The following is a 128,342-nucleotide window of genomic DNA, read 5'->3' on the forward strand; positions in this document are numbered from 1 at the left end:
AAGCCCCAATTCACGTACAGAAGAGCAGGCAACCTGAGTGACCAGTTAACTCAAAGCCATTTTGATAGAAATGCCAAAAAGCCCCCTCTTTACAAAGGTTCCATAGCATGTGGAAATTGTAAAATATGTACACACATGGTAAAAAAGAAAGTAATGATGGATAGATTCAATAAACGGTAGATCATCCAGAGTCATATAACCTGTAAAACTCCCAATGTCATATACTGTTTAAACTGCAGCTGTAATTTATTATATGTAGGTATGACCACAAGACCTATGGGAAAGAGGATGACTGAACATCTTAGCAACATTCGAAATGCTGAGAAAGATACTAAAAATGGAAAACAGATAACAAGTGTTGCGAGACATTTTCTATACCATCATAAGGGCAAAACTAATACGTTCAGATGTTGGGGTTTAGAAAGCCTACGTTCAGGAATTCGTGGAGGAGACATAGAAACAACTTTGCTCCAAAAGGAAGCGAAATGGATATTCAATTTGAATTCTGTGATGCCACAGGGCATGAATGAGAATAATAACTTTTGGGTCTTCCTGTGAAACTCGATACAACTGTAAATAATTCTGTAAATATTAGTGTACATATGTAAGAGTTTCAATATAATATCTCTATCTAGACGTGCACCCAGAATTCCGAAGTAAATAAAATTTTGGGATTATAATGATATATGTTAAAAATCAGTGAGATAAGAATCATACATGAACTGGTATGAGACGCATTATGTTATGTTCTGATTTCAAACTCAAAATTAACCATAAAATATGAATAGATGGACTTCCGGTGGGCGGCTCAGCAAGATGGCAGCAAGATACTGAAGCTCCCTGAAAACGATCTCTTTGCATCCTTAATCTTAAGCCATCCACGTCTCTCTTGACAATTTTTTGTGTCTGAGAACCTTTGTGGATAGAGGAATAAACACCTACTCTCCCCCGGAAAGCATTCTGAAAGATAATTAAGGGACACAGTTACGGTGTCTCCTATCACCCAAGATGGACTCTCTCATTAAGGAACTTAAAGCTACATTTCTACCGCGCTTGGATAAACTGATGAAGTCCTGCCTGGCGCTTCATGAAGAGATTCAAACCCTTCAAGGACTGCATTTACCACTGATCATGCAGATTGAGGAAGATCCTCCAGCCCCAAACCCACCTTGGCGCCACTTCTCCTGGGACATAGACGCAGCATGGATGGACAGCAGGGAGTCTTACCTAGGGGATAACACAGAGTGGCTTTTTAATTCTGGTATGCTCATCTTGCTGGAAAACAACTCTTACCGCAGATTTGGCCCGGCGTTGAATGAGATCCCCGGTCTAGCTCATGAACAACATAGCCAAATAGGACATCAGTGGGAAACAGGAGATTCGTTTGAATTAAATTCTGCTTGGCACCATACTTTGAAATTACAAGATCGCCATGATTTGGCACTACTCAGAAACTTGATGGCGCAGGTTCCCAATGCTGGATATGAAACACATTGGGAAAATTCTCTCATACTTAGCTCTGGATGCCTGAGAGAGTCATCTTATCAGCCTCAACGTAAGCAAGTAGGGGTGGGATGAGTCTGGGTCACCGCTCTGATAATCTGCAGTAAGACGCTAAAAGGATGGCTCATAGCTTTTGATAGCTGCAGTAAAGTTGTGATTTTGGATGATCCTGCATACATGACACTTCGGGAGAACTCTTATTCTGGCATACTCTCACCCCATTTCCTTGCAGTAGATGGACGCCTATGCTGTGTTTGCATTTTTATTTTTTCATTTTTATTTATTTGTGTTTAATCTAAGAATGGTACTGTAATCCAGACTGTCTTATTTGAACCTTGCACGCTGGGACTCATACTAAAGTAACTGGAAACCAGCCTGAAAGCCTGCCGCAGTACACTGTTCAAGTTTCATAGAGGTTCTAAACTTTGGCCCTGTTGGCCACTTGTGTTGTTTTACTATGTTTGTTTGGTTTTTTTATTTTATTTTCTAATAGTATGTCTAAAAAGAAAGCATGCTTTATACCACACTTGGATTCCAATAGTTCTCGCAATAAGTTTACATTGTACAGGAGCCTCTAACCCCCCAACTCAATTTTTAACAACCAGGGCATAAGCAGATAGCGAATGTTCAATAATGCACAACTATATTTGATATCTAATATGCTATCTCTGATTGGTCACCTCTCTTATCGCAATTATATTAATTATGTACCCTGGCTTCATATAGTAATACTGTCGAGAGGGAAGGTTGTCCCCATCCCCCCTGGGGGATATCAATCCATTAGGCTAGATAATTTGTTAACACACAAGTACATTTCATTATTTGAATATTGGTAAAGTTTTTTTTTTTTTTAATGTGAAGAAGCTGCAGAAGGTCTTTGTTAAAGATCGTTAATCTATGAGGACCTCTGGTGGTTACTGTGGTATTACACTCCAATATAAAGTGAAAGTTCAGTTCTTGAGCAAAGTGAAACGATCTAGCAGCAGCTTATTACAAGAATGTACTCTTCCTAATATATACATGAAAACAAATGGGCTGCTGTGTTGGGGATATCCCTGTAGATAAGGTCAGTTGTACATTGGAACTTTATGGTTTTGCATGTATCTGTATCCTTACCCTGCTGTTAATGTATGTGTTTTCTCTTTCCTCTACAGAAACAAATACAATCATTTAATTGCCACACATAAACATTGCACTTACCTTTTTCAGGTTTATAAATGGTTTAATTTAATTTTCTTGTGTTAGTATTTGTACTTTCTCTCTACCGTTCCCTTCCTTAGGTGGATATGCTTTATATGTATTTTATTTTTATTTCGTGTCCCTTGTTGTTGCGCTTTACATCCGTCTGCACACTAACCCGGGAGCACTAAGATACTAAAGCTTGTCACATATGTTGCTCTCCTGGGCACATCAACTCATTCTAATCTATGCTCACTATACCTATTGGAAAGCATAACTAACCATAGTACACGGAGGTTGAAAGCATCTAGGGGCAGCTGCTGAACTAATTCATTGTTATGTATATCACCCTCTCTAGTGGTATATGCCGTATCTCTCTGCCTCTGTGTTGTTTATTTGAGTCGTCAGGTAATGAGATGCTGCCTATTGGTAGCACTTTGATTAGCACTAGATTCTGGCACCTAAAAATATGGTCATTGTTAACATTACTTTTATTAGTTGTATCCTTGAGAACTAAAAAGGTTATGCAACCTGAGGTCTCAACACACATACAAGCTCCTGCTTCGAATTACAATGAGACATATCTAATCATTTTAAGTAGCTCGTGCATATGCATATTCCACTTATATTTATCAAGAAACTATTAAGTAACCACATACATGCAATATTAAAGCAGCCACACTTTCCATATTGGGTCATTTGCGCAGTCAGTCTCCAGGTTGATGTTTACTAGAAGATATTTGCCTGCCAGTATAATTTAATTAAGGTTGAATAGTCAGTGTACTGATATTTCCTGTACATATCTAACTGGGGATTCTCTCCTATTACAGCAGCCGTCCGCATATTTCCTGAATCTAATAGGGTTCTGTCCTGTTTTTGTTTAGTTTATTTGTGTAGATTAGATGTTATATGTTATTGTTTTGTTATGTGTTGTGTTATTAGTCTTGGTTTGTGTTAATATTATAAAACTAAGAGGTACGGGTGCAATGTGAGATAATGATCAACTAATTTTGCTATGACTTTTATGGCAGGGATTATTCTATATTATATCATGGCTTTAATCTTCAACGTGTAGAATACATGTGTACTATGCTCTATGAAAAGAAATTGCAGTCTCTTATTGCACTTGGTGATAACAATGGTACCACTGTTGATTTTGTATCTATATGTAAAATGTTATGCTTATCCCATAATATCGATTGTAATGTCGCTGTAACTCTACATGTCAGTGTATGCACCTGATCAATTGTACCTGTGCTTCTTCAATAAAAAGAATTAAAAAAAAAAAAAAAATATGAATAGATGAGAGTTACAATTAAGTCTTTAAAGAATTTAGCAAAGCACATAGAAGATGTCTTAGCTTTATAATACAACAAAATACTCTTCATTTATACCATAGTAAACGCTAATAATGTGCATTAAATTGGTGTTTTCTAATCACAAGATAATACAAACATTGTATGATTAACATCTAAACACTATTAGGCAAATTGGTTTCTCTGTTTGAAATATGGAAATCCATAATTATAATTATGTCCTACATGAGCAGTATATTACAAACCTTGTGACTTGGCTTTATATGTGAAAGTCACAGCATATATAGAGTCCAAGTTAATATCGCTCTGAATAACAGTTCATAATATCATGTTTTACTCACAATAATGATTTTTTGATATAATATCGCCATAATGCTTTTTACTAACAGGGATAATAATATGATATTGAGCAGAAGTAATAGAGAGTAAAACGGGGTAACACAATCCATCTCTCATAATCACTGTCACTCTGTACTCGATATCGGTACAAAAAGAATATTTCTTTAAATGGTGCACGCTAATATAGTAGATATAGATGAGTGATGTGAGCAAATCGCTACATTACCAGTTTATTCTGTAGGACAGTGCAACGCAGAACAACATATATAATATAGGTGAATCCTGATTGGGCACCGACATTGTATCCACAGCCATTCCGGAATAACCTATTATCGAAATGTGCCTGAGCCGTACAGCACTGGTGATTGGCCATAAGATGGGCATGTGCAATAACCGCGCTCCCATTGGCCACAGAGAAACAGAACTGGATTATTTAAAGCGTGTACAGCTTCACACTCGGCTTGTCATTTTCAAGAAAACACATTGAGAAAGGCCGCTACTCGGCTGAAACGCGTTTGTGTACTACTTTTAGCTGAAACTGCTATAAGTTTGGCTTTTTTGTTTTTAACAATAATTATCATATCGCTCCCACGCTTTGATATAGACTGCACGAGATTTTACAGGAACACTCAGCCATCCCTGGCACCTGAAGCCGGCGTATCCTGTTACCGGCCAGGAATACAGGGGGGTGTTTTGAGCTGTATCTTATCTCTGGGTGTTGCAGCCTGTTTTGTTAAAGCTATTTTTCTAGGGGCTTTATGTGTAATAATTATTTAGGTCTTAAATAGTGATTAATAAAGTAAAGTTTTTTTAACTGATTGATACTTACAGTAGTTGAATGATTTCAATACTATTACTATATATATAGGGAATGAGTGCTACTTAACCCCTTCTTGTCCCAAATTCCCCTCCCATAATTTTCATGTTACTATTTAAGGGTTAGCACCAGGGATTATTAGATTCCCTTTTTTCCCTATTATTACAGTCACAGTGCCAATTTTATATTTTCTTTTTTCACATTGTACGCCTGGTGGGTAAACTACCTTTTCCTATTATTGTGCACGTGACCATTTATTGTAATCACTATACATTCCATACAATGGCAACCTTTAATTTAGGGGCAGAAATGCTCCAATGGTCTGAAGATATCACAAAATTGACAGTTGATTTACAATGTAAAAGCACTATAGATAATGCTAATGTGGGGGAATGGTTATTATCTCTAAAGAACTTGAAACGTATTCGCAAACGTCAGATTAAAAGACAATGGAACATAGGAATGAACATGGAACATTTACAATGATAACCAAGTAATACCTAGGGGTCTGAGACTCAAATTATTTCCAGCATTTCAAGATTTAAAACCCACGTTAAAATCTAAGTGGGAAGAGGCACTGACTGAATGCTCACTGAAACTTATAGGCTATCTTGTAGAGCATGAGAAAGATAAACTAAATGAACTAAATGAGGAAATAACTAAAATCGGGGAAGAATTAAAACAGTATGAATTAAAGGAAGAGTTCCAAAAGTCTTATACAAAAACAAAGGAAGAAGTTGACAGATTTGCAAAATACATTGCTAATAAAAAAGAAAAGAAAATAGAGAGGGACTTGACAGACTATGCTAATAAATCTGTGTATATGTGGAACATGAACAAATCCACTATCACAGATTCTGATTACTCTGATAAGGATTGTGATATTACAGATGGTGATAACTCAGAGGATGAGTTAAGACCTAAACCAATCCTTAAAAGAAGAATCACCCCTCATAACACTAATGGAGATATCCCTTTAGGCGGAGAACCCACAGAGGTAGGGGTAAACAAACCCAGAACAAGAAAGCAAGTCAAGTTCCACCAAAAACCACTCACCAAAAAGAAACAAACCAAAAAGAACTGAATATTATCAATCTTTCAGACAAAATTCTAACCGAAATACCAATTTCAGTTTTGAAAAAAGAATTGTCATTTGTTCCAACAGCCACACTAGACAAGTTTGAAACCATAAAAGACGTACACCTCTTTACACGTAAATTACTGCTCAAGAAATACTTTGCACCTAATAGAGAAATAGAAGGTTTAAATGCTGATGAAGCAACTACTATCAAAAACCTAATCTCTTTATTAGAGGATTCAGAAACTAATCCAAATGAGATAATAGAAAAGGATAATAAATGGCGTGAAATTTTAAAGACTAAATCTAGCTTTATACCACCAACAAGTACCTCTCACAATACCATTACATTCTTAGATTTAGTATGCAAGGATATACTAGCTATCTCTTCAGATATTGATAAATCACTGAATAATCTATCTGAACAAGAAAAACTTGCACTAAAATCAATAAACCAATGGACTGATGTCCAAATAAAACAGAGTGACAAAGGTGGGAATATTGTTATATGGCCTACTGAAATGTATATAGCTGAGGTCAAAAAACAACTCCATAATCCTAAAAACTATAAAAATCTCTTTGGGAATCCAACAGAAGACTTTCTTAAACAGTATAACAGATTAATTAAACAGGCGGCAGCAGATGGCACCATTGATAAAAAGGAATTTCAATACTTAGATGTCAAAATCCCCAAGATAGCAACATTCTATCTATTACCTAAAATCCACAAAAATCAAACATGCCCCCCAGGGAGACCCATTGTCTCTGGCATTGGGTCTTTAACGGAGAAGGCCTCTAAATATGTGGACGCGAGACTTAGGTACATTGTAGATTCATTGCCCTCCTACACAAAGGACACGATGCACATTCTCAATAAAATGAACACACTTACTATAACCCCTCAATCGATTCTCGTCACATGTGACGTGGAGTCACTTTACACAAGTATTGATAAACAATGGGGATGTAGAGCTGTTTCCCACTTTTTAACAAAGAATCAGACTTTATCCAACGAATCCAAACAATTCATTATGGATTTACTGGAATTCACTTTGGATCACAATTACTTTGTTTTTGATGGGAGATTTTATTTGCAGTTGTGTGGAACAGCAATGGGGACCTCCTGTGCCCCCACTTATGCAAATATATACCTGGGCTGGTGGGAAGAAACTGTAGTGTTCAATAGCAATCTCTTACAGTATACTAAACACATTACCCACTGGTCCAGGTATATAGACGACATTTTCTTTGTGTGGGAGGGATCAATAGAAATATATAATATATGTGAATCCTGATTGGGCACCGACATTGTATCCACAGCCATTCCGGAATAATCTATTATCGAAATGTGCCTGAGCAGTACAGCACTGGTGATTGGCCATAAGATGGGCGTGTGCAATAACCGCGCTCCCATTGGCCACAGAGAAACAGAACTGGATTATTTAAAGTGTGTACAGCTTCACACTCGGCTTGTCATTTTCAAGAAAACACATTGAGAAAGGCCTCTACTCGGCCGAAACGCGTTTGTGTACTACTTTTAGCTGAAACTGCTATAAGTTTGGCTTTTTTGTTTTTAACAATAATTATCATATCGCTCCCACGCTTTGATATAGACTGCACGAGATTTTACAGGAACACTCAGCCATCCCTGGCACCTGAAGCCGGCGTATCCTGTTACCGGCCAGGAATACAGGGGGGTGGTTTGAGCTGTATCTTATCTCTGGGTGTTGCAGCCTATTTTGTTAAAGCTATTTTTCTAGGGGCTTTATGTGTAATAATTATTTAGGTCTTAAATAGTGATTAATAAAGTAAAGTTTTTTAACTGATTGATACTTACAGTAGTTGAATGATTTCAATACTATTACTATATATATAGGGAATGAGTGCTACTTAACCCCTTCTTGTCCCAAATTCCCCTCCCATAATTTTCACATTTAGGTGGCAAGCCATAGAACAGGTACGAATCCCCCGAAGAGGTGGAGACAGAAATAAAGCACTGGGAAAACGAGAAATGTTCTGGGCGTTTAAGTTATAGACCAGAGTTCCCAGGGGACTCAATTCTGAATATGACCTTATTAATTATTGGAAATAGGCATTATGGGAAACATATACATATCACTCAGAGTTGTACAAATACTTATGATAGATATCATCTTCTAATTAATCTTGTAACTTTCTGTATACATCTATTGCATCTATATGTCTATATTTATACTGTGTATGTATACTATATATGTCATTTGCAAGATTTATCTGTCTTGCTCTTTACATACATTTCACAGAAATGGATATGGTATATATACATGCGTTTGAAGTGAATGTTTCCATAGTTAAATAATATACTTTAACAATGAGACGCGGGATAACTTACTAGTCCTCTAGTTCATTTCATTTCTCCTAGTATACTATAATAGATAGGTGCATGTCTAGGCAAATTATGTGTACATTTATCGGATTTTGCTCCATACAAATGATAGATATCAAACCTAAAAATACCCATGTAATTTTTTGTATATATCATTGTATTTATATGCCGTTATTTAAGCTGTGCATGATTATTATATATGTTATGTGCAAGATTTATCTGTCTTGATATTTTATATACATTTTACAGGATTGCATGTGGTATACTTACATGAGTTTGAAGTCACTATTTTTATATTTAAGTGTTATATGTTTAACGCTGTGACGTGGGATAACTTACACGTCCTCTTGTTTATTTCAGCTATCATATTTAAATAGATAGGTGCATGGTTAGGCATACTATGTGCATGTATATCTGATTTAGCTCTATGCTGATATTGACATATTGTATTATTGTTATACTATGTTCCACATCATTTTTATGAGTATATTGTTATATATTTTTACATATGCATATAAGGGACTATATCTACAATATAATATAATACAAGATATATCAGATCACAGGTTTAGACACAGGTAGCATAGGATCACTAAGGGTTAAAGGGACACTGAACACAGATGTTTACTTTTGTTATTCAGATAGAGCATGCAATTTTAAGTAACTTTCTAATTTTCTCCTATTATCAATTTTTCTTCATTCTCTTGCTATCTTTATTTGAAAAGAAGGCATCTAAACTTTTTTTTTGGCTCAGTACGCTGGGCATCACATTTTTATTGGGGGATGGATTTATACACCAAACAGCAAGAACAAACCAGGTTGTTCACCGAAAATGGGCAGGCATCTAAGCTTACATTCTTGCATTTCAAATAAAGATACCAAGAGAATGAAGAAAATTTGATAATAGGAGTAAATTAGAAAGTTGCTTAAAATGTCATGCTCTATCTGAATCATGGAAGAAAAAATTTGGGTTCAGTGACCCTTTAACTTTTAAGCACTCCGTTTAGACACACTCAAATTGGTTCATAAATGGCCAGTCAGTTTCTAGTATTGCTTTTAATTAGGTAACACAAGTGTTCTGTTTTAGTTATGATTACGGCACTTTAGCTGAAACATGTTAACACACAGTACTCTTGTGTTGTTTTACTGAGACTCACTGAGACCCTCCTGGAATCTTTCATCTTAAAGATATACATTGCCCAGGCACCCTGAGGTAAAGGGAGCTCGCAGACATTTCCCCAGCATTCGGAGTTTGCTACAGCAGAAGATTACGTTTTTCCAGATCTGTGATTGGTTACACAACAACCACGTGAGGGACACACCCCTTGGAGCACGCAACACCGCAGAGTGCAGCAGAGATAGCCCTCTGGAAGCCGGGGATCCGGCGAACTGAGCAGTCTGACTGAAGATCTTGAAGTTTATATATATATATATGTATAGATATATATATAGGAATATCTATTTCAAAGTACTTAGAACATATTCTGTTATGTGCAGAACATTGGAATACTGTGTATTTACAGTAAATACACAGTATAACACTTTATTAAATATGATTGTCGCATAAATATGCTTTAACATGTTTTCATCTACTTAACGGCAAAAGGCTCAAATGCCCATATATACAGTATATATATATATATATATATATATATATATATATATATATATATATATATATATATCATATCTAAACATGTATATGTAATTATGTCTAGGTTAAAACCCTTTTTTCTAACACCTGAGATCTCATAAATTTGAGTCTTTATAACTAATGTGTGCACTTTTTTAGATAGTGTTATTATAGGTGAGCTGCCACACTGTAACTTAGGTTACCTTCTCTGCTAGAACCAATTTGGGACAGTAATAAAGTGTGCAGGCAATGGCTGTGTTGAACATACGTGTTCTGCTCTTCCATTTCAATCAAGATCTAAAAAGCTTAAAATATAAGAAATAACATTTTTGGGTACAGTGTCCCTTTAAACTTTCAGAAAGGTTTACAGGAAAAGGGGAAAAATACATAATGAAAGTATATTGCAGAGGTTTTTCTTCTATATATATGATTTATCATTAAATATTACAATCTCAAAGTGTTTAATGTCCCTTTTAAAATGTTGATTGTTGTCATAGAAATGTTAAGATCAATATTCAAATGCAGATATTTATACTTTAGAAGCATTCAAATGGTAAAAACATAATTCAATAAGGACAATAGTTCTACCATTCAAAGTTAAACCCCAGGAGGAACAGTGCCAGTCTCATTGAAATCATATACACTTGGAAATGAAGCTTCTAGAGCAGGTTTGCTGGTGGTTTGTGTAGGCAGGGAAGTCAAGTCACATTCTCTTGGAAAATGTTATGGATGTCTTTTAGCCGAATATTTTTAAATTATGTATTTCAATCCCCCAAAGTGCCTGTTTCATATGTGAGCTATAGCAGACTCATACAAAACGACAAAGGGGTCTATACATTTTAAACAGTGCACCGAGGTTGCTATTAGTTTTTGTGAATGCTTCTCAGTAAACAGTTTTTATTTATTTGAGATATATAGTGTATATATATATATATATATATATATATATATATATATATATATATATATATATATATATATATATATATATATATATACAGGAAGCCCTCAGTTTACGTCGGGGTTAGGTTCCAGAAGGAATGGTTGTAAATCGAAACCGTTGTAAATTGAAACCCAGTTTATAATGTAAGTCAATTGGAAGTGAGGGAGATAGGTTCCAGGCCCCTCTCAAAATTGTCATAAGTAACACCTAATACATTATTTTTAAAAGTTTTGAAATGAAGACTTTAAATGCTAACAGCATTATAAACCTAATAAAATAATCACACAACACAGAATATATAATTAAACTAAGTTAAATTAACAAAAACACTTGCTAAACAGCATTATAAACCTAATAAAATAATCACACAACACAGACTTCACTTGCATTTTTCTGCAAACAGTTATTTCTATGCATTCCAATCTGGACTGATTTATAGACAGGAAGATCTTGTTTCTTTGAAATCTGCTCGATAGCTCAAGTCTGGTTAAACTGATTATTTCAGCTTGCTTGGCTTTGCTGCAACACAAGCGGACAGCTCTACCTACTGGCTATTTTAATAAATGCACTGCTTTTCAATGCTTTTCAATAGCAGTCACATGACTGGAAAAAAAGGTTGTTATTCTGAAACGGTGTAAATTGAACCATTGTAAAATGAGGGTCACCTGTATATATATATTTATGTCACAGGGTAAAATCAGATATCGGGTAATTTTAGGATTACCCGGGTAAAACTGACATTACCCCATCGGCTGTGGGTAAAGCCCAATGTAAGATCATACATTTGGCTTTACCCGGGTAATCCTAGGATTACCCAAACGCTTCTGGATAAGGCCCATCTACACTATTTTTTTGCCTCTGCCTGGTGGGTTAAAGGAGGGTATCCACCGCAAGTGAATGTCGAACCCCCCAGGCGAAGTCAAAAAAGATAGTGAATATGGGGAATTACAGTGCACAGTATATATGTGTGATTTGCAAGAACTATTGTCTTCAAAGGACGAAAATAGTGCTGTGATTAGCTTTATCCAGAAGTGTTTGAGTAATCCTAGGATTACCCGGGTAAAGCCTAATGTATGATCTTACATCGCACTTTACCCACTGGGTAATGTCAGTTTTACCCGGGCAATCCTAGAAATACCCGATATCTGACTTTACCCGCAACATATATATATATCCTTAGAGGGCCCGGAGATCATAAGTTTTTATAGTGGCATTTTGTCAACCCCCCACTGATTTGTAATATATTGTAACATTATAGCACAGAAGACATCTGGTCACTTTCTGTCTCCCTGATATTAGTGATCAAGCAAGTAAATCAGTAATTTTATGTTTCTGATGTCACTTTTCACTCCCAATAACAAAGGTAGAGACAAAATAAAGTTCCACCTCACTATACTTCAGTAATTTATAGCGCTTCCAGGGCGGCAGTATTCTTGAGGATTGCCATCGATATAACTGCTATTCTAACCAATTGTTCTCTAATAATTTGCCATTCTCAGTCATTAGTGATGTTGCGAATAGTTCCCGGCGAACATAGCATGTTCGCGTTCGCCGCGGACGGTGAGCATATGTAATGTTCGGTCCGCCCCCTATTCCTCATCATTGAGTAAACTTTGACCCTGTACCTCACAGTCAGAAGACACATTACAGCCAATCAGCAGCAGAACCTCCCTCCCAGACCCTCCCACCTCCTGGACAGCATCAATTTTAGATTCATTCGGAAGCTGCATTCTTAGTGAGAGGAGGGACAGTGTAGCTGCTGCTGATTTAATAGGGAAATCGATAGCTAGGCTAGTGTATTCAGTGTCCACTATAGTACTGAAGGACTCATCTGATCTCTGCTGTAAGGACAGCACCCCAAAAAGCCCTTTTTAGGGCTAGAACATCAGTCTGCTTTTTTTTTCTTTTTTTTCTGTGTAATCTAATTGCAGTTGCCTGCCTGCCAGCGTGTGTGTCAGGCTCACAGCGTATACTGTGCCCACTTGCCCAGTGCCAGCACTCATATCTGGTGTAACAGTAGTGTACATTTAAAAAAACAACACTTTTTTGACTGTGAAATAATAGCAGACAGCTGCCAGTACCCAAGATGGCCGCCAATAAGGCAGATGGGGAGGGTTAGAGAGCTGTTTTGGGGGGATCAGGGAGGTTGGGGGCTAAGGGGGGATGCTACACCACAGCATATGTAAATATGCTTAAAAAAATAAAAATTTAAAAACCTTTCATTTTAGTACTGCCAGACTTTCTGCCAGTATTTAAGATGGCAGGGACAATTGTGGGGTGGGGGAGGGAAGGGAGCTGTTTGGGAGGGATCAGGGGGTCTGATGTGTCAGATGAGAGGCTGATCTCTACACTAAAGCTAAAATTAACCCTGCAAGCTCCCTACAAACTACCTAATTAACCCCTTCACTGATAGCCATAATACACATGTGATGCGCAGCAGCATTTAGCGGCCTTGTAATTACCAGAAAGCGACGCCAAAGTCATATATGTCTGCTATTTCTGAACAAAGGGGATCCCAGACAAGCATTTACAACCATTTGTACCATAATTGCACAAGCTGTTTGCAAATAATTTCAGTGAGAAACCTAAAATTGCAAAAAAAAATAAGTTTTTTTTAAATTTGATCGCATTTGGCGGTGAAATGGTGGCATGAAATATACCGAAATGGGCCTAGATCAATACTTTGGGTTGTCTACTACACTACACTTAAGCTAAAATTATCTCTACAAGCTCCCTACATGCTCCCTAATTAACCCCTTCACTGCTGGGCATAAAACACGTTTGGTGCGCAGTGGCATTTAGCAGCCTTCTAATTACCAAAAAAGCAACGCCAAAGCCATATAAGTCTGCTATTTCTGAACAAAGGGGATCCCAGAGAAGCATTTACAACCATTTATGCCATAATTGCATAAGTTGTTTGTAAATAATTTCTGTGAGAAACCTAAAGTTTGTGAAAAAGTGAACAATTGTTTTTTATTTGATCGCATTTGGCGGTGAAATGGTGGCATGAAATATACCAAAATGGGCCTAGCTCAATACTTTGGGTGTCTACTACACTTAACTCTACAAGCTCCCTACATGCTCCCTAATTAACCCCTTCACTGCTGGGCATAAAACACGTGTGGTGCGCAGTGGCATTTAGCAACCTTCTAATTACCAAAAAGCAACGCCAAAGCCATATAAGTCTGCTATAATGGCATGTCTGGCACACAGTGTTGGGGCAAGGGTCCATCTGACCACTGATACCTGGTCTGCAAAGCATGGTCAGGGCAGGTATATCACCTACACTGCGCACTGTGAAGCGGGCGTAACCCTTACACTACCTGATCGATACAACATCATACCTGATGTTTTAAAGCACGTTATTCCAAACAATTTAGGAATGTTAGGTGATTTATGCCCTTTATGGATTAAAACCAGACTCTGCATCAACTATGTAATTTTCCATGGGAGTTTTGCCATGGATCCCCCTCCGGCATGCCACAGTCCAGGTGTTAGTCCCCTTGAAACAACTTTTCCATCACTATTGTGGCCAGAAAGAGTCCCTGTGGGTTTTAAAATTCGCCTGCCTATTGAAGTCTATGGTGGTTCGCCCGGTTCGCAAACTTTTGCGGAAGTTCGCGTTCGCCGTTCGCGAACCCAAATTTTTATGTTCGCGACATCACTATCAGTTATCATATTATCTATTTTAGACTGATTTAGAATAAACGCAAGTGTCTATTTATACAATTATTCTTTTTCAACCCTGCAAAATAAAATTGAAACGGACCATGACGTTTTAAAATCTCTTTATTATGTATGAATTCATTAATCCTTGCATGCAAAAGATTTATAGACCAACATAAAAAGTTCTGTTTTTAAAAATGAATTTTGTTAGTTACAATCTAATTATCTTTTGGTTTTAAACCAATTTACTTGCACATTACTTGCAACATAAAAGAAAAGAAAATGTGCGCAACATGCATATGTGACAATATATTTGTGAAATGCAATAGCAATGATATGTGGTACATTGACAAAAATCACATCAAGCTGAATATGCCTGTGCACTACACATGATTCCTCTTTTTATATATATTTCAAACATGAAAAGTTCCCCAAACTCAAGGAAGGTCACTCCTGGACCTATAAAACCAATTTATTTTTTTATACCTTGCAAACACCTAGGGGCATATTTATTAAGCTCTGTATGGAGCTTGATGCCCCGTGTTTCCGGCGAGCCTTCAGAAATTATGAAGCAGCGGTCTAAAGACCGCTGCTCCATAACTTGTCCATCTGCTCTGAGGCGGCGGACAGAAATCAACCCGATCGAATACGATCAGATTGATTGACACCCCCTGCTAGTGGCCGTAAATCTGCAGGGGGCGGCATTGCACCAGCAGTTCACAAGAACTGCTGGTGCACTGATAAATGCCAACAGCGTATGCTGTCGGCATTTATCAATGGGCAGCGAACATGATACGCTACTTCATATCATGTCCGCTCGCACATTGTTAAATATGCCCTCTAGCGTCAAAATCAAATGTTCATCATTTAGAGTATTTTTTTCTTTCCACATTACTTCTGTTATCTAGTTTGCTTTGTTTTCTTGGTATACTTTGTTAAAAAGCAAACATCGCTCAACTCAAGAGGATCAATGTTTTACCGGGAGCAAGTTGCTGATTGGTGGCTATACATATATGCCTTTTTTCATTGGCTCTGTGTTCTGCTGTCTTCCAGCAGTGCATTGCTGCTTCTTCAAGAAATAATGCCAAAAGAGAAAGTTTTTAAACTGATATGCTCTCTCAGAACTATGAAAGAAAAATTTGTGTTTTCAACTTTTCATGTCCCTTGAATTTTGAGTCTATTTGTGAATATAGCTTAGAGCTTAGCCCGCAAGTTTTATTTTAGACACCTTCCAGATACAAAACGCATATTGTAAACTACTCATGTAACATTATTAAAGTTGTTCCAAATTGAAATACTGTAAACAAAGAAAATATTATTTATATATATATATATATATATATATATATATATATATATATATATATATATATATATATATATATATATGTACATATATATACTGTGTATACTGAATGTGTAAAGTGTTTTACATTGTAGCAAAGAAAGAAATTTGAGTCACATTGTTTATTCTCATGATGGCTCTGCATATGTGATCTCATTTAAAGTTTGCAATAAGATAAGGAATTGGTTATATACTTACCAGTTATAAAATTCATGCCCCTTGCTGTAGTTTAGGTAGATTTAGCATATTCTTTAGCAATTACAGTGAGGCCTCGGTTTACGAATTTAATTCGTTCTCCGGGTCGTTTCGTATTGCGAAAAATTCGTAAACCGAAACACGGTTTCCCATAGGAATGCATTGAAAATCAATTAATGCGTTCCGGAGGTCCGAAAAAATTCAAGTAAAGTGTCCAAAAAAGGCTCCAAAAGGCTCCAAAAGGCTTAACAACTTGCTGCAAATGGCTCCAATGTCTCCAAAAGGCTCCACAACTTGCTGCAAATGGCTCCAAAAGGCTTAACAACTTGCTGCAAATGGCTCCAAAAGGCTCAACAACTTGCTGCAAAATGGCTCCAAAACCTCTCCAACACCTCTACACTGGTACCCAAACTTCATTAATTCAATCATACTTGAGTATGCAGGGGGCACAGGGGCCACTGGTTTCGTATTGCGAAAAATATTCGTAAACCGAGGGGGGCAAACCGGCATTTTGTTTCGTATTGCGAAAAAAATTCGTAAACCGAGTCAAATTTTCTTCAAATTTCGATTTCGTAAACCGAAATTTCGTATACCGAGTCGTGCGTAAACCGGGGCCTCACTGTACTATTGTTTTATGACAACACAAGTTTACGTTCCACTATCACTTATATGTTATCTTATTAATATAGGTCCAGATTACAAGTGTAGCGGTATTTAAAGCATTGGAAATAGGTCAAGGTTTTACTCCCACCTACCTCCCATTCCTAGGCCTAGTATTTTTTTAAAGTATTTTTTTTAGTATTTGTGTAGAAGGCAGCTGGCAACGGTAATTGTTATAGCAAGTTACATTTTCAAATGTAGAATCATGTATTCATATCATGGTAGAAAAATATTTCATTGGGGGTCATTAGGCAGGATCGGTCTACCAGGCCACCAGCTGATTTCCTAGGGGGCCGGAGCAGCTGGGGCTGGCCAGCTTTCATGAAAGGGGGTGGTGAGGCTGGTGAAGTCATACAAATGTATCACCTCTCTTCTTTCCTCTTCTGAGCGATAAGTATTAAGGGTTTCTATTATCTAGTCAAAAGTGGCATACTGTTTTAAGTGTCTGTCTACTCCAGTTGACACTATAGATAATCATTTTCCCACTGTGAAAGGGAGCCATGGATTATATGCAGTTGTAGTGGGCCTATACAACAACATTCTGGCAATTACTTTTTTTTATTACAAACGGAGATAATTTAATTCTGAAAATTATTGGGGAAAGGAGTATCAAAGTTATCCCCTTGGGAAAAAAGGGGCTTGTGCATTCTACAAACTTAAAGGGACAGTCAACACCAAAATTGTTATTGTTTAAAAAGATAGATAACACCTTTACTACCCATTCCCCAGCTTTGCACAAACAAAATTGTTATATTAACCCCTTGAGTGCTAATGACGGTTTTGAGTTGTCGCAGAGTTTCCTACTCAGGTGCTAACGACGGCTCAGAGCCGTTGCTAGCACTCTCCCACCTTCAGGGAGATCTGGGGGCTCCTACCCACTCCTACCCCGGCGATCGGGCCTGTATAGTGACAGGCATCACCAGGACTTCACGTTTTGCCTGTTGATGTCACGCTCAATGATGTGATGACGTCACCGCACAACTTTATTAAAAAAAGACAATGACAAGTATAGGGATGTAGCCTGTATCTGAGGCATCTAAGCAGCTACAGACCCCCAAGACCCACCGTTGGAAAGGTAATCGCCTAAACCTTTCCAACGGTATAGGTCTTGGGGATCTGAAAAAAAAAAAAGTAAAAAAAAAATAATAATTTAAAAAAATTCAAAACCCCTCATATCAGCTTAGCACCCAAGTGGGAAAGTGCACAGCACTCAAAGGGTTAATATACTTTATGACAGTTTAGCCTCTAAATTTCTGCCTGTTTATTAGTCACTACTTATCACATGCTTTTTTATTAGCTTTTCCCAACAAGAGACTATTAATCCATGCGGGCCTTATAGATAACATTGTGCTCACACCTGTGGGTTGTGGCTGACAAAGCACTAATTGGCTAAAAGGCTAGTCAATAGATAAAAAAATAAAAAGCCATGTGATCAGGGGGCTGAGGTTAAAAGAATATGAATATAACCATGTTGGCTGTGCAAAACTGGGGAATGGGTCATAAAGGGATTATCTCTCTTTTTAAACAATACCAATATTTGAGTTGACTGTCCCTTTATTGAAAAATGGGACTGGTCTTCAACTTTTTTCCAGGGCTGCTTTTATTCCCAGTCCGGCCATGTATAGGATTGTATATTTCTCAGACTTCGTCTCTGAATGGATGTTGTGGATGATCTAAAAATCTGTAAAGAAACAGAAGAAAACTTCGATTATTTGAGATATGAGAATGTGAGTTCACAAAAATGTTTTTTAAGAAGCTATTAAAGATTATTATAGCAATAGGCCATAAACATTATTGAAATTAGCAAAGAAAAATCTCATTAATTAACTGAGTTTACCCGCACATACAGCATTCCTACAAAATCAAAAGCACTTAATAATATTAATCCTGTGCTATTGAAAACATTAGCAAATACAACAGCAAATTATTACAAACAAGTTAAAGGGACAATGAACTGTAGAATTGGTTCCCCCTTAATGTGATTCCAAAGATTTGTAATACCAGCTGCAAAGTATAACATTTATGTGTAATTGTTTCTTTAAAGGGACACTCAATCAAAATTAAACTTTCATTATTCAGATAGAGCATGCTATTTTAAACAACTTTCTAATTTACTTCAATTAACAAAATGTGCACAGTCTTTTTATATTTAAACTTTTTGAGTCACTAGCTCCTACTGAGCATGTGCAAGAATAAGTGTGTATGCATTTGTGAATGACTGATTTCTGTCACATGGTACGTGTATGCATTTGTTATTGGCTGATGGCTGTCACATGGTACAGGGGGAGTGGAAAAAGACATAACTTTTAAAATTGTCAGAATAAAAATCTACTATTCATTTGAAGTTCAGACTGTGCTATTGCATTGTCTTGTTATCTTGCATTTGTTGATTATGCAAATCTACAGTGTTGACTAATAGCCATCTGTACTCTTTTGTAACTATAAACCATTAAAATTGACTGAGCTTGTAGGCAGAACAGAACATGTTATCTTATAACTCTGTATAAACTCTAAGTAAACACAGAGGCTTCCTTATCATATCTCTGTCTGAGATAACAATTGAAAATTAACATTTGGTACCTATTTCTCCCACCCCCTACTGGGAATGTGATTTCTCCTGAATTGAAAGTAAACTGTTTTCGCTTGCGTGCTAAGCCGATGAGCGCAAAAAGCCAAATTTAGAATCTGGCAATAGCATATTCTCATGTGCGCTAACCTAACATAAAAATATTAATATTAAACATTCTAATGTTCTTCATATAGCATAATATGCTTTATTTCTTCATAAATATATTTCTATATATATATGATGTTTTTTTGTATTATATATATATATATATATATATACCTATAAATTTAAATTCTAATTATCCTTTTCTATTGGATTATTAGAATTTAAATTTAAAAACATTCTTGCTATTGGCTGATTAAAATCAGCCAATAGGGATTGCTTGATTTAAAATCAGCCAATCAGGATTAAGTTGTACCCATAGGGGTTCCACGCTTCCAGAATTTCAGTGTGCGGCGGGAACCACATGAAGAAAAGGCCTTGTAGAAGATAGATGAAGAAAAGAAGATGCGGCCCGGGGCCAGCAACCAGAAAGTTAGGGCTTTTTTGGGGTGGGTTTTTTATTTTTAAGAATAGTTTTTTTTTATTTTCATTTTTATTTTCTAGTATTGGTTTTTATAGGTTTTGTTATTTACTTGTATTGTAGAGATGGGTTTTGTAATTGTTTTTAAATATAAAAGAGCTGAAATCCCTTTACCGCAATGTCCCACAAAAGGCCCTGTTAGCGTTTGGGTGGGTTTTTTATTTTATGGGGCATATAGATTAGTATTAGATATAATTGTGTTTTTTATTTATTTTGGATACTATAGTTTATTTTTTTTTTGTAACAGATTTTTTTATTTTATTGTAACTTAGATTTTTTTTGTAACGTGTTTATGGCTGGTAATTCATTACTAGGTGCCCTCACTGTTTTATTTGTTTCACTGAGACATGTGTGTGTGTGCCCACCTTGCGTCTGTGACAGGAGCGAGCTGCACTTAGTGCTATGGCACGGTCGGGCCGGGCTGTGACTATACAGCTGGCCCGATGCGCTGACTAAATATAACAGACCCGCTCAGCAGAGAGCGGGTCTGTGAAACAGCGTTTGTTTTTTTAAATTAATAATGTACAATTATGTTTTATAATGTTTGGCTAATATAATGTTATATAATTCTGCACTATGTGCAGAATTATATAACATTATTTTTAAGGTTTACTGTCCCTTTAAATGTCTTTTCTGTAGCTTAAAGGGATATTCCAGCCAAAATTGGAAACCACATGGCTGCATTTCGGCATTGAACAGAAGCAATTTTGTAATATACATGCATTAGCAAAAATGCTTCTAATAAAAGCTATAGCTGTTTCAAAAGTGTATTTAGGTATGCACCGTGCACCAGCATTTTAAACACAGCACTTGCTCAGAGAGTTAAAGGTGCTTGTACCATCTGTTAATGACTCAATTTGTTCATTCTGGACATCATACAAGCCCCAGTGAGGATCTGAGCAGCTGCAATATTTAAAATGTGGGTGCAGTAACAATATCTAGCTATGCTTCACATGAACTTGCAGATAAAAATGTTAACACTAAATCAGTGATAACTTTTACTAGAAGCAATTTTTGCTAATATATGTATATTGCAAATATGTTTCTATTCAAAGATGTAATTAATCTATGTGCATTTATAGTTTGACTGGAATGTCCCTTTAATACTAATCAAGCCATCATGAACTTCTAAATTAAAATGCTAGAATTAAATCTGGAGTCCTATCGTAGGAGTAGCAAATGACCAATGAGCCCACTAAGCTATCCCAGCAGCTTACAGACTCTTGCTGGGTGACATAAAAGGTTTGAATTTCACATATGTTTAACTGTGTTAGAAAACGTATATGATTCATGAAAATCTTACTCTGGGAATAACATATAACGCAGATTTCTGTTCAGTCCATCAATAGTTTCCATGTCTTCTTGAGGCAATTGAAAGTCAAAGACCTGCAAAAACATACTGTATTATTGCTCAATAAGCAATTTTAACAAAGCAACACAATGACAGATTACAGAAAAACTCATACCTTACCAAAGGCAGAAACAGTGGTGGATCTAGTCGATGGTGCTGTAGCTATTATTAAAGTACCTCAAAGATCAAAGTGATTTAAATCATTATAATTCTATAAATCCTTGCTTTATCTGACCAGTGTTTCATCCAGCTCTCAGCCAGACTATGCTGCCACAACGTAGACTCTCTGAGCAAGGGATAGTAAAGTTACATAAATGATAAAATTAAACTTTCAATATTCAGATATGGTTCCCAAATTGTCAGTGTTCTTCTAGTACCAGATGTGCCTATCCCCCTTGTTATGATTTGTTCAGACTTATCTTCTTTCCACGAGAGCATACTGAAGTATGCTCAGGATTGTGCAGGAGTCTTGAGCTTAATATGGAGGCAATGGGCCAATTTATCACGGCTCAAATGGGGCCGTATACCCCTGTTTCCGCGCTAGCCTTAAGGCTTGCCGGAAATAGAAGTTAAGACCGCTGCTCCTTAACTCGAACGCCACCTCTGAGGAGGTGTACAGCAATCAGCCCGATTGCATACAATCGGTTGATTGACACCCCCTGCTAGTGGCCACAAATCTGCAGGGGGTAGCAGATTAGCGTATGCTGTCGGCATTTATCAATGCCTGGCGGACATGATCGATACAGCGGATCATATCCGCCAGACAAATGATAAATCGCCACCATTGTGTGCCATAAAAGTTGAATGTAAATGCGTTACATTTAACACACATAGGGTTTGCACAACTGAAGACCTCATGTAAAGGGTTAGGGATTAAAAAAAAAAAAAAGATGCACCAAACGCAACATAAATACTTTAAAATATACTGTTACACTCATATAAACACTATCTGGTAAATGTATTCATATAAATATTAATAAAAAGTTTTTATTTATTTATTTTATATTTCCATAACGCCGTAAGATGACTCATTCTTCATTTACACTAACCAAATAGATATATAGGTCTTCAGTCATGCATCAAATTTGATTGCTCTCAAGCAAACACGTTTACTTTCATCTTTTGATGCCCATGCAAATTAAAGCTCCTGTGATATTCTGATATCGCTTGCACAAACGTTAGCGTGTCACTTGTATTCTAGCCCCAAGCCATATGATATAATGACTTATAAAGGAGTAAAAAGACAAATCAAAATGAACCAGAATAGAATAAACTAAGATTAATAAATAATAATAGTAAAACTAGTAAATGAACTGTATATTTTATAATCCCAGGATAGTTACTAATTGTGGGCCTCTCTTTGTGATATTTAAAAAGGAGTGATATTGAATAGGATTTTATTTTGTTTCTTATTTATTGTATTTTTTTTTTACCAATCATTAAATATAATTATCTATTGAAATATATTTTAAAGAAGTGTTTCACTCTCTGTTGCAATAAGTCCTGTAATAGGCACTTACAGTCTATGGGGTAGATTTAACAAATGTCAGACGGACATGAACTGCTGTAGCGAATCATGTCCGCCCGACATCGCTAAATGCCGACAGCATACACTGTCGGCATTTAACATTGCACAAGCATTTCTAGTGAAATGCTTGAGCAATGACCCCCCTGCAGATTTGCGGCCAATCAGCCGCTAGCACGGGGTGCCTCAGAGGTGGTGAATGAGTTAAGAAGCAGCGTTCTTTAGACCGCTGCTTCTTAACTTATGTTTCCGGTGAGCCTGAGACATCGGGTGGAGAAAGCAGCAACCGCTGCTTAATAATTCTCCCTCCATGTGTAGAACCTATTAGTATAAAGTAAGAGTTTCTGTAAGGGTTGGAATTTATAATTGTTTTTGCTAAAAGGGCCTCTTATCCCAGCGCACATACAGTCTATGTTATCTTCTTACAGATCTCCAACAAGCAGATTGAAAATGTTTGTAGCATGACTGGGCGTGGATTTGTGCTGCCCAGACACATTTATATGTGTGTTTGTTTTAAACAGCCCCAGATATGCTGCCTTCCTGGGGCGCGATCCGATATCGATCGCAGTTTGCGGCGCAAGCGAGGGAACCGGCGTCGCCCGCAGTTTCAGCTCGCAACTCGAGCCATCCCATATAGGTCGCCGTCAGATGCTAACGTGCCGTAAGTCTCACAAACCAGCGATGTCCAGAAATCTGCGTAAGTACAAATTTCTGGCGTCGCCAGTGACTTGCGGCACGTTAGAAACTGCCGGCGCCTATAAAACCTGACTAAAGTTTAAAACACCCGCACTGTCTAACACGCCTCCCTAACATAGCCCGCACTGTCTAACACGCCTCCCTAACATAGCCCGCACTGTCTAACCCTCTATCCGCTATCCCCCCTCACTAGCCTAACAATAAAAAAGCTATTAACCCCTAAACCGCCGCTCCTTTACCCCGCCGCAACCTAATAAAGTTATTAACCCCTAAACCGCCGCTCCCGTACCCCGCCGCCAGCTATATTATATCTATAACCCCCTAAAGTGAGCCCCTAACACCGCCGCCATCTATATTAAAATTATTAACCCCTAATGTAAGCCCCTTACACCGCCGCCATCTCTATTAAAATGATTAACCCCTAATTTAATCTACCTACCCCGCCGCCAGCTATATTATCTATATTAACCCTAAGTATATTATAGTTAATATAGGTATTACATTATATATATTAACTATATTAACCCTAATTATATTAGGGTTAATATAGTTAATATAGTTACTATAGTATTTATATTAACTATATTAACTCTATCTAACCCTAACTAAATTTATATTAAATTAATCTAATTCATTTATAAACTAAAATATTCCTATTTAAATCTAAATACTTACCTATAAAATAAACCCTAAGATAGCTACAATATAATTAATAATTATATTGTAGCTATGTTAGGGTTAATATTTATTTTACAGGTAAATTGTTAATTATTTTAACTAGGTATAAGAGATATTAAATAGTTATTAACTATTTAATATCTACCTAGTTAAAATAATTACCCAATTACCTGTAAAATAAATCCTAACCTAAGTTACAAATACACCTACACTATCAATAAATTTAATAAACTACAAACATCTATCTAAAAATACAATTAAATTAACTAAACTAAATTACAAAAAAAAACAAACACTAAATTACAAAAAATAAAAAAAAGATTACAAGATATTTAAGCTAATTACACCTATTCTAAGCCCCCTAATAAAATAATAAACCCCCAAAATAAAAAAAATTCCCTGCCCTATTCTAAATTCAACAAATTTCAAAGCTCTTTACCTTACCAGCCCTTAAAAGGGCCTTTTGTGGGGCATGCCCCAAAGAATTCAGCTCTTTTGCATACAACAAATACAATACCCCCCCCCCCATTACAACCCACCACCCACATACCCCTATTCTAAACCCACCCAAACCCCCCTTAAAAAAGCCTAACACTACCCCCCTGAAGATCTCCCTACCTTGTCTTCACCACACCGGGCCGAACTCCTGATCCGATCCGGGCGATGTCTTCCTCCAAGCGGCAAAGAAGAATTCTTCCTCCGGCGATGTCATCCTCCAAGCGGCAAAGAAGAATTCTTCCTCCGGCGACGTCTTCCTCCAAGCGGCAGCAAAGTCTTCATTCTTCCGGCGGCATCTTCAATCTTCTTTCTTCGCTCCGCCGCCGCGGAGCATCCATCCCGGCCGACTGCTGAACTTGGAATGAGGTACCTTTAAATGACGTCATCCAAGATGGCGTCCGCCGAATTCCGATTGGCTGATAGGATTCTATCAGCCAATCGGAATTAAGTTAAAAAAATCTGATTGGCTGATTGAATCAGCCAATCAGATTCAAGTTCAATCCGATTGGCTGATCCAATCAGCCAATCAGATTGAGCTCGCATTCTATTGGCTGATCGGAACAGCCAATAGAATGCGAGCTCAATCTGATTGGCTGATTGGATCAGCCAATCGGATTGAACTTGAATCTGATTGGCTGATTCAATCAGCCAATCAGATTTTTTTAACTTAATTCCGATTGGCTGATAGAATCCTATCAGCCAATCGGAATTCGGCGGACGCCATCTTGGATGACGTCATTTAAAGGTACCTCATTCCAAGTTCAGCAGTCAGCCGGGATGGATGCTCCGCGGCGGCGGAGCGAAGAAAGAAGATTGAAGATGCCGCCGGAAGAATGAAGACTTTGCTGCCGCTTGGAGGAAGACGTCGCCGGAGGAAGAATTCTTCTTTGCCGCTTGGAGGATGACATCGCCGGAGGAAGAATTCTTCTTTGCCGCTTGGAGGAAGACATCGCCCGGATCGGATCAGGAGTTCGGCCCGGTGTGGTGAAGACAAGGTAGGGAGATCTTCAGGGGGGTAGTGTTAGGCTTTTTTAAGGGGGGTTTGGGTGGGTTTAGAATAGGGGTATGTGGGTGGTGGGTTGTAATGGGGGGGGGTATTGTATTTGTTGTATGCAAAAGAGCTGAATTCTTTGGGGCATGCCCCACAAAAGGCCCTTTTAAGGGCTGGTAAGGTAAAGAGCTTTGAAATTTGTTGAATTTAGAATAGGGCAGGGAATTTTTTTTATTTTGGGGGTTTATTATTTTATTAGGGGGCTTAGAATAGGTGTAATTAGCTTAAATATCTTGTAATCTTTTTTTTATTTTTTGTAATTTAGTGTTTGTTTGTTTTTGTAATTTAGTTTAGTTAATTTAATTGTATTTTTAGATAGATGTTTGTAGTTTATTAAATTTATTGATAGTGTAGGTGTATTTGTAACTTAGGTTAGGATTTATTTTACAGGTAATTGGGTAATTATTTTAACTAGGTAGATATTAAATAGTTAATAACTATTTAATATCTATTATACCTAGTTAAAATAATTAACAATTTACCTGTAAAATAAATATTAACCCTAACATAGCTACAATGTAATTATTAATTATATTGTAGCTATCTTAGGGTTTATTTTATAGGTAAGTATTTAGATTTAAATAGGAATATTTTAGTTTAAAAAGGAATTAGATTAATTTAATATAAATTTAGTTAGGGTTAGATAGAGTTAATATAGTTAATATAAATACTATAGTAACTATATTAACTATATTAACCCTAATATAATTAGGGTTAATATAGTTAATATATATAATGTAATACCTATATTAACTATAATATACTTAGGGTTAATATAGATAATATAGCTGGCGGCGGGGTAGGTAGATTAAATAAGGGGTTAATCATTTTAATAGAGATGGCGGCGGTGTAAGGGGCTTACATTAGGGGTTAATAATTTTTATATAGGTGGCGGCGGTGTAAGGGGTCAGATTAGGGGATAGATAAGGTAGATGGCGGCGGTTTTAGAGGCTCACAGTAGGGGGTTAGTTTATGTAGATGTCGGCGGGGTCCGGGAGCGGCGGTTTAGGGGGTAATAACTTTATTAGGGATTTCGGGGGGGGGGGGGGGGATCGCGGTTGACAGGGAGATAGACATTGCGCATGCGTTAGGTGTTAGGTTTATTTTAGCAGATCGCGGTTGACAGGGAGATAGACATTGCGCATGCGTTAGGTGTTAGGTTTATTTTCTAGTTAGTTTAGGGAGTTACGGGGCTCCAATAGTCAGCGTAAGGCTTCTTACGGCTGCTTTTTGTGGCGAGGTGAAAATGGAGTAAGTTTTCTCCATTTTCGCCACGTAAGTCCTTACGCTGCATATTGGATACCAAACTGCGCGGGTTTGGTATACCTGCCTATGGCCCAAAAAACTGCGGGCGACGGCAGAAATATACGGGCGTAACTTCTAGGTTACGCCGTATATGTGATACCAAACCCGCGCAAATATTGGCGTCGCCGGCTTTTGCGGGCGACGATTTATATCGGATCGACCCCCTGATGTCTAACAAGTATGTATTGTATTGTTTCCTGCATTTTGAATAGGAGGCACCTGTAGTTAATGGGCATTTAACAAATATTTGCCATTGTGCTTTGAATAGCTTTATTAGCATATAATTTTCATACATTTATTTTAAAACTTGTTAAGTTGTAAAGTTATTCATAGTAACCTCTTAATTCTACTAATAGCTGTATTATGAGTAATCACAATTTTACTAAAGTGAAACAGAAAATTCAATACAAACATATCACAGTTATACTAAAATTAGACAATAAATTCAATAAAAGCAGTTGTCTGTATAGAAGGGGGGGTTAAAAAGTTATACTTAATAAACCATTAGGAGAGCTCATGAGTCCCAATGTGCAGGCTTGTAAAAATAAATGTTGTGGTGAATGTATTATTATTATTATTATCAGTTATTTGTAGAGCGCCAACAGATTCCACAGCGCTAATGTAGAATAAAGTCCTAGGAAGAACCCTTCAGTATACTCTCCAGCTATGCTGGTATCTAGAGAAGCAGTTGGAACTTGTAACCACTCAACCACAAATACTATGAAAACGTTCTTAGGTGCACGGTCAGAATCCAGACACAATTACAGTCATCCAAAGCTCACCTTTTGTGTCCAGCTAAGTGTTGGTACTTATCTCACTTTCTTGTGGTCCACACTTGCTGATATGTACACTTAACTTAAGGTGCAAAAGAGTGAAGCCTTCTCGGCGTCCCAACTCCGCTCTGAGCAGTGAAATCTCATGTCTCCGGTCATGTGATTTCCCCAACCAATCGGATTCTCTTTCCTCTGTGTTCACAATGGAACAGTTCAGATAAAAACAAACAGAGCGCTCTGTGTTAAAAAATCAGAAACCTGACCTGCTGCAATCATCTACGCGTTTCAGCCACCTGTGGGCCTTTATCATCTTGCTGCTCAGAGCGAAGTTGGGATGCCAAGGAGGCTTCTCTCTTTTGCACCTTAAGTGTACATATCAGCAAGTGTGGACCACAAGTAAGTGAGATAAGTACCAACATTTAGCTGGACACGAAAGGTGAGCTTTGGATGACTGTAATTGTGTCTGGATTCTGACCGGGCACCTAAGAATGTTTTCATAGTATTTGTGGTTGAGTGGTTACAACTGCTTCTCTAGATACCAGCATATCTGGAGAGTATATTGAAGGATTCTTCCCCGGACTTTATTCTACATTCGCCTCAACATTTGTTTTTGCAAGCTTTCACATTGGGACTCATTAGCTCTCCTTTCTAACCTAAGAGTGGTTTATTAAAGGGGCACTGAACACAATTTTTTTCTTTCATGATTCAGATAGAGCATGAAATTGTAAGCCACTTTTTAATTTACTCCTATTATCAATTTTTCTTTGTTCTCTTGTAATCTTTATTTTAAAAGCAGGAATGTAAATCTTAGCAGCCAGCCCATTTTAGGTCCAGCACCATGGAAAGTGCTTGCTTATTGGAGGATTACATTTACCCACCAATAAGCACACATAACCCAGATTCTCAACCAAAAATGGGCCAGCTCCTATGCATCACATTCCTGCTTTTTAAATAAAGATAGCAAGAGAACGAATACAAATTTATAATAGGAGTAAATTAGAAAGTTGCTTAAAATTGCATGCTCTATCTGAATCATGAAAGAAAAAAAAAATGGGTTTAGTGTCCCTTTAAGGGTAACTTTTTAACCGCCCCCCCCCCCCTTCTATACAGACAACTGCTTTTATTGAATTTATTGTCTAATTTTAGTATAACTGTGATCTGTTTTTATTGAATTTTCTGTTTCACTTTAGTAAAATTGTGATTACTTGTATTGGTGGCTGTGATTGCTTTTGTAGCGCACTTTTCTTTTTCACTTTTATGTTTAAACCCTGGAATTGGCTGTAGAGGACAATCCCCTTTGTTAAGTTGCCACACCTCTATATCACACCTTTAGAGTTAGATACCTGTTCTTCACTAATAGCTTTATTAGCTCCCAAATCCTGATTTCTTTTACACCAACCTGAAAATTTTCCTTGATCCGCTCAGGATTATAGCTCTTCGCAATGGGCACAATCTCACGTTGGATTAGGTATCGGATTGATATCTGAGCTGGAGTCTTGTTGTGTTTCTTAGCTAATGAATTTAGCACTGGGTCTTCTAGTAGAATTGGGGCATTGTGGTCCACCCTAAAATCATGAGAAAAAAGAAAATGCTCTAACAGTGTGATTCACTGATTAAGCACATAGTTAAAGTCAGCTCCAGAGTAGCAATACACAACCGGTGCTTAGCTGAACACATTTGGTGAGCCAATGACAAGAATCAAATGTGTATAGCCACCAATCACTAGCTAGCTCCCAGTAGTGCATCTACATAGGTAGTGCTCCTACCTAGGTATGCTTTTTAACACAATACCAAGAGAATGATTTAAATTTCATAATATAAGTAAATCAAAAAGTCTCTTAACATTCTATGTTCTATCTGAAATATGAAAGTTTTATTTTGACACTCAAGTCCTGTTACACAGGGCCAAAGGCCTACTGAAATACAGAACCAGGCGGCCATATTACACCCAGTATGGACGGGGCTAACCTGAGATCACTCCAAAACCTTCCCTGTCTCATGAACTACTAAGTACTGTATATATTTTTCTTACAACAATACATTACTTTATACATAACTTCACACATTAGCAAATAGATACTAATAACATATGTTAGTATACATTAGTTCCCTTTAAAGAGACAGTAAACATCAAAATTGTTATTGTGTAAAAAAAAGATAGATAACGCCTTTACTACCCATTCCCCAGCTTTGCACAATCAACACTGTTATATTTAAACCTCTAAATGTCTTCATGTTTCTAAGCTACTAAAGAGAGCCTCTTATCACATGCTTTTTTATTAGCTTTTCACAAAAGGGGAGTGCTAATTCATGTGCTCACAATCATAGGTTGTGCACAGCACAGCACTAATTGGCTAAAATGCAAGTCAATAGATAATAAATAAAAAGTGATGTGATCAGGGGGCTGTCAGAAGAGGCTTATATACTAGGTAATCACAGATGTTAAAAGTATATTAATATAATCATGTTGGTTATGAAAAACTGGGAATGGGCAATAAAGGGATTATCTATCTATCTAAACAATAACATTTTTAGACTTGACCGTCCCTTTAAATTAACTTTAAAAGGTAGAATATTTACCTGTAGCACGCTGGAGAGCCCTGGGCTCTGTGAAGAAGGGACAGAATTTGTGTGGCTCCCCCAGCGTGTTATAGGAAAGTATTGAACTGCAGGTGATAGTTTTTCACCTGTAGTAAAAGAACATTTACATTCTTATTAAGAAAATAAATGTTACAGAATATTCAGTATTTGTTGTTTTTTTTTAACAAAATTGATACTGAATAGTGCAGCAAAGGAATATTTTTTAAAAAAATGAAATTTTCTTAATATTCGTTCCAAATGATTCATAAGAGTGATTAAACAAGTCTACTGCTTGCCCTGTCAGTCCCCTCTGAGGAGGCAGACATCAAATCTCCTGAGCACATTGGCGGTGGGCGGTGTTGTACTTGGAATTTTTTGTGCAATTGCTTGTAGCTGACTTATAGTATCTGCGGCCTATTCAATGCAAAGGGAGGCAGACTGGCTCCAATATCAACCAGCCCATTTGTACATGGGGCTCATGGGCATCCACAGGGGGGCAATTTGTCCCCCCCCCCTCACTGGAGTATAAACTGCAAACTGTCTGTTTTTGTTTCTTTTAATTCTTTTTAGAGGAAAAAGCACAGTAATCTGGGAGTTACATAGCATTCTGGAATTTATAGTTCACTATTTCCCTCTCAGTTTTGCTCCACTGCAGTTCTGGACTCAGCATGCATTATAAAGTGATGTGGAGTGAACTTCCTGGAAGGAGGAAAGTCCACTCCCACCACCTTTTTAAAAGCAGCAAAAAATAAGGTATCTCATTAATGGCAATGTGCTCTGGCTTAACTCTTTCTGTCCTGAGTCCTCCTACTCACATACTGGAATATATTGTTAAAACGCTTGCCAATAAGCACAAATAGAGGAATGTTTATTTTTGCATATTTTAGGTAATGTATGGTTAGCAGTTTTAGGCATTTAGGCTTTATATGTATAGGTTAACTTATGTTGGTTCGCCTGTGTTTAATTTTCATTTTGTTTTTCTTCTTTATAACTGTATAATGCAACATATAAAATAAAACACTAATACATACAAATATATGCTCCTTTTTTTATTTATAAGTTTCTGCGGGCGCCTATGGTAAGGCGGATGTCTCTGTTTTATACAGATCTTAATTATTCAGAGGGCCTATTTCACAGAGACAATTTTATAGTCTTAAAAACCAACCATTATTTCAGTCTCTTTTCTCTATATTAAAGAACATTAAACATATTTTGCTATTATGTAAAAAAAAACTGTGCTATTAACAAAACTTTTAACAAACTATTCCAATATGTGAGTAAGAGGACTTTGCACAGAAAGTGTTAACTCAGAGCACATTGTCATTATTGTGATAACTTATTCTTTGCTGATGTTACAAATGTGGTGGGAGTGGAAATATATTTATTTTTTATTTTTTTTGTAATATTTTTATTGAGGTTGTGGTAATATATACAGAGAAGAGAAAAAGAAATGAAATAACGTGTATGGGTAAAAAAAGTCAGTGTCCTCATAACAGAAAGATGCCGTTGTTATAACCTTAGATGATAATTCAGCTTGTAGGACGTTTTACGATGCTGTAGTAGTCTAACGGTTGGAGAGCAAATTTAAAAGAAAGGGATTTTGAACCTTTATTTATTAAACTTGAATTATCTGCCTAAGTGTTTTGTTTCTTATCTTTACTTTTTGCTTAAAATAATGCAATTGTAAGAGTTATATCTGAACACTTAAGGAGCAGTGCATAAGCATATGAAATACTGAATTAGAAAGAATGGACTATACAGACTTAATAAACCTGATAGTCTTAAAGAAATGCTTTTATTGCACTGTGAAAAATGAATTATAGAAATTAATTCGGTAGATTACTGGAACTTGTGATTGAAAAGGAATTTGTGTCATCAACTTAAAATATAACCTTTATTAGTTTTATTTATAAAAAAGACAGCATAAATTGTGTGTGTATGCTACCCTGGAGAGAGTTAAAAACACACTCTCTGTTGATTGTATGATACTTAGCTTGTATGATATCACTAATATAGAATACTTGGTAACCTAGTTGTGAAACCAAGTTTATATTTTAGGTGTATCTGTATATTTATCTATCTAAGGACTGTGTGGCCTAATCTCTGGCCAGTCCCTAGATTTACCCCGGTGGGTATTCTTATACAGTATACCTATTGTACTTAAACTTGATGGTCTTTGTAGATAGATAGGCTTTTAAGGCATTATGGACATCAATGTCAAGCTATGTAACCAGTATACCGTGGGCTAATACCAATGTTTACACTTGCAATAAAATATCTGTGGAGACTGGGAAGTCTGGAGGATTACCTATATGGCAGTCTCTATATTGTATCACCAACCCTTGATTTTTAAGTTAACTTAGCAAATCTGACTGATATTGATTAAATTCAATATGATTGTGCACGTACTATTGCATTAAGGGATAAGCTCAGATTTCAGCTAGTGGTAAATTAAGGCAGTCTGAGTCTTATGGTACTTGACGTTATGTTGTCAAAATGAATGTCGTTATAGCATCTTAATAGATTCTGGGAATTTTCATCCAGTCTGGAGCTATGTTTCAAATGACTATTCAGACTAAACCTTCATATTTGTGCTTAAAATCGCTTGCAGACTTTTATTTTCTGTCACACTGTTTTTGCTCTAGTAGTGTTGCAGCGTTTCTAAGTTACAACTTGTAATGGTTTGGCATTATGTGTCTAATGTTTAATTATCTTGGTAATGCCGCCTGTAAGCTTTACTACTTATAAGATCGTCTAAGGTATTGTTAAAACAGTATCGTCTTGGAACCTACTCCTTGAGATTTATATTACCTTCACGTTACCGTGTTATATTATGCAGGTGCAGCGGTTAACCATTAATTAAACGTAGGGTAAATAGTAATAGCTACTGCTTAAGCCTGTGAGAATCAGACTTGTTTTTGCTGTCACTCTGTTTTGACTACAGTAGTATTGCAGCGTTGATAAATTAGAGCTTGTAATAGTATGACACTATGCGTCTAATTTTTTAATTATCGTAGTAATGCCACCTGTAGGTTGTATTTCTTCTATAGTAGTGTACGATATTTTGGAGATAATTATTGTCTTAAATCTTAATCCCCCAGATATTATATTACCCACACGTTATCATATTATGTTATGCAAGTGCAGCGGTTACCCATTTTTGTATATACTGGGATGAAATACTAATAGCTTCTGCTTAAGCCTATGAAAAGCCACAGGTTACTTTGTACGAATTAACTATCTAAAGTTTTTTAAACTAAGATATTTTTATCTATTATTACAACATGAGAGGCAGTTAAAAAATAGCGAGGACCCCTGACGCAGCGTTTCACTAACGCATCCTCAGAGGGGTTGGAGAGCAAAGTTTGGAAGAACATTTTATGTCGTCAATGTCTTAAAGGGATAGGAAAGTCAAAATTAAACTTAAATGATTCCGACAGAGCATGTCATTTTAAGACACTTTTAAATTCACTTATTTTAAAATGTGCTTCGTTATCTTGGTATCCCTTGTTGGAAAAGAATACGCACATATCCTACACTAGTGGGAGCTGCTGCTGACTGGTGTCTGCACACATTTGTCTCTTGTGATTTTCTAACTAGATCTCTTCCTCTGGCTGCCAGTGGTGCAGTGCTGTTCCTTCAGCAATGGATAACAAGAGAATTAAGCAAATTTGATAATAGAAGTAAATTGGAAAGTTGTTTAAAATTGTCTGTTCTATCTGAATCATGGAAGAAAATGTTGGGGTTTACTGTCCCTTTAAGAACGTCCGTCCAACATTGTTATGGAGTATATCAACAACTGTAGTTTACATACATGACAATTCAGGCAAATAAATCTGAACTGTAGCTTGATATAAAATAAAACTGAACATATATGAAACACTTCAAGCATATAAATATGAACTGTAGCTTGATATAGAATATAAGCTTAATAACATTATACATTAGGTATGCTACTAAGGGCTAGTACTTTTTTGGCTGTTGTGTGTAGTAACCTTATTTTTTTCTTTTTCTCTCTTTTTTTAATTCAAATTTAGTATAGTATAGTCAACCCTTATTTCTAAATACCGAGATTAATATTGGAGAAATCCCCAGCAATAATACAAAAGGTCTCTCTTGGACCATAAACATAGATATACTTTAGGAAGGGGAGTGGAAATGGGTATATGGTGGCCACTGAACATTATAGAGTCACACAAGTGTCAGGGTGCCAGGAATCAGACTGAGACGAGAAGTGCAAAAATAAACACACCTTTATTAATAGCAAAAAATAATAAAAAGTCCACAAGTCAAATAACAAGCCAGGAATCAAAACCAGAGCTGGTAGTCAGATGAGCCAATTCAGGAGCCAACGCGAATAGTCAGACGAGCCGAGTCAGGAGCCAAAGCGAGTAGTCAGACGAGCCGAGTCAGGAGCCAAAGCTAGTAGTCAGACTTGCCGGAATCAGGAACAAGGAGAACAGCAGTCAGGAACAAGCCAGGGATCAGGAACCAGGAGGGACGTCAGACAGCCAGGTAATACACAGGCGCTCTCACAAACAGGTCTGAGACAACGCAAGGGCAAAGCATACTGAACAGAAGCCCTTTAAATAATAAGTGATGACATCACAATTCTGAAACTGCATCCTATCTCACAAGGATGATGTACACCAGTCTGGCCATAAAAGGAAGTGCAGGAAATGAGCAGCATTACACAGTATGCACCAGAGTCAGCAAGAGAGGTGAGTAAAATGGCTGCCAGCAGCACATGGTAAACAAAACAGGGAAAAAACCCTGACAGTACCCTCCCCTCAACGACCCCTCCCCTATGGGAGGACAAAAGGCTTATTTGGGAAATGGGCATGGAAGACAGGGAGGAGGGCGGGAGCATGAACATCAGAGGAGGGAACCCATGAATGCTCCTCCGGTCCGTAGCCCCTCCAGTGAACCAAATGCTGTACAGAGCCCCTGGACATATGAGAGTCAATAATGCTGCTGACCTCATACTCCTCATAGTTGTCAACAAAGATAGAACGGGAACGAGGCAACACAGTGGTAAACCAATTAAAAAACCAATGGTTTCAAGAGGGAGACATGAAAAACATTGAAGATGCGCATTGCAGGAGGAAGGTCAAGAGCGTAGGCCACAGGATTGACCCATCGGAGTATTCAAAAAGGACCAACATAACGGGGAGCCAGTTTATTGGAAGGCACATGAAGGTTCAAGTTGCGGGAAGACAGCTAAACTCTCTCACCAACCTGGTAGGAAGGCGCGGGCAGGCGCCTACAATCAGCCTGGAACTTTTGGAGCTGCATAGAACGATAAAGGCAATCCTGAATCTGCACCCACGTGGAACGGAGTTGCCGGAGATGCTCCTCCAAAGCCGGAATACCCTGAGACATGAATGAATCGGGCAACAAGGATGGTTGAAACTCATAATTCGCCATGAACGGGGATAACTTGGAGGAAGCATTAATAGCATTATTATGAGCAAACTCTGCCCAAGGTAACAGTTCAGACCAATTATTGTGGTGATCTGAGACATAGCAATGGAGGAACTGTTCCAGAGCTTGATTAGACCGTTCCGCAGCCCCATTGGACTGAGGGTGATATGCCGAGGAGAAGGAAAGCTGGATCCCCTTTTGAGCACAAAAGGAAAGCCAAAATCTGGAAACAAACTGACTACTCCGGCCCGACACTATCTCCTTGGGTAACCCATGTAAATAAAAGACCTCCCTGGCAAAAATTGAAGCAAGCTCCTGAGAGGCAAGAGAGGTGAGTAAAATGGCTGCCAGCAGAACATGGCAAACAAAACAGGGGAAAAACCCTGACAACAAGGACCCTAGACTAGAATATATATATATATATATATATATATATATATATATATATATATATATATATATATATATATATATATATATATATATATATATATATATATATATATATATATAAAAAAGAGCCGTATATAATTATGTATAATCGGTAAGGGCTATTCCACACTCTATTATGGGAATCTGTCACCAACTTTAAATCTTTCCCTAATATAATTTAAGCTATGAGGATCTTGTTTAATCTGTATAATCATATTGAGATCTCTACTTCCATCTAGTAGCTATATCTGGTATCGATGGGAGATCATGGGTAGATGTGCTTAGTAGTCTGTCTAGTAGCTAAGAATCTAGCTTACACTAATTAAAAATTAAATAGGGATAGAGCATATTCAGGTGTAAATAAGCACTGCTTTCAAATAATTATGTAGCTCCACACTGGTGTTCCAGAGTTCTTGTGTAATAGGGATATTATGGGGTTGTAGTATAGGTATGCCCCCTGTCTCCTCTGCCTCTTGATATTGGCACTTCAGTTATGAATTTACTGTGGCATCCGACTCCGGTTCAGATCCATGCTTGGGTGCCTCCTCCATGTCTGTCACAAGATTCCTGCACTCTCAATGTCAGTATTATAGACGTGCATGTTGGCAGAGCTTGCATGGTTATTTGTAAATCTTCTGTGTGGTAGATGTATATTGTCCCGCACCCTAGGGACAGCCGCAGCCCTCAGGGTCAGGTCAGTGCTGATCAACTCGATGCAACTAGTGACTTGACTTTGTGTCTCAACAAGTATTGGTTCTTCTGTAAGTAGTGCCGTGAATCCGGATGTCTCATCTTTTCATATTGAGGAAGCTGTAGTATGCAATCCAAGGCCTCGATCACTGCTTATACAAAGTCTGCAAAAATGATCTGAAGTGTCTGCGAGGTATCCTCCATGGTGAGAGATATAGGAAATATTCTCGAATAGCCCCAATTTTGTGATAAGGTGATATAGGAATTGTGGTCGTTCTTCAGCGCAATTAGCTGATTGATCTGATGTAGAAAGTATCTGTGTACTTTTTAACCCAGAGACCTGGGGGGGGGATGTATGCGGCAGCCTCATCAACTCGGTTCTCTGTCAATGGATCGGTTATGGCCTAGTTAGTAAAAGTTGTGCATGGCTTACTTGAATAACATAGGTCAGGCTTGTCGTTATATCCGCTGCTAAACTCTGGCAGAGTGGGTAGGCTATTTCTGCTTCCAGATATGGAAGTTGCATTAAATTAGCTTTACTTAATTATATCTAAAAAGCAGAATTTTGTAAAATATAAGCAGGAGCTTCACAGAGACACGTCCTGCCACTCCAAGCGTAGGCTCTGCCCCCCAACATCAACTTTTTAAATGGCAATGGGGCCGATTTTATCAAAGCTTCAATTGATAATGCACTGGAAGTCCGCGTCAAATTAGATGCAATGTTGATGCGCCATGGTTAACAAAGCGTCAAGATCCTCAAATATTGAAATGTGTGATTAAATATACGCTCCTGCAATATCAATCCGACGCAGATTGATCCTTGTGTTATTTGAGTGAAATACTGATCATTTGCCATCACATTCAACTCCATTTGACCGTCTTGCCAATTTATCAAACATTCAACAGGTACGCTTGTGTCGATTCCAATGCAGCATACCTATCATTCAAACCGCCTCCCTTGAGGCCGCGAATACCATAGAAATCAATTGAAGTCTAAAAACACAGAAAGGTTATGTTCGATGCTGCAAGACAATGACGCATATTAGCTAATACAAGTAAATTAGGGAGATGTTACCCTACTTATACATCTTTGTCTCTCATTACAAAGCAATATTGACTCCAGTAAATGCATCGAGACGCAATAATAAATCGGCCCTATATGTTTACAATAAACTAACTTTAATATTTTTGAAAGTAAGTCATGTGAGTGCCTATCACTTTCCTTTTTGGCTTCTCTAAATTATGTGGAATAATCAAAGTTTTACACAAAAAGAGAGATGTTTTAAGTACTTTTAATGTCTGAGGGAACCACAGTAATGAGTAGGGTCCCTAGCACCCACCAGCACCCCAAATAATCACCACTGTCTGAAAGAAGTACATTCTGATCAAACTGCTGAAGTGAATATCTTAAATAAGGATTGTTTTAAATGAAGAAACAAATGACAAAATGGATTTGTTTGAAATGGATATTATTAAATAAAATAAATATTAGAGATTCTCAACAGGCCTGGCATAAAACTGATGTGGTACTACTCTTTAAAAAGGGAAGCAGGGGGGACTTCCGGGCGGCGGCCTTGATAGGTCACAAGATTTAATGCTGCTCCAGCTTTCCAGGCTTATCTATATGATATCATCTGTCTACTCTGTCATCCAAGCTGGTGGTATACATAATATTACTGGGATGAAACTGTCCTTCCCTTTCATACCCAGATTTTCAAAATTCCTGCAAGCCTAATCTTCCGGAGCTTATGGCCTCTATTAAAACCCCCCCGACTGAGCACTTGGGGGCCTCAGTTGTAGCACAGTGCCAATAGTGCGCTGCTAATACCTAACTCAGATTCCTCCTAGTACCATATGTTCATTCCCCCTACGGAGATGGTGGTCGTGACTCTGGAGGAGATCAAGGCCCTGCTCGACTCTTACCAGATCTTATTTACTAAAACCCTGCAGGACTCAACACAACTCCCCACGTGGGATGCCAACCTTAACCAAACAGAAGTGATTAATGGAGGCGACGGCACTCCGGAGCCCCAGCAGCTATCACTTGCATCAGGTAACGGAGATGTCTGCAAGAAGGCAGACAGCGTGGTCCGGAACAAGACAGGAGGGCCTTTGCAGCTTACCCCTAACAACAATGGAAGAGAGAGAGTGCCTGTAACATGCTCCGGGGATTTCCGCGGGATAGTTCCTGAGGTGGAGAACAAAGTATGCGGAGAAGTAGCTGTCCTAACCACCACGTCAGGAAATACAAGGATTATTATTCACCAAAGACCTTCTGTACTACTTACCTATCCATCAATCCTTTTGAGCTCCATCGATGCACATCGCTCGCACAAGAATTTGAATGACCAGCCAGAGGGCTCTAGCGCCCACAAAACGTCTCTGTTGGCAAAAATCCTGCTCGATGTTCCCACAGAGCCGCAAGATCTAACTACATTATCCTGCAATCTAGGAGTGCCCACGAAGAGACTCTACAAACTGTCAAATAACTATTCTTGTGGGTCTAAGAGTAAAGCCTTGAGGGACATAAAAAATGATGGAATGTACTGCTTAACTCACTCTAGAGTCACAATGCACAGATCTGGGTTTGGTTGATATCTTGCCAGAGGTATCTTGCCGCTCCCAGGTTTAATGTTTTTCAATCATAGCCTGTCGAGATGTCTGATGCTACCCTTCTATAATTTAATTTGTTATCAAATTATAATAACATAGGACATCAAATTCTCTACGAGTATTCCAAGTTTCTATCCCTGGAGGGTTTTTGAGCCACTATAATATATGTGTATGCCTGTTTGCATGAACAAGTTATAGTTTTTTAGTGACTATCCTTATGTTGCTTTGCATTATACCAAGGTGTGTTGTCTCTTGCTCCCACATATTAACTGTACAATTGGTTTGGTAAGCTAAGTTTCTCAGTTTGTATATCCCTAATCAAATCAACTCAACTACTACTTCAAAAGGGTTGCTATGCCTAGCATGAGAATGCATTCTCACTGTTGCACCATACACTGGAGGAGCTCACATCACTGTTACAACTTATACAAAATAGGTGACAAGGTTTGGTTGTCTACCAGACATCTCTGTTTGTCCTGTCCTAACAAGAAACTTGGACCTCGTTTTATTGGTCCTTTCTCCATTGACAAGATAATCAATGATTTCGCTGTCAAGTTGAAATGTCCCGACTCTTATAGAATACATCCTGTCTTTCATGTGTTCCTGGTGAAACCGTTTTCTGCTAATCCTTTCCCAGGTCGGGTTGCAGCTCATCCTCCTCCGATTCTAGTGAACAACAATGATGAGTACGAAGTCCAAGACATTCTAGACTCTCGTAGGAGACAAGGACGTCTAGAATATTACAACTAGGTAAAAAGGAGAGATGTGCGCTAAGCTACTTAACCAAACTCCTAGGTCCCTAACAGATCCTCTAACAATTAGGAAAAAATGAGTATAGTCAAAGAGAAATGCTTAGGAGCCCTAAATAGCTAAAGGTTAAAAAGACATTAGGAGGTGAACCAAAAAAAAGTTATACACCACAAGCTAGTAAAAGCAATAGTTTTATATTTCTAAAATAAGCTAAAATCAGAACATAGAAACAAATGTAACAAGTGTGTAATTCTATAGTAATAAACGTTACTAAACAATTTGCAAATTGTTTAGTAACATTTCTCTTTGACGTCTAGAATATCTTGTCCACCATGCTGCGGCCAAGGTCCGTGCCTTACATCAGAGACATCCTGACAGGTGTTCCCAGGTTCATGTCCGGAGGCCGCTTCTTGGTGGGGGGCTCTGTCATGGAACCAGGGGTACCAGGGATACCTTCTTACCTGTTCACAGGTGGGTAAGGCGGAGGGCACAGTCGCAGGTTTCTCCTCGGCAGTGATTACGCCTAGTGTTTTGTCTGCGCCTGTTTGTGTGTGCTCATGTGCACGCAGGTGTGCTCACGGGTGCATCTTGGCGTGCGCATGCATGGGTGTGCATGTTTGCGGATGGCGTTACAGGTGATTTGCATCTGCTAGGGGAATCTTTGCAACACGCCTCTCTCTGTCTTCTCATTGGGTACTAGGTATCTGATGCTATTGTTGTCTTGGATACGGGGGGCATTCCTGGGCCCTATTAGGTTTAAATTCTGGACCCCTGGCTTGTTGCTGAGTTATTTTGCCAGTTTATCTGCATAACTAAGCATTCTATTTTCTCTGGTCCTATTCCCTTCCTTTGATCTTGGATTTCCTGGTTTTGACCCCCTGGCCTGACTTCCGCTTACGATACATGCTGCCTGGACCGACTTATATTACCCTGACCACGCATTTTGGATTTCCCTTGTCTGTACCTTGCCTTTGGATTGTGTGTTTCTTGCTATAGGGTTCCTCTTTCGCACTTAGGGTAGCCTGCTCCCTGACATTAACATATAATGTATATTCTAACTTGATTACTTTTTTTGGATGTAGGAATATTAATTTTTTTCTTTTTCTGTTAAACATTTTTAAAAGCAGATTTAATCAGAGAGCATATCTATCTATATCTATCTAGTAATTAAGGTATGCAATAAAGCTTGAATTGTTATATAATTTGGCTACTTTTGCGTATACAGACCCCTTTATTTTTTCACATTTTGTAAAGTTGCAGCCTTATGATACAAATGGTTTTTAAAAAAAATAAATCCACATCAATCTACACTTAAAACCCGATAATGACAAAATAAGAACCACATTTTTGATTACTTTTCAAATTTGTTAAAAAATAAAAAACTGAAATATCACATTGACATAAGTATCCAGACAATTAACTCTGTACTTAGTTAAGGCACCTTTGGCAGCAATAACAGCCTCAAATCTCTTTGGGTATGATGTGACAAGTTTTGCACACCTGGATTTGGGGATTTTCTGCAATTATTCTCTGCAGATCCTCTCAAGCTTTGTCCAATTAATGGGTACCATCGCTGGACAGCTGTTTTTGCTCTCTCCAGAGATGTTCGATTGGGTTCAAGTAAAGGCTTTGGCTGGGCCACTCAAGGATATTCACAGAGTTCTTAAGCCACTCTTGTGTTGTATTGGCTATGTGCTTTGGGTCATGGTCCTGTTGGACACTAAACCTTTAGCCTAGTCTGAAGTCCTAAGCAACCTGGATCAGGTTTTCATTAAGGATATCACTGTATTTTGCGACGTTTAGCTTTTAATAAAAACAGATGAGTCCCCAAGTCCCTTCATATGAAAAACACTCCCAAAGCATGATACTACCATCACCATGTTTCACTGTTGGGATAGTTTTGCGCAGTTGAAAAGCGATGCCTAGTTTCCTCTAGACATGACGCTTGTAATTGAAGCCAAACAGTTCTCTGGAACTCAACTAGAGTGACCACTGGGTTCATGGTCACCTCTCTTACCAAGACCCTTCTCCTCAGCTCTAGGAAGAGCCCTGGTTGTTCCAAACTTCTTCATTTTAAGAATTATGGAGGACACTGTACTCTTGGGAACTTTCATTTTTTTGTAGCCTTCCCCAGATCTGTGCCTTGACCCAATCGAGTCTCCGAACTCTGCAGACAGTTATTTTGACCTTGTGGCTTGGTTTTTACTCTGATATGCATCTTCAGCTGTAAAACCTTAAATATAGACAGGTGGGGGGCTTTCTAAATCATGTTGAATCAATTGAATTTGCCACAGGTGGATCAAAGTGTAGAAACATCTCAAAGCTGATTCAGAGAAATCTTTTGCACCCGAGCTAAAACATTTTTTTTTTTTAAATATCTTTTTATTGCACCTGAGCTAAATTTTAAGTGTCATAGCAAAGGGTCTAAATACTTATGTCAATTTGATATTTCAGTTTTTTTTCTTTTAATACATTTAAAAAATTATCAAAAATCTGAGTTTTGCTTTGTCATTATGTATGTGAAAAAAATAATTTATACCATTTTAGCATAAGGCTGCAATATAATAAAATGTGAAAAAATGAAGGGGCCTGAATAGTTTTGGAATGCACTGTATCTAAGTGTTTTGTACAGGAGCAGAGACATCTGAGAAATAATATGAAAATGAACTAAACAATACCACACCTTTTTTTTGCTAACACTGATTCCTTCATGACAGAGTAGTGCTAATCTGGTAAAATACTAATTATAGAAGGGATTGAAGAGTTCAGCAACGGAAATCACATGTGAACAGCTGTTTCACACATACTAGGCCTCATTACCACATGCTACTTATTGAAACTTGGTCTAAGGTGATTAAAACCATCTCCATTTAAATTATTGTGAATAAAAAAGATGTGAAAAAAACTCCACCGCTATGAGTTTGAGTTATCAACTACTCAATAGGCCATTGCATAGCCCATCTGTACATCTCCCATATATAATTTTCTGATATTAGAATTAAAAATGTTGGACCTCCAGGTGTACACAGGCTTACAAATTCTGAATTGTAATGTACATTAATTAAACAAATCCTAGATAGAATAAGCAAAAATTACCCTGAGAATAATTTGCAGAGTTTTAAAATTGTATTAGTTGTTTAATTATTGAAAAAAAAAAAAAGATTTGAGGGTAGATTTAACAAGTTCCAGTCGGACATGATTCGCTGTAGCAAATCATGTCCACCCCAACATCTCTAAATGCTGACAGGTTACGCTGCCAGCATTTAACATTGCACAAGCATTTCTTGTGAAATGCTTGTGCAATTCCACCTCCTGCACATTCACGACCAATCAGCTGCAAGCAGGGGGTGTCAATCATTACGATTGTATCGTATCTTACGACTGCTGCTTCTTAACTTCTGTTTCCGGTGAGCCTGAATCTTCGGGCGTAGAAAGCAGCATCCGCTGCTTGTTAAATCTACCCCTTGGTGTCTATAAAGCAGTGGGTGCCACCATGTTGTAACCCAGGTTTTCTTCCTTGCTAAGGCCAACTAGGGACACAATGGGTTAGCGTGTAGCTAATAACTGTATGGAAGATGGCGTGTTAAGTCTGATGTCTGCACTTTCAATTTTAACAGGAATTGGGAAACCCACAACTTTCAAAATTAAACTCCATAGAAAGTCCATGGAAGGGGGACAAAATATAATATTCTCACTATGTTGCAAGTTTTTTTTTTACCAGCATATAATAAACATTTTACTTTACAATCTTAGGCCTAGATTTAGAGTTCGGCGGTAGCCGTCAAAACCAGCGTTAGAGGCTCCTAACGCTGGTTTTGGCCGCCCGCTGGTATTTGGAGTCAGTGATTAAAGGGTCTAACGCTCACTTTTCAGCCGCGACTTTTCCATACCGCAGATCCCCCTACGCCATTTGCGTAGCCTATCTTTTCAATGGGATCTTCCTAACGCCGGTATTTAGAGTCGTTTCTGCAGTGAGCGTTAGAGCTCTAACGACAAGATTCCAGCCGCCTGAAAATAGCAGGAGTTAAGAGCTTTCTGGCTAACGCCGGTTTATAAAGCTCTTAACTACTGTACCCTAAAGTACACTAACACCCATAAACTACCTATGTACCCCTAAACCGAGGTCCCCCCACATCGCCGCCACTCGATTAAAATTTTTAACCCCTAATCTGCCGACCGCCACCTACGTTATACTTATGTACCCCTAATCTGCTGCCCCTAACACCGCCGACCCCTGTATTATATCTATTAACCCCTAACTTGCCCCCCACAACGTCGCCGCAAGCTACTTAAAATAATTAACCCCTAATCTTCCGACCGCAAATCGCCGCCACCTACGTTATCCCTATGTACCCCTAATCTGCTACCCCTAACATCGCCGACCCCTATGTTATATTTATTAACCCCTAATCTGCCCCCCTCAACGTCGCCGACACCTACCTACACTTATTAACCCCTAATCTGCCGAGCGGACCTGAGCGCTACTATAATAAAGTTATTAACCCCTAATCCGCCTCACTAACCCTATCATAAATAGTATTAACCCCTAATCTGCCCTCCCTAACATCGCCGACACCTACCTTCAATTATTAACCCCTAATCTGCCGACCGGAGCTCACCGCTATTCTAATAAATGTATTAACCCCTAAAGCTAAGTCTAACCCTAACACTAACACCCCCCTAAGTTAAATATAATTTTTATCTAACGAAATAAATTAACTCTTATTAAATAAATAATTCCTATTTAAAGCTAAATACTTACCTGTAAAATACATCCTAATATAGCTACAATATAAATTATAATTATATTATAGCTATTTTAGGATTAATATTTATTTTACAGGCAACTTTGTAATTATTTTAACCAGGTACAATAGCTATTAAATAGTTAAGAACTATTTAATAGTTACCTAGTTAAAATAATAACAAATTTACCTGTAAAATAAATCCTAACCTAAGATATAATTAAACCTAACACTACCCTATCAATAAAATAATTAAATAAACTACCTACAATTACCTACAATTAACCTAACACTACACTATCAATAAATTAATTAAACACAATTGCTACAAATAAATACAATTAAATAAACTATCTAAAGTACAAAAAATAAAAAAGAACTAAGTTACAGAAAATAATAAAATATTTACAAACATAAGAAAAATATTACAACAATTTTAAACTAATTACACCTACTCTAAGCCCCCTAATAAAATAACAAAGCCCCCCAAAATAAAAAATTCCCTACCCTATTCTAAAATACAAATATTACAAGCTCTTTTACCTTACCAGCCCTGAACAGGGCCCTTTGCGGGGCATGCCCCAAGAATTTCAGCTCTTTTGCCTGTAAAAAAAAACATACAATACCCCCCCCCAACATTACAACCCACCACCCACATACCCCTAATCTAACCCAAACCCCCCTTAAATAAACCTAACACTACCCCCCTGATGATCTTCCTACCTTGTCTTCACCATGCCAGGTTCACCGATCCGTCCTGGCTCCAAGATCTTCATCCAACCCAAGCGGGGGCTAGACATCCACTGAAGAAGTCCAGAAGAGGGTCCAAAGTCTTCCTCCTATCCGGCAAGAAGAGGACATCCGGACCGGCAAACATCTTCTCCAAGCGGCATCTTCTATCTTCTTCCATCCGATGACGACCGGCTCCATCTTGAAGACCTCCAGCGCGGATCCATCCTCTTCTTCCGACGACTAGACGACGAATGACGGTTCCTTTAAGGGACGTCATCCAAGATGGCGTCCCTCGAATTCCGATTGGCTGATAGGATTCTATCAGCCAATCGGAATTAAGGTAGGAATTTTCTGATTGGCTGATGGAATCAGCCAATCAGAATATAGTTCAATCCGATTGGCTGATCCAATCAGCCAATCAGATTGAGCTCGCATTCTATTGGCTGATCGGAACAGCCAATAGAATGCGAGCTCAATCTGATTGGCTGATTGGATCAGCCAATCGGATTGAACTATATTCTGATTGGCTGATTCCATCAGCCAATCAGAAAATTCCTACCTTAATTCCGATTGGCTGATAGAATCCTATCAGCCAATCGGAATTCGAGGGACGCCATCTTGGATGATGTCCCTTAAAGGAACCGTCATTCGTCGTCTAGTCGTCGGAAGAAGAGGATGGATCCGCGCTGGAGGTCTTCAAGATGGAGCCGGTCGTCATCGGATGGAAGAAGATAGAAGATGCCGCTTGGAGAAGATGTTTGCCGGTCCGGATGTCCTCTTCTTGCCGGATAGGAGGAAGACTTTGGACCCTCTTCTGGACTTCTTCAGTGGATGTCTAGCCCCCGCTTGGGTTGGATGAAGATCTTGGAGCCAGGACGGATCGGTGAACCTGGCATGGTGAAGACAAGGTAGGAAGATCTTCAGGGGATTAGTGTTAGGTTTATTTAAGGGGGGTTTGGGTTAGATTAGGGGTATGTGGGTGGTGGGTTGTAATGTTGGGGGGGGGGTATTGTATGTTTTTTTTTACAGGCAAAAGAGCTGAAATTCTTGGGGCATGCCCCGCAAAGGGCCCTGTTCAGGGCTGGTAAGGTAAAAGAGCTTGTAATATTTGTATTTTAGAATAGGGTAGGGAATTTTTTATTTTGGGGGGCTTTGTTATTTTATTAGGGGGCTTAGAGTAGGTGTAATTAGTTTAAAATTGTTGTAATATTTTTCTTATGTTTGTAAATATTTTATTATTTTCTGTAACTTAGTTCTTTTTTATTTTTTGTACTTTAGATAGTTTATTTAATTGTATTTATTTGTAGCAATTGTGTTTAATTAATTTATTGATAGTGTAGTGTTAGGTTAATTGTAGGTAATTGTAGGTAGTTTATTTAATTATTTTATTGATAGGGTAGTGTTAGGTTTAATTATATCTTAGGTTAGGATTTATTTTACAGGTAAATTTGTTATTATTTTAACTAGGTAACTATTAAATAGTTCTTAACTATTTAATAGCTATTGTACCTGGTTAAAATAATTACAAAGTTGCCTGTAAAATAAATATTAATCCTAAAATAGCTATAATATAATTATAATTTATATTGTAGCTATATTAGGATTTATTTTACAGGTAAGTATTTAGCTTTAAATAGGAATCATTTATTTAATAAGAGTTAATTTATTTCGTTAGATAAAAATTATATTTAACTTAGGGGGGTGTTAGTGTTAGGGTTAGACTTAGCTTTAGGGGTTAATACATTTATTAGAATAGCGGTGAGCTCCGGTCGGCAGATTAGGGGTTAATAATTGAAGGTAGGTGTCGGCGATGTTAGGGAGGGCAGATTAGGGGTTAATACTATTTATGATAGGGTTAGTGAGGCGGATTAGGGGTTAATAACTTTATTATAGTAGCGCTCAGGTCCGCTCGGCAGATTAGGGGTTAATAAGTGTAGGCAGGTGTCGGCGACGTTGTGGGGGGCAGATTAGGGGTTAATAAATATAACATAGGGGTCGGCGATGTTAGGGCAGCAGATTAGGGGTACATAGGGATAACGTAGGTGGCGGCGGTTTACGGAGCGGCAGATTAGGGGTTAAAAGTGTAATGCAGGGGTCAGCGATAGCGGGGGCGGCAGATTAGGGGTTAATAAGTGTAAGGTTAGGGGTGTTTAGACTCGGGGTACATGTTAGAGTGTTAGGTGCAGACGTAGGAAGTGTTTCCCCATAGGAAACAATGGGGCTGCGTTAAGAGCTGAACGCTGCTTTTTTGCAGGTGTTAGGTTTTTTTTCAGCTCAAACTGCCCCATTGTTTCCTATGGGAGAATCGTGCACGAGCACGTTTTTGATGCCGGCCGCGTCCGTAAGCAACTCTGGTATCGAGAGTTGCATTTGCGGTAAATATGCTCTACGCTCCTTTTTTGGAGCCTAACGCAGCATTTGTTTGAACTCTCGATACCAGAGTTAAATTTATGGTGCGGCCAGAAAAAAACCCGCGGAGCGTTAACAGCCCTTTTACCGCCGAACTCCAAATCTAGGCCTTAAAATGATTAATGTCCCTTTAAGCAAGTAGGTTATACTAAAATTTATATCTAGAGGAAGCCACAAACTTTGCTAATTGATTAAGATTAGTTTGTGGGCAGAACATTTAACTTCTGCATAGAGGTCTCAGGTGTTTGAGTTATGCATTATGCCTTGGAAAAAAAGGAAAAATACAGTCACAGCAGGAAGTGTAACAACATGCAAAATTATAATTTAAAGTCTATCTTTATTTGCAGTTGGACATGAGGCAAACGATTAATAAATTACTTACCAATCTCTATGTCTGTTTGACCCCACAACACTGTACCCAGTCATCAATATGTCTTTACTCTTGCAGTACTCCATCAACTTTTTCTGAGTTAGGTACGGATGACATTCCACCTACAAAATTCCAGAATTGCAAAACATTAGACACCTGCATTTTTTTTTATATAGGTAAAAAAACAACAAATTTATCAATTAACATTGCATTCATCTGAAAATGATATATGGCTGGTCTGTTTAACAAAAGAAAAAAAATAAATAAATGCATGAGACAAAAAATTCATGCAGTTACAATGTTAGTCTAAAAATGAGAGAGGATTTTCTGCAGGCGAGCCAAAAGTTCAAATTTACACTATTCAATAATTATTTAGCAATGTCCTTTTGAGTTTATCAATTTCCATGCTAGCCACAGCTTCAATGTTGTTCTTGGTCAGTCCTAAACCAACAAAACAAAAAATAAATAAAGATGATTGATAGGTAGATAGATAGATATATGATCTTTTTTCTGATGCTGACTTGTAGCAGTACCACTAAATATTTATTTAACTTTATGGAAGTTTAAGCTGCTGTCCAGCTGCTCCTCTGATGCCCTGAAGAAGTTTCCCATTATAATTACAGGGAATAAATTAATTTTCATTAACAAACAAATTCCTAGCAACCCCCCTATTGAAAATGGGGAAAAACAAATGATTTGCCCAATACAATTTTTTTCTCTATGTCTGAGTTTAAAAATTCTATATAAGAGCATCAACCCAAATAATCTGCACCCCCATGATAATCAATTAAAAAAATGTTTTTCTTTATCCACAATGTGATAAATTGTATTTCTGCATCTGTGTTTAATTCTTGTTTTTTTAATTAGTTTATCTCAAATATAAATAAAACAGTAATACATAAAAAAAATAATCATCCTCAAAATAATAACAATAATAATAATAATAATAATAATAATAATAATAATAATAAAAGACTGCAGATTATTTCACCTATTTTTTATCAAACTGTGAAGTCGATCACAATCAATTTGATAAACATATCAATTTTTTTTAACAGAAATACACCATTAAAGTCTTAGGGGATTTTTGTAGATAAATCAGTAAATTTGTTTTTATTAAAGGTTTGTGCTCAACTATTTTATTGAAAAAGAATTATACACGTTTACAATAACAAAAAGAAAAAAATGGTGTATTATAGCTGTAAATTGTAATTCATTCAATTATCTTACAGTATTATTGTTTTTTGTCTTCATTACAAGTAAATTAGTTGTCTTTTTAGCCTTCTTGACTTAAGAACAGTTATGTTGCATTGATTACCATGAGTTATATACACATGAATTGCATAAAACAGAACAGTATGAATAGCAATATCCCTCAGCCAAACAAAAATAATAAATATATATATTTTAAAATTAAAACTCAAATATGTGTGGCAGTTACCTGGTTACAAACTGGCTTGTACTTCAGACCTGGTTTGTTAAGGATCATCTCAAGCTGTTTCTCGTTAAAGTTGGAGACCCCAATTGATCGAACCAGTCCCTTATCTTTACATTTCTCTATGGCCTAAAATAAAATTTCCCATAAATCATCATATGTACAAAAGTGCAATGACATAGCCAATTTTCTATATGAAAAGGTATTTGGCTGCAAAGAGCTACATTGTATATATGTGGAAAGAAAGTTCAAATAGGCTGAAAATCTGCCTCAGGTGCTTGATTGTAGAGGATCACAGGATGATATGCATGGAAGGAAAAGGACACATAGGGGCCAATTTATCCTATGTCATAGAACTACAGAAAAAATATACAAATTATCAAAAATTAAAAAATTAAACCTAATCCCTATGAAAATTAAAAAGCTCCCCCCCAAATAAAAACACCCACTAATTGAATGCTAAACTACCAATAGCCCTTAAAAGGGCTTTTTGTAGGGCATTGTAAGTCCTCCCTAACAGTAAAACCCACCACCCACCAAACCCCCCCCAAAATAAATAAACCTAACACTAAAAAAACTAAAGTATCCATTGCCCTGAAAAGGGGCATTCAGCTCTTTTGCTGCCCATTCCTAATCTAAAAAAAAAAAAAAAAATTTTTTTTTTAACCTAGTCTAAGTCTAACCTCCAAAAATTAAAAAAATAAACCTAAATTTAAATTAAGCTAACGTTACAAAAAATAAAAAAGCTAAGATTACAAAAAATAAAAAAGGCTAACATTACAGAACATAAAAAACAAATTGCAGAAGTTTTAAAAAAAAGATACCTAATCCCTATGAAAATAAAAAGCCCCCCAAAATAAAAACACCCCCTACTCTAAGAATAAACTACCAGTAGCCCTTAAAATGACTTTTTGCAGGGCATTGCCCCAAGATAAACAGCTCTTTTACATTAAAAATACACAAAGTCCCCCCTAACCGTAAAACCCCCCACACACCAAACCCCCCAAAATAAAAAATCTTACACTAAAAAACCTAAACTACCCATTACCCTGAAAAGGGCATTTGTTGGGCATTGCCCTTGAAAGGGCATTTAGCTGTTTTATAAAATGCCCACCCTAATCTAAATTAAAAAAACAATTTTTAAAAAAAAACCTAAGTCTAACCCCCAGGTTGGTACTCACCATTCCTGAAGTCTGGCAGAGAATGGTCTGTCCCATGCGGTGAAGTCTTCTTCCAAGTGGTGACCTCTTTCTTCTTCCAGGAACATCTGGCACGGAGCGGAGGGCGGAGCTGAAGACCGGTGACCCTGGAACTGAAGATTGGTGACCGCGGAGCCATGTATCGTGGAGGATCCTCTTCGTATGATCGCCGCCGTACACTGGATAGTGAATTCAAGGTACGCGATTAAAAAAGGCGTCCCTTGAATTCCTATTGGCTGTTTTGATTCTTCAAATTCAAATCAACCAATAGGATGAGAGGTACTCAAATCCTATTGGCTGTTCAAACCAGCCAATAGGATGAGAGCTACTGAAATTGGCTGATTTAAATAGCCAATAGAATTTCAGTAGCTCTCATCCTATTGGCTGATTTGAACAGCCAATACGATTTGAGTAGCTCTCATCCTATTGGCTGATTTGAATTTGAAGAATCAAATCAGTCAATAAGAATTCAAGGGACGCCATCTTTAATTGCGTACCTTGAATTCACTATTCAGTGTACGTCAGCGATCGGAAGTAGAGGATCCTCCACTCTCCATGGCTCCATGGTAACCGGTCTTCAGTTCCAGGGTCGCAGGTCTTCAGTTCCAGGGTTGCCGGTCTTCAGCTCCGCGGTCATCGGTCTTCAGCTCTGCAGTCATCGGTCTTCAGCTCCGCCCTCCGCTCCACGCCGGATTGTTCCTGGAAGAAGAAAGAAGAGGTCGCTGCTTGGAAGAAGACTTCACCGCATGGGACAGGACCTTCTCCGCTGGACTTCAGGAACGGTGAGTAGCAACCTAGGGGTTAGACTTAGGTTTCTTTTAATATTTTTTTTTTAATTTAGATTAGGGTGGGCATTTTGTAAAAGAGCTAAATGCCCTTTTAAGGGCAATGTCCAACAAATGCCGTTTTCAGGGCAATGGGTAGTTTAGGTTTTTTAGTGTTAGGTTTTTTATTTTGGGGAGTTTGGTGGGTAGGGGGTTTTACTGTTTTTTTATTTTTAATGTAAAAGAGATGTTTATCTTCGGGTAATGCCCTGCAAAAAACCCTTTTAAGGGCTACTGGTAGTTTATTCTTAGATTAGGGGGTGTTTTTATTTTGAGGGGGCTTTTTTATTTTCATAGGGATTAGGTTTAATTTTGTTAGCTTTAGTAATTTGTTTTTTTATGTTCTGTAATGTTAGCCTTTTTTAATTTTTTGTAATTTTAGCTTTTTTTTTATATTTTGCAACTAGTATTTTTTAGTTTAGGTAATTTGTGTTAATTTAGGGGGTGTTAGGTTAGGTGGCTTAGTAATTTAATTAGTTATCTGCGTTGTGGGTTTTGGCAGTTTAAGGGGTTAATTAGGTTAATTGCGATGTGGGGGGTTTACGGTTTAGGGGTTAATAAGGTAATTAGGTTTATTGCGATGTGGGTGGTTGATGGTTAAGGGATTAAGGGCTTAATTACTTTATTATTTTGTGATGTGTGGGTTTGCAGGGTGTATGTGTTAATACTTCGTGTGGGAGGTTCGGGTGTTTTTTTGTTATACTTAGTGCAGGTGTTTTTTTGTTTTTTTTAATGCTCCGTTTGCCTTCGCTGCATCCCGGTGGATTCCGAAAAATGGCAGGGTGGCAATTCTTTTGGCTGCACGCACAGCCAACATTCTGTTGGCTGCCTTGCGCTGCCAATATTCCATTGAGGATGCGTGCGCAACTGCCGACAGCGACAGACATTACAAACGTAATTATAGTTTAGACAAGGACAGAAAAACATACTGTATTAGTCAGATACTAAATGGGCATAATACAAACTGGCAAAAGCAAATAGCCAAACAGCTTTACAATTTGCAATCAATCCGGAAGCCCTTAAGCTCTGACCATGAGGTAATACAAATGTCCGTATATGTCCACAAAAATCCAACACACGTTTCACTGGTCTGATGCCACCTTTTTCAAGGATATCAAGCACCTGAGGCAGATTTTCTGCCAATTTGAACTTTATTTCCACATATCCTTGCTTATTTACACTTTTGTTATTTTGTATTATATGTATTTATTTGAGTGCTAGCAGTTTTTTTAGTAATCACCTAATGGTATCCATTGTTGAAGGAGCAGCAATGCACTACTGGGAGCTAGTAGAACACATCAGTAATCCAATGACAAGAGGCATATATGGGCAGCCACAACTCAACAGCTAGCTGCAAGTAGTCCATTGCTGCTCCTGAGTCTACCTAGGTTTGCTTTTCAATAAAAGATAGAAAGAGAGCAAAGCAAATTAGATTAGAGAAGTAAATTAGAAAGTGTAAAATTGCATGCTGTGAGGCCTATTTATCAAAGGTCTGTCGGACCTGATCCGACAGTGCGGATCAGGTCCGACAGACCTCGCTGAATGCGGAGGGCAATACGCTCTCCGTATTCAGCATTGCACTAGCAGCTCTTGTGAGCTGCTGGTGCAACGCCGCCCCCTGCAGATTCGCGGCCAATCAGCCGCCAGCAAGGGGGTGTCAATCATACTCGATCTGGTTGAATTGTGGTGATCTCTGTCCGCTTGCTCAGAGCAGGCAGACAGGGTTATGGAGCAGCGGTCTTTAGACCGCTGCTTCACAACTGGTGTTTCTGGCGAGCCTGCAGGCTCGCCAGAAACACGGGCTCTCAAGCTCCAATTGGATCTTGATAAATGGGTCTCTGTATCTGAAGTATAAACGAAAAATGTTAAATTCCATGTCCCTTTAAGTGTAAGCTCCTGTCCAGCTGTTCTTCTGCTGCCCTGAAGATGTTCCTTATAGGAAAAATAGTTAATGAGTTTCTATAAACAAATGAATGTTGTCAAAACTTTGCTGAACTGAGCAACCCCATGAACTAATTTTGGTGGAAACAAAATAAATTGTTTTCCTTTATGAATGATTCATCCAAAACAATTATTTTCTATGAAATTGTAATTTATATGTTTAATTGCCTAGGGGTTGACTTTTAAATATTTTAATCTCCAAAAACAAAAAGTAATTTGAACACATTTCTTGTGTTGATATTTTTAATTTTCATTTCCTGACATTTTTCTCTGTCCTTGTCTTTGGTAGAACAAACAAATGGGGCAGCCCTTCGGCATGATAGATGTTGACACTTTTGATAACTGGTGGGTCCTACTATAATGATGGGAGGTGTTAAGAACCCTCTATTTCAGACAATGAACAGGATTCTGAAATAATGTTGATATACATATGATATTAATAACTGCAAAATTTGAAACTAAGAGTAAGGAGTCAATCAGAATCTATCAGTTGAGGCTTTTCAGATTTTTTTGGGCTACTTTTTGATTTAACATAATTAGAGTGTTTTTGACTATTTCCTGCACTCATGATCATGTTTTTGGAAGCTCCCTAAAACGGTCCCTTTAACTTTTGTTTCCAGCGAGCCTGAAGGCTCCCGCGGAAACTGCTGCATTCGCAGCATAGTAAATCTGCCCCATGGTATCTATTCATCATTAACACTCTATTCATCGCTATTGTATAGGTAGTCTTCAGAGGACAGGACACGACACACATTTGCTTATGTATAGGATCATATAATATGTATATGCATTGAGTGTCCTGTACAGCTATGGGAATCTGCAGAAAAGGTCACACTGGGACCCCAAAATCTTCAAAATTCAAGTAATGTTATGAATGTCACTAACAATACAGGCACCTTATAACCAAGCTTTTAAACAGGATTGCACAATTGTGACTTCAACTCAAAACCATCCACACCACTGTTTAATCACCTGAATGCCATTTGTATCTTGTCATGATGGGCACGCTGACACAATTGTCAGTCTCTATATTGTTACTTTTAATATTTGACAAGTATTGTTTTTTTACAACATTTGTGTTTATTATTTGAAAAGGCATAATTTTCGCTTTGGCCTGATATTAAAACAAGATGGAAGCTACTGGTTTCTATTAGGAGCACTTATGATATCTTCTGATCCTGGATTTCAACAGTACTGAAACTAGCTCCCAGCATTCAAAGTCTAAACACGTTCACATTATGTTTTAAAGTGTTTGCACCTACTTTATTGATCTGCTAATTGAGATTAAGGGGTAGATTTCATACTCCGGGCTATAGCAAATCATGTCCACCCTGCATCGTTAAATGCCGACAGCATACACTGTCGGCATTTAACATTGCACAAGCAGTTCTAGTGAACTGTTTGTGCAATGCCGCCCCCTGCAGATTCAAGGTTAATGGTCCACTAGCAGGGGGCGTCAACCTGATCGTATACGATTCGGTGGATTGCTGTCCGCTGCCTCAGAGGAGTTAAGCAGCAGTGGTCTTAAAGTGTCATAAAACAGGTTGAGATCTGTGCATATCCTAAAAGGGCTAATTAAGTAAAAATAGTTTGCATAAAAAAAATGTTTAAAAATTGATGGGAAGTATTTTAAAATAGTTTTCAAAAATAAGACAAAATATTTAACATAGCCATGCTGTCTGAACACTGTGCTCCACCCCTCGTATCAGTGTTTAGACACAGGCATTGTATTTAAACCGAGTTCACAGCTTCTAGGTATGCTCCAGCAGATAATCCCTATTCATTTGTGTATTTTACCAAAACAACTATGGATATAGCTAGAGCCAGAAAAGGAATTGTGTGGGGGGAGTTAGAGCTGTACAATTCAGAAACTTAAAAGAAAGGGTTAATGGTGAGGCACTGCAATATAAATTTGCAGGTAAAGTAATTAATGTACATATTATTATATTTTGTCTCTATCTCAACTTGTTTTATGTCCCTTTAAGACCGTTGCTTTAACTACTGTTTCCGGCGAGCCTGCAGGCTCACGCAGAAACAGATGTATTTGGCCCTATTCGGGCCATGATAAATCAGCCCCCAAGCTTTTGTAAACGTGTCTGGACTAAGCGTAGATGAAGGTGCATCTACTATAAAAAAAGAGGTGAGATCTCTTTTGTACATCTTCTAGGCAGATAGCATGTTGCAAGGAAGAGGGTTCATACTTTACTTGTCAAATATTAAAAGGGACAACTGAACAATCGTGCCCAGTATGACAAGATACAAATGGCATTCAGATGCCTAAGCAGTGGTGAGTATGGATTCAGAATGTGAAAGTTAATTTCACACGTTATTGAGTATTTCCCTTCCACAGTGAATAAAGGGTTAATTCAAAAGCACTTTAAACTTACAAGGTGTTAAAGGGCTATTGTATCTGTCAGTTTTGGGTGACCTCCCTGTTTCTATCCCGAAAATTAATGGTGTTGGGCTTTTAACACACTGTTTCATTTTGCATTGTGATCTCTCAAACAATTTGATGACCAATTCAGGCAGAAAGCAAAAAAAAAAACATTTTGGTAGCAAATCACTGATGGATTGGGATCAACACCTAGGTTTGTTAGTGGATCTGTGCACATCTGCTGCGCTAAAATTAGTAACTGTCTACAATTTAATAATTACTCTAAAACTGTATGGAATGTGAATAAAAATGGTTAATGCAACTTACTTCCCAAACAGCACACAGGTCAGCATTTAAGTCAAGAATAATTTTGCCATTTTCATCCCTTGGGAAAAAACTTCCTCCAGACTAAAAAAAAAACAAAACACTTGGTAAAAATTGGCATATCAGAATCAACAGGCTTGGGAATCAATGTGAATTGAACTTCAAACATGTCAGATGAAAAGTCTTTCCCACTCACCCAAAACAATTCTTTTTAATCTAAAAAACAAGATTGCTCACAGGAATTTGGGCAACTCGTTAAATTTTCAGTCAACTGCTTTGTCAAAGTTAAATCTACAACTATAGGATAATACAATATTTTGGAAAAGCAAGGCTTCTATCCCACCCAAGGACTGAGTACAAATTTGGATGTTCAAGTTACTTTAAAGGGATATGAAACCCACATTTTTTCATGATTCAGATTATTATTATTATTATTATTATTATTATTATCAGGTATTTGTAGAGCGCCAACAGATTCTGCAGCGCTGATGATTCAGATAGAGAATAACATTTTAAATAATATTCCAATTCACTTCTTTTATTTAATTTGGTTTATTCTTCAGATATCTTTTGTTGAAGAAGTAGCAATGCACATGGATGAGCCAATCACACGAGGCATCTATGTGCAGCCACCAATCAGCAGTAATCAGAAGTAAATTGGAAAGTTGTTTAGACATTGGCCCCTATTTATGAAATGTCTTGCGGACCTGATCCGACAGTGCAGATCAGGTCCGCAAGACATCGCTGAATGCGGAGAGCAATACGCTCTCCGTATTCAGCATTGCACCACCAGCTCACAAGAGCTGCTGGTGCAACGCCGCCCCCTGCAGACTCGCGGCCAATGGGCCGCCAGCAGGGGGGTGTCAATCAACCCGATCGTACACGATCGGGTTGATTTCTGACTATTCCTGTCCGCCTGCTCAGAGCAGGTGGACAGCGTTATCGGAGCTTGATAGATAGGCCCCATTGCATTTTCTTTCTAAATCATGAAAGCAAAAATTTGTTTTTCATGTCCCTTTAAGGACTTGGAGCAAAAAAAGATTTCTCAGGGTGGAGCATGGATATATGTGTTATAAGGTACAACTAATTGTATATGTGCCACACACTGTTTGACAGACGGACATACAGACAGACCAATAGAGTGCAGGGATTGAAGTCCAAGGTGATCTCAGCTATCTGATCCAAAAATATGGGAAGTTACATTGAGATTTACCTTGAAAGAAAAAGGCCAGTGGATGATAAAAAGATCCATGTAGCTCAGCTGGAGTGTCTTCAGGGATTGTCTTACGTTTTTTTCAACTAGTTCAGGTACATGAAAGGAGCTCCACAACTGAACAAAAAAATATTAAGAGTGAAATCAAGTTTAAAATATTTACCAGGATGCTCACATTGAAACTCAGCATTAAAGGGACAGTGTACACTCATGTTCATATAACTGCATGTAATAGACACTACTATAAAGAATACGATGCTCAGATACTGATATAAAAATCCAGTATAAAACAGTTTAAAAACTTACTTAGAAGCTGTCAGTTTAGCTCTGTTGAAAAGGTAGCTGGAACACCCACTGCAAGTGGGAAATAAGACACTCCCCCCCCCCTTCTTTTGCATATGAAAAGACCCTTTACACAAACAAGACCAAGCTAGAGTAGAGGTATCTGACAGTATTCTTCTAAATCTTTGGGGCTTGGTTAGGAGTCTGAAAATCAGAGCAATGTTATTTAAAAGTAAGCAAAACTATACATTTTAAAAACAAACAACTTTATAGGCTATATAAATAGATCATCTACAAAACATTTATGCAAAGAAAAAAATGAGTGTATAATGTCCCTTTACGCACAATAAGGAACAGTAAACGCCTTGGGCTAGATTACAGGTGGAGCACTATCATAAGCGCGAGGAGTGTAACTATTGTGAGATTATGGTGTTCTTTACGCTAAAATCCATATTACAAGTGGTGCGCTGTTCAAATTACCGCAAATTTGTTTGTGCGAACTTGCAGTGATTTACGTTCCCCATATTTTCTATGGGTAGCGTTGAATGGTAATATGAAAGGTTGTGTAAAGAGTTTGTCCGGAGCAAACAGTTGCACTAGACTATACTATGAACCCCTAAACCTCCACAACACAAACTATCTTTATACACTATTAACCCCTAAACCATCAAATCCCCCCCACCGCAAAGTAAGCTTCTACACTATAAACCCTTAAACCACCACCCCACCACATTGCAAACTATCTATTTACACTATTAACCCCTAAACTGCCAGCTTCCCAATGCAAAAAAACTAAATTTATGCTTACCTGATAAATTTCTTTCTTTCCGGATATGGTGAGTCCATGGCTTGAGTAATTACTGTTGAGAATATCACTCCTGGCCAGCAGGAGGAGGCAAAGAGCACCACAGTTAAACTGCTAAACATCACTCCCTTACCCACAACCCCTAGTCATTCGACTGAAGGCAAATGGAGAAAAAGGAGTAACACAAGGTGTAGAGGTGCCTGAGGTTATAGTCAAAAGAACAACTGTCTTAAAATAAAGAGTTGGGCCGTGGACTCACCATATCCAGAAATAAATAAATTAGGTAAGCATAAATTTTGCTTTTCTTTCCTAAGATATGGTGAGTCCACGGCTTGAGTAATTATTGTTGGGAACCAATACCCAGGCTAGAGGACACAGATAAATAGGGAGGGACAAGACAGACAGTCCTAAACAGAAGGCACCACCCCTTGAAGAACCTTTATCCCAAAAGAAGCCTCAGCCGAGGCCAAAATATCAAATTTGGAAAATTTGGAAAAAGTATGTAGAGAAATCCAAGTTGCAGCCTTATAAATTTGTTCTACAGAAGCTTCATTTTTGAAAGCCCAAGAAGAGGAAACAGCTCTCGTGGAATGAGACGTAATTCTCTCAGGAGGCTGCTGTTCAGCAGTCCCATAAACCAAACTAATTATACTTCGTAACCAAAAAGAAAGAGTAGTAGCAGTTGCTTTCTAACCTTTACGTTTCCCTGAGAAATAAAGAGGGCAGAGGACTGGCGAAAATCCTTAGTCGCCTGTAAGTAGAATTTAAGAGCACGTACAACATCAAAATTGTGTAACAAATGTTCTTTGGAAGAAGAAGGATTAGGACACAGAGAGGGAACAACAATTTCCTGATTGATATTTCTATCAGGAACAATCTTACGGCTAGATTTGGAGTTTTGTCGGTAACGACCCGAAAAACTAACGCCCGCGTTTTACTGGCCGCACCATAAAAATAACTCTGGTATCGAGAGTCCACATAAAGGCTGCGTTAGGCTCCAAAAAAGGAGCGTAGAGCATTTTTAACGCAGCTTCAACTCTCGATACCAGAGTTGCTTACGGACGCGGCCAGCCTCAAAAACGTGCTCGTGCACGATTCTCCCATAGGAAACAATGGGGCTGTTTGAGCTGAAAAAAAACCTAACACCTGCAAAAAAGCAGCGTTCAGCTCCTAACGCAGCCCCATTGTTTGCTATGCGGTAACCCTTCCGACGTCTGCACTTAACACTCTAATATGTACCCCGAGTCTAAACACCCTAACCTTACACTTATTAACCCCTAATCTGCCGCCCCCGCTATCGCTGACCCCTGCATATTATTATTAACCCCTAATCTGCCGCTCCGTAAACCGCCGCTACTTACATTATCCCTATGTACCCCTAATCTGCTGCCCTAACATCGCCGACCCCTATATTATATTTATTAACCCCTAATCTGCCCCCCACAACGTCGCCTCCACCTGCCCACACTTATTAACCCCTAATCTGCCGACCGGACCGCACCGCTATCATTATAAAGTTATTAACCCCTAATCCGCCTCACTAACCCTATCATAAATAGTATTAACCCCTAATCTGCCCTCCCTAACATTGCCGACACCTAACTTCAATTATTAACCCCTAATCTGCCGACCGAATCTCGCCGCTATTCTAATAAATGTATTAACCCCTAAAGCTAAGTCTAACCCTAATACTAACACCCCCCTAAATTAAATATAATTTAAATCTAACGAAATTAATTAACTCTTATTAAATAAATTATTCCTATTTAAAGCTAAATACTTACCTGTAAAATAAATCCTAATATAGCTACAATATAAATTATATTTATATTATAGCTATTTTAGGATATATATTTATTTTACAGGTAACTTTGTATTTATTTTAACCAGGTACAATAGCTATTAAATAGTTAAGAACTATTTAATAGCTAAAATAGTTAAAATAATTACAAATTTACCTGTAAAAGAAATCCTAACCTAAGTTACAAATAAACCTAACACTAGACTATCAATAAATTAATTAAATAAACTACCTACAATTACCTACAATTAACCTAACACTACACTATCAATAAATTAATTAAATACAATTGCTACAAAGAAATACAAATAAATAAACTAGCTAAAGTACAAAAAATAAAAAAGAACTAAGTTACAAAAAATAAAAAAAATATCTACAAACAAAGCTCGCATTCTATTGGCTGATTGGAACAGCAAATAGAATGCGAGCTCAATCTGATTGGATCAGCCAATCGGATTGAACTTGATTCTGATTGGCTGATTCCATCAGCCAATCAGAATATTCCTACCTTAATTCCGATTGGCTGATAGAATCCTATCAGCCAATCGGAATTTGAGGGACGCCATCTTGGATGACGTCCCTTAAAGGAACCGTCATTCTGCAGTTGGACGTCGCCGGAAGAAGATGGGTCCGCGGTGGAGGTCTTCAGGATGGAGCTGGTCGTCATCGGATGAAGATAGAAGATGCCGCTTGGATCAAGATGGTTGCCGGTCCGGATCGCCTCTTCTTCCCGGATAGGATGAAGACTTTGGAGCCTCTTCTGGACCTCTTCAGGCACCGGATGATGGATCGCCAACCCCCGCTTGGGTTGGATGAAAATTTTGGAGCCAGGACGGATCGGTGATACCTGGTGAGGTGAAGACAAGGTAGGATGATCTTCAGGGGCGTAGTGTTAGGTTTATTTAAGGGGGGTTTGGGTTAGATTAGGGGTATGTGGGTGGTGGGATGTAATGTTAGGGGGGGTATTGTATGTTTTTTTTTTACAGGCAAAAGAGCTGAACTTCTTGGGGCATGCCCCACAAAGGGCCCTGTTCAGGGCTGGTAAGGTAAAAGAGCTTTTAACTTTAGTAATTTAGAATAGGGTAGGGCATTTTTTATTTTGGGGGGCTTTGTTGTTTTATTAGGGGGCTTAGAGTAGGTGTAATTAGTTTAAAATTGTTGTAATATTTTTCTTATGTTTGTAGATATTTTTTTATTTTTTGTACATTAGCTAGTTTATTTAATTGTATTTCTTTGTAGCAATTGTATTTAATTAATTTATTGATAGTGTAGTGTTAGGTTAATTGTAGGTAATTGTAGGTAGTTTATTTAATTAATTTATTGATAGTCTAGTGTTAGGTTTATTTGTAACTTAGGTTAGGATTTCTTTTACAGGTAAATTTGTAATTATTTTAACTATTTTAGCTATTAAATAGTTCTTAACTATTTAATAGCTATTGTACCTGGTTAAAATAAATACAAAGTTACCTGTAAAATAAATATAAATCCTAAAATAGCTATAATATAAATATAATTTATATTGTAGCTATATTAGGATTTATTTTACAGGTAAGTATTTAGCTTTAAATAGGAATAATTTATTTAATAAGAGTTAATTTGATCGGACTTCCGTTTGTGGGAGGTGCTTGAAGGGACGCATGCAACTGGCGTCCTGTGCGAACCATCGGCGCACAGGCACCCCTACGCTGTTCCACGGCCGTTGTGGTGTATACGCTCTGGCCAACAGACTTGGCCCGGACTGGAGGGGATTCACCTCAAGACGTGGTGCGTTATCTGGATAGCGGGAAGTCGGAAAGGAGCCGAGAGACTCGCTGGCCTGAGTCACAGTCGGTGCGAGCAGACCCATTAAAAGCGCTGAGTTTACGCTGACGATCTCCCAGGACCCCGGGTCTAAAGAAAAAACAGGTGGGCTGCTATAACCCCATTCGATAAATTCACAGACCTGGGATAGGAGACAAAGACAGAAAAGAGCCTACACTATCTTTCACTCCACGGATCTAACGGAGCTACTGAAGGAGCCTCTAACGGAGCTTATGCTCAGATGGCACATGCAAAGTCTGGCTAAAGATACACTTATACCTCCCAGAACCCCGGGGTCAAGTGAAGCTTGCAAAGGATAACACCGCACAGCTACTCCGGTCTATACCATTTTACATCTGGCCTGTGACACGTGTGCTTGCCCCGGGATAGGAGGCGAGAGGAAGCCCGACAACCGTCGGTGTCCACAGGTGGCTACACAGTAGCAAAAGAAAAGTATCGCAGGACTAGTGGAAAAGAAAGAAGGATTCAAAAGATAAGTTATGACTTTATTTTCTATGACTTTTTCTTTTTTTACTCTCTCTGCACTATAAGTTCTCCTGCATAAACTGTATCTTATCCTCTTAATTGCTGAAATATTGAAGCACTGAGCTGCTGAATAAGTGAGGTACTAAGAAGGCCTTGCTGGGAACCTGGGAAACCTGGCATTAATAGGGCAGGGAGGGCATGTATTACCCCTCAGTGATCTGGCTTGATTAAAGAAATGAACAACCACCAGAAAAACAACTGACGCTTGTACTGGTTGCTGGGAAGTCCCAGTTAAAGGATTTCTGCCGTTTTTCTTACTTGAACGGGATACACTTGAACTCTCAAAATCGATAACAGTTATATATAGCTGTTTTAGTCTTCTGGAACAGCAATATTTAAGATTACAGTGCTGATTTAAAAGCTTGTTTAATGTTGATTAAGCTAAATGTTGTTCAGCTGCAAATCAGTGTTAAGGGTAGCTGAAGTGCAGTAGGAGACTTGCTCTATTTTATATGTTGTTTGCATTTATACATCAAAATTTCTAGGGTAAACACTGATATATTTATATGTAAGCAGGGGCAGAGGTATTTTAAATGGCTCAGACACTTAGCTATGAAATGCCATAAGATCATTCAGATAATTTTAATTTTTATGATTCCTCTGTAATGCACTTTGGTGGTTTACAAACATATCTGCTTAAATAACTGTAGATTCTCTGTATGAAATTAGGTTAAAAATAACAATTCAAGGAGAAACTGATTTACAACATGTGAAGGCGAAGACTGATTTGGTTATGTGATATAGGGTAATGTAAAGTCTCCAGGTGAGACTCCTAGTTGCTAGGATAATCACTGTCTGGGTTTTTTACAAGGTGAAAAACATATTTGAGATATATGAATATTTGGGGGGCATACTATCACACACTTTCCAGTACACTGTATTTCTAACCACTAAAGAGGTATCACTGATCCTACATAGTTCGGCAAGATTTTCAGGATTGGCCGAATACACACTCACACGAGACATAAAAAGTAATATCACACATTGTTTTTCGGTGTTTTTTGAGATCTGCCAAGGTCTGGCAGTTTACTTTTTAGAAGATAGTGGATAATCACCTGTTACACTCTTAAAGATTCACTTAAGTACACGCTGTTACTACAGCCTTTATCCTTTTCTCTCACACTAATCTCTCTTTTATGGACAAATTCCTAGGAATTAGTAGAACTGATATAGGCACAATGCCACCCAAAATAAAAGATAGGAAACCCAGGTCAAGTATAGGAAGCTTAGAATCAGCTACAATAGATATCACACCAGTCTCCAACACTATCATAGACACTAACATCCTAGTAAAACAAATTTCTGATCTTTTCTTACCACAATTTGGAGAAGTTAAGACAGAATTAATGACTTTGACAAACGAACTTAAACAAATTTCAAGCAGATTAGGGGAAATAGAGAACAGGATCTCTGATATAGAGGACCGACAACACACCCAACAGACCCTTGTAGATACACATACTAAGAATATTGACACACTGCAAGCACGACTGGACGACCTAGAAGATAGGTCGCGTAGAAACAACTTGAGAATAGTGGATCTCCCTGAGACTGCAGAATTCGTTGATCTAATGACCTTTATGAAAACTACATTACCAGAACTATTAGGTATGCCACTAGATAATACAGAGATAGCAGTTGAGAGGGTACACAGACTGGGAGCAAAGAAAGACGACACCTCTAAATATAAAAGACCAGTCCTGGCAAAGCTCCTAAATTTTCAGGATAAACAGAGAATCTTAGCATACTATAGGAAAAAAAGCATAGTAGAGGTCAATAAAGAACGTATATACTTATTTCAAGATTTTTCTGTGGAAACATTAAATAGAAGGAGACTGATGGCCCCCTGGTGCACGCAACTGATTAATGCAGGTCATAAAGCTACCATGATCTACCCGGCAAAAATCAAAATTTTTACTGACAACAATATTTATACATTAACTACAGTGGAGGAGGTTAAACATTTTTTAGAAAAATAAGAAAAGTCAGAATTAACTATGAGAATAGTTGTGTTCTCTTTTTTGTACATTGGTTGGCCTGCTTGGTACCGACATGTTCTACTGTTTGTCTGTTCTTTCTTTTTTTTCCCTTTTTTTTTTTTTTTTTTTCTTTCTTTTTCTCTCTTCCGGCCCTCTACCTCCTCTCCACTCTGGGTAACCCCCCCTCTCTTTGGATGGGGCTATAAAAACTCACATTAATAGAAATGAAAAAATTACTTAACTTACTATCTTGGAATGTGGGGGGGTTCTCCTCCCCTGCCAAAAGAAAAAAAATATTACAACATCTGAAAAGTTACAAACCAGATATTGCTTTCCTGCAGGAAACACATTTGAGTATGCAGGAAATAGAGAAACTAAGAATGGGTTGGATTGGGGATGTGTATGCGACTCCGGCAGTTAAAAGAAAGAGAGGAGTGGCATGTATTTTCAGCAAGGATTTAGAGTTTCAGCTAATCCCGCAACAGAGAGATGTGGAGGGAAGGTATATCATTTTAGAAATAGAGATTAATAAATGGCGCTATACACTATGCAATCTCTATGCACCAAATGAATGCCGACCAGATTTCTGGGATAAACTTTATGCAAAATTAATCAAATCAGTGGACTCCCAAGTAATTATTGGTGGAGATTTCAATAGTGTGTGTGTCCCCCAGCTGGACAGACTAAGGTCAAGTGGCTCTTATAGGTCTAAGAAGGAGGCCAGGGTCTTGAAATCCTTTATGAAAGGTCTTGGGCTCAGGGATATCTGGAGAATACAACATCCGGATAAGAAAATGTTTACATGCGAGTCCAAGACCTTCCATACATTTTCAAGGATTGATATGTTTCTGGCCTCTGAAAAACTCCTACAATTGGAAATTAAGACAGATATTAAAAGTATAGTCTTATCAGATCATGCTATTATCTCTTTGTCTGTCCAGATGGGGAATAACAGAGAAAATCTATGCAGCAAATTTTTTTTCCCTTCATTTCTGTACTCTAACATTTATTTTAGGAACTGGCTCACTCAAAAGTGGAGGGACTATGCTTTACTAAATAAAGACTATCTTGTTAAGACTGAAATATATTGGGAAGCTGCGAAGGCTTTTCTTAGGGGTGAGATAAAGGCCTTTATGGTCAAAAGGAAAAGAAAGATAAAAGTTAGAGATTTTCAATTAACGAATACCTTGAAAAACAAATTTAGAAAATATATTGACAATCCGAGTAGAGAGAACTGGATCATTTATCAGGAGGCAAAGAAAGAAAGAGAGATATTTTTAATACAAAATCAGCTACAAACAGAACTCAAAAACAAAGCCATATTTGATACATTCTCCCCAAAAACGGCAAAAATGCTTGCGACCATTTCAAAAAGCAAAAGGAAAAATAATTATATTGGCTCAATATTATCTGACGGCCAAAAATACAACACTCCAAAGGACATTAACAGACAATTTTACTTATTCTTCCAAAAACTGTACGCTTCTACTGAAGCTAACCAGGAGACGAAAAATAGGTTCTGGAATAGCATTAAGACGCCAAAAATCTCAGCAGCACAGCTGGATACAATAAATAAGGAGATCACAATGGGGGAGGTTTCAAAAGCTATTATAGAATTAACGTTAGGGAAGGCCCCAGGCCCTGACCAACTTCCCAGTGAATTTTATAAAATACTCGCAGAAGAGATTGCTCCTACATTGACTAAACTGTTTAATAACTACTTTCTATTGCATGTCAAACCCTCACAAACCTTTACAGCGTCTAATATTACTCTCATTTTAAAGAAGGATAAGGATCCTAACTCACTTGATGCATATAGACCAATCTCCCTCCTCAATAACGATTATAAAATACTAGCAAATATATTAGCGTCCCGTCTCAAAAAGATCATAGGTGATGTCATTCACCCAGATCAAACTGGTTTTTTACCGGGGAGAACAGCACAAAAAAATATAAGAAAGGCTATGATGCTGATTGAATATGTATTAGAATCCCATAGGACAGGGTCAGATACAAAGCAAGATTTTGCCCTTCTGACAGTTGATGCGGAAAAAGCTTTTGACTCTGTCCTATGGGATCACTTATTCACAACGCTAACTAATTTTGGTTTTTCAGGGCACTTTTTTACATATATTTCTTTAATATATCAGAATCCCATTTCTTGTCTTAGCGTAAATAATATTCTATCCCCCCCTATAACTTTATCGAAAGGAACGAGACAGGGCTGCCCCCTTTCTCCCTTGTTATTCGACCTGGCCATAGAACCCTTAGCTATAAAGAGCAGAGAAATATTAGAGGGCATTAAAATAAAACAACATAAGATGGTACTATCCCTCTATGCGGATGATATCCTATTCTATATAAGGAACTCGGCCAAAAATATTCCAATCTTAGTGGATCTACTAGCGGAATTTAGCAATTTCACTGGCTATAGAGTAAATATAGCCAAATCAGAGATTTTGTGGATAATTAAGAATAGAAATAGCCTCTTGGAAAATCCCTTTAAATTAACCGACCATTCTATCAAATATTTAGGAATTAATATCTCTAGAAATCCACAGGAATGGTATGGTATAAATTTTACTCCTATTTGGAGGAAGTGTCTCTTTGAGATGCAGAAATGGAGTAGGTTACCACTTTCTCTATCAGCGAGGATTGCGCTAATTAAAATGCGAACTCTTCCAAAAGTCTTATTTGTTATCCAGAATGTCCCTGTATTTATACGGAAGATGGATATTAAAAAATTCAATACAGGCTGCTCCCACTTTCTATGGGCTTCTAAAAAACCACGGATTGCATTAGCTAGACTAATGCATCCAAAAGAAATGGGTGGTTTTGCCTTCCCGAATCTGGTAAAATACAATTTGGCTTGTCTTGCCAGAATAGCGCTGGACTGGTTAACTGAAGCAAATTACGTTACCAGCTTAGAGATTGAGGAGAAGATAGTATCCCCTTATTCATTGAAAGCAATACTACATATATCTCACTATTCAACGGTTCAAAATTCTATATTAAAATTCACAATCAACAATGTAATTCTAGCCTGGCTTAAAATCTGCAAACACTTAGAGATAAGGCACACTCTATCTAAATACCTACCTATTAGAGGAAAACCGGATTTTGAAAGCGGATGTTCAACCCCTGCCTTTGTGAAATGGTCAGCAAATAATTTGATTTTCTTACGGCAGCTGATAGATCCACTCTCTAATCATATGAAATCATTTGAAACTCTGACTAGAGAATTTAACTTAGATAGGAAATCATTTTTTGCCTATCTCCAAATAAGGCATTTTTTCTATAAGCAAGGGAGTCCGGAGAGGGATATATGGTCATTAGGCTCACTAGATGCCGTCATAAACCGGTTTTCCACTGGAAATCATTCTATTTCCTACATTTATCGATTGCTTGTATCTAAAGATGCAGAGGCAAGAATAAATAGTCTTTTAGGTTTATGGAGACAAGATTTTCCTGAAATAGATAGAGAATATTTTCAAGAGAGCTTTAACAGGGTCAGGAAGTTTTCAAGCAATATGGCAATAAGAGAATCACATCTAAAGCTTTTAAATAGGGCCTATCTTACTCCCACTAGGCTTGCCAAATGGAAAGAGAATATGGCCTGTTATAGATGTAGATTTCCTTATGCTGACCTTTTTCATATGTTTTCTGCTTGTCCAAAAATAACTAAGGTATGGAAACAGGTGGAATTTTGGCTGAATAGATTTCTGCCGGTCAGCATAACACTTAAACCATTATATATATTTTTTTTGGTACAAGATCAGGTCCAAAACAAACCTTTAATCAATACGGTAATTCTATTAGTGAGACAGATGATTTTAGGAATGTGGAAGGACAAAAATGTTCCAACCATAGCTGCGGTTATTGGTAAGATTCGGTATCAAATGCTTCTGGAACAGCAAGACCCACAAATATTTGAGGAAAATAAAGTTAAAAACTATCTAATTAAATGGGATAAGGTTATCTTAGACCAAACCTAGGTAGTGCAGCGACAAATACTAACCCACTTTCGCAGGTCACCAGATCTGCTAGAACTAATACTCTCAGATAGATACCCTGAATCCTGGAGACAATTTCTATCCTAATATGGGTGGGAGTGGGGAGGGGGGGGTGAGGTTTGGGAGAGGTTAAGCTGATTCTTTATTTTTTTTTATTTATTTTTTTTCTCTTCTCTGTGTTTGTTTGTCTGTTTGCTGTTTGTGTGTTTTTGTTTGTTGTTTATCGAAGAAAAGATAATGAATAAAGGACTAGGAAGGAAAAGGAAAGGGGAAAAAAGAAAAGAAAAGAAATCCATGTAGGGAGGGAATTTATGTATTTTTGCGTTATTGAGGAAGACATAGGACTTTTTGAGGATTAAGTATTTGGTTAATTGGATGGAGTATAACTCAGCAGGAAAGGCTTATGTTATGATGTCACTAGCTAAAAATTGTTTATTTCGAAATCTTATGTATGCACTATTTGTCATGTAAAATATTTGTCATGAATTGTTATTTTGTCTTTCTTCCCTCATCTATTTTTTATGTACCCCTCATGGATTTTATCAATAAATATATATATTAAAAAAAAAAAGAGTTAATTTATTTAGTTAGATTTAAATTATATTTAACTTAGGGGGGTGTTAGTGTTAGGGTTAGACTTAGCTTTAGGGGTTAATACATTTATTAGAATAGCGGTGAGCTCCGGTCGGCAGATTAGGGGTTAATAATTGAAGTTAGGTGTCGGCGATGTTAGGGAGGGCAGATTAGGGGTTAATACTATTTATTATAGGGTTAGTGAGGCGGATTAGGGGTTAATAACTTTATTATAGTAGCGCTCAGGTCCGCTCGGCAGATTAGGGGTTAATAAGTGTAGGTAGCTGGCGGAGACGTTGTGGGGGGCAGATTAGGGGTTAATAAATATAATACAGGGGTCGGCGGTGTTAGGGGCAGCAGATTAGGGGTACATAGGGATAATGTAGCTGGCGGCGGCGTGCGGACGGCAGATTAGGGGTTAATAAGTGTAGGTAGCTGGCGGCGATGTTGTGGGGGGCAGATTAGGGGTTAATAAATATAATACAGGGGTCGGCGGTGTTAGGGGCAGCAGATTAGGGGTACATAAGGATAACGTAGGTGGCGGTCGGCAGATTAGGGGTTAAAAAATTTAATCGAGTGGCGGCGATGTGGGAGGACCTCGGTTTAGGGGTACATAGGTAGTTTATGGGTGTTAGTGTACTTTAGAGTACAGTAGTTAAGAGCTTTATGAACCGGCGTTAGCCCAGAAAGCTCTTAACTACTGACTTTTTTCCTGCGGCTGGAGATTTGTCGTTAGATGTCTAACGCTCACTTCAGAAACGACTCTAAATACCGGAGTTAGGAAGATCCCATTGAAAAGATAGGATACGCAATTGACGTAAGGGGATCTGAGGTATGGAAAAGTCGCGGCTGAAAAGTGAGCGTTAGACCCTATTTTGAGTGACTCTAAATACCGGCGGTAGCCTAAAACCAGCGTTAGGAGCCTCTAACGCTGGTTTTCACGGCTACCGCCAAACTCCAAATCTAGGTCTTTGGAAGGCAACCTAACTTAGTACGAAGAACCACCTTATCTGCATGAAAAATAAGATAAGGGGAATCACACTGCAGAGCTGAGAGTTCCGAGACTCTTCGAGCAGAAGAGATAGCAACAAGAAACAAAACCTTCCAAGATAACAACTTAATGTCTATGGAATGCAACGGCTCAAACTGAGCCAGCTGTAAAACTTTAAGAACAAGGTTAAGGCTCCAAGGAGGAGCAACAGACTTAAAGACAGGCCTGATTTAGACCAAGGCCTGACAAAAAGATTGCACATCTCGCACATCCGCCAAACGTTTATGTAGTAAAACTGATAAAGCAGAAATCTGACCCTTCAGGGTACTGACTGACAATGCCTTCTCCAGGCCTTCCTGAAGAAAAGATACAATTCTAGGAATTCTAATTCTACTCCAAGAGTAACCCTTGGATTCACACCAATAAAGATATTTATGCCATATCTTATGGTAAATCTTTCTAGTAACAGGCTTACAAGCCTGAATCATGGTCTCAATGACCAACTCAGAAAAACCACGCTTAGACAGAATTAAGCGTTCAATCTCCAAGCAGTCAGCTTCAAAGAAACCAGATTTGGATGAAGGAAGGGATCCTGAATCAGGAGGTTCTTCCTCAGAGATAGTCTCCAAGGTGGGAGAGATGACATCTCCACTAGGTCTGCAAACCAGATCCTGCGAGGCCACGCAGGGGATATTAGAATCACAGACGCCCTCTCCTGTTTAATACGAGCAATGACTCGTGGAAGGAGAGCAAACGGAGGAAACAGGTATGCCAACCTGAAAACCCAAGGAACCGCCAGAGCATCCAAAGGAACAGTCTGTGGATGTCTTGACCTTGAACCATACCTCGGAAGCTTGGCATTCTGATGGGACGCCATCAGATCTAACTCCGGCACCCCCCATTTAAGGACTAAGCTGGAAAAAACCTCCGGATGGAGTTACCACTCCCCGGGATGAAAAGTCTGTCTGCTCAGAAAATCTGCTTCCCAGTTGTCTACTCCTGGAATGTGGATGGCAGATAGACAGCAACTGTGGGTCTCTGCCCACTGAAGAATCTGAGTAACCTCCTTCATGGCTAAGGAACTCTGAGTTCCTCCCTGGTGATTGATGTAAGCCACAGAGGTTATGTTGTCTGACTGGAACCTGATAAACTGGGCTGAGGACAACTGAGGCCAAGCCAATAGAGCATTGTAAATCGCCCTCAACTCCAAGATGTTGATGGGAAGAGCAGACAAAGTCCTGAATCCAAAGGCCCTGAGCTTTAAGTTTCAGACTGCTCCCCAGCCCAGCAAGATGGCATCCATGGTCACGATCACCCAGGAAGATCTCCAAAAGCATGTGCCCTGAGACAGATGTTCCTGAGAAATCCACCATGGGAGAGAGTCCCTTGATGACTGATCTAACTCTATTCTCTGAGATAGATCCACATGATCGCCATTCCATTGCCTGAGCATGCCCAACTGGAGAGCTCTCAAATGGAATTGAGAAAAAGGAATGATGTCCATGGAAGCCACCATCAGACCGATTTCCTCCATACATTAAGCCACTGAAGGATGAGCAGTAGCCTGAAGAGAGACAAGTGGAAATTATTTTGTTTTTCCTGTCCTCTGTCAGAAAAATCTTCATCAATAGAGAATATATTATGGTCCCTAAGAACACTACTCTTGTAGCAGGGGAAAGGGAGCTTTTTCCAGATTCACATTCCATTCGTGGGAATGAATAAAAGACAACAATATCTCTGTGTGAGATTTTGCTTGTTGAAAAGATGGTGCCTGAACCAATATGTCATCCAGGTAGGGTGCCACAGCAATTCCACGAGATTTGATTACTGCCAAAAGAGCCCCCAGAACCTTTGAAAATATTCTGGGAGCCGTGGCTAGATCAAATGGAAGGGCCATGCACTGGAAATGTTTGTCCAGAAAGGCAAATCTCAGGAATCTGTGATGGTCCCTGTGAATAGGAACATGAAGATACGCATCCTTTAGGTCTATGGTTGTCATGAACTGACCCTCTTTTACTAAAGGAAGAATGGAGCATATAGTCTCCATCTTGAAGGGTGGAACTTTGAGAAACTTGTTTAGACACTTCAAGTCTAGAATGGGACGGAAAGTTCCCTCTTTTTTGGGAACCACAAATAGGTTGGAGTAGAACCCGAGACCCTGTTCCTGCACTGGAACTATCACTCCCAGGGAGGAAAGATGTTGTATACATTTCAAGAATGCCTCTCTCTTTATCTGGTCTGAAGATAATCTTAAGAGATAGAATCTGCCTCTGGGAGGAAAAGTCTTGAATTCCAATTTGTAACCCTGGGATACTATGTCCACGGTCCAGGGATCTGAGACATCTCGTATCCAGGCTTGAGAGAACTGAGAAAGTCTGCTGCCCACCTGATCCGATCCCGGATCGGGGGCAAACCCTTCATGCTGAGGTATTATTTTAACAGCATCATCCTGAGAGACATTAGGCTCAAAAAGTTTACCTTTATTTTGCAAGGTTTTCTTGACACATGAAGAACAAAATTGCATAGGAGCTGCAATTAGTGCATCTAAACATAATACGCATGAATTCATAAGAGCAGGCTCTTGCTCCATATCAGACATGTTGTAAAACAGTAAATAAACGTGTACAGATATGTTTCAAAGATTTTAATATTTAATTAAAATAAGCCAAGGAAAAAATACACTTTAAATTTTATCCCAAATTAGGATCGATCCCCAGCTAAAATTATGTTAGAAAAGTTGAGAAAAAACATTTAATAAACATCAAATAAACTTCTAAAATACCCCTCAGGCAACCCCACACCTCAATTACTGAGGTGCCTTACCGCTACCAATTAAGACCGGATCACCCAGAAATGGTGAAAAACAACTTTTTCCTCAGAAACGTTATGAAGTAAAGCCGGTCATGTGACCACAACTGCCGAGCTCAAATTATTGCTACGACACATAGAGGCACTACTTCCTGGTACACTGAGTACCAGAAATAACTTTTTTCAATCCTGACAGTTTAAAATGTTACATCGTTTTATTTTAAAGAAAAGGGGAAATGAATAAGCTGCTGCAATAGAAAATTCAGCCTTACTTTCAGTTTAAACTTGTATTGTTTTATCAAGTAAATATGTGTCAGAAAGTAAAGCCTAATAAAAACATTTTACCCTTTCTTTTTAAAAGAGTTTAAATGTTAGTATCACACATGCTACAGTGCCTGCGTCAGGCCCAAGTGTAACCCATACAACAGGATTATCTATGTCCCAATAAAAAAGCAGTGTTTTTAATTTGTTAAGTGTATGGTCTCCCCAACTGGAAGAAAAACACTTACCTGCTCCGCTGTCCGGCATGTAGACAGTTACAAGGTATGAGAGGATATAGTTCTTCACAGAGACCTTTGAAAAATAAAGAACAGGTTAGCCAACTCTGGCTTTCTAAACTAGGGCAGCAGTTGTTAGGAAAACACAGTAAGTACCTCTTTACAAGTTTCTAACTGCTTTAAAGCCACCACTACCCAACTGCAAGGAATGACGTGGAATACGGCTATACCCCAAAACTTGCTTGTAGATGAAATCAACATTTTTCTTCCGACACCTAAACTTCACCTCCTCCGTGCACCGAAGGCAAAGAGAATAACTGGAGGTTGTGGGTAAGGGAGTGATACTTAGCAGTTTAACTGTGGTGCTCTTTGCCTCCTCCTGCTGGCCCAGTGTGATATTCCCAACAGTAATTACTCAAGACGTGGACTCACCATATCTTAGGAAAGAAATAACCCATTAGCATCTAAACCCCCTAACTTAATACCCCCAAAGTTAACCCAAAATAGACTAACCCTACCTTTACCAAAAAAAAACTATCTTCCTTAAAAAAAAATTATATGTGAAAGTAAAAAATATTTAACCTTACCTCTTAAGAAAACAAAGCCTACCATTACTATTAAAATTAAAAAAAACTACCATTGTAAAAAAAAACTATCATTACTGTTTAAAATAAAAAAAATACCATTACCATAAAACAATTGCATTACTTAAAAAAAAGAACCCTAAACCATTACATTATTTAAAAAAAACTAACACTACTTTTAAAAAAAAAATAATATTACAAAAAATAGCAAACCCTACTATTACAAAAAATAAACAAATTACCAAAAAATAATAAAAGAAGTATGACTATTCTAAAACGCCAAAATAAAAAATAAAAAAACACCTCAAAATAAAAAAAAAAACTATTCTAAAACTAAAGTGATCAAGCTCTTTTTATAAAAAACAAACAAACAAACTTACACTTGCTAACATTAACTACCCGGAAAAAAAACTATCTAAAAAAAAAACATACTCTAAAAAGTGCCCAGAAAAGGGTATTTGGCTGAGCATTGTCCTTACATGCTGCAAAGAGAAAAAAAATTAAAATCCCTAATTTAAAAACAAACAAAAAAAAACCCAATTGGTTGATTTGAATGTTCAAATTCAGATCAGCCAATAGAATGAAAGCTTTTTCTATTGGCTGATTTGAATTTGAACATGTAAATCAGCCAATAGGAATGCAAGGGTGCCCCAATATAAAAAAGGTACCTTTAAAATTAAGTGTGCAGTTGGTGACCGCATGAAAAGGACCTCCGTGTTCAAGCTGTGATGCTGGATGAAGATCACTGCTGCCGTTGCCACCACCATGAAGATAAGAAGATTGGCTGCTGCCGGGATGAAGATGGAATGCCGCCGCCATCATCTTTGGTGAGTACCATCTTGGGATTTAGTGTTAAGAAGTTGTTTTTTTTTTGTTGTTTTTTAAAGATAAGGGATTTTTTTTTTTTCCTCTGGGCAGCAAAAGAGTTAAATGCCTTAATGCTTAAGGGCAATGCCCAGCCAAATGCACTTTTTAGGGCACTTTTTAAAGAAGGTTTTTTTTTAGGGGAGTTTTGATTTACAATAAAAAAGCTTAATCACTTTAGGGTAATGCCCTACAAAATGCCCTACAAATATTGCGTGGGTTTGGTATCACATATATGGCATAACCTACGCTCGTATATTTCTGCCTTCGGCCATAGTTTTTTGGCCCATAGAGTGATATACCAAACCCACGCAGTTTGTTATCCAATATAGAGCGTAAGGACTTACGTGGCGAAAATGGAGAAATCTTACTCCATTTTCACCTCGCCATAAATTGCAGGCGTAGTAAGCCTTACTCTGAGTATTGGAGCCCCGTAACTCCCTAAACTACCTGCAAAATAAAACCTAACACTTAACGCATGCATAATGTCTATCTACCTGTCAACCGCAATCCCCCGCCGCAATCCCTAATAAAGTGTTTAACCCCTAAACCGCTGCTCCTGGACCCCGTCGCCGCCTACATTATATGTATTACCCCCTAATGTGATCCCCCTACACCGCCGCCAGCTACATTAAATGTCTTACCCCCTAATGTGATCCCCTACACCGCCGCCAGCTACATTAAATGTCTTACCCCCTAATGTGATCCCCCTACACCGCCGCCAGCTACATTAAATGTCTTACCCCCTAATGTGATCCCCCTACACCGCCGCCAGCTACATTAAATGTCTTACCCCCTAATGTGATCCCCCTACACCGCCGCCAGCTACATTAAATGTCTTACCCCCTAATGTGATCCCCCTACACCGCCGCCAGCTACATTAAATGTCTTACCCCCTAATGTGATCCCCCTACACTGCCGCCAGCTACATTAAATGTCTTACCCCCTAATGTGATCCCCCTACACCGCTGCCAGCTACATTAAATGTCTTACCCCAAATGTGATCCCCCTAAACCACCGCCACCTATAATAACTCTATTAACCCCTAATCTGAGCCCCCTACCCCACCACCTATTTTAACTATATTAACCCCTAATGTGAGCCCCCTACCCCGCCGCCACCTATATTATATGTACTACCCCCTAATCTGACCCCCTTACACCGCCACCACCTATAGTAAATTTATTAACCCCTAATCTAATCCCCCTACACCGCCGCCACCTATATTAAAATTATTAACCCCTAATCTAATCCCCCTACACCGCCGCCACCCATATTAAATACATTAACCACTAAACCTAAGTCTAACCCTAACACCCCGTAACTTAATTATTTTTAAAATAAATCTAAATAATATTAATAATATTAACTAAATTATTCCTATTTAAATCTAAATTCTTACCTATAAAATAAACCCTAAGATAGCTACAATACAATTAATACTTACATTGTAGCTATTTTAGGGTTTCTATTTATTTTACAGGTAACTTTGTATTTATTTTAACTAGGTACAATAGCTATTAAATAGTTAATAACTATTTAATAGCTACCTAGTTAAAATAATTACAAAATTACCTGTAAAATAAATCCTAACCTAAGTTACAATTAAACCTAACACTACACTATCAATAAATTAATTAAATAAACTACAATTATCTCAACTTAAATACAGATAAATACACTAATCTAAAAAAAACAAACACTAAATTACAAAAAATAAAAAAAGATTACAAGAATTTTAAGCTAATTAACCTAATCTAAGCCCCCTAATAAAATAACAAAGCCCCCCAAAATAATAAAATATCCCTACCCTAAACTAAATTAAAAAAGTAATCAGCTCTAATACCAGCCCTTAAAAGGGCCTTTTGTGGGGCATTGCCCCAAAGTAATAAGCTCTTTTACCTGTAAAAAAAAGAACAACCCCCCATTACAACCCACCACCCACACACCCCTACTCTAAAACCCACCCGATCCCCCCTTAAAAAACCTAAGTCTAACCCCCAAGTGGTCCTTACCTGTCCTGAAGACCGGCGGAGAAGGTCCTGTTCCAGGCGGAGAAGTCTTCTTCCAGGCGGCGACATCTTCTTCTTCCAGGAACCAGCCGGCACGAAGCGGAGGAGTTGAAGACCGATGACCGCGGAGCGGAAGGCCGCCCTCTCTGGAACTGAAGACCGGCGACGCTGGAACTGAAGATCGGCGACGCTGGAACTGAAGATCGGCGATGCTGGAACTGAAGACCGGAGCCATGGAGCGTGGAGGATCCTCTTCATACGATCTCCGCCATACACTGAATAGGAATTCAAGGTACGCGATTAAAAATGGTGTCCCTTGAATTCCTATTGGCTGATTTGTGCCTTCAAATTTAAATCAGTTAATCGGATGAGAGCTACTTTAATTCTATTGGCTGATTTGAATGGCCAATAGAATAAGAGCTACTGTAATTCTATTGGCTGATTAGAATAGCCAATAGAATTACAGTAGCTCTTATTTTATTGGCTATTCAAATCAGCCAATAGAATTAAAGTAGCTTGCATCCGATTGGCTGATTTTAATTTGAACGCTCAAATCAGCCAATAGGAATTCAAGGGACGCCATTTTTAATTGTGTACCTTGAATTCTTATTCGAGATCGTATGAAGAGGATCCTCCATGCTCCATGGCTCTGGTTTTCAGTTCCAGCGTCGCTGATCTTCAGTTCCAGCATCGCTAGTCTTCAGTTCCAGAGAGGACGGTCTTTAGCTCCGCGGTCATCGGTCTTCAACTCCTCCGCTCCGCGCCGGCTGGTTCCTGGAAGAAGAAGATGTCGCCGCCTGGAAGAAGACTTCACCGCCTGGAACAGGACCTTCTCCGCCAGTCTTCAGGACAGGTAAGGACCACTTGGGGGTTAGACTTAGGTTTTTTTTAAGGGGGGATCAGGTGGGTTTTAGAGTAGGGGTGTGTGGGTGGTGGGTTGTACTGGGGGGGGGTTGTTCTTTTTTTACAGGTAAAAGAGCTTATTACTTTGGGGCAATGCCCCGCAAAAGGCCCTTTTAAGGGATGGTAATAGAGCTGATTACTTTTTTAATTTAGTTTAGGGTAGGGAAATTTTATTATTTTGGAGGGCTTTGTTATTTTATTAGGGGCTTAGATTAGGTGTAATTATCTTAAAATTCTTGTAATCTTTTTTTATTTTTTGTAATTTAGATTAGTGTATTTAACTGTATTTTAGTTGAGATAATTGTAGTTTATTTAATTAATTTATTGATAGTGTAGTGTTAGGGGTAATGGTAACTTAGGTTAGGATTTATTTTACAGGTAATTTGGTAATTATTTTAACTAGGTAGCTATTAAATAGTTATTAACTATTTAATAGCTATTGTACCTAGTTAAAATAAATACAAAGTTACCTGTAAAATAAATATAAACCCTAAAATAGCTACAATGTAATTATTAATTATATTGTAGCTATCTAAGGGTTTATTTTATAGGTAAGTATTTAGATTTAAATAGGAATAATTTAGTTAATATTATTAATATTATTTAGATTTATTTTAATAATAATTAAGTTAGGGGGTGTTAGGGTTAGACTTTGGTTTAGTGGTTAATATATTTAATATAGGTTGCGGCGGTGTAGGGGGATTAGATTAGGGGTTAATAATTTTAATATAGGTGCCGGCGGTGTAGGGGGATTAGATTAGGGGTTAATAAATTTAATATAGGTGGCAATGTAAGGGGGTTAGATTAGGGAGTAGTACATATAATATAGGTGGCGGCGGGGTAGGGGGCTCATATTAGGGGTTAATATAGTTAAAATAGGTGGCAGCGGGGTAGGGGGCTCAGATTAGGGGGTAGTACATATAATATAGCTGGCGGCGGGGTAGGGGACTCACAGTAGGGGTTAATATAGTTTTAAAAAGGTGGCGGCGGGGTAGGGGGCTCAGATTAGGGGGTAGTACATATAATATAGCTGGTGGCGGGGTAGGGGGCTCACATTAGGGGGTAAGACATTTAATGTAGCTGGCGGCGGGGTCCGGGAGCGGCGGTTTAGGGGTTAATATATTTATTGTTAGGAGTGAGAGGGGGGAATGCGGATAGAGGGGTATACGTGCCGGGTTACTTTTGGGAGGCGTGTTAGACAGTAACGGGAGATTTTATATTTTAGTCAGTTTTTTTTTATGCAGCGGCAGTTTCTAAAGTGATGTAAGTCACTGGCGACTCCAGAAGTTTGTACTTACGCTTATTTCTGGACATCGCTAGTTTGTCCGACTTACGGCACTTTAGCAACTGCCGGCGGGGTATATGTGATAGCTTGCTGTGCAAGCTGAAACTACGGGCGCGCAGGTTTCCACGCTTGCAGCGAAACCTGCGCCGTATATCGGATCGCGCCCTATGTTTTTTATTTTGAGGTGAGTTTTTTATTTTGGGGTTTTAGAATAGGCATTACTCATTTATTATTTTTGGTAATTTGTTAGTTTTGTGTAATGGTAGGGTTTGTTATTTTTTGTAATGGTAGTTTTTCTTTAAGTAATATTAGTATTTTTTTTAGTAATGTAATTTTTTTATGGTAATGGAAGTTTTTTTAAAATTTTAATCAGTAATGGTAGTTTTTTATTTTAATTGTAATGGTAGTTTTTTATTTTAATTGTAATGGTAGTTTTTTTTTTATTTTAATAGCAAATGTAGTTTTTTTTAAAAGGTAAGATTAGATTTGTTTTACTTACACAGGTAAGTTTTTTTTTTTTTTTTTTTAAAAGTAGTTATGTTAGTTGTTTTTTTTTTGGTAAAGGTAGGGTTTGTCTATTTTGGGTTAACTTAGGAGATGTTAGGTTAGGGGGTTTAGATGTTAGTGGGTTATTTTGCATTGGGGGCTTACTAGTGATAGTGGTTACTAGTGATGTGGTTTACTTGGCGTTTGGGTGCTGTCGGTTTAGGGGTTAATAGTTTAGAGCTTTACTTTGCGCTGGGGGCTGGCGGTTTAGGAGTTTATAGTGTAGTGGTTTGCTTTGCGTTGCAGCTGGTGGTTTAGGGGTTAATAGTCTAGTGGTTTACTTTGTGTTGGGGATGGCATTTTAGGGGCTAATAGTGTAGTGGGGATTATGAGGTGGGCAATTCGGGTTAGCACATGAGTAGGGTGTTATGTTTTTTCACTTTTTTTTCTCCATTGACTTTTATGAGGGAATAGGTTATTGCTGTGTGATAGTGTACGTTTGTTTTTTTTGCGCTTGTTGGGTTAGTGCTGGAGCGATAACTTTTACTTTTAACTTGTAATACCAGCACAACCCGGGGGGATAACTTTTAGTGCAGTTACCACTCTAGCGAAACTGGTAATTAGTGCTCCACTTGTAATCTAGCCCCTTGTAATTACAAGATTTCTGTGCAGCCCTTCAATAAACGACCATACTAGGTGAGCGTGAAATGTATTTGAATGCATTAACATCTTGGTTTTTTTGCAATAATTTTTCAATAGCCTAAGGGACAAATGTATCAATGTGCGAGCGGACATGATACGAAGTAGTGTATCATGTTCACTGCACATCAATAAATGCCGACAGCATATGCTGTCATCATTTATCATTGCACCAGCAGTTCTTGTGAAAGAAAAAAAAATGACAGGCTATAAATATAGCTGTAAAGAGTTTCTGAAAATGCTGAAAAATATGGTTTTGCAGACAACTCAAACATCCTTGATATACCTCAATGATCTGCATTTGGGAAATGACATTTGTAAATACATCAGTTTAAACATTTGTCCTCACCTTCCCTGTATAAAAAATGTCTTCACGTTTTACTGTTCCATCTTTAATCTTTTCTTTGATGGCCTTTCCAACTTCTTCCTCATTGCGATATAGGTGGGCTCCATCTATATAGCGATAACCAACTTCAATTGCAAGTTTTGTGGCTTCTTCACTCGGAGCCTTTGGCAACTGGAAGATAGAAAAAAATAGTGAATTAGACATTAATTGCACAGAAACAAGGGAATATAAACTTACCATGGTCAAAATATCAGAGATGGCCTAAAAAAATTAATACATTAAAAAACTGTTCCAAACCCCAACCGTATCTGATTTTTCAAATAGGTCACACTATGCGGCCTACCCTCAGCCAACCAATCTGATCCACAATCTCTCACCACAATGGGGAACATTACTGTTAGTGGGGATTTAGCTAGTTGATGTTGATTTCCCTTATCTCCATAACATGTTAGTCATCTCCTTATGGGTAGACTTGATGGGCCTTTTTGGTGACGATAAATTATTCTTATTTAATAAGAAGATTCCATCACACTAAGAAGAAGTTTTTCCATAATAGCATCTTTATTTCAACTTTGACCTAAACCTTAACAATACGGGCTGGGTAGCAACCTCAAAGATAGCTACTTGGTTATGATTTTGGTCAATTTGTGTGTCACATAACCCTATCATAACAATATTTTGTTTTGAAACGTTTGCTGCAGCACAAACCAGCAACTCAGAAGTGATAAATTGTTTTATTTTATGTTAATCAACGTTTGTATCGATGATGTATGTCCAGGTCCTTGTGGAATTCCTAATCCTCAGATATAGAACATCTATATAAAAAAATGATGCATGGAACATTCGAATAGCAAACAAAAAGACAATGCTGCAAACACCATTAAAGGGACACTAAACCCAAATGTTTTCTTTCATGATTCAGATAGAGCATGCAATTTAAAGCAACCTTCTAATTTACTCTTATTATTATTTTTTCTTCATTCTTTTGCTATCTTTATTTGAAAAGCAAGAATGTAAGTTTAGAAGCCGGCCCATTTTTGGTTCACAACCTGGGTTGTGCTTGCTGATTGGTGGCTAAAGGCACTCACCATTATACTCACCGTTATACAAGTGCTAAAAAAAAAAACTAAGATTAAATTAAAATAAAAAAATCTAATATTATAAAAAAATCGAAGATTAAAAAAAAAAAATACAAAATAGTGGTTAATACGGTACTTAGGTACTTTACGTTGTGGGGGGTTGGCGGATTAGGGATTAATAGTGTTAATAGGTAGATTGTGTTGTGGGGGTTTGGCGGATTAGGGGTTAATAGTATAATTAGCTACTTTGCGATTTGGGGGTTGGCAGATTAGGGGTTAATACATTAGTTATTGCAGTGGAGGAATGACAGTTGAGAGGTACATATTGCTCATGTGCTAGGTGTTTGTTAAGACTTCCAGGGAGTTACGGTGCTCAAATACCTTTGTGTGGCAAGGTGAATATGGAGTAAAATCTCTCCATTTTCGTCACGTAAGTCCTTGCTCTAAATATGTGATACTGACTTGCGACGCAGGTTCTATGTAAATTTATGGGAATAAAAACAGCGGCCGATGGGTAAAATATACACTACGTATATGTGATCACTACATCCATCTAAAAATAGTTGACGGCTTCTGTGGGCAACGCCGCATATGTGATCAAGCCCGCGACCAGGAGCGATAAATAGTGCTCAACTAGTAATCTAGCATTGCATTGCATCTTTTGGAATTGTAGATACACTATACATTTATTGGGGGTATTGTAGGTAGGACTCCCATATTTCTATGATGTTAATATGTGTATCTTTAGGCTGTGTTTTAGTGTACGGATCTAGGGCCAAAATTTCTGATACCTTCTACTTCCCCTATATAATAGAAGGTGCCTCCTAAGACTTCCAGTTTTATGCTAATATCTGATGATTTTATGTTGAAAACATATTACTGCCTTTTTAATAACCAAATCCCAAAAGCTAGATATAATGGTGTATGACTTCCACATATGGTACATAGTTCCTTCTTCTGACCTTCATCTCTTACCTAGACTGCTCTATTTGGGGAACAATTTCTAGGGTGTGTAGTACCAGCAAAAGAGAATCATATAGGTTATTTCTAAAAATTGGGAGTAGAATGCTTTTCATTGTATTGGAATGAATTTGTGTTGCTAACTGTATTGTAATTATACAATCTAGTTCTTGCTCCCACCTTTCAGTATAATATGGAAATTAATCTGCTGGTGGTTGTAAGAGTATTATTGATAATCCATTTTTCATATGTAAATTTGACATCTTTTTGAAGTTAGTGCAGTTCTTAAGAAGATTTTGTTTGTGATTGTGGGAAGAGCATATGTAAACCATTTGTGGTGTAGAACTGTCAGTAAACACAGTGAACTATTGGAAGCTGCTATAGGGGAAGATTGGCCATGGATTAGAGAAAAGAGGGGGTGGTACAGATAAAGGCTTGCACAGCTACATAAATAGGCCCCTATGACTAAAACTAAATCAAAATTAAATTTTAGTCAAAAGACAAACGGGCTGATTTATGTAGGAGCGAATGGACATATGATGTAGCATATCATGTCCGCCGCACATCGATAAATGCCGACAGCATACGCTGTCAGCATTTATCATTGCACAAGCAGTTCTTGTGAACTCCTTGTGCAATGCCGCCCCATGCAGATTCGCGGCCAATCAGCCAGTGGCAAGGGGTGTCAATCAGCTCGATCATATAGGATCAGGCGGTTTGAAGACCGTGGCCTCAGAGGCAACGGACAAGTTATGGAGCTGCAGTCTTTTTCATTACTGCTGTTTCTGGCGAGCCTGAAGGCTCACGCGGAAACAAGAGGCACAAGGGCTATTCGGCCCTTGTTAAATCTACCCCTATGACTAAAACAAAATCAACATTTGCTGTAAAAATTAGCACTTTATGCAAGGTGTTATAATCAATTAATCCATATCTTATAAGTGCTCTTTTGTAAAAAAAAGCAAGGCTATCTTCTTGTTTATTTACTAAACTTAGTTTTATTTCATTTTAAAATAAATAAAGGAATTATATACCACAAAAGTTAATCTGTATTGCATGTTAAAACCTTAATATCATAAATAAAAACAGATTAATAAACTTTACTCCAGAGCCTCGATTTATCAATACTTCAACTGATAATACGCTTGAATTTGGCGTCTAATTAGATGCAAAGTTGATCCGCCGTATTTAAGAAAGCTTCAACATCGTCAAATGTTGCAACGTTCAACGTAATATACTCTACCATGGGATCAATCTGACGCATATCGATGCTCTCTGTCTTCGAGCGTAATACTGATAATCCGTTTTTATATTTCGCTCAATTGTAGCATAATACTGATGATCCGACTTCACATTTGACTCTATTTGAACCTCTTGCAAATTTCTAAAAAATTCAACTGGTATGCTCGCATCTATTCCGACACCTCGTACCTATCGTTCAAACCGCCACCTCTAAAGCCGTGAATGCCATAGGAATCAATGGGAGTCTGAAAAGTTTTGCTCGAATGCTTTTTGTCATCGCAGACAGTTAACGAACATACTGAATAATTTAAATTACTGCAACTTTTTTGTCAGTGAAGGACGATATTAATGAACTATCAGAATCATGAAGTATAATAAAAAGTATTCATGTCTTATCTTTTTTGATAAAAATATATTAACATGGTTAACTTCTGTTCTCATGGTACAGTAATAAGTCTGTGTAGTGCATACCCCGATTCCTAGTATAATAAAAAATAAAATATATATAAAATCTCTATACTTTAATAGTAATTTCTATTGCCGAAGTAATTACTTTAATTGCAGCAATCAATATGGTGCTTCCACCTGCATTTCCAGCTGTTAAACCTGTCACTCTTGTCTATAGAAATGATGTTACTTGCAGTATAAAAGGAAGTGTCTAACAACACAGAAAGTTTGGTGTATGCATTTTGGTTTGTGAGATGGAGATGATCAATGTTTTTGCGTTTGCAATCCAACAACGACACAGGAGAAGGAGGTTGTTGTACCTGCCTGAGCGTCAGGAAAGACGCAGAAGAGTACCCAGGTTATTTTTACTCAGGATAGGCCTGCATGCCCTTAGTGATAAGGAGGTTATCTACAGATTCAGGTTAAATAGGGTTTCAATAGAGAGGCTCTACCTGAAAATAAAAGACTCCCTGAAACCGCTAACAGCAAGGGCAATTCCGGGTATGCTAAAAATGCATTCTGTATTTCCTGACAACAGGATAATTTTGACCGTAAGCAGAATTACTCTTTGAATATACAGGTGATCTGTGATACCATCTATGACCGCTTTTAGGATAGACAACAAATGCTAGAGGAAATTCTACTAGGTAAATGTTTATTACAATTATTCATATATGTAAATTATATTATTTCATTCATTTTGCTAAAATATATTGTCTATTTCTTGCACGCAGGAGATTCAGGCTATTCATGTCTCCCATGGCTTTTCACACCTGTAATTAATTCTACAACTCATGAGCAAGTGCGCTATAATGAGGCTCACATATCTACAAGATGTGTGATAGAGCGCACATTTGGGGTTTTGAAGTGCCGATTCAGATGTCTGGACAGCTCCGGTGGAGTACTTCAATACGCACCAAAAAGTGTCACAGATTTTCCTTATATGTTGCATGCTTTTGGATTTGATAGTCAATAGATAATAAATTATATTTCATTTGATCATAGGGCTCTCAATAGATGCTTAGATACAAGGTAATGAGAGTAAAAAAAGTATATTAAAGGGACATGAAACACAAACATGTTCTTTCATGATTTAGGTAGAAGGTGCAATATTAAACAACTTTGATTTTGTATTATACTATCAAATCTTCTTCATTCTCTTATTATCATTTGTTGAATGAGCAGCAACGCACTTCTGGTTTTTAAATGAACACATGTTTAGTTCAATTAAATTTGGTGTGTGTATATACAGTGTATATATATATATATATATATATATATATATATATATATATGTATATGTATATGTATATATATATATATGTATATGTATATGTATATATATATATATATATATATATATATATATATATGTATGTATATATATATATATATATATATATATATATATATATATATATATATATATACCACATTTTGCATTTGTATTAAAACATAATCAGGGAGACTGACCATTTCCCATTGGTTAAACCACCCCACCCAAACTCAGGTGTGCTCATGACAGTGTAATAGAGTTGTGAATATTAAGCCAGGGAGTCTCTTTCTATTATGAAGGGTAAAAGCAGGAATGATTCAGCCTTCTGAGGCAAAGGACTGTAGTGTTAGGACCAGTCTATATTGAGGCACCTTGTAAGTTGGTGACTGGCTAAGCAGAATATGGCCATATTGGGGCCTAGTTATCAAGCCGTCAACCTCAAATACGCTGGAATTCCGCAGCGTATTTGTGGCGAGGCTGATTCGCCTTAGTTATCAAAGGCTCGAGACCGGCAAAAGTAGAATTTTGTGACGTAAACTTCAATCCGCCGGACTCAGTCCGACACAGATCGATTCTTACGTCACTCCAGATGTTCCGCACACAAGTGCGGCACAATCTGACTACTTTTGCTAGTTATCAAAAAACTAGCAGGTACGCTCGGCACTTTTACGGCCCAGCGTACCTGGTTTTCAATCCGCCACCCTGGAGGCGGCGGATCCCATAGGAATCAATGGGAGTCTGACCATAGCGAAAGTACAAGTTTGCTGCTGCCAGACATCCCATTGATTCCTATGGGAGCTGTCTGCACCTTACACCTTAACATGTACCCCGAGTCTAAACACCTCTAATCTGTCCCCCCTACACCGCCGCAAGTAAATAAATGTATTACCCCCTAAACCGCCGCTCCCGGAGCCCACCGCAAGCTACTCTATACATATTAACCCCTAAACTGCCGCTCCCGGAGCCCACCGCAAGCTACTCTATACATATTAACCCCTAAACTGCCGCTCCCTGACCCCGCCGCAAGCTACTCTATACATATTAACCCCTAAACCGCCGCTCCCTGACCCCGCCACAACTATAATAAATGTATTAACCCCTAAACCACCGCTCCCGGAGCCCACCGCAAGCTACTCTATACATATTAACCCCTAAACCGCCGCTCCCTGACCCCACCGCAAGCTACTCTATACATATTAACCCCTAAACCGCCGCTCCCGGAGCCCACCGCAACTATAATAAATGTATTAACCCCTAAACCGCCGCTCCCTGACCCTGCCGCAACCTATATTAAACTTATTAACCCCTAATCTGCCCCCCCTACACCGTCGCCACCTATATTAAATTTATTAACCCCTATCCTGCCCCCCACTATGCCCCCGCCACTGTAATAAAATTATTAACCCTTAAACCTAAGTCTAACACTAACCCTAACGCCCCCCTAACTTAAATATTAATTAAATAAATCTAAATAATATTTCTATTATTAACTAAATTAATCCTATTTAAAACTAAATACTTACCTTTAAAATAAACCCTAATATAGCTACAATATAAATAATAATTATATTGTAGCTATCTTAGGATTTATTTTTATTTTACAGGCAACTTTCAATTCATTTTAACTAGGTACAATAGCTATTAAATAGTTATTAACTATCTAATAGCTTACCTAGCTAAAATAAACTGAAATGTACCTGTAAAATAAATCCTAACCTAAGTTACAATTACACCTAACACTACACTATACTTTAATAAATTATTCCTATTTAAAACGAAATACTTACCTGTAAAATAAACCCTAATATAGCTACAATATAAATAATAATTATATTGTAGCTATCTTAGGATTTATATTTATTTTACAGGTAACTTTGTATTTATTTTAGCTAGTTCGAATAGTTATTAAATAGTTATTAACTATTTAATAACTACCTAGCTAAAAGAAATACAAAATTACCTGTAAAATAAATCCTAACCTAAGTTACAATTAAACCTAATACTACACTATCATTAAATTAATTAAATAAACTACCTACAAATAACAACAATTAAATACAATTACATAAACTAACTAAAGTACAAAAAATAAAAAATAAGTTACAAACATTTTACAAATATTACAACAATTTTAAGCTACTTACACCTAATCTAAGCCCCCTAATAAAATAACAAACCCCCCCAAAATAAAAAAATGCCCTACCCTATTCTAAATTAAATAAAGTTCAAAGCTCTTTTACCTTACCAGCCCTTAAAAGGGCCATTTGTGGGGCTTGCCCTAAAGAAAACTGCTCTTTTGCCTGTAAAAGAAAAATACAACCCCCCCAACATTAAAACCCACCACCCACATACCCCTAATCTAACCCAAACCCCCTTACAAAAACCTAACACTAATCCCCTGAAGATCATCCTACCTTGAGTCGTCTTCACTCAGCCGAGCAGCGATGGAACCGAAGTGGACATCTGGAGCAGAAGAAGTTAATCCTCCAAGCGGCGCTGAAGAAATCTTCCATCCGATGAAGTCATCATCCAGGCGGCGCTGAAGAAGTCTACGATCCGGGCGATGTCATCTTCCAAGAGGTGCTGAAGAGGTCTTCTATCCGGGCGATGTCATCTTCCAAGCCATCTTCCAGATTGAGCTCGCATTCTATTGGCTGATCGGAACAGCCAATAGAATGCGAGCTCAATCTGATTGGCTGACTGGATCAGCCAATCGGATTGAACTTGAATCTGATTGGCTGATTCCATCAGCCAATCAGATTTTTCCTACCTTAATTCCGATTGGCTGATAGAATCCTATCAGCCAATCGGAATTGAGGGGACGCCATCTTGGATGACGTCCTTTAAAGGAGCCTTCATTCGTCGTAGTCCGTCGGTGAAGAAGGATGTTCCGCGTCGGCGGGAGGAAGATTCAAGACCCAGCTTGGAAGATGACATCGTCCGGATAGAAGACCTCTTCAGCGCCTCTTGGAAGATGACATCGCCCGGATCGAAGACTTCTTCAGCGCAGCCTGGATGATGACTTCATCGGATGGAAGATTTCTTCAGCGCCGCTTGGAGGATTAACTTCTTCTGCTCCAGATGTCCACTTCGGTTCCATCGCTGCTCGGCTGAGTGAAGACGACTCAAGGTAGGATGATCTTCAGGGGATTAGTGTTAGGTTTTTGTAAGGGGGGTTTGGGTTAGATTAGGGGTATGTGGGTGGTGGGTTTTAATGTTGGGGGGGGTTGTATTTTTCTTTTACAGGCAAAAGAGCAGTTTTCTTTGGGGCAAGCCCCACAAATGGCCCTTTTAAGGGCTGGTAAGGTAAAAGAGCTTTGAACTTTATTTAATTTAGAATAGGGTAGGGCCTTTTTTTATTTTGGGGGGGGGTTGTTATTTTATTAGGGGGCTTAGATTAGGTGTAAGTAGCTTAAAATTGTTGTAATATTTGTAAAATGTTTGTAACTTATTTTTTATTTTTTGTAACTTAGCTTTTTTTATTTTTTGTACTTTAGTTAGTTTATGTAATTGTATTTAATTGTAGTTATTTGTAGGTAGTTTATTTAATTAATTTTAATGATAGTGTAGTATTAGGTTTAATTGTAACTTAGGTTAGGATTTATTTTACAGGTAATTTTGTATTTCTTTTAGCTAGGTAGTTATTAAATAGTTAATAACTATTTAATAACTTATCGAACTAGCTAAAATAAATACAAAGTTACCTGTAAAATAAATATAAATCCTAAGATAGCTACAATGTAATTATTATTTATATTGTAGCTATATTAGGGTTTATTTTACAGGTAAGTATTTAGTTTTAAATAGGAATAATTTATTAAAGTATAGTGTAGTGTTAGGTGTAATTGTAACTTAGGTTAGGATTTATTTTACAGGTAAGTTTCTCTTTATTTTAGCTAGGTAGCTATTAAATAGTTAATAACTATTTAATAACTATTGTACCTAGTTAAAATAAATTGAAATTTGCCTGTAAAATAAAAATAAATCCTAAAATAGCTACAATATAATTATTATTTATATTGTAGCTATATTAGGGTTTATTTTAAAGGTAAGTATTTAGTTTTAAATAGGATTAATTTAGTTCATAATAGAAATATTATTTAGATTTATTTAATTAATATTTAAGTTAGTGGGGCATTAGGGTTACTGTTAGACTTAGGTTTAGGGGTTAATAAATTTATTACAGTGGCGGCGGTGTAGTGGGGGGCAGGATAGGGGTTAATAAATTTATTATAGGTGACGACGGTGTAGGGGGGGCAGGATAGGGGTTAATAGGTTTAATATAGGTTGTGGCGGGTTCAGTGAGCGGCGGTTTAGGGGTTAAACTATTTATTTAGTTGCGGCGAGGTGCGGGATCAGCAGGATAGGGGTTAATAATTTTATTATAGAGGGCGACGGTATGGGGGGGCAGGATAGGGGTTACTAGGTATAATGTAGGTGGCAGCGGTGTCCGGGAGCGGCGGTTTAGGGGTTAATACATTTATAAGAGTTGCGGCAGGGTCTAGGAGCGGCGGTTTAGGGGTTAGTAACTTTATTTAGTTGTGGGGGGCTCCGGGGGTGCCGGTATAGGGATAGAACAGTGTAGTTAGTGTGAGTGCTTAGTGACAGGCTAGCAATAAAGCTGGGAAAAAGCCGAAGAGCAGCGAGATCGGATGAGTAATAACTCTCACAGTCCGCTGCTCATCGCCCCGTGGCTTTTTGACAGATTTATTTGATAACTTAGGCGAACGTATTCAAGGTCCGCGGCGGCGAAGGTAGGCGAGCTTAGGCGGGCGTATTGGGCCGGCGAAGGCAGAAAAGTAGACGGCTTGATAACTACCCCCCATTGTGTGACTAAGATCCCAATTTTATTTAAAAGGAATAGATTTTTTTTAATGTTTTTTGCAGCAGTTAAAAATGTTGTGCTTTTGAAAATGGATGTGTGCCAATACCTTTTTGTTTGTGTTTTAACTAGGTCACATTGGAAGCACTCCCAAAGATGTGTATATAAACTTTTTGTAAGTTGTGCTAAACCAACTTTTGTATTTGTGTGTATACATATATATATATATATATATATATATATATATATATATATATATATATATATATGCAGCCACCAATAATCATCCTTTACATAGGTTATTAGCTGCTTCTGAGCTTACATACGTAAAGCTTTCATCAAAGGAGAACAAGAGAATGAATCAAATTAAATAATTGAAGTAAATTATAAAATATTTTAAAATCACACGCTATTATATAATCTAGAAAATAAATATTTAGGATTTATGTCCCTTTAATAAAATTGTTTTGTTTATGCATAACTGGTCAATGTGTAATAAGGGGATTATCTATTTTGTTAAAAATAGAAGACTCTGGTGTAGATTGTCTCTTTAACCCCTTAATGACTGACGACGTGCAGGGTAGTCCTCTAAAAAAATACAGTTAACGACCGAGGATGTACCTTGTATGTCGTTTGTCTTTGAAAGCGGTGGAAGTGATCCCGATCGCTACCAGCCCCTTTCCTGTTATTGCAGCGATGCCTCGATATTGAGGCACCCTGCAATAAAAGTTTTTAGCAGTCCGATGCAGAGACAGCCATTCTGTGACCCTCTCTGCATCGGCCATTGATGGCTATGTTCGTTGGTGAGTGGGAGCTGAACAGGGAGGGGGGTGGGCAGCCATCGGTGGAGGAGGGGGGCGGGATCGCATATGGGTGCATACAAGGGTTTGTGCTCGTGCATGGGAGAGTGCCTGCGTGCATGCGCGTGCGTGGGAACCCTACACTATGGAACAAGTTTAAGGAGAGATAAGGTGGGACTCGGTGGGAGAGAAAGTGGTAATAAAAAATATTAAGCGATCTGGGAGAGGGTGGAGGGTTGGGTGTTGAGGGGGGGCAGCTACACTAAAGGAAATTGTTTCTTTTTTTCTTTTAAAAAAAAATAAAAAAAAAACATATTTGATTTCAAACTGGGTACTGGCAGACAGCTGCCAGTACCCAATATGGCACACAATAAGGCAGAGGGGGGGGCTAGAGAGCTGTTTGGAGGGGATCATGGAGGTTGGGGGCTAAGAGGGGATCCTACACAGCAGAATTATTATTATTTTTTTAAAACAAACAAAAAAACAAAAAAAACTTTTATTTTAGTACTGGCAGACTTTCTGTCCGTACTTAAGATGGTTGGGACAATTGTGGGGTGGGGGAGGGAAGTGAGCTGTTTGGGAAGGATCATGGGGGGGCTGATCTCTACACTAAAGCTAAAATGAATCCTGCACGCTCCCTACAAGCTACCTAATTAACCCGCTAAACCCTGCAAGGCCGCTAAATGTCGCTGCGCATCACTTGTGTATTATGTCTAGCATAATATACGTGTGATGCGCAGTGGCCTTCTAATTGCCAAAAAGCAATGCCAAAGCCATATGTCTTCTATTTCTGAACAAAGGGGATCCCAGAGAAGCATTTACAACCATTTGTGCCATAATTGCACAAGCTGTTTGTAAAAAAATTTAGTCAGAAACCTAAAGTTTGTGAAAAAGTTTGTGAAAAAGTGAACGATTTTTTAAATTTGATTGCATTTGGCAGTGAAATGGTGACATGAAATATACCAAAATGGGCATAGATCAATACTTTGGGTTGTCTACTACACTAAACTAAAGCCAAAATTAACCCTACAAGCTCCCTAATTAACCCCTTCACTGCTGGGAATAATACATGTGTAGTGCGCAGCGGCAATTAGCGGCCTTCTAATTACCAAAAAGCAACACCAAAGCCATATATGTCTGCTATTTCTGAACAAAGGGGATCCCAGAGAAGCATTTACAACCATTTATGACATAATTGCACAAGTTGTTTGTAACTAATTTCCGTGAGAAACCTAAAGTTTGTAAAAAAAATTGTGAAAAAGTGAACGATTTTTTTTTATTTGATCGCATTTGGTGGTGAAATGGTGGAATGAAATATACCAAAATGGGCCTAGATCAATACTTTGGGATGTCTTCTAAAAATATATATATATACATGTCAAGGAATATTCAAGGATTCCTGAAAGATATCAGTGTTCAAATGTAACTAGCGCTAATATTTAAAAAAAGAGGTTTGGAAATAGCAAAGTGCAACTTGTATTTATTGCCCTATAACTTGCAAAAAAAAGCAAAGAACATGTAAACATTGGGTATTTCTAAAATCAGGACAAAATTTAGAAACTATTTAGCATGGGTGTTTTTTGGTGGTTGTAGATGTGTAACAGATTTTGGGGGTCAAAGTTAGAAAACGTGTGTTTTTTTCCATTTTTTCCTCAAATTTTATTAAAAAAATTATAGTAAATTATAAGATATGATGAAAATAAGGGTATCTTTAGAAAGTCCATTTAATGTCGAGAAAATGGTATATAATATGTTTGGGTACAGTAAATGAGTAAGAGGAAAATTACAGCTAAACTCAAACACCGCACAAATGTAAAAATAGCCTTGCTCCCAAATGGACAGAAAATGGAAAAGTGCTGTGGTCATTAAGGGGTTAATAAACCAATCACAGTATGTCAGGCCAATGTATTCTATTTGAAAAACCATTAAAACAATGGATTATGTAAATAAAATAAAACCCAAAAAATAAATCAATCAAGAAAATAATTTTATTCATGAAATTATAAAAATAAAAGAAAATATAAGCATTTCTTCATGCATAATAATAAATAAATACATATATATTATATATATATATATATATATATATATATATATATATATATATATATATATATATATATATATATATATATATTTACAAGAAAAGAAAATAATACAAATAGAAAATAACTATTCTCTAGACCTCTTAGAGGCAGGGGGAGATTGCGGAGGTAGGGTTGCCACCTCAGCCATGTTTTCCTGGACACCTATGAGTTACAGATGCTGCAGTGTGCGCAGAGAGGAACATGAATTGCGTCCCTGGATCATGTTCCTCCCTGCACACCCTGCAGCATCTGTAACTCATAAGTGTCCAGGAAGACATGGCCGAGGTGGCAACCCTATGCGGAGGTGATCTCTTCCTTACAGACCTCAATACACTCAGGGTCCCCTAGATCAATAGAAGTAGATTTCTATTAAAATTTCTAATTTCCTTGTCAGCCCTCTCCCTTTGCTCCAACTCCCTCTGCTCTATGGCTACCCTGCTACCATCTATAGCTATCCTCTCCCTTTCTAATTCCATGGCCATCCCCGCATGATGGAAATGTTGCTGGATATATACTCCCAATGCCCCAATCAACTCCCGTTGATCAGCCCTATACTGCCTCCCCAGATTGACAATCTCCTGCAATGCTGCATCATCTGTTACAATCAGATGTTCAGGGGCAGCAGCAGGACCAGGGACAACAGCAGCACCAGAAACAGCTGGGGCATAAGCAGCGGGTGCTGGAGCAACAGGGCCAAGAGCAGATGGAGCTGAAGATACAGGATGTCTCCAATTAATTCCTCCGAACCCTCAAAGAGGCTTTCCTGGATCTCTCTAACAGCAATGGTCAGCTCCTCAGAAAATTGATGACTTTGTTCTGTACCTATTGTAAATGTGAAATACAAATATTATAATCGCTTTTAATTTCAAGGTAAATATTAAAGGGATTTTAAAGTGAAGAAATGAAACTTGCATAATTCTGATAGGGAATGTGATTTTAATACACCTTTAAATTCACTTCTATTTACAATTGTGATTTGTTCTCTTGGTATGTCCTTTTGAAATAGAAATATACACATATCCAACGCTAGTGATCGGTATTTGATGGTTGTTGCCTGCACAGAAGGATGACAAGATAATGAAACACACACTTATTTTCTGATATATAAAGAGAATGCAATATTAATCATTTTTCAAATTTACTTCAACAATCTATTTTGCTTCATTCTCTTGATATCCTTAGTTGAAAATCATAACTAGGTAGTATGAAAATCTGCTGATTGGTGGCTGCGCAAAGATGCCGCCTGTGATTGTCTCACCCATGTGCATTATTATTTTAAACAAAAGAATTCTAAAATCTAAATAAAAAAAATAATTAATAGTCAGTTTTAATGTTGTTTAAAATTGTATTCTCCATCTGAATCATGAAAGAAACATTTTGTGTTACATGTCCCTTTAAGCATAATTGATAATAGAATTCTGTATTTAAAGCTTTTAAATATTATACTTAATCAAAATAGTGAAATAAATCCTTTCGGCTAGATCTTGAGTTTGGCGTTAGCTTTAAAAAGCAGCGTTGAGTGGTCCCAACGCTGCTTTTTAACGCTCGATGGTATTACGAGTCTGACAGGTACAGGTGTACCGCTCACTTTTCTTCCGTGACTCAAGGCTACCGCAAATCCCCTTACGTCAATTGCGTATCCTATCTTTTTAATGGGACTTGCCTAACGCCGGTATTACGAGTCTTGGAAGAAGTGAGCGGTAGACCCTCTCCTGTCAAGACTCCTACCACATTTAAAAGTCAGTAGTTAAGAGTTTTATGGGCTAACGCCGGAACATAAAGCTCTTAACTAAAGTGCTACAAAGTACACTAACACCCATAAACTACCTATTAACCCCTAAACCGAAGCCCCCCCACATCGCAAACACTATATTACAATTTTTTAACCCTTAATCTTCTGACCAGACATCGCCGCCACCTACATTATACTTATGAACCCCTAATCTGCTGCCCCTAACATCGCTGACACTTACATTATATTTATTAACCCCTAATCTGCCGCCCCCAACGTTGCCGCAACCTAACTACACTTATTAACCCCTAATCTGCCGACCGGACATCGCCACCACTTTAATAAATGTATTAACCCCTAAACTGCCACACTCCCGCCTCGCAAACACTAGTTACATTTTTATAACCCTTAATCTGCCGTCCCTAACATCGCCGACACCTATCTACATTTATTGACCCCTAATCTGCCGACCCCAATGTCGCCGCTACTATAATAAATTTATTAACCCCTAACCTAAGTCTAACCCCCCCTAACTTAAATATAATTTAAATTAAACAAAATAAATTTACTACAATTAAATAAATTATTCCTATTTAAAACTAAATACTTACCGATAAAATAAACCCTAATATAGCTACAATATAACTAATAGTTACATTATAGCCATTTTAGGATTTATATTTATTTTACAGTCAATTTTGTATTTATTTTAACTAGGTAGAATAGTTATTAAATAGTTATTAACTATTTAATAACTACCAAGCTAAAATAAATACAAAATTACCTGTAAAATAAATCCTAACCTAAGTTACAATTACACCTAACACTACTCTATAAATAAATAAATTAACTAAATTAAATTAAACTAATTACAATTAAATGAAATAAACTAAATTACAAAAAAATCCCCACTAAATTACAGAAAATAAAAAAGAATTACAAGAAGTTTAAACTAATTACACCTAATCTAAGCCCCCTAATAAAATAAAAAAGCCCCCCAAAATAATAAAATGCCCTACCCTATACTAAATTACAAATAGTCCTTAGAAGGGCCTTTTGCGGGGCATTGCCCCAAAGTAATCCGCTCTTTTACCTGTAAAAAAAAAATACAATACCCCCCCCCAACATTACAACCCACCACCCACATACCCCTACTCTAGAACCCACCCAATCCCCCCTTAAAAAAACCTAAAACTAACCCCTTGAAGATCCCCCTACCTTGAGCCGTCTTCACCCAGCCGGGCACAAGTGGACCTCCAGACCGGCAGAAGTCTTCATCCGATCGGGGCAGAAGAGGACATCCAGACCGGCAAAAGGCTTCATCCAGGTGGCATTTTCTATCTTCATCCTTCCGGAGCAGAGCGGAGCCATCTTCTATCCAGCCGATGCGGAGCCATACTCTTCAATCGAAGTCCTAACGAAGAATGAAGGTTCCTTTAAATGACGTCATCCAAGATGACGTCCCTTGAATTCGAATTGACTGATAGGATTCTATCAGCCAATCGGAATTAAGGTAGGAAAAATCTGATTGGCTGATGCTATCAGCCAATCGGATTGAAGATTGGATCAGCCAATAGAATGCAAGGTCAATTCTATTGGCTGATCCAATTAAATCAACCAATCGGATTTTTCCTACCTTAATTCCGATTGGCTGATAGAATCCTATCAGCCAATCGGAATTCGAGGGACGCCATCTTGGATGACGTAATTTAAAGGAACCTTCATTCTTCGTTAGGACGTCGATTGAAGAGGATGGCTCCGCATCGGCTGGATAGAAGATGGCTCCGCTCCGGAAGGATGAAGATAGAAGATGCCGTCTGGATGAAGCCTTCTGGCGGTCTGGATGTCCTCTTCTGCCCCGATCGGATGAAGACTTCTGCCGGTCTGGAGGTCCACTTGTGCCCGGCTGGGTGAAGACAGCTCAAGGTACGGTGATCTTCAGGGGGTTAGTGTTAGGTTTTTTTAAGGGGGGATTGGGTGGTTTTTAGAGTGGGGGTATGTGGATGGTGGGTTGTAATGTTGGGGGGGTATTGTATTTTTTTTTTACAGGTAAAAGAGCTGATTACTTTGGGGCAATGCCCAGAAAAAGGCCCTTTTAAGGGCTATTTGTAATTTAGTATAGGGTAGGGAATTTTATTATTTTGGGGGTGCTTTTTTATTTTATTAGGGGGATTAGATTAGGTGTAATTAGTTTAAAATTCTTCTAATTCTTTTTTATTTTCTGTAATTTAGTGTTTGTTTGTTTTTCGTAATTTAGTTTATTTCATTTAATTGTAATTAGTTTAATTTAATTTAGTTAATTTATTTATTTATAGAGTAGTGTTAGGTGTAATTGTAACTTAGGTTAGGATTTATTTTACAGGTAATTTTGTACTTATTTTAGCTAGGTAGTTATTAAATAGTTAATAACCATTTAATAACTATTCTACCTAGTTAAAATAAATACAAAGTTGCCTGTAAAATAAAAATAAATCATAAGCTAGCTACAATGTAGCTATTAGTTATATTGTAGCTACCTTATGGTTTATTTTATCGGTAAGTATTTAGTTTTAATTTTATTTAATTATAGTTATTTTATTTAGATGTATTTAATTATATTTAAATTAGGGGGGTGTTAGGGTTAGACTTAGGTTTAGGGGTTAATAATTTTATTATAGTGGCGGCGACAGATTAGGGGTTAATTAATTTAATATAGTTGCGGCGACATTGGGGGGGAGATTAGGGGTTAATAAATATAATGTAGGGTTTGGCGATGTTAGGGACAGCAGATTACGGGTTCATTAGTATAATATAGGTGGCGGCGGAGTCCGGAGCAGCATATTAGGGGTTAATAGTATAATGCAGGTGTCAGCGATGTTGGGACGGCAGATTAGGGGTTAATAAGTGTAAGATTAGGGGTGTTTAGACTTGGGGTTCATGTTAGGGTGTTAGGTGCAGACATAAAATTAATTTCCCCATAGGAAACAATGGGGCTGCGTTAGGAGCTGAACGCTTGCTTTTTTTTCCACCCAGCTCAGCCCCATTGTTTTCTATGGGGAAATCGTGCACAAGCACGTTTAGCAAGCTTACCGCTACCGTAAGCAATGCTGGTATTACAGTGAGATGTTGAGCAAAATTTTGCTCAATGCTCACTTTTCTGAGGCTAACGCCGGCTTGCAGAAAACTCTTAATACCAGCGTTGGCTTAAGTGAGCGCCAAGAAAAAAAGGCTCGTTAGCACCGCACAGCCTTACCGACAAAACTCGTGATCTAGCCGTTTGTGTTACATGCACCTTTAAAGGGATATTCCAGCCAAAATTGAAAACCATATGGATGTATTTCAGGTTTGAATAGAAACATTTATGTAATATACATGTATTAGCAAAAATGCTTTTAATAAAAAATATAACTGTTTTAAACGTGTATTTAAGTATGCACCGTGCACCAGCATTTTAAACACAGCACTTGCTCAGAGAGCCTAAGGTGCTTGTAGCATCTGGTAATGACCTAATTCGTTAATTGCTCACATGATACAAGCACCTCTGTTGCTCAGAGCAGCTACAGTATTTAAAATGCTGGTGCACTGAGAATATCTTGCTATGCTTCACATGCATGTGCAGAGATAAATGCTAGCACTAAAACAGTTAACTTTTACTACAATCTTTTTTGTCAATACATTCATATTGCAAACATGTTTCTATTCAAAGATGTAATTCATCAATGTGCATTTACATTTTGACCGGAATGTCCCTTTAATTGTTTTTCACCATACACTTATCTCTTCAAAAATGTAATTGTGCCCTAAGACTGATTGACCCTTTACATTACATGCTTCAGCACAAGATTAACTATGTCACACCTATTGTTTTCTTCTCTCAGTAATCTCAAAATCTTATGTTACATGTATGTTGTCATGACAAACAACTCTATTTTTTTTATTTTTTATAAAAAGGTATCTAAAGCATTGACTAGCCATTAAACATATTTGCATAACAACATTAAATATTAATGTTTTTAAAATATTTAAAATACAGAAATATATCTTTGAGAATGTGGATGTTTGAAGAGTTTAAGCTACTATTCAATCACACATTTTCAAATAAATGTAATTTAACAGTGTTGGTTAATTGAGTCGGTAGAATGCACATGTCCCATTTTTCTCAAAGGGGTTTACTGGGACACTCCTTCCCCAATATTTTTTCAGAATTAAATTATATTACTTTGTATTAAATACAAATGTCCGATTTATGTTATATAACAGCCCTACAACCCAACTGCATCACCCCTTTAAATTGTAGCTTTCCAGCACCAGCTGCTGCAGCTCACCAGGAAATCTACTAGCATCCTCGTAGGCCAATCCGGCCCTTAGCTTATCAGGAAGCAGGAAGAGTACTCCTAGGAAAAATTAAGTTAATTCCAATGAACACTTTGATTGGTAAGCTTTACCAATGCTCTGTTCACATTTCTAACTCCATAGACTTTAATGGAGTTGGACATGTAATGAGAGCATTGGTAAAGCTTACCAGTCAAATGTAATCTAGCCCATAGTGTTGTTCCCCATGATTAAACAGTGTACTGTTATATTTTTTACTGTATTGCACTTTTGGTTGGTTGTGATTGTATACAACAAATAAAACTGTTTTATTATTCCATAATGTCTTTTGAGTTAGAGTTCTTCTTAATTATAAAGAAGGTATATTAAATAATTAGTTTGTATTGTGCTTGGTAAACTGTCACATGACATAAAAAAAAAAGTATTGGTAATTGGTATAGGCGAGTATTTGAAAACAAGTATCGGTACTTGTACTTGGTGTTAAAAAAATGGTATCGGTGCAACCCGAGTATACTGTGATTTTCTTGAGAAAGACAAATTAATGATTATGGCATTCACTGTTTCTTTAAGGAAGCACATTTAGAACATTCAGGTGTGGTCTTAATTTTCTTACCTGAGGAGGATATGGAAGAGGTTGGAGGTGGCCCCATAGCTCTTGTGACTTCTACTAAAATAAAAAGGTATATTAAATTAAATGTGAATATTAAAAATCAAATATAAATCATATGGATAATAGTTTTTTTATGAAACAATAACTAACATTAACTGACATACCTGTTGTTTGGCCAACACCTGCTTCAGGGGTGCTGCACATTATATCAGGCTGTGTTGCCGCTGAGGAGAAGATGTGGCTGGACTCGGTCACTATCATTACAGGCTCAACCATTGCAGGTAATGCCTGTGTGGCAGTAGCAGAAGCAGAAGCAGCACTAGTAGATGCTCTAATAATATATGTTTAAAAGAGAAAAAGTAATGTAACAATATAATAATTTAATTAAAAAAAATTATACTTCAAAACATCTGCGTCATGATTAACGCATGTAATATACAATTAATACCTGCCAACGCGTCGGTATCATGTTCCAAATCATCCATCAAGATTGTCCCCCAACCTCTCCATCAGCATATTTTTATAGGAGGAAAGCTCGGTGACATATGCAGTGCCACCGCCTGTACAACATGAAGACTTCTTCTCCCTGGCCAACTTTGACTTAAAAATTCTCTTTATATCTGAGAAGCATTTTTTGCAATGCTCCACAGATTTTGCATGGTTTCCCTCAGCAGAAACATTATCAGCAATTTGTCGCCAGATTTCGTTCTTCCTGGACGAAGTGGTCTTCTGGGCTTTAGCACCATACAAAAAATTGTAATGCTGCAGAACCATAGTTACAAGAAGCTGGTTCTCCTAAACAATGCACACTTTAGTGCATTTTCAATTAATTTTTATAGGCAAATGATCAATCATGTGATCATTTAAATCAGCCAATCAGGATGTCATATTAGTTTTTTTAAACAATCACCAATCATATAACTGTATATAATATTTTGTGAAGTATAAATTATTATTTGTTAATCGATTAACTACTAAAAATGAGATTTGACCCTATTTAACCTGAAGATGAGAGATCAAAGAAAATGAGAACCAAAAAAAACTATATATATATATATATATATATATATATATATATATATATATATATATATATATATATATATTTATATACATTTATAGATATACATATATATATATATATATATATATATATATATATATATATATATATATATATATATATATATATATATATATATATGTTTAAAGGGACAGGAAACACCAAAATCCTTTTTTTTTTCATGAAATGGATAGAACATACATTTTTATACGACTTTCCAATTTCCTTACCTTAATAAACTTTGCGTTGTTCTCTTGTTATCCTTTGCAGAAGGAACAACACTGCACTAGTGTCATCAAGATCTAGTCAGCCAATCACAAAAGACAAGTGTGTGCAGGCAACAATCTGCATCAGCTCCACTAGTGAAGGATATGTGTGTATTCATTTTCAAAAAGGGATACCAAAAGAAGAAACACAATTGAAAAGAGAAGTGATTTTAAAAGTATCTTAAAATTCCATGCTGTATCCGAATCATGCAAGTTGAATTTTTAATAGGTTGTTATTTTCATCAGAAGAATACAATCTCCATACATTGCAGTTGCAGAAACATTAAAACAGAAGAAAACATAGCACATGGATCTAACGTTGACATAAATCTTTATATGTTCACAGATTTATCAAGGCCAACAGGGAGGATACCACGATACATCTTGATGGATTTCTATGGCCACACCAAGGAGCAACCACTCCTCCCCACCGCTGCCACTGTCTCTTTTAGGCAACCCATGGGAGGATGAGACAGGGACTGATTCAGATGTCCCTGATACCTAAGGTAATTTTACATTAAAAAAACATGTTTGCAGTATTTGCCATAAAAGAGTGAGTTTGAAAGAAGTTCTTTCATGATGCAGGTTAATGTAAGGGATTGTGTTTTTGATTTAACGTATTTGATTTATTGCATCATGTTGTCATAACCGTCAACAGCAATGATGAGTATAATCCTCATCCTAACAATGATTTGTGTTTGTGCTTCATCTCTGACAGCTGAGAGTTATGAATCAGTGGCCACAGATCCTGCCTCAGCCATTTCGCCAGCAATGGCAGATAATGAGGTGGCTGAAGCAGAATGTAAGATATTATCATATTATGTTTTAACACTTCTATCTTGATATTGAATTGGTACAACATATCTTATTTTATTTTTATAGATGAAAATCGGAGGACACAGACCGACCCCATTAAACCCCATTTATTTTCCCGACTGGCTGAGAGCTTTGATAATGTTGTTGGGAACATCAGGGACATACAGGAGGCACTACAAAGCTTTTTTTTATTTTGCTTTATACCTTTTTATTTCAATATTTTAAAAATACGTTAACTGTTTATAATTAAAAAAAACATTGCTTTATTCAAAAATTGCAATATTGAGGGACATGTAAACATTAAAAAAAAAAAAGACAAATATATATTAATATATATATAGAGATAGATATATCAACATATTTTAAATATATACAGTATATATATATATATATATATATATATATATATATATATATATATATATATATACATGCAGTATATATACACATATATTTATATATATATTTATAGTTACATAAATATACATATATTATGAAATATGTATATATATATTATATATATATATATATACATACTTGTGTATATGTATACAGTATATATATATATATATATATATATATATATATATATATATACATATATATATACTGTGTGTGTATATATATATATATATATATATATAAAAGTATATTAGAAGATATATGTACAATGGTGTGAAAAAAGTTGCAATAAGAAGACTAAAATGTCTTCATTTGATAGACATTCAGGGTAAATAATTGGATACATAATATATATAGATATTCACAACATCGATGACTCTCATTTATCAACAGTCCAATGTTCAGTCCGATGTTTTTGACAGATGTTTTGATAAATAAAGTTGTCGAATGTAGACTCGCGGCAGCGAATGCTTCAAGATTAATACTTTGATAAATCAAGGCCCAGGAGTATATAATGAGTTTGGAAGTTCTAGGTCAGTTTTAATTTTGTTGCCGAAAAATTTTCGAAATAGTTTTCGTCAGCTACGATAACTAAATAAAAACTAGTAATAGGATGAAAATTATGATGAAAATCCATTGCAATAATGCACCCACCTTGCCCTCAATCATCTTTGAGAAACTTTAATTCCCAGAGTTAACCCACGTGACAATGCCAATCCTTGTTCCATATGCGCATGTGCGCTGTGCTATGCGCTTGTAGACAGGACAGTAGCGGGAACATATGAATGAGGGGGTTGAGCCGGTGCAGCACGTGGAATAGAACACTTATTGGCATTTGCTTGAGGGGAATCAGGGTGATAACTTCCCACAGTATGAGCTGCGAGGTAAGACAGACTTGAGAGGAACACTGGAATGTTGCTGGTATTGGGAGTGGTAGGTCAAGGCCTAAAGTGTGGTCTGAAAGCTTGAAGGCTACTGCCTATCAATCTTTCTAACTGCAAGCATTAGTACAGCTGCCATTTTTTTTCAAGAAATTGGTCTAATTGATATTTGACTGCGTATATCTCTGCTGCATTTTGTACTCCTCTTGCCTCTCAAATTGCTTCTAAAATCCTGAATACCTTGCCTGTCCTACATAATTTGCCCCAGAAGATGTAAAAAAATATTAGAATATACTAGAAAGCTTTATATTTTGGGTTTTGTAGTGATGTCCTGGAACAATTTTCTTCTTGCCATAGTTGGTCTCAATAAAGTTTCCTTTGCACAGGAACACTTTAAGGGATTCTAAACCCTGTACGACGCTGGTCGTTATGCCCTTAAGGGATTGCGCTATTTCTTCATGCCCCATGAGTGTGGCACTGCAATAATAGATTTGAAGAGTTACCGATGCAGAGAGGGCCACTCTGTGAACAAATATTTTCGAATTTTATTGAAAAATTCGAAAATGAAAATTCGAAAATAGAATGTTAGAATGTTATATAAACATTCGAAATTCGATTTGAACGAACGAATGTATCAAAATTCGTTTTAAATTTCGAATTTTTAGAAATAGCAGACATATATGGCTTTGGCATTGCTTTTTGTTAATTAGAAGAGAGATCGGGGTGGGATGTGTCAGGTGGGAGGTTGATCTCTACACTAAATCTAAAATTAACCTTACTAGCTACCGAATTTACCTCTTCACTGCTGGGCATAATACTAGTGTGGTGCGCAGCGGTATTTAGAGGTCTTCTAATTAACAAAAAGCAATGCCAAAGCCATATATGTCTGCTATTTCTGAACAAAGGGAAACCCAGAGAAGCATTTACAACCATGTGTGCCATAATTGCACAAGCTGTTTGTAAATAATTTCAGTGAGAAACCTAAAATTGTGAAAAAGTTAACGTTTTTTATTTGATCACTTTTGGTGGTGAAATGGTGGCATGAAATATACCAAAATGGTGCTAGATCAATACTTTGGGTTGTCTACTAAAAAAAATATATATATTTTTGATAGGTAAATCTAAAAAGGCTCTATGTCTTTTAGGTAAATGTAGTGATGGAAAACATGCTCTGGTCTTTTGGGGAAGTTTTTGTCTGAAATGCCCAGTCCTTAAAGGGTTAATGATAGGGATGTTTCTAAAAATTCGAAATTTAAAACGAATTTTGATACATTCGTTCGTTCAAATCGAATTTCGAATGTTTATATAACATTCTAACATTCTATTTTCGAATTTTCATTTTCGAATTTTTCAATAAAATTCGAAAATATTTGTTCGAATAATAGAATGTTTAGCTATGTATTCATTTAATTTCAAAATGTAATATTCGAATGTGACATTCGAATTCGAATGTGACATTCAAAGTTGAAATAGTATTTCTAGTCTACAACTGTGTTTAATGAATGTAATATTCGAATTTGAATGCTACATTCAAATTTGAATGTCACATTCGAATTTGTAAAATTATTTCTAGTATACAAATGTGTTTAATGAATGTAATATTCGAATTTGAATGCTACATTCGAATTCGAATGTCACATTTGAATTTGAAAAAGTATTTCTAGTCTAATACTGTGTTTAAATGTGATATTCGATTAGAATGTGATATTCAATTTGAATGTGACATTCGAATTCAAAATAGTATTTCTAGTCTAATACTGTGTTTTATAAATGTAATATTCGAATTCGAATGTGACATTCGATTTGAATATGATATTCGATTCGAATGTGACATTCGAAATAGTGTTCCTAGTCTACAATTGTGTTTTATAAATGTAATATTCGAATTTGAATGTGATATTCGAATGTAACATTCGAATTCGAATGTGACATTTGAATTTGAATGTGACATTCGAAAACTGTAAATAACATTCGAAAATCGAATTTTTAAGAATATTCGTTCTTATCAACATTCTATTATGTTATTCGAATTTCTACAATAACATTCGTTCTAACATTCAAATTCGGATATAAACTCATTCGCCCATCCCTAGTTAATGATTCAGATAGATTTCTAGTCTAATACTGTGTTTTATAAATGTAATATTCGAATTCGAATGTGACATTCGATTCGAATGTGATATTCGATTCGAATGTGGCATTCGAAATAGTGTACCTAGTCTACAATTGTGTTTTATAAATGTAATATTCGAATTCGAATGTGATATTCAAATGTAACATTCGAATTCGAATGTGACATTTGAATTTGAATGTGACATTCGAAAACTGTAAATAACATTCGAAAATCGAATTTTTAAGAATATTCGTTCTTATCAACATTCTAATTTCTACAATAACATTCGTTCTAACATTCAAATTCGGATATAAACTCATTCGCCCATCCTTAGTTAATGATTCAGATAGAGCATGCAATTTTAAGCAACTTTCTAATTTACTCCTATTAATTTTTCTTCGTTCTCTTGCTATCTTTATTTAAAAAGCAGGAATGTAAAGCTTAGGAGTCGGTTCCACACACTAATGGCATTGCAGCCTGTGCACTTTTTCTTTGCATGTATTTGAGAATTAGAACTGTTGAAATAAAACTCTGTGAACAATCAGTTGATTCTTCCTATAGAAATAAGCTTAACCCACGAGTATGGGTTTAAATTATGCAATCACATATACGACGACGCATATAAAAAAGCATCGTAGCTCTGGAGAAGACTGGAAATTGATGTTACTTCCTCATGTTCACAGCTTCTGTAAATATACTATTATTATATATTATTATATATACCCATGTGTACATTTATATTGGATGTGAGATACATGGATCTACATCTTATAAGTTAATATTACTATATCTATCCTTCATACACAATTATGTGATGTGAGTTATAGTACAATAATATGTCATAAACATGATAATATTACCTGTTTTTTATAGCCATTTCAACACAGGTCATATTATCATGTTTTATGAATATTAGTGTAATAAAACACACATCCCATGGATGTGTATAACAATTACATGGTAAATAACAAAGGACAATTATTCTGTTGAACTATAAATAATTTTATTTTTTACGTGGCCTTTTGGATGAGGGAGTTGAGGTGCCTGTGGTGGATTGCCTTCTCCTCCTTGCTCCTGCAGTTTCTGGTGTTTCAGATGGTGTGCTGGTGGCAGATGATAGAATTGAGGCATTGGCCTCTATGTATTAAGCCGTCTACTTAGCTGCATTCGCCAGCCCAATATGCTCGCCTAAGCTCGCCTACCATCGCCGCCGCGGACCTGAATACGTTCTCCAAAGTTATCAAAAAAGCTGTCAAGAAGCCGCGCACCAAGTACGGAACGATGAGCAGCGGACTGTTGTTAACTAACAGTCATCGATCTCGCTGCTCATCGGCTTCTTCGCAGCTTTTTTGATAGCCTGTCACTAAGCACCCACACTAAACTACACTGTTTTACCCCCTAAACCGCCGCTCCCGGAGCCCCCCACAACTAAATAAAGTTATCCCCCCTAAACCGCCGCTCCTGGACCCTGCCGCAGCTATAATAAATGTATTAACCCCTAAACTGCCGCTCCCGGACCCCGCCACCACCTACATCATACCTATTAACCTTTATCCTGCCCCCCACTACACCGCTACACCTATATTCAAGATATTAACCCTTATCCTGCGGATCCCGGACCCCGACGCAAATAAATAATTGTTTAACCCCTATACCGCCGCACCTGGAGCCCACCGCCACCTATATTAAAGTTATTAACCCCTATCCTGCCCCCCACTACACCGCCGCAATCTACATTAAACTCATTAACCCCTAAACTGCCGCTCCCGGACCCCGCCACAACTAAATTGAATGTTTAACCCCTAAACCGCCGCTCCCGGACCCCGCTGCCACCTATATTAAACTTATTAACCCCTAAACCTAAGTCTAACACTAACACTAACACCCCCCTAACTTTAATATTATTTTAATAAATTTAAATAAAACTTACTATTACTAACTAAATTATTCCTAGTTAAAACTAAATACTTACCTGTAAAATAAACCCCTAAGCTAGCTACAATATAACTAATAATTACATTGTAGCTATTTTAGGATTTATATTTATTTTACAGGCAACTTTGTATTTATTTTAACTAGGTACAATAGTTATTAAATAGTTATTAACTATTTAATAGCTACCTAGGTAAAATACTTACAAAATTACCTGTAAAATAAATCCTAACCTAAGTTACAATTAAACCTAACACTACAATATCATTAAATAAATTAAATAAATTACCTACAATTACCTAAAATTAAATAAAATAAACTAAACTAAACTATAGTACAAAAAACAAACACTAAATTGTAAAAAATAATAAAATATTGCAAGAACTTTAAACTAATTACACCTAATCTAAGCCCCCTAATAAAATAAAAAAGCCCCCCAAAATAAAAAAAATGCACTACCCTATTCTAAATTACCAAGTAACCAGCTCTTTTACCAGCCCTTAAAAGGGCTTTTTGCGGGGCATTGCCCCAAAGTAATCAGCTCTTTTACCTGTAAAAAAAAATACAATCCCCCCAACATTAAAACCCACCACCCACATACCTCTACTCTAACCCACCCAAACCCCCCTTAAAAAAACCTAACACTAACCCCCTGAAGATCATCCTACCTTGAGCCGTCTTCACCCAACCGGGCCGAAATCTTCATCCAAGGTGCGCAGAGGAGGTCCTTCATCCGATAGAAGTCTTCATCCAGGCGGAGTCTTCAATCTTCATCCATCCGGAGCGGAGCCATCTTCAAAGGAGCCGACGCGGAGCCATCCTCTTCAACCGATGACTGAACGACGAATGAAGGTTCCTTTAAGGGAGGTCATCCAAGATGGCATCCCTCGAATTCTGATTGGCTGATAGGATTCTATCAGCCAATCGGAATTAAGGTAGGAAAAATCTGATTGGCTGATTCAATCAGCCAATCAGATTGAAGTTCAATCCAAATTCGAGGGACGCCATCTTGGATGACGTCATTTAAAGGAACCGTCATTCGTCGTTAGTCCGTCGGCCAGGAAGAATGCTCCGCGCCGGAGATCTTGAAGATGGAGCCGCTCCTCGTCAGATGGATGAAGATAGAAGATGACGCTTGGATGAAGATGTCTGCCGGTCCGGATGTCCTCTTCTGCCTGGATAGGATGAAGACTTCTGCCGGTCTGGATGTCCTCTTCTGCCCCATCGGATGAAGACTTCGGCCCGGCTGGGTGAACACGGCTCAAGATAGGATGATCTTCAGGGGGTTAGTGTTAGGTTTATTTAAGGGGGGGTTGGGTGGGTTAGAGTAGGGGTATGTGGTTGGTGGGTTTTAATGTTGGGGGGGGTTGTATTTTTTTTACAGGTAAAGGAGCTGATTACTTTGGGGGCAATGCCCCTCAAAAAGCCCTTTTAAGGGCTGGTAAAAGAGCTGGTTACTTGGTAATTTAGAATAGGGTAGGGCATTTTTTTTATTTTGGGGGGCTTTATTATTTTATTAGGGGGCTTAGATTAGGTGTAATTAGTTTAAAGTTCTTGTAATATTTTTTTATTTTCTGTAATTAAGTGGGGGTTTTTTTGTACTATAGTTTAGTTTAGTTTATTTTATTTAATTTTAGGTAATTGTAGGTAATTTATTTAATTTATTTGTATTGTATTTTAACTAGGTAGCTATTAAATAGTAGATATGTGCAGCTTCGAAAAATTCGGTTCGGATCGATTCGGACCGATTCGAATTCCGTTTCTGATCAATTCGAATTCGGAAGAAATCCAATGAATGCGTTTCGGATTCTTTCGGATTCGTGGGAAATTTGGTTTGATTCGGTTCGATTCGAATCGATTCGGAATTTCGGTCAGTGTTAAGTGGGATGTGCTGTGTATTACACTAGTATACTGTACAATACTAGTGTAATACACGGCCATCCGAATCTACCGAATAAATTCAAATCGATTCGGATTTATTTGGTAGATTCGGCACTACCCCAATTCGGAAATTAGAATCGATCCGAATCTCCGAATTCCACAAATTCGTCTGAATTTCGATTCGGACCGAATCGAATCGCACATGTCTATTAAATAGTTAATAACTATTTAATAGCTATTGTACCTAGTTAAAATAAATACAAAGTTGCCTGTAAAATAAATATAAATCCTAAAATAGCTACAATGTAATTATTAGTTATATTGTAGCTATCTTAGGGTTTATTTTACAGGTAAGTATTTAGTTTTAAATAGGAATAATTTAGTTAATAATAGTAAGTTTTATTTAGATTTATTAAAATAATATTAAAGTTAGAAGGGTGTTAGTGTTAGTGTTAGACTTAGGTTTAGGGGTTAATAAGTTTAATATAGGTGGCGGCGGGGTCCGGGAGCGGCGGTTTAGGGGTTAAACAATTTATTTAGTTGCGGCGGGGTCCGGGATCCGCAGGATAGGGGTTAATTAGTTTATGTAGGTGGCGGCTGTATAGGGGCGGCAGATTAGGGGTTAATATGTATAATGTAGGTGGCGGCGGGGTCCGGGAGCGGTGGTTTAGGGGTTAATAAATTTATTTTGTTGCGTAGGTGTAGGGGGGGGGAGATTAGGGGTGTTTAGACTCGGGGTACATGTTAGGGTGGCGGATTGAAATCCAGGTACGCTGGCCCGGAATAGTGGCGAGCGTACCTGTTAGTAGTTTGATAACTAGCAAAAGTAGTCAGATTGTGCTGAATTTGCATTCGGAACATCTGTAGTGACGTAACCATCGATCTGTGTCGGAGTGAGTCCGGCGGATCGAAGCTTACGTCACTAGATTCTACTTTTGCCGGGCAGTAGGGCTTGATAACTATGGCGAATCAGCCTCGCCACAAATACGCTGCAGAATTCCAGCGTATTTGCGGTTGACGGCTTGATAACTAGACCCCACTGCCTTGATGTTGTGTAAAGTGTTCCACCAACACACCCAAAAGCTGATTATGTTATCTCTATCTATTGTCTGCCTGCAGCTGCATATCAACCAGCCATCTCATCAGCTCTATGCCCTCATCTGTGGTGCTTCTGAATACCCTCCTCTGGATCCTAATGTATTCAGCATCCATGGGAGAATCCAATGCACACTCAGACTGTTGAGCAACATGTGTGGCAATTGTTTGTGGGCCAGGAGTCCGGATAACAGGTGATGCTGATAGACGTGCTGTTGCTGGAGGTTGAATTATTGAATCTGCTGCTGTTGGTGCTTCTGCTGAAGCTGCTACTACTGTTGGTGCTTCTGCTGAAGCTGCTGCTACTGTTGGTGCTTCTGCTGAAGCTGCTGCTACTGTTGGTGCTTCTGCTGAAGCTGCTGCTACTGTTGGTGCTTCTGCTGAAGCTGCTGCTGCTGTTGGTGCTGAAGCTGCTGCTGCTGTTGGTGCTGAAGCAGCTGCTACTGTTGGTACTTCTGCTTCAGCAGCTGCTGCTGTTGTTGCTTCTGCTGAAGCAGCTGCTGCTGTTGTTGCTTATGTTGAAGCAGCTGCTGCTGTTGTTGCTTCTGCTGAAGCAGCTGCTGCTGTTGTTGCTTCTGCTAAAGCTGATGCTGCTATTGATGCTTCTGCTGATGCTGCATGTTGATTCTCTGAAGATGGAGGAGCTCATCCTAATGCTGCTGATGGAGGAACTTGTCCGAATGCAGCAGATGGTGGATGTAGGCAAGATGAATCAGAGTCCCACTGTAGCATAATGTGCGACAACCCAGCCTCTTTAATATCCTCATCCTGTGACATTGTGCCAGGATAATAGCTGTCACTGGCTTGAGTATGTGATCACATTTGTGGGGGGGGAATACCTATACCCTTTGTGACTGTGGTGGCTCCCCCTCAAACCCAAAGGGAGGATATTCCTCTGGCCATGAATTCTTCCAGGGGTGATATGTCAATGTTGGTGACATCACTCCCGGCTCTTGTTTTGAGATCAGCCAACCATGCTCCTGCCTGGGAGCCAACTCTTCATGTTGTTGCCAGTAGAATCGTGGTGGTGTTCACCAATGCGACCTAACTATCTTTTATGTTTTCTCCTCTCTCTTCTCCCTGTAGCTCAAAGAACAATCCAAACACACGCAAGAAAATGATGGTTGCGCAGGGGTTTATATAGTGGTTTTGAATGGCGTATTTAAGTGACGCTTTATTACTGACTTTAGGTTTCGATTTTACATGTGATATACTAATTTGCATAAAACTACGCTTTATTAACAACTTACGCTTGCTAAATACTGGCTAAAGTTACTGGCGACTCCAGAAATGTGTTTTTCCGCACATTTCTGAACATCACCAGTTTTGCCTATTTACGTCACTATTTAATCTTGCAGACCAGTATATGTGATTCCCTCGATGTGCGACGTGCATTTACGGGCGACGCAGGTTTCACTATGTGGCCGAATTATCATTCTCCGAATGGAGCTTGATGTCCCTGTTTCCGCTCAAGCTTTCAGGCTTGCTGGAAACAGCAGTTATGAAGCTGCTCCATAACTTGTCTGCCTGCTCTGAGGCTACGGACATCAATCCGCCCGATCCTATACGATCGGGCTGATTGACACCCCTGCTAGCGGACGATTGTGCAGCATTGCATAAACAGTTCACAAGAACTGCTTGTGCAATGATAAATGCTGACAGCGTATGATATGCTACATCGTATCATATCCACTCGCGCTTTCATAAATCGGCCCCTATGACTAAGACTAAATTGAAATTTGCCGTCAAAATTAACACTGCTACATAGGATACCTGTGTGTGTTCTATTTGGATCCCTAATTTCTGGTCATAATGGAGAAAACAGTCAAGAATGTGTTAGAAAAATATTGCAGTTCTGTATTTTTATAAATTTGGTAATCCTAGCTTCCCTTGTTTATTTGGTAAGAACATAATATTTTTTCTATTACATGTGTTTTTCACTCCTTCCCTTTATTTATGTTTCAGTTTCACAAAGTTAAATGGACACGAAACATCCTGATTCAGAAAGAGCATGCAATTTAAAATTTGGAAAAACTTCCATTTCATTGTATTGGACAAAAGCCCAAGTGGAGGCTGAAACGTTGATTAACCTTATGTATTTAAAGGGATAGAACGGTCAAAACTGAAATGTGCATTGGTGCTTTTCAATTTGAATAGAAACATGTTTGCATTTTACTTCCTTTAGCAAAAATACTTCTAGTAAAAGTTATTACAATTTATCTGCAGCATATGCACATATCCTGTGAGGGCCTGTGCATCAATATTCATACTCCACACCTGGCAGTGGTGTGTATTGCTTCTGAAGACATAATTTGTGTCATACAAACCACCGCTGACTCTCTAAAATGGTGTGGTGTTTGAATACTGGTGCACGGGGCCTCACAGGATATGTGCGTATGCTGCAGAAAAACATTAATAACTTTTAGTAGAAGCACTTTTGGTAATGGAAGTATATGGCAAAAAATCTTATATTTCAAAATGAAGTGCACCCATGATCATTTCATTTTTTACCTTTATTTCCCTTTAATAAAGTTGTGAAAGAGATCTACGTCATGTGTGATTTTATCAATGCTAATAGACTATGGGGCCAATTTATCATGTCCACTGCACATCGATAAATGCCGACAGCATGCACTGTTGGCATTTATCATTGCACAAGCATTTCCAGTGAAATGCTTGTGCAATGCCGACCCCTGCAGATTCGCGGCCAATCGGCCGCTAGCAGGGAGTGTCAATCAACCCGATCGTATGCGACTGGGTGGATTTCTGTCTGCCGCCTCAGAGGTGGCGAACGAGTTAAGGAGCAGCGTTCTTAAGACGGCTGCTTCTTAACTCCTGTTTCCGGCGAGCCTGAAGGCTCGAGCGGAAACAGGTGCATACGGCCCCATTCAGGCCATGATAAATCGGCCCCTATAGCTCTGAAGTATTGCAAATACATCTCATATGTATATATATATAGATCCCCAAAATACAAAATAGCAAAATACAAAATTATTCTGAAATCCAACATTTTTAATTAATATTTGAAAAAATAAAAATTAAAAAATGACTATGTTTCCCAACCTGTAAGTCATAATCTTCTCTGCCTGTGTCATTGGTTTGTGTTCTAAAATGCAAATAATGTTCTCTATTTATTTAAAACAATAAATATTTCCTTTCTGATTAAAGTACTGTATTATCTTTCTGAGGGAGCTATGTATACAAAATTATATAAATCTACCTTTAGATTGTGGGGCATATTTATCAAGCTCTATACGGACAGCCTTCAGGCTCGCCGGAAACAGAAGTTATGAAGCAGCGGTCTAAAGGCCGCTGCTCTATAACCTGTCCGCCTGCTCTGAGGCGGGGGAAAGAAATCAACCCGATCGAATATGATCAGGTTGATTGACACTCCCTGCTAGCGGCCAATTGGCCGCGAATCTGCAGGGGGTGGCATTGCACCAGCAGTTCACAAGAACTCCTGGTGCAATGATAAATGCAGAGAGCGTATGCTGTTGGCATTTATCGATGTGCAGCGGACATGATCCGCTATATTGAATCATGTCCGCTCGCACAATCATAAATATGCCCCTGTATGTTTAAGATGTATTATGACCAGTGTTCCCTCTAACGCTAGTTTTGTGTGCGGCCCAGCAGTGAAACATTTAATTAGGTAAGCCCACCCTACAGTAAGCAAACACTGCACAATGGATACTGCAAAGTATGGTTCTCTTATTAACTGTCTCACTGCTGGGCCGCACACAAAACAGGTCTTAGAGGGAACATTGATTATGACATGTAAATATTGCCTAAATGACATACATTTTTTTACATGTTTACATTTAGTTCCTTCCCCTCTCCAAACTGTCCCATTTTACAGATGCAAATATTCCAAAATCCAAACTATTCTGAAATCCAAACTTTCTCGGTCCCAAGCAGTTTGGAGTAAGTGTTTTCTACATATATATATATTTATATATACATTCACATACAGTATTTGTATATGCTTACACAGGTAGACTTATATTATCTCTACAGATGATATGTATACATTGTCAGTGCCGGATTGGGCCACCGGGATGCTGGGATATTTCACGGTGGGCCGGAGCAGCTAGGCCGGCTGTCCTCAATTTAGGGAGTGGTGCCAGCTGTGTGCTGATGTGCAGGGCCGAGTTTGCATGTTTTTTTGTTTTTTAAACTGGCGAATACCCACGAGCAGATTGTACTGCTACTGTTCTGCACGTGGGCTTTTAGAGTGAGAAGGATGGATGTGGGAGGAGCAGCTTTGCCGGTTGCAGCTGTGTCTTCTGCCTTGGTGCAGAAATTAAGCATACCAAGTAAACCAGGGATGGGGGTAGACAGGAGATCAGAAGGGGTTCCTCCCAGTAAAAGGTACTGCAGTTTATCTTTTTTTTCTATATCTTTCTACCTCCTGTTCTCTAAAATATTAGGGCTGACAGTCACTTCTGCTCTCCTCAGAACAGCTTAGAAATAAAGTTTGTGCTCTCTGCGTAACCAACACCATAGCATCCAGAGCACAATTTAACTCCTTAGCTAGCAAAAGGACTGCAGTTTATTCCCAAGCAGTGCAAAGTAGCCCTTTTTGTCAGCTATGGGGTTAAATGTGTGGTCTGCAAGCTATGTTGTTGTTTTAGTTAGATCTGCAGGGCAGAAGGTTGCCACTCCAATATCACAGTGATTTAGTAGGAGCACCAGTCTACTCGAAATTAGTAGCAAGTTTGTGTGAGGCTGATAATAGAAGTTATTTTTTTAATAAAAGACTAAATAAAATAAAATGTGTAGTGATATATATATATATATATATATATATATATATATATATATATATAAAATTCTATTAATAGTATTTGATAAAGCTCTTAAAGGGACATTATACACTCATTTTTTCTTTGCATAAATGTTTTGTAGGTGATCTATTTATATAACCCATAAAGTTTTTTTTTTAAAAAAATGTATAGTTTTGCTTATTTTTTAATAACATTGTTCTGATTTTCAGACTCCTAACCAAGCCCCAAAGTTTTATGTGAATACCGTCAGCTACCTTCTCCAGCTTGCTCCTGTTTGTGTAAAGGGTCTTTTCATATGAAAAAGGGGGAGGGGGGGAGTGTCTTATTTCCCACTTGCAGTGGGCTTTCCAACTACCTTTTCAACTGAGCTAAACTGAGAGCTTCTAAGTAAGTTTTTAAACAGTTTTATACTGGATTTTTTATCAGTATCTGTGCATCTTATTCTTTATAGTAGTGTCTATTACATGCAGTTATAGGAAAATGAGTGTATACTGTCCCTTTAATAATATATACAGATTAACAGTAAATTATTGCAGATTTCCCCTAAACCACAGTGGTTTAGCTCACCAAAAAAAAAAAAAAATTTAAAAAAATATATGTATAGCACATGCGTGTTGTGTATTTCTTTATTTCTAAGTGTATGGGGCCTATTTATGAAAGGCCTGTCGGACATGATCCGACATTGCTTATCATGTCTGACAGACCTCGTTGAATGCGGAGAGCAATACGCTCTCCGGATTTCTCCATGGGCTGCAGCAGATGGGGATGGCCAGCTATAATTTAAGGGGGTAGTGTTTCTCTATTGCCTCTCCTCCTTTCTTCTCTGAGCTATATATATTAAAGGGACACTGAACCCAATTTTTTTTTTCTTTCATGATTCAGCAAGCATAACCCAGGTTCTCAACCAAAAATGGTCCGGCTCCTATGCATCACATTCCTGCTTTTTAAATAAAGACAGCAAGAGAACAATGAAAAATTGATAATAGGAGTAAATTAGAAAGTTGCTTAAAATTGCATACTCTATCTGAATCATTAAAGAAAAATTTTGGGTTTAGTGTCTTTTTAAGGTCACAAAGTATTTCCTTGTATGTTTTATTTCCTAGACCATGTATCATTTTAGTCGCTCTCCTTTGAATGGTTTTTAGTCTAGTCACACTGAGTGACACAATATTTTGAGTGTGTTCTCCATATTACACTATATACAATCATTTTAACACCGTTAAAAGGATAAATGGATGAAAATGGGTTGTAGGCACTGTTTCCTCTAAGGAGTGTGTGTGCTCACCTTAATGTGTTAGTGCATACAGCTAGATTTTGTATATGCTTCTGACTCTATTCCTCTCTCGCTCATCTTTTCTCTGTCTTCCCTTTCTTCTCTCTTCCATTTCTCTCCCTCTATCTTTCTTTTTTCTCTATCCTCTATCTTTCACTCTCTGTGATTTCTCCCTCTTCCTTTTCTTTTCTCCCTCCTTTCTCGTCCCTATCACTTCCCTCTCTGCCATCTCTTCTCCTCCTCTCTGTTTAATCTCTCTCCTACCTCCTCCTCCCCTATTTTATCTTCTTCTCCTCCTCTATCTATCTCTTTCCTCCTGTTCTTTTCACAACCTCTTCTCTTCATTTTCTCTCTCTTCCTGCTCTCTTCTCCCTCTCTTCTTTGTCTTCTCTACTCCCCCTCTCTCCTTTTTCTGCCTCACTCTCTTAATTTAATTCCTCTTCTCATCTGTCTCTCATCCTCTTTTCTCTATCCTTTCTCTCCCTCTGATTTCTCTCTCTCTTCCCTAGCTCTCTTCTCTGTCTACCATCTCTTCTCTGCCCTCTAACTATGTGTCTTTCAGTTTTCTATATCTTAAATCTCTTTTCTTATTCTTTATTCTCTCTCTCATCTCTGTTCCTTCTATCTCTTATTTCAGCTACATCTACCCTCTCTGTCTTTTCTCCTCCTCTCTCTCTTCTCCCATTGTTTTCTCTCCCCTCCTCCTCTCTCTCTTCTCCCATTGTTTTCTCTCCCCTCCTCTCTCTCTCTCTCTCTCTCTCTCTCTCTCTCTCTCTCTCTTTCTTTCTGTCTCTTCTCTCTTTGCCACCACGTCTCTATTCTCTCCGCCTCTGTTTCCTATCTTATTTCTCTCCTCTCCTGTTTACTACTCCTCTCTTTTCTGTCCTCTACTGCCCCCCTGCGGCTCTCTCTCTCCATTTTTTCTGTGTCTCCCTTTTATTTTCTCTCTCTTTACTCCTCTTCTCTTTCTATGCTATCTTGTCTTTGCATTCTCTCTTTTTTTTTTCTATTTTTGCTCTATCCCATTTGGCTTCTCATTCTTTATTCTCTCTCCTCTCTGTTCTCCTCTTCCTCTCCTATTTCTCTCTTCTCTCTCTTCTTCTGCTGCCCTTTCTTCCTCTGCTTTCTCTCTCTGCTACTTTTGCTATTACATGTGTTTTTCACTCCTCTTATTTGTGTTTCAGTTTCACAAAGTTAAATGGACACTAAACTTTACTGATTCAAAAAGAGCATGCAATAAAAAATAAAAAATGAACACTTTTCAATTAACTTTCATTTCATTGTATTGGGCAAAGGACAAAGGAGGCTGAGATGTAGGATAACCTTATGTTTTTAGGGCTAGATTACAAATTGTATAACAAGTTAGGTGCATTGGAACGCAACCTTGCATTCACATTGCACAGAAGCATTGCAGTTACAAGAGCGATGGGCAGCAAATATAAATGTATATATATTTGTGTTTAGATGTGTATATACATATATTAACACATACATATATACAGTATGTATATAAACATATGCATATATATTTGTACAGGAAACACAGTCCCCATTTCAGTGCCGTTTTGTTTTCTAACACCCCACACCAGCCACTTTAACACATTTTAAGGAAACAAATTGTTTATATTGTTAATCACACTTCTTGACAAGTGTTTTTCAGGGTGATCTCTTTCTTGTATTTCATACAATTAACCTGTCAAGTAATAAACACTCATTCTACTTATTTTATGCCTGTAGGAGATTAGCATTACATAAATATAGCTGTCACACAAATACTGTATGTAGGGACAGTGCTAAACCTTTATTTTGTTATCTTTTTTCCTTACTCTGCACATTGCACCAGAGATGTAAAGAAGGTTCATCCTTGCAAATTCAGGGCAGCTGGTACACATGAGATTGCCCCACACACAGAGAACCCACACAGCCCCACACACAGAGAGCCCACACACACAGAGCCCACACTCACACACAGACCCCCCCCCCCCCGCACACACAGAGAGCCCACACACACACAGAGCCTCCCCCACACACACAGTGCCCCCCCCCACACACACAGAGCCCACACACACACACAGAGCCCCCCCCCACACACACACAGAGCCCACACTCACACACAGACCCCCCCCCCCGCACACACAGAGAGCCCACACACACACAGAGCCCCCCCACACACACAGTGCCCCCCCACACACACACACAGAGCCCACACACACACACAGAGCCCACACACACACACAGAGCCCACACACACACACAGAGCCCACACACACACACAGAGCCCCCCCCCACACACAGAGCCCACACACACACACACAGAGCCCCCCCCACACACACAGAGTCCACACACACACACAGAGCCCACACACACACACACAGAGCCCACACACACACAGAGCCCATACACACACAGAGCCCCACACACACAGTGCCCCACCCCACACACACACAGAGCCCACACACACACACAGAGCCCCCCCACACACACACAGAGCCCCCCACACACACACACAGAGCCCCCCCCCCCACACACACACACAGTGCCCCCCCACACACACACAGAGCCCACACACACACACACAGAGCCCCACACACACACACACACACACACACACACAGAGCCCCCCCACACACACACAGAGCCCCCCACACACACACAGACACAGAGCCCCCCCCCCCCACAAACACACACACAGACACAGAGCCCCACACACACACACACACAGTGCCCCCCACACACACACACAGAGCCCCCCCCCCCACACACACACACAGAGCCCACACATACACACAGAGCCAACACACATACACATTCTTTATTCTCTCTCCTCTCTGTTCTCCTCTTCCTCTCCTATTTCTCTCTTCTCTCTCTTCTTCTGCTGCCCTTTCTTCCTCTGCTTTCTCTCTCTGCTACTTTTGCTATTACATGTGTTTTTCACTCCTCTTATTTGTGTTTCAGTTTCACAAAGTTAAATGGACACTAAACTTTACTGATTCAAAAAGAGCATGCAATAACAAATAAAAAATGAACACTTTTCAATTAACTTTCATTTCATTGTATTGGGCAAAGGACAAAGGAGGCTGAGATGTTGGATAACCTTATGTTTTTAGGGCTAGATTACAAATTGAGTGCAAAATATTGGTTCCCCAAGAGTGATATTTGTGCTCAACTTAGTAATACCAGGACAGCTGTATAACAAGTTAGGTGCATTGGAACGCAACCTTGCATTCACATTGCACGGAAGCATTGCAGTTACAAGAGCGATGGGCAGCAAATATAAATGTATATATATTTGTGTTTAGATGTGTATATACATATATTAACACATACATATATACAGTATGTATATAAACATATGCATATATATGTACAGGAAACACAGTCCCCATTTCAGTGCCGTTTTGTTTTCTAACACCCCACACCAGCCACTTTAACACATTTTAAGGAAACAAATTTTTTATATTGTTAATCACACTTCTTGACGTGTTTTTTCAGGGTGATCTCTTTCTTGTATTTCATACAATTAACCTGTCAAGTAATAAACACTCATTCTACTTATTTTATGCCTGTAGGAGATTAGCATTACATAAATATAGCTTTCACACAAATACTGTATGTAGGGACAGTGCTAAACCTTTATTTTGTTATCTTTTTTCCTTACTCTGCACATTGCACCAGAGATGTAAAGTAGGTTCATCCTTGCAAATTTAGGACAGCTGGTACACATGAGATTGGGGTATCAAAGAAATGAACTGCCAGAACACCACTGGTCACTAACTGTATCTATATAGATAAGGGAGAGTCTTCTAGGTCTTGAGGGGGGGTTGTAAAATAGTATACTCACATATTCAGGGGCAAACGTGCCAAATCCTATAATAGGGATCTTGTTCCCATCACTCATTTGAATTCGTTTCTCACTGCCAGACGCCATTTGTGCAGATATTGTGTAACTCAGCTCTTCAGCACTTGCCAAGTTGTCTGCAGAACTTCTTAGCAAAATCATAAAGTTTTGGGAGTATATATAGGGCTTGCTTATGCATGCAGTGATATCACATGCCTCTTTATAGCCTATTAAACGCGAAGATGTGGGAAATGGAAATGCTTGTTGCCTTCTTATTAGGATGTTTAATATACAGTGCCAAAAAAATAAAACTTTTAAATACATCAAAATATGTGAAAAACAAGACAAACCCAGATTATCCTACCCTGACACCAGATGATTTCCCCGTGGGCTGCAGCAGCCTAGTTTATTCTCTGTGCTATATATATATATATATATATATATATATATATATATATACACATATATATATATATATATATATATATATATATATTAAGGTCACAAAGTATTTACTTGTATGTTTTATTTCCTAGACCATGGGGTAGATTTAGCAAGCAGCAGATGCTGCAATCTACCCCCGTAGTTTCAGGTTTCCCTGAACAGGGCCGGCCCTAGCCATTGCGGGGCCCAAGGCAGGATTGAAAAATGGGGCCCCCTTTATCCCCGCCTCCAACCCCGCCCAATCTCCGCCCCTATCCCCACCCAATCCCCACCCCCTAACCCCGCCCAGTATCCGAGCCCTAACCCCACCCAATCTCTGCCCCTAACCCCGTCCCCACCTTATTTTTGTGCGTTTTCTTATGATAACAAGAACATTACAGAGATGCCACACACAGAGATACTTCTATACACAGGTACACAGATATACATACACAGGTGTAAACACACAGCCCCACACACAGAGAGCCCACACAGCCCCACACACAGAGAGCCCACACAGCCCCACACACAGAGAGCCCACACACCCCCACACACAGAGAGCCCACACAGCCCCACACACAGAGAGCCCCCACACACACACACACACACACACACAGAGAACCCCCCCACACACACACAGAGAGCCCACACACACATACACAGAGCCCCACACACACACATACACAGAGCCCCCGCACACACACAGAGCCCCCCCCACACACACAGAGCCCACATACACACACAGAGCCCACACACACACAGAGCCCACACACACACACAGAGCCCGCACACACACACACAGAGCCCACACACACACAGAGCCCACACACACACACACAGAGCCCACACTGCCCCACACACAGAGAGCCCACACTGCCCCACACACAGAGAGCCCACACTGCCCCACAAACAGAGAGCCCACACACACACACACAAAGCCCACACACACACACAGAACCCCCCCGCACACACAGAGAGCCCACACACACACAGAGCCCCCCCACACACACACAGAGCCCCCACACACACAGTGCCCCCCCCCACACACACACAGAGCCCACACACACACACACACACACAGCCCACACACACACACAGAGCCCCCACACACACACACAGAGCCCCCCCACACACACACAGAGCCCACACACACACACACACAGAGCCCACACACACACACAGAGCCCACACACACACACAGAGCCCACACACACACAGAGCCCACACGCACACAGAGCCCCCCCACACACACAGTGCCCCCCCCACACACACAGAGCCCACACACACACACAGAGCCCACACACACACACACAGAGCCCACACACACACACACACAGAGCCCACACACAGAGCCCCCCCCCCCCCACACACACACACAGTTACACAGATATACATACACAGGTGTAACACACAGCCCCACAAACAGAGAGCACACACACACAGCCCCACACACAGAGAGCCCACACAGCCCCACACACAGAGAGCCCCACACAGCCCCACACACAGAGAGCCCTAAACAGCCCCACACACAGAGAGCCCCACACACAGAGAGCCCTACACAGCCCCACACACAGAGAGCCCCACACACAGAGAGCCCACACAGCCCCACACACAGAGAGCCCACACAGCCCCACACACAGAGAGCCCACAAAGCCCCACACACAGAGAGCCCACACAGCCCCACACACAGAGAGCCCACACAGACCCACACACAGAGAGCCCACACAGCCCCACACACACAGAGCCCACACAACCCCACACACAGAGAGCCCACACAACCCCACACACAGAGAGCCTACACTGCCCCACACACAGAGAGCCCACACTGCCCCACACACAGAGAGCCCACACAGCCCCACACACAGAGAGCCCACACACACAGAAAGCCCCCCCACACACACACAGAACCCCCCCCCCCGCACACACAGAGAGCCCACACACACACAGAGCCCCACACACACAGAGCCCCCCCACACACACAGAGCCCCCCACACACACACAGTGCCCCCCCCCACACACACACACAGAGCCCACACACACACACACAGAGCCCACACACACACAGCCCACACACACACACACAAACACACACACACACAGTGCCCACACATACACACAGAGCCCACACACACACAGAGCCCACACACACACAGTGCCCCCACACACACACACAGAGCCCACACACACACACACACACACACAGAGCCCACACACACACACAGAGCCCACACACACACACACGGTGCCCCCCCCCCCCACACACACACACAGAGCCCACACACACACAGAGCCCCCACACACACACAGAGCCCCCCGCACACACACACAGAGCCTACACACACACAGAGCCCACACAAACAGAGCCCACACACACAGAGCCCACACACACAGAGCCCACACACACACAGAGCCCACACACAGACAGAGCCCACACACACACAGAGCCCACACACACACACAGAGCCCACACACACACACAGAGCCCACCCACACACACACACACACACAGCCCACACAAACACACAGCCCACACACACACACACAGAGCCCCACACACACAGTGCCCCTCCACACACACACAGAGCCCACACACACACAGTGCCCCCCCCACACACACACACAGAGCCCACACACACACACAGAGCCCCCCCCCCATACACAGAGCCCCCCCCACACACACAGAGCCCCCCACACACACACACAGAGCCCACACACACAGAGCCCACACACACACAGAGCCCACACACACAGAGCCCACACACACACACAGAGCAAACACACCCACACACAGAGCCCACACACCCACACACAGAGCCCACACACACACACACACACAGAGCCCACACACACACAGCCCCCACACACACACACAGAGCCCACACACACACACACACAGAGCCCCCCCCCACACACACAGAGCCCCACACACACAGGGCCCCCCCACACACACACAGAGCCCACACACACACAGTGCCCCCCCCCCCACACACACACACACAGAGCCCACACACACACACACACACACACACACACAGAGCCCCCCCATACACAGAGCCCCCCCCACACACACACAGAGCCCACACACACACAGAGCCCACACACACACACACACAGAGCCCACACACACACAGAGCCCCACACACACAGAGCCCCCCCACACACACAGAGCCCCCCCCACACACACAGTGCCCCCCCCCACACACACACACACAGAGCCCACACACACACACACACACACAGAGCCCACACACACACACAGCCCACACACACACACACACACAAACACACACACACACAGTGCCCACACATACACACAGAGCCCACACACACACAGAGCCCACACACACACAGTGCCCCCCCCCACACACACAGTGCCCCCCCACACACACACAGAGCCCACACACACACACACACACACAGAGCCCACACACACACACAGAGCCCACACACACACACAGAGCCCCCCCACACACACACACGGTGCCCCCCCCCACACACACACACAGAGCCCACACACACACAGAGCCCACACACACACACAGAGCCCCCCCACACACACACACAGAGCCTACACACACACAGAGCCCACACAAACAGAGCCCACACACACAGAGCCCACACACACAGAGCCCACACACACACAGAGCCCACACACAGACAGAGCCCACACACACACAGAGCCCCCCCCCACACACAGAGCCCACACACACACAGAGCCCACACACACACACACACAGCCCACACAAACACACAGCCCACACACACACACATAGAGCCCACACACACACACACAGAGCCCCACACACACAGTGCCCCTCCACACACACACAGAGCCCACACACACACAGTGCCCCCCCACACACACACAGAGCCCACACACACACACAGAGCCCCCCCCCCCCATACACAGAGCCCCCTACACACACACAGAGCCCCCCCCCACACACACACAGAGCCCACACACACACAGAGCCCACACACACACAGAGCCCACACACACACAGAGCCCACACACACAGAGCCCACACACAGAGCCCACACACCCACACACAGAGCCCACACACACACACACAGAGCCCACACACACACAGAGCCCACACACACACACACAGCCCACACAAACACACAGCCCCCACACACACACACAGAGCCCACACACACACACACACACACAGAGCCCCCCACACACACACAGAGCCCCACACACACAGGGCCCCCCCACACACACACAGAGCCCACACACACACAGTGCCCCCCCCCCCCACACACACACACACAGAGCCCACACACACACACACACACACACACACACACACAGAGCCCCCCCATACACAGAGCCCCCCCACACACACACAGAGCCCACACACACACAGAGCCCCCACACACACACACACAGAGCCCACACACACACAGAGCCCACACACACACAGAGCCCACACACACACACAGAGCCCACACACACACACAGAGCCCACACACCCACACACAGAGCCTACACAAACACACACAGAGCCCACACACACACAGAGCCCACACACACACACAGAGCCCACACACACACACAGAGCCCACACACACACACACACAGAGCCCACACACACACAGAGCCCCCACACACACAGAGCCCACACACACACACACACACACACACAGAGCCCACACACACACACACACAGAGCCCCCCCCCCCACACACACACACACACACAGAGAGCCCCCCCACACACACACACAGAGCCCCACACACACAGTGCCCCCCCCCCCACACACAAAGCCCACACACACACACACACAGTGCCCCCCCACACACACACACAGTGCCCCCCCACACACACACAGAGCCCACACATACACACACACAATCGCCCCCCCCACACACACACAGAGCCCCCACACACACAGAGACCACACACACAGAGCCCCCCCACACACACAGAGCCCACACCCACACACACAGAGCCCACACCCACCCACACAGGGCCCACACCCACCCACACAGAGCCCACACACACACAGAGCCCACACACACACACACACAGCCCACACACACACACACAGCCCACACACACACACAGCCCACACACACACAGCCCACACACACACACAGCCCACACACACACACAGCCCACACACACACACAGCCCACACACACACAGCCCACACACACACACACACACACAGCCCACACACACACACACAGCCCACACACACACAGCCCACACACACACACAGAGCCCCCACACACACACAGAGCCCACACATACACACACACACATAACCCACACACACACACACACACACACACACACACACAGAGCCCACACACACACAGAGCCCACACACACACACACACAGAGCCCACACACACACACACAGAGCCCACACACACACACACACAGCACACACACACACAGAGCCCACACACACAGAGCCCCCCCCCCCACACACACACACAGAGCCCACACACATAGCCCACACACACACAGAGCCCACACACACACAGAGCCCCCCCCCCACACACACAGCCCACACACACACACAGCCTGAGCCCACACACACGTGTAGCATATTCAGATTACTAATGATGCGCTAAACCTAATAAAAAAAACACAATATGATACTTCCAAAATGTTTATAGGACAAATTAAGCATCATTGGTTTATACAACATGTTTTCCAATCCTCAGTGTTATTTATATATTTCTCAGTTGAGTGGATTTGAAATAAAAGTCTAAAGTATTGAAAAATTAGCCCACATCTTCAGGAGTCAGTGTGTATATATAATGATAATTTCGATTTCTAAGGTTTGCTGCAAATATATTTCAAGAAAACCCCTAAATTACCCTAACCACACAGACAGGAAAAACAGTGCATCAAGCCAGTTATTTTGCAGTGAATGAGTACGTTGTGGGTGGAATAGCCTCTAAATAATAAATTGTTAAAAGGAAGCAAAATAGTGTCACATCCCAAAAATGTATGAACATTTACTTATTTACGGGTCAGCTGTTAACCTTAGGATAATGCAGTGAGGGTTAATTTAAAGGAACAAGAGATAGTCTTGATTTAGGCTGAATTTATTGTTTTCTTGGGATATAATTAAATTTCATATGCACATATAACTTGTAAGATAGATCCTATGCATACATTTTGGGGGTGCACTTTAGACAGTGCAGGAATTGTAGCTACAAAAAAAAAATGAGCATCAATTTCCTATATTAGTCACAGACTCTGCAATCTCCTAATTCCTGATTTCTCAGTGAGGACATTTGAGGTGAATCACATAAGACTCCAACACTAAAGATCTGCAATCTCACCAGCAGAGCTCAGAACAAGTTGCTGAAATGGAACAAGCACATTTCTCTAAAGGGTGGTTTAAAATAGCCAGCATTGTAATTTATACCTACTACCAACAAATTAAAAGCTGCAGTTACTGACAACCCCTGTCCCCCCAGGCTAATACAAGCACAGAACTACACTTTATCATAAAACAATCATGCTCAACTCTCTTATTGTGTATTTGATATAAATACAGCTACCATAGACAAATATAAGCCAGCCCTCCCGCTTTGCTAAATTGCTCATTAACCCTCTATATCTACATCCTAATTTAGTGACAGTTTCTCACAGACCCTCACTCAAATCTTGATAGGATTATCCTAGTCCCCTAGCAAATATAATACATTTATCCTCAAGTGACACCAACACGGATTCGTTTTCATAATGCAAAAATACACTGTAGTTAAAAAATAATAATAATAATAATGCATGCAGTCGACATACCATCATGCAAAATGATTGTCACACAAAACGTTC

At 38.9% G+C, this 128,342-nt stretch overlaps 1 protein-coding gene and 1 long non-coding RNA gene across 3 annotated transcripts; one reads left to right on the top strand and one right to left on the bottom strand.

Moving 5' to 3' along the window:
- The first annotated feature begins 2,404 nt into the window (after window positions 1-2,404).
- Window positions 2,405-103,185, top strand: LOC128664187 (uncharacterized). Of its 2 annotated transcripts, XR_008402930.1 has the most exons (5): window positions 2,405-2,569; window positions 100,721-100,830; window positions 102,436-102,595; window positions 102,808-102,891; window positions 102,972-103,185. It is a non-coding gene; the product is annotated as an uncharacterized LOC128664187 (long non-coding RNA). The 2 variants fall into 2 exon arrangements; XR_008402929.1 differs by lacking the exon at window positions 100,721-100,830 and having other exon boundaries at window positions 2,418-2,569.
- Window positions 16,254-121,285, bottom strand: LOC128664186 (aldo-keto reductase family 1 member C1). The gene is made up of 9 exons (XM_053718950.1): window positions 121,112-121,285; window positions 81,401-81,568; window positions 58,124-58,240; window positions 56,914-56,994; window positions 50,255-50,377; window positions 48,826-48,935; window positions 29,468-29,633; window positions 21,495-21,577; window positions 16,254-18,720 (listed from the first exon to the last, which is right to left on the bottom strand). The coding sequence occupies exons 1-9, from the start codon at window positions 121,268-121,270 to the stop codon at window positions 18,678-18,680; spliced, it is 1,050 nt and encodes a 349-aa protein (XP_053574925.1). The 5' UTR covers window positions 121,271-121,285; the 3' UTR covers window positions 16,254-18,677.
- Window positions 121,286-128,342: the final 7,057 nt, after the last annotated feature.

This window comes from Bombina bombina, chromosome 6, assembly GCF_027579735.1.
Source record: "Bombina bombina isolate aBomBom1 chromosome 6, aBomBom1.pri, whole genome shotgun sequence".
Lineage (NCBI taxonomy): Eukaryota > Metazoa > Chordata > Amphibia > Anura > Bombinatoridae > Bombina > Bombina bombina.

What these genes read in the sequence shown, in the direction of transcription:
- LOC128664186 (XM_053718950.1), bottom strand. Translation starts at nt 121,270, where the DNA reads ATGATTTTGCTAAGAAGTTCTGCAGACAACTTGGCAAGTGCTGAAGAG. An exon ending in GCACGTTTGCCCCTGAATAT is followed by an intron (nt 81,569 to 121,111) that starts GTGAGTATACTA and finishes TCTATCTTCCAG; the next exon opens with TTGCCAAAGGCTCCGAGTGA. An exon ending in ACTGGCCTTTTTCTTTCAAG is followed by an intron (nt 56,995 to 58,123) that starts GTAAATCTCAAT and finishes TTTTTTTTTTAG; the next exon opens with TCTGGAGGAAGTTTTTTCCC.